This window comes from Platalea leucorodia (assembly GCF_965183815.1).
Source record: "Platalea leucorodia genome assembly, chromosome: 15".
Taxonomy (NCBI): Eukaryota; Metazoa; Chordata; class Aves; order Pelecaniformes; family Threskiornithidae; genus Platalea; species Platalea leucorodia.
In genome coordinates this window covers 2786944-2929304 of record NC_138837.1, presented here as the reverse complement: position 1 = coordinate 2929304, position 142361 = coordinate 2786944, and the positions used below count along the sequence as shown (strand labels likewise).

General features: G+C 42.7%; 5 protein-coding genes across 14 annotated transcripts in view; 1 reads left to right on the top strand and 4 right to left on the bottom strand.

Moving 5' to 3' along the window:
• PHF19 (PHD finger protein 19) overlaps positions 1-4606 on the bottom strand; it is a gene marked incomplete at its 5' end in the record, with an annotated part of 6979 nt that extends 2373 nt beyond the window's left edge. Inside the window, 10 exons of the mRNA XM_082327226.1 lie at positions 1-167; positions 270-337; positions 1397-1517; positions 2601-2669; positions 2965-3060; positions 3414-3562; positions 3678-3778; positions 3853-3948; positions 4062-4143; positions 4415-4606. The exon at positions 1-167 is cut by the window's left edge and continues 4 nt beyond it. Of these exons, the coding sequence (XP_082183352.1) occupies positions 1-167; positions 270-337; positions 1397-1517; positions 2601-2669; positions 2965-3060; positions 3414-3562; positions 3678-3778; positions 3853-3948; positions 4062-4143; positions 4415-4606 (1141 nt within the window). The remainder of the gene's footprint in view (positions 168-269; positions 338-1396; positions 1518-2600; positions 2670-2964; positions 3061-3413; positions 3563-3677; positions 3779-3852; positions 3949-4061; positions 4144-4414) is intronic.
• An 11118-nt stretch (positions 4607-15724) lies between these two features.
• On the bottom strand, positions 15725-34644 carry TRAF1 (TNF receptor associated factor 1). Its single transcript, XM_082327369.1, has 11 exons — positions 34588-34644; positions 32784-33005; positions 30987-31071; positions 27107-27205; positions 25364-25525; positions 21748-21819; positions 20883-20948; positions 19712-20149; positions 19016-19193; positions 18279-18427; positions 15725-17114 (listed from the first exon to the last, which is right to left on the bottom strand). The coding sequence occupies exons 2-11, from the start codon at positions 32990-32992 to the stop codon at positions 16899-16901; spliced, it is 1674 nt and encodes a 557-aa protein (XP_082183495.1). The 5' UTR covers positions 32993-33005; positions 34588-34644; the 3' UTR covers positions 15725-16898.
• An 18561-nt stretch (positions 34645-53205) lies between these two features.
• C5 (complement C5) lies at positions 53206-81526 on the bottom strand (the record flags this gene model as incomplete). The annotated part of the gene is made up of 41 exons (XM_082327202.1): positions 53206-53335; positions 53615-53753; positions 54583-54666; positions 55212-55301; positions 55678-55764; positions 55958-56063; positions 56160-56234; positions 56977-57079; positions 57778-57829; positions 58467-58548; positions 59369-59431; positions 59803-59955; positions 60765-60970; positions 61738-61909; positions 62207-62302; positions 62780-62939; positions 63818-63893; positions 64043-64255; positions 64475-64564; positions 65151-65211; positions 65800-66021; positions 66691-66830; positions 67483-67559; positions 68006-68096; positions 68768-68968; positions 69560-69625; positions 69940-70069; positions 70978-71127; positions 71310-71519; positions 71979-72182; positions 72787-72987; positions 73216-73331; positions 73681-73807; positions 74549-74654; positions 74978-75068; positions 75564-75646; positions 77768-77859; positions 78477-78547; positions 79133-79295; positions 80232-80424; positions 81462-81526. 41 exons carry the CDS (start codon positions 81524-81526, stop codon positions 53206-53208), a joined length of 5037 nt encoding a protein of 1678 aa, XP_082183328.1.
• A 1681-nt stretch (positions 81527-83207) lies between these two features.
• CNTRL (centriolin) lies at positions 83208-120484 on the top strand. Of its 7 annotated transcripts, none has more exons than XM_082327404.1 (44): positions 83208-83435; positions 84889-85144; positions 85587-85720; positions 86269-86399; positions 87859-88000; positions 88863-89049; positions 89149-89342; positions 91157-91276; positions 92153-92378; positions 92865-92974; positions 94153-94347; positions 96870-97023; positions 98119-98339; positions 98999-99175; positions 99835-99969; positions 101418-101563; positions 102028-102208; positions 103176-103355; positions 103661-103840; positions 104419-104535; positions 104971-105115; positions 105956-106095; positions 106587-106773; positions 107028-107341; positions 107676-107884; positions 108083-108275; positions 108658-108788; positions 108923-109063; positions 109179-109305; positions 109796-109960; positions 110751-110910; positions 111620-111735; positions 112801-113018; positions 113421-113578; positions 113847-113920; positions 114588-114776; positions 115707-115932; positions 116246-116451; positions 116749-116889; positions 118030-118287; positions 118384-118446; positions 119034-119237; positions 119597-119704; positions 120140-120484. In XM_082327404.1, the coding sequence occupies exons 2-43, from the start codon at positions 84922-84924 to the stop codon at positions 119693-119695; spliced, it is 7017 nt and encodes a 2338-aa protein (XP_082183530.1). In that variant the 5' UTR covers positions 83208-83435; positions 84889-84921; the 3' UTR covers positions 119696-119704; positions 120140-120484. The 7 variants fall into 7 exon arrangements, with proteins under 7 accessions (XP_082183530.1, XP_082183531.1, XP_082183532.1 ...); XM_082327405.1 differs by adding an exon at positions 84472-84679 and having other exon boundaries at positions 119597-120484; XM_082327406.1 differs by having other exon boundaries at positions 89152-89342; positions 119597-120484.
• Positions 120485-121305: 821 nt separating this feature from the next.
• On the bottom strand, positions 121306-138434 carry RAB14 (RAB14, member RAS oncogene family). Of its 4 annotated transcripts, XM_082327412.1 has the most exons (9): positions 138159-138433; positions 133163-133264; positions 129890-129948; positions 128568-128621; positions 126861-127038; positions 125651-125717; positions 124667-124754; positions 124314-124344; positions 121306-123406 (listed from the first exon to the last, which is right to left on the bottom strand). In XM_082327412.1, exons 3-9 carry the CDS (start codon positions 129939-129941, stop codon positions 123229-123231), a joined length of 648 nt encoding a protein of 215 aa, XP_082183538.1. In that variant the 5' UTR covers positions 129942-129948; positions 133163-133264; positions 138159-138433; the 3' UTR covers positions 121306-123228. The 4 variants fall into 4 exon arrangements, with proteins under 4 accessions (XP_082183538.1, XP_082183536.1, XP_082183537.1 ...); XM_082327410.1 differs by lacking the exon at positions 133163-133264 and having other exon boundaries at positions 138159-138432; XM_082327411.1 differs by lacking the exons at positions 133163-133264; positions 138159-138433 and adding an exon at positions 134814-137758.
• Between the last annotated feature and the right edge of the window lie 3927 nt (positions 138435-142361).

The following is a 142361-nucleotide window of genomic DNA, read 5'->3' as shown; positions in this document are numbered from 1 at the left end:
CTTTATGGACATATTTGCTTTTTCCCCTCTTCTTCAGCTCGCAGGAGCCGCTCTCACCCACGCTGGGGGCTTTCTCTGGCAGCACCTTGCTGGGGGGGTTCGGTGGGACGCGGATTCGCAGGCGAAAGATGCATTTCTTCTTTTTGATTTCCTTCCCGCACAGAAACCTGGGCGGCAGAGGGGAGGAAACAACCCTCAGCCGGGGGGGCCGCAGGAGCATCCTGCATCCCGTCCCGTTCCCATCCTCGCCCCCTGCGCCCGGGGCCCACCTGCTTTTGTAGCTGTTGAGGGCGTTGAGGAGGTGGGGGCCGCGCTCAGAGACCGGGGTGCCCGTCAGCTGCGGAGAGATGGCGGAGGTCAGGCAGGGCTCGGCACCCGCTGCGGTTATGCAAAAACCAAACAGACGGGGGAACCCGAACTCCAGGTTTCAGCTCCTGCCCAAGGTCAGGGAGTGATGGATGCCAAAGCCCAGAGCCGCCCGGGTTTGGCACCAGCCGCCCTCGGTGCAGGGGAGGGAGGCGTCTGCGGGGAACCCATTCGTCCCGATGCGGCGACAGGTTTCCAAGACGCCTTGGTTTTAGCACTTCTCCCGGCTCTAGCTCCAACTGGGAAACTTGTCAGGTTCAACACCCAAACAAAGGGAAATCCCAGCGCAGAGGAAGGTGTTTAAGCTAATTTTGAGCAGGAGCTGCCCGTGCCGAGCGCTGCACGAACCGGGGTTTTGCTGAGATGCCCAAGCTCATTGGAGAGGGGATGCCGGCACGGTGGCACTGCCAACACTTGGGCACGTCCCTTTCCACCCCTCACCCCCCGCCGCCCACCCCAGGAAAAAGGGCCCAGGAAAGGTCCCTTGCCCTATGCCCGGGGGCTGACACCATTCCTGGCTCAGGGAGCAGCACCCTCCACCGCTGACGCTGCCCGCGGGGGATGCCCTGCTCTGACGCCACCCGGGGTGGGTGAAGAGCGCGCAGGAGCTGCCACGTGTTCCCAGCCAACGCCCCGGGCCGGGTGCTCCTGCCCACCCAGAGAAACCAGGCAGGTGTTTGAAAGCTCCTTCCCCGCAGGTGACCGGCTGAGGACCAGCCAGCTCGGGTCACGGTCTCCCAAAGCTCCGACCCCTTCCCAACAAGCAACACGCAAACACACCTCGGGGCTGGCGGCTGCCAAGCGGGGAAGCCAGCCCAACCGAGGGGCAGAGCTCTCTGCCCCACCGTCTCACCGCGAGCACTGCCCTTCCCCAGCCAACCTGCCCCAGCCGCACGGCTGCCGCGGGGAAGGAGGACCCGGTCCCTCTGAGCTGAGGCTTCGGGAACAGCCGGCCATGACTTACGTCCCCGGCAGCACCTCTCCCTCCCCACGGCTGCCCTCCAGCCCGACCCGGGCTGCGCGTTGGTACCTTCCCGAGCTGCAGCGGATCCCAGTGGTGGTTCACAAAGGCCAAGATCTCCTCGAAGTCGAAGTACTTCTTCTTGCTCTGTACGCCCAGGTTGTAGAGCGCGAGATGGACGACATCCACCCTGCGGGAGCAAAGCGGGGGAGAGGGTCAGCAGCCCACCTTCTCCCCAGCACGATGGTACCCGCCACAATGTTCTGCTCCCCCAGCACCACTCCAGCGCAGCCCCCAGCACGACCCTCCCAAAACCTTCTCACTGGAAGCCAGGACCATTCCCACACCCCACAGGGGAAGCAACCCTGGCCTGGACACACATCCCAGGGGATGTCACCACAGCCAGGATGGCATTCCCTGGGCTTTGGGGAGGGGTGGGACACTGCCCACAGCCGGGGGGAACCCCAAACGCCGAGACCCTCGAGCCCAGGAGCTGGAGGACATGCCGCTCCCAGGACAAATGCCCAGTTTTCCAGCTTTTTAATAAGGCGCAGCTGTGTGCTCTTGCTGCAGTTAGGTACGGGAGCAAGACGGCTCTTATTCACATGAAAATACACTGCCTGTTTTAACAACTCAGTCTGTCCTGTGGGATTTTACACTTGCATCTCTAAAAATGAAAGCCAAGCAATATATCCTGCAGGATTTCCCTTCTTCTTCTTCCAGCCTGCTGCGCTGCTCGGTGCAATGTCCCCGAGGCAGCCGCATCCCAGCAGCCCGTTAGCACCAGTAACACGTCTGACACGGCCGAGCACAAGGGGAAGAGCAGGGAAAAGCTGGGCTGCTGGCAATTCATACACTTCATAAAGTGCTTTCAGACCATCGAGGTACACTAGAAGGTACCACTTGTAAACTTGTGTTTAATCACAGAATTTGATGAATGGTCACCCGATTGCTTTTTGCAGTTATCTTCTGGCAAACGTGCACCTTGGCTCCCAGACAAACAGCTGGTTTGGGGCATATTGGGAACAGCTTCCCTGGGAAACAGCCCCGCGGGGCCGGGCAGAGGGAGCTGCACGCCCGGGGCTGCGGCTGAGCAAAGGCCCCAGCTCAGGGCTGGGCTGGGATGAGCAGGAGATGCTCCGTGAATTCACGCTGCTGAAACCCACCGCTGGGGCCGGGCCCACGGCAAGGGCTCAGCAGCACCGGGCACCGGGCAGCCCGGTGCCCCGCGGCCACCCCGGCACATTCCGAAGGAGCCAGGGCTGTTTCTTACCATCTCAAGGGCAGGCGCTTGATGTATTCAGGTCCCTGGTTGCACACGGAGCAGAAAAAGACATAGAACCTGGAAAACAGCGGGGAGGGGAGCGCTGGGGGTGGGGGTCATCCCCGCAGCCGCGCAGGGCCTGGGGACGGGTCAGGGTGGGGACAGTGCTCCGGGCGCCGATGGTGACAGCATGGCTGGGAGGAGCGGGGCTCTGCCGGACAGGCCACCTGCCCGCCCCCAGGGCGGCTGATCCACATCGGTGCCACAGCCGGGTTGGGGAGATACAGACGGGGGACGCGTCCATGCACGAGCGCCCCTGGGAAGCCAGCTCCAATGTCCAGCACCAGCCCAGCAAAGTCCGGAAGGGACGTACCGGTCTCCGAACATCATGGGGTCGCTGAGGCACTGGGTGCAGGCTTCGTGGAACCACTGCCGGCAGCGGTAGCACTGCAGCATCTTCAGGTACCACCTGGGGAGGGAGAGGAGGCGGGTGACGGCGAGGGCAGCGTGCAGCGGCCACTGCCCTGGCCCTCTCCCAGGCACCGACCCCCAGCCAGGGAGAGGAAGTTGGGCCCTAACTTGTATTTTCCGCAGCCACGGAGGCGGGTGCAAACGGTGCCTCTGGGAGCAAGTGAAGACCCAGATGGCAGAGGCAGCGTGGGCAGCAAAGCCGCCAGCCCCAGGGCAGTGCCCTGCAAGCTGGGGACATCTCTCCTGGGGAAAAAAACTCCCCAACCTGATCCCACCCGCCTTTTGCGAATGCTTTTCATCACAAAACCAAATGCAAGAGCCCTCCCAGCGGGCGGGCGGGCAGGGCCTTACTCGCCAGGGCCCCCGCAGTAGCAGTAGCACTGCTGCTGGTTGGTCCGGTGCGGGGAGTCCCACTCGAGCAGGTCGGGGTTGTAGGACAGCACCATCTTGACGGCTTGCAGCGTCTTGGCGATGGCTCCCTTCTTCAGGGCACCCCCCTTCTGCGGGACCAAGCGGGACGGGGGTCAGCACAGCCAGCCAGGGGGCCGCATCCTGCACCGCCGCGCCAAGGGCAGGCGGCACGAGGAGCTGGTGACCCCGGGCAGCCCCACTCACCCGCACAGCCAGGGCAAATATGCAGCGGCGGCAGAACCACGGCGTCCCCAGCGGGCCCTCGCCGCTGCTCGCCACCGGGATGTGGCACTGCTGGTGATAACCTGCGGGAGGGCTCGACGTCAGCGCCACCGGGCTGGCCGGACCCTCGCCCCCAGGGCGACGCGCCCGCACTCACCCAGCCCGCACTTCCCGCAGATGAGGATTTCGTTCATGGGGCCCGACGTCTTTCCCAGGCAGATGTTGCACTTGGGCTCCTCCCCGGGGACGCCGGCTGCGGGACGGGGATGGCAGAGTCGGAGATGCGCGAGGCACGGCCACCTCTCCCCGGCGCCAGGAAGGACCCCCCGGCACGGCGGTGGGAAGGGAGGACAGGGCGGCACTCACCATGCTGGATGTCCTTCCACAGGACCCAGTACTTGGAGTTGTCCTCAAACGTGACGAGGCAGCTCTGCTTGGAGCCGCTCACCTGCGGGGAGAGAGCGGGAAGAATCGCCGGGTGTCAGCTCCCATTCCCAGTGCCTTCCCGTTTTCCCTGGTGACCGGCCCTGCCTCTTGGGGCTGCGGGAAGTCAGGTTTGGGGTGTGATACCCAGGGGCAGGACGTCAACCCAAAATGCCCCGATCACCAAAGACGTGTTGCAGCCCAGGCCAGCACCCCTCCGAGCCACGAGCCGACCCAGGGAATGGCGCTAGCTACACTTTGGGTGCCCACCTTACCCTTTTGGGTGCCCACTTTACCCTTTTGATCTTTCCGAGGTAATAGAGCCCATCGGTCCAGCGGCACAGCACGTACTGCCCCTCCGTCAGCTTGACCATGAGCTCTCGGCAGCTGCTGCCCCTCCGCGCCGAGGCGGTGGCCGGTGCTTGCTGGACACGGCCAGCGGCCGCGTAGACATCCCGGATGATGGGGTTGAGCTTGGCGGTCTCCATCAGCAGAGCCTGGAGGGGACACACGTGCTCGTCACCCTGCCTTCGCGTCACAACACAACGCACCCATCGGCCGAGCACGGCGTCCCGGAGGGTTTTGCCCGGGAGCACAGAGCCCGGGGCTGGTTCAGCCCCACCAGTGGGTGCTCAGGACCCGCAAAACAAGCATGGATGAGGCAGGTTCATCCACCGGTAATTTACGTGAAACCAAAGGGAGCAGCGGCAATCTTTGCTACTGTTGAGCAAGAGCGAATTAACCCCCCGAGTGCCTCGGCTCCCGCAGCACGGGGCCACCCCGCCATGTGGCACGGGGACACGCCACAGGCCTGCGCAGCCTCGGCCTCGGGAAGGGGCACCTGCGGGATAGCAGCTTTACATTTAGCCTGATTTGTTAATTCACGATTTCCTAGCAGTTTCAGCAGCTCCCAAACCAACGGGACGGCAGGGCGAGCGGGGAAACGGCGGCACTGCGCCCAGCGAGGGAAACCGCGCAGCCCAGTTTCGCCGCCGTGAGGTCTGAGGGGCGGCAGGCAGAGCCCGGCCCCGGCTGCGATCCTCCGTGGGCAGCAGTAAAACAGCTTAAAAGTTACTTTTCCCCCCCTTTGCGCTCCCGTCACGGCGACACGCGTGACCTCACGCCGCGGATCACAACAGCAAACCTCACCGTGCTGTACAACGCCAGCTCCCGCTGCCCGGACCGTCCTATTAATAACGCTCCCGTTTCCCGAGAAGGGCCCGGGGTTAAGTTACGGTAAACCGGGTGCGACCGAAAAAAAAAAAAAAAAGGGGGGGGGGCTGCTGCGGGGCCGGGGCTGGCAGGAGCCGGAGCAGCGAGCTGCGACACGGCCCCCGCGGCCCCGGCTTTCGCCTCGGCACCGATTATGAAAGCGGAGGCAGCTCCGCGCCCGCCCGGCCCCGCGGGGACGCGGACACACGGACGCGGACACACGGACACGCAGCCCCCGCCGCTCCCCGCCGTCCCGGGCGGGAGCTTCCCAGCGCCGCCGGGCAGCGGGACGCAGCGGCGGCGGGGGGCACCGCGCCGGCTCCCCCGCCTTCCCCGCCGCGGCGGGAGCGGCCCCGGCGGCACCTGCCGGGGGGGGGGGGGGGGCACCGCGGGCAGCCCCGGCCGCGGCGGCGGCGGCGGCTCCCGCCGCCATTGGCTCATTCAAAGGCGCTGCGGCGCCGTCCCGCCCGCCCGGCCCCGGCCCCGGCCCCGCCGCCCCGGGCGCTTCCCGCCGGGCTGCGCCCCCGCCGCCGCCCCCGGGCTCCCGCGGCGCCGCCCTTACCGCTGGGCCCCCGCCGCCCCTCTGCCGCCGCCGGGCCGGGTCAGCGCCCGCCCGCCCGGGGGCCGCGGCGGGGAGCGGCGGCGTGCGGCGGGGGCAGGGCGCGGGGCGCCATCTTCCCGCGCTTCCCCCGCGCCTCCCGCGGGCATTGACGTCCCGCTTATGCAATTAGCGCGGGGCCGCCCCCGCCGCCTCCCACGGCCCCGCTCGCATCGGCCCGGCGCGGCGCGGCCCCGCTGCGCGGGCGGGGGGTACCGGCTGCCCCCCCCCCCGGGGCCGCCCGCCGCCCCGCACAGGTACCGCGGCCCCCGCGGGCCGCCCCGCGGGTGCGGCATCACCGCCGCCGGCCCCGGCGGCACCCGCGCACCCACCGCGCCCTCACCCTGTGCCACGCGCAGGGACCCCCTGCCTGGGTGTCCCCGTGCCCCCCCGGCAGGCAGGGGCATCCCCCGGTCCCCCAGGACGGGGTGCGGGCAGGGGTGCCCCGCATGCGTGGCGTTGTCCCGCGCGAGGGAACGAGCTGTGCTCGTCGGGATTCCTAGAAACAGGGGTAGCCTTTCCCTGAATCCCAACAGAGAAAATCAATCACTGCCGAAACGCTGCCGTCAGCGCCAAGAAGAAATCTTAAGGATTTGCTGTTTGTTGGAAAGCACTGCCAAAAGAGAAATGTTTTCAGGCCTGCTCGGGCAGTAGAGAAGCCGATTCCTGGTGTAGGGTCTGGGCCAAGCGCAAGCAGAGGCGATAGGAATTTTATTGCCTGTAAGCGGTGAGCTCTGTGCAGCACCGCGGGGTGGCTTCCCCCGCGCTGGGGTTCGTAGCACACCTGCAAAGGGCTTGCCCTGCGAGCGAGCAACTCCCCTGGGCAGCAGGAATGAATGGCAGAGGGCTGCGACGCCTTTTAAACACCTGTGTGTAACTCTGTCATCTTAGAAAGAGTTTTTTAAAATCAAACTTTCCCATAACACGTTGGCATCTGAGCGTTCCCCGCGCTGCACCGGGCCCTTGGCGGCGTGCAGGCGATGCCACGCCGGTGAACCCGAGGGGAAATGCAGTTCCCTGAGCGATGGGTACCGCAGGGCCGTTCTCCCCTTTGCTTTGCAGTTCTTGGTGACAATATCCTTGGTGACAATATAAGTTCTTCCTGACAACACTTAAGAAGCAGTTGGACAACGCCCTCAGGCACCTGGGGTGAATTTTGGGGTTGTCCTGTGCCGGGACAGGAGCTGGACTCGATGATCCGTGCGGGTCCCTTCCGACTCAGGACCTTCTATGGTTCCGTGCCTCTGTGGTGCGTAAGGCAAAGCCCAGCACAGCGTGAAGACGGTGGCAGGCAGGGGCCCAACATGCTGTGCCGTGCTGTGCCGTGCCGTGCCGTGCCATGCCATACGCCGCTGTGCCATGCTGTGCCGTGCCGTGCCATGCCATGCCATGCTGTGCCATGCCGTGCCATGCCATGCAATGCCACGCCGTACCCCGCTGTGCCATGCCGTGCCATGCCGTGCCGTACCCTGCTGTGCCATGCTGTGCCATGCCATATCCCACTGTGCCATGCTGTGCCATGCCATACCCTGCTGTGCCATGCCGTACCATGCCATATCCCACTGTGCCATGCTGTGCCATGCCATATCCCACTGTGCCATGCTGTGCCATGCCATACCCTGCTGTGCCATGCCGTACCATGCCATATCCCACTGTGCCATGCTGTGCCATGCCGTACCCCGCTGTGCCATGCTGTGCCATGCCATGCCATGCCATACCCTGCTGTGCCATGCCGTGCCATGCCGTACCCCACTGTGCCATGCCGTACCATGCCATACCCCACTGTGCCATGCTGTGCCATGCCATACCCTGCTGTGCCATGCCGTACCATGCCATATCCCACTGTGCCATGCTGTGCCATGCCATACCCCGCTGTGCCATGCTGTGCCATGCCATGCCATGCCATACCCTGCTGTGCCATGCCGTGCCATGCCGTACCTCACTGTGGCATGCTGTGCCGTGCCGTGCCGTGCCATGCCATGCCATACCCTGCTGTGCCATGCCGTGCCAAGCCATGCCATGCGGTGCCTACGCCCAGCTGCTGGGCCTCTGTTTGCAGAGGTTTAGGCAGCTGAAAAAAATGTCAGCTCGTTCCCTGGCATGAAACACCATCCTTCGCCTTCACGGGGAACCTGACGCATCTTCAAAACAGTCAAACGACCAAACTCTGCGGTGAGTCACGATGTGGTAGCCGTGAGTCACCGCGGGATTAAAATAACTCTTGCACCATAACTCTCCCCCTGGACAAACACCGCTGCTCACTTCACTGCAGTTGGTGGCGCTGGGTTTGACCGAACGCGAGCCGTTTGCTGCGCTGGCGGAGCGGCCCTCCCGTCCCAGCCTGTCCCCGCGTGCTGCTGCTGGAGCAGCGAACGACGACGTTCTGATGCCCTCCTCCCCAGCCGCCGTGGTTCACGTTTGCGGCATCTTGGTCCTTTGCCATGGGAATGCGGATGATGTGACGCGTAAATCAAACACTGGATCAGGTTCACCGGGGTGTAAGCAGGGATAACCTTACTGAAACCCCCCCGGCACGGAGCGGGCACCCCAAACCCAGCACCTGCCAATGGAAAGAGCACAGTAACATTGCCCTGGAACAAAAGTCCCAAGCAAAAAGAAAAAAAAAAAGGAATTTGAGATGCATCTTCTATTTCCTAACACAAATGGAGCCATGCAGTTGCATTGAACTCTGGTGTCTTTGCGGGTGCTCCTGCCGCACCATTCCCCTCGAGCCTGGCCTCAGCTCCCGCTGCAGTGAGCTACTGGGTGCTGCCCCCCTCCTCCTCTTCCTCCTTCTCTTCCTCCTCCTCCTCTTTTTCCTCCTCCTCCTCCCCTGCACACCTGCCCGGCTTTTCCCGCACAGCCCTGGGGAGGTTGGGGAGCCGCGGGAGGTCCCGTTTCTTTGGCACCGTGCGAAGGCTCGTGGCTCCTGGCAGACGCTGGTGCGGGGCTGCCAGCAGCCCCTGGAGCAGGCGCAGTGGTCGGACACAGCTGAGTGACTGGTTTTGCACTGGTGGGGCTCCAGGGACCTTGGCGGGATGGCGCCTGACACGCTCCGCTGGGGAAGGAGCACCCACCGGGCCCATGCCGACCTGAATATTTCTGTGCCGCTCTCACATCCCCAGCTGAAAAGACCTTGGTGGCCCGGGGTGCGGAGCCGGCAGAAGATGCTGACCTGCTCTCCCTGCCAGATAAGGAAGCCCCCATTTAAATCAAGTTGTTAGAAGCAGACTATTCTGTAAGCAAATGAACAGAAATGAATGAGACCCCAAGCGACGGTGCAAAGCCGAGCGCCGGCGATCCTCCGTCCTCCTCGGCCAGGGAGCGGGGCCCGCACGGGCTCCCGGGGCAGGTCGCCCCGGCTCCTTCCCCGCTATTGAATTTCCAAACAAAACCAGCATTTGCAAAATGATTTGAATGAAGCCCTGGGTAGTTAACTACTCCAACACCCCCATTTTGTCTTTAAAAACTTTTCATTGCTCCTCCGCACCCTGCACTTGCAAAGGTGGGGAAGGCGCTTTCCTGCTCGCAGAAGGACGCAGCACCCGGAGAATTGCGGCTCAGCCCGGCGGGAAGCCGGAGGGAGCCCTGGCCGGAGCAGGGCCTGCGGCGTGCGTGGGGCGAGGAGCTCCCGGCGCTGCCTTTCTTTCTGCTTTGAAAACTGCCCAGAAATCGAGTAGCTTCTTTTCACAGTGTTTTTCTTTCTTTGAAAACAGGAGTGGGAGGAGGGGTTGGATGTTGGCTTGTAGTCTTGGAAACCGAAGCCGAGGAATATTGAATGGAAACCCAAACATGAAGCTGCCTATGAACTACAGGCCCGATGTGGAGATAGGATCTGCAGAAACGACTCGCGCTGGCTGCAGCCGCTCCGGAGCCTCCTGCGGCCGAGCAGGGCCGGGCTGCGGCGCAGAGGCTGCGAGACTCGGCGCAGCTCTCTCGTACGCTGTTCAAAACCATGCGCAAGTGCCATTTCCATCTGGAGATTCAGCTGGCAAAATATGACACGTTCACGCCGATAAAAGCAGCTACAACTGTAACTTGGGGCTATTGGCAGGATCCTCTCTCTCTCGGCCAACGCTTCCCTCTGCTCCACGGGTGGCAACCACCTTTTCTCTGAAACCGCCTGATTGACCAGCACAACCAAGTTAAGTTCAAAGCAGCTGTGTGCGAGGTTATGAGTTCTTTTCCTGTCCTGGAGAAGGGCTTATAAACCTAAATGTTTGCCCGGCTTTTTTCAGCTTTGTTAGTCGATTCAAAAAAAATATTATCTTTCCCTACAAACCTTGTCCTTGATTATTTTAGACCATCATAGCTACAGAAGTGCTATGACTCTTTGCCAACCTGGCTATTAAACACAGAGCAACTGGTCCTGACTGAGTTCACTAAACCTCTCTCTGATTTTTCTGCATCATTTGATTTGGTCCAGACCAAAAAAAAAATCACTTCAGCTGCTCATTTCCACAACAGAAGTGATTTGCTGGATTAGAGAACCCTTGATATTGCTCTGATTTCAGCTTCTTTCCCAGTAAGTGTCAACTGTTTCCTTATCAAGATGGTTTTGTGGCTGAAGGTCTTGGAGATAAAAATCAGGAGCCTGTTCCAGGAACACCAGGGCCCAGAGCGGAGCCCCGTGTTTGGAAAGCACCGCGGCTCAATGCATTCCACATGGACGCAGTAATGCTCGGCAGCGCCTCGCGCGCCGCGGCACGGGGGGGTTAGCGCTTGGTCGAGCCCCTGCAGAGGAAAGCGATACACCAAAGGGCATCTTCAGACAACGGCGTGGTTGGAATTAGAGTCAGAGCGGTTAACTCCGACATTCCGCTGTTTTATGCCAGCTGTGCCTTTAAAAGGAAGAGCATTTAGGCATTGGGTCTCATGTCTTTTTATTGTTTATTTAGCATGAATTTAGTCCATATCCTTTTTTTTTAACTTAACTTTCTTTACGTGCTTCTATGCAATTGCACAAGAAATGAAGAGCTTGTAAGTGTTCTTACAGCTGTGCAAGTTTTATATTAATGAAGCCCTTACATAATTTTGACACAGATATGTTATGTACACGTCTGCAGTTCCTGAGCACGGCTCAGAAGAGACATCGCCCCCAAAAAGAAAGAAAGAAAAGCCCGTTTTGTTCCTGGGGAAAAGTGAAAAATGGAGAGTGAAGATCTGTATTTACCGGGGGACGTTTGCACTGCTCGCCCAGCTCCAAACCGCCGTGAGCAAACGCCTGTTAGTGCATCTCTGATTATCGGTGTTCACGAAGAATTTGGGCCGTGTCTCCGCGGTGCGACGCTGTGCAGACAGGGACCCCCCGTGCCACCAGCCCCCCCGAGCCCAGGGCAGGGCCCCAGGGGTGGCTCTGGTAGCCCCTCGCTTGCCTTGAGGGATTTTGCTCCCTCATCCAGCCCACGGTGCTCCTTCACGGGCTCCATCCCACGGCTTGAGCCGTGGCTCCAGGGTGCCCCGCTGCTCTTTTGGTCCTTGAGCAATCTCAAGAGCCTTCCATCAGTTGCTCGCACACAGAGCCCACGATACACGTGCCACTTTCACAAGCGTCACGGCAGTTCGGCTTGCCTCTGCTTCCTGCGAGGCTGGCTCTTACTGCTGTAAATGAGCAATGCTCCATCTACGTCCCGTCCCGGGGCCAGTTTTACACCAGCGAGCTGTCAGCCCCACGAGCACGGCTGGTAACGAATTTCCTCCCTGTGCAGACATTTGCCATCCAGGCCTGAGTCAGCCCAAAAGCTGGCTCCGTGCGATGCCCCTCCGGTGATTTCATACCGAAGCGGTGAGAGGCACCTCCGCCCCCGCCCTGCGCCGCGGGACGATGAGCACAGGGTCCTGCAGACTCTGCAGCCTTGCGGCTTTCCTCCCGTTTTACTTCAGGCATCTCCCCACTGGGAATCCGACGCTAGAAAGAAAACTGGAACTAAAGGGCTTCCCATAAACTTTTTCAATTGATTTTTACCAAGCAGGTCCCTTCTTCCCTCGTCACCCCTGTGCTCCAAGGAGGACGCCCCGGCGGGGGCTGCGCGGGCTCCCCCTGCTCCCCCCTGCAGAAGGGACGTGCCGAGCGGGGTCTCCAGCCCACCCCGTCCTGCCCCGCTCTCGCCTCCAGCCCAGGTCGGGCACAGACTGGTAGCGGTCGCACCAGGACGGACGGGGCCCCGGTGCATCGCATCCCCTCTCCGGGGTATTTATCCGGCCAGTTTGTGCTTCTGCTTCCCTGCAGCTTGTGCTGCTTCTGTGGGATTTGACCTCGCGCCTGGAGCGACACCGGGCTCCTGCCATCAGTCAAATCCCGGCTGTGCACAGGATTTGAAGAAAATCAGTGTAATCGCTCCTGGCAGAACCACGCTAGACAAACGCACGAAGGCATCAGGTCCTTCGCTCTCTGCTGGATACATCTCTCAACCTGCACTTGCACATATGCACACACATATATTTATATATTTCTGCCTCCCTCGATGCAGACACAGACACATAAATAGTCTCTCTCATGCATATTCACGTTTTCTCTCCCCCACACTTTCTCTCTTTCCCCAGCTCTCAGCCACACACGGTTTTACTCACTTCCCCCCACCTTCTCTCTCGCTGTCTTTCACACACAAGGAAAACCCTCCTAATTATTTTTAAGAAGTAACAGCTCTACGTGGTGAAGGATTTTGCACAAAAAAGTAACAGTGGAGCAAAGAGGCAGCCAAGCCGCCCTGGGAAGGCAATGCCCACTACGATAAAAGCAGCTCATTAAAAACCCCCAGTGGAAAAGCAGCTCCGCGGCCAGCGAGGGCCAAGGAAAGCTTACGCAGGTGTGGAGCAACTCCAGCTCCCCTGGCAACCAGGCAGAGCGGCCACGATCTTCATCTGCAGTAATTCTTGTACGACGCGCCGCCGCCGCCCTCCCGCTCCGCTCTGCCTGCGGCAGCCCGAAGGGGCTCTGGAAAGAAGCTCGCTGCGCCAGGCCGTGCCACCCTCACCCCCGCTCGCCTCCCTGCCCCCAGATCCCTCTTTGCACGGAGCCCGGTGGCGGCAGCGCCTGTACAGCCCCCTGTGTGATTTTCCAGGTCAAACCCCCAGATGTCGGGTGCTCCGTCTTCCGTACAACCATGCCAGCTTCCACAGGCAACGAAGAGGCGACCCTCCCGTTACGGCGCTGCCATGAGAGATGCTTTAGGGTTCATTCCCCAAATTTCCGCCGCTCTCCTGCAGGACCCCAGGCAAGGGACACACACCGAGCGCCTCGGCTGACTGTCGGCACCGGCGGCTCTTCGGGCAGGGACTGGTTGTTGCTGGGCCAGCGGGCAGCGCCCAGCGCAGCCGGCCCCGCGCTGGGTAATCCTGCTCGGTGCTGCAGCTGCAGAAATGAGTGAGTTTTGCAGCACTGCTCAGCTGCTTCCACAGCAAACCGCTATCCAAGTTGCTCCATGGCCTATTTTACAGAGAAAATAATAACACACAAACCTTTTTTAAGTTAGTGAGCTTTATTTAGGAAATAAATAAAATTGTAAGGAAATATGAATGATTGTAATAAATACAGCACTTGTCAAAATTACACAGCCATGAAAAGCATCATATTTTTAGGCATGTTACTCCAGTGTGGTTACAGGGGCTGGCACGTTACTGCAAAAATAACTCCGTCCCTGAAAGAACACTTTAAACATGGAAGAGAGAAAAAGACAGAGAGGGAGAGAGACCGCGTGCGTGTGATGGCAAAGACTAGCCAGTTCCTTCCCAAACAAGCTTTGACAGATATTTGTTTAGGGGGTGAGGTTTTTTGAAAGTGGATACTTCATCACGACTAATAATTTTAAAGGATGCTGTCAAGATAGAAATGAGCGATTTGAAAACTCTCTCCGTGTGCCGGCCGTCGGGCTGGAGGTTGGTCGCAGCCCGTGACATTTCCCCAGCTCTGCTTGACGGCCGCCGTTTCCATGGTTTGCAAAATATAAGTGGACAAACAGCTTCTCCTTTTCCTTCTCACGCAGCGGGCGCAATATTGTCCGTCGGCTTTGTGCTTTCAATTGAGACACGGGAAATATTGCAGGGGAGAAATGAATAAAGTAATTGCGTGAAGGGCTTTCACTTACACATACGCGCCTGCCTCTGCCTGCAAGATCAGGCCCCGGGTTTGTGCAGCCCCACCGGTCCCGGGGCACGGCTCGCGGTCCTGGGCAAGCAAGCCGTACTGCGGCAGGCGTCTGCTGGAAGTTCAGGACCTGCAGCACCAAACCCCAGCTCAACTCCACCGATTCTGTCAAACGGTTGTTGGCAGGGAAGGGAGGGGGTGAGGCTCGCTGCTTTTTGGGGATAAGGTGTAGCATTTGAACTTCTCACACATCCAAAAACATTTCTCGTAGTTACTTCTAGTAGTTACTTCTAACATTTCTAGTAGTTACTTGACAGGCACAAGCCTAAGGGGCCAGAGGGGATCCACCCAAGGGCACTGAGGGAGCTGGCGGAGGTGCTCACCAAGCCACTCTCCATCGTCTATCAGCATCCTGGCTGACTGGGGAGGTCCCGGTTGACTGGAGGTCGGCAAATGTGACACCCCTCTACAAGAAGGGCCGGAAGGAGGATCCGGGGAGCTACAGCCCTGTCAGCCTGACCTCGGTGCTGGGGAAGGTCATGGAGCAGGTCATCCTGAGTGCCATCACACGGCACGTGTGGGACAACTGGGGGATCGGGCCCAGTCAGCATGGGTTTATGAAAGGCAGGTCCTGCTTGACCAACCTGATCTCCTTCTATGACAAGGTGACCCGTAGTGGATGAGGGGAAGGCTGTGGATGTTGTCTACCTGGACTTTAGTAAGGCCTTTGACACCATTTCCCACAGCATTCTCCTGGAGAAACTGGCTGCTCACGGCTTGGATGGGTGCACTCTGCGCTGGGTGAAGAACTGGCTGGACGGCTGGGCCCAAAGAGTGGTGGTGAATGGAGTTAAATCCAGCTGGCGGCCGGTCACCAGCGCTGTTCCCCAGGTGTCGGTATTGGGGCCAGTTCTGTTTAATGTCTTCATCAATGATCTGGATGAGGGGATCGAGGGCACCCTCAGTCAGTTTGCAGACAACACCAAGTTGGCTGGGAGCGTTGATCTGCTGGAGGGCAGGAGGCTCTGCAGAGGGCCCTGGCCAGGCTGGAGCCATGGGCCCAGGCCAACTGTACGAGATTCAGCAAGGCTCAGGGCCGGGTCCTGCCCTGGGGGCACAACAACCCCAGGCACCGCTGCAGGCGTGGGGAGGAGCGGCTGGGAGCTGCCCAGTGAAAAAGAACCTGGGGGTGTTGGTCGACAGCCGGCTGAACACGAGCTGGCAGCGTGCCCAGGTGGCCAAGAGGGCCAACGGCATCCTGCCTTGTATCAGGAATAGTGTGGCCAGCAGGACCAGGGCAGGGATCGTCCCCCTGCGCTGGGCACTGGTGAGGCCGCCCCTCGAATGCTGTGCTCAGCGCTGGGCCCCGCACCCCAAGGCGGCCATGGAGGGGCTGGAGCGTGGCCAGAGCCGGGCAGCGAGGCTGGGGCAGGGGCTGGAGCACAAGGCTGGGGAGGAGCGGCTGGGGGAGCTGGGGGGGCTCAGCCTGGAGAAGAGGAGGCTGAGGGGAGCCCTCATCGCTCTCTGCAACGGCCTGAAAGGAGGCTGGAGCCGGGGGGGTCGGTCTCTGCTCCCCAGGAACAAGCGCTGGGACGAGAGGGAACATCCTCAAGCTGCGCCAGGGCAGGTTTGGGGTGGGTATTGGGAAAAACTTCTTCACCCAAAGGGCGGTCAGGCCCTGGCCCAGGCTGCCCGGGGCAGGGGCTGAGTCCCCATCCCTGGGGGGATTTAAAAGCCGGGAAGATGTGGTGCTGAGGGCCATGGGTTAGTGCTGGGCTTGGCAGTGCTGGGTTAATGGTTGGACTCGATGATCTTAAAGGTCTCTTCCAACCTAAACGATCCTATGATTCTACGATTCTATTTTAGCATGTGAAAAGACTTAAACATCAGAGCACATAAAAAGAACTAAGCAAGAAAAAAAGATCACTACTTTCTAGTAAGTCACTTGCCTTGAAGGTTCAGGAAGTGACTGAACATTTTAAAACAAAGCTACTGAGGGGTCCTTACCACTGCTTGGCCTGGCAGCTCTGGGCTTCCTGGGGGTTAACAACCCTCAGAGCTCCACGTCTGAAACGGGGAAGTCAAACGACTCCTTCGGCAACACAAGAGGTAATTTCCCCAAGGCACAGTGTACTCAATTGCTGATGCAATAGAACATCTCTTTACAGAGCACATAAATACAGGTCTGAAATAAATAGCAAGAAATAATCATCCAGTATAAGCAATTCAAGCTACAAATGCTATCCACAACCCACCGCTTTCAAGGTCATTGATAAGCACAAACAGAGACACCCGATCGGTGCCTCGGGGGAAGGAATCTGCCCTTGTCCCTGGTGGGGGAACAGCCAAAATCCCACGTCAGGGCCGCCAGCCAGCGCAGTCTGACCGGTGCTCGCTCCGTACCGCACACGCCGCGGCGCTGCCGGAGGATGGGGAAAGCTCAGCGTCGCCCCTCGCATCCCAGAAACCCACGGGTGCTAGAAGGGTGCTCGGGCCACACTCCCTGCCAGCCATCCAGGCAGAACGACGCCCGCAGCTGGGCTGGGCGTGAGAGAGAACAGCGCCTTTTTCCACAAGTGCATCTGCAGGGGGGTGACCGTAACCTACATCTAAACCGGGAGTGTTTTGATGAAATAATCACGGATCTCATTTGCAAGAGCGCGCTCCATGGGGCACGGGGCAAAGTACTCGGCATGCTCAGCAGCAGCTAACTCTAGCAGGCAGATCTTCAGCTGATGTGAAGTGATTCGGTGGAGCGTAGGCTCAGGCTCTCTGGATTTTGTGTGCACATGAAAGCTAATACAAGGTCTCAAGCTGATGGTTTTTTTTCCTGTAAACTAATGAAATTCAGTGGGTGATTTACCAGACACCCATATTTCAAGATTTACTAATTTGTGTCTATAATGCATTTAAGGAAAAGTGTGTCTTCTTTCACATAGGCGTATTTAGGTGACTGTAGTTTGGACAAAGGGAGGAACATGGGACAGCCACTTGCGACATTCATATCATTCACTGGTCTCTGAAATGAAGCAGAAGTCAAGTCTGGCCGAAACGCATCGATAATATGTTCCCTATTATTTTGGTCAAGCAACATAAATGTAACCTGAAAAAAAAAAGAATGGCAATGATGAGTTATTGAACTGAAAAATAAACCAGGCAATGTCAGAGACAGAAGTGCCAACATGCTGCAAAAGCAGCTGGATGCTCTATCGATAATTAAATACAAAATATAATTAATGTTTCGCAACCTGCAAGGTCAGTTAATGCGAACAAGGGAGATTGTAACGGTTCCCAGATGAAGTATTTAAAACCTTGCCACCCGTAAAGTAAAATTAAATAAAATAAAGTAAGGAATTATTTCTTGGTAGAGAACTGCACAGTCCAAAGACTTTTTTCCTCTCTCTCCTGACAACTTAAACAAACCCCGAGTTTGGTTACAGTCATTACATTCGTTCTGTTATTGTGGTTTGGAATCAAAAGAAACAGCTCAGTTGCCCGTACGCAAACATGTAAAAGACACAACCTAAATATCTGTATAAAATCTCCCCATCTCATTACCACTTTTATTAACTCACTGTTCTTTACCTTGAAATGTGAAATGTAGGTAATAATTTTTTAATACAGGGAGGACTGGGAACTTTGATTTCTATTTTTTTTTGGCCGCTAAATGGTAGTAAAGCTATTTATGTGAGAGGCTGACAGAATTATTACCACACAAAGGCAAGTGCTAGAACGGAGACCAGAACCTTGTGCACGCTTTCGCTGCTTTTCTAACCATTGTTGCCATTATCAGATCGCACTTATAAAATGAGAAAAAACAAGATCAGGATCACATAAGACATCTATGGCACGTTTGTAAGTAGAGCTCTAACCTCACATTTCTGACACCCGTGCTTCGGGCAGCAAATCATAATTCCCTCATAAATTGATATTATCTATGTATAGCAAGAGCCAGGAAAAAGTGTGTCTCTGGCTTTCGCCCAGGCGGACACAGGTTGGGGTATATCAAACACCAGTATTCTGGTGTCTGAGAATCCTACATGGCACAGTCTGGAATCTCGGTAAGAGCAGCTTGCCCTGTGTTTAAATCACTCCATTCAGAGACAAATTATTACCCAAGATGACAGTATGACTAATAGCCATCGGAGAGGAAAATGGGAAAACGCTCCAACTTCCCCTAAACTTAAGAGAAACAGTCTCCTTGTGTTCGCTGGGAGAAGCAGTGGGTTTATGCTAGGATCGGCTATGAAAAGGTTGCCCTTCTTACCTTGTGTCTGAAAGGCCACGGGAGCAGAGCATCATAGTCTCCTCTCATGACAACAAAGAACAAGGACATGTGGGTTCCTTTTCCTGTCCCATCCCCGTTCAGATAAACCCTCAGACAGACCTTGTAGCCATACTTTGCAGTGTAGAAAGCTGAAAATCAGAACTCTTCATTAGTAAAGCCTCCTTTGAAAAACAAGACGTAACGAGTGTTCTGACATATGGAAAAAGATAGCGTACGATGTGTTTTGCTATCACAGAGATGAGAACAGACAAATCAGTACACCCTGGAGATTATAAGCAACGAAAATCCACTGGTTGGAATCCTTTAGTGCCTCATGCCTCAGTGAAAATTACCTGTTATTAGCCACACAAGCATATTTTACCTAATCAAATTACTTCTCACATGGGAGATAACTGCCGCAGAAAGCCATTCGGTACCATCAGGCACCAAGCTGTGGGTTAAACGAGACAGATCCAGCAGATGTCACTGCAAGTAGCTGCAGCGGAGGGCAAATTGCAAAATGAAAGCCCAGAACAGAACACAACTCTGTGGAAGAGCACATCACAGCTGCCCTGTGCAGGAGAGCGCGAGGTCTTCACAAACAGCATCTTAGTTTAAGGGGCTATTTTAAAGGACCTCCTGTCCACATGAGCAGAAAGAAGCACCATTCTAGAGAAGTCGGTGCGTTTTCTAAAGGACTGGGTTTTGCTAACACACCTACAGGTCCTGTGTTTTACCTGGTGAATACAAACTGACTGTTCTTCCAGTCACAGAGTCTTGTAACTTCCTGCCAACATCTGTTATTTTCCACAGAAAGACCCCATCATAGGAAGCTTGCTCGGAGAACAGAAGACTCTTGTGAAGGCTGCTCAGGCCTGCATCCTTCTGCGTCAGGCACCGGTGCAACTCTGCAATCTAGAAAAAACAAATCCGTTCTCAGTCAACCCCCCTCTCCGGGCTGTTGTGCTGCAGAAGCAGCAGAATCACTCTCGAGTCCTCGTGTTTTCTGGAAGTTCTCCTTTGATTTCTTTTTAAGTGACAGTTATGTGTCAACACATAAGGCAAACAATTGGATAAACGGTTGTTCGGTCTCCCAGGCGTAATGCTGCTTTAAGAGGATCAATCAGTTAAACAACTGTCTTGCTTGCTCAGAGTTTGATCACGGCAAATTCTGAACATTCAAAACTCTCAGGAATATCTAGGTACCTAAACACGGATTTAGATAACAAATATTAGAGATCCCCATTTGAAAATTTATCCAGAACACCAAAAGGATCCTGTAGATGTGTCCAGATGTGTCTAATGTGTCCATTTCACAGCTCAAATTCCTGCGCCCACCCTGTCCTGATCTCTACACCAGCTCTCACTGATATCTGTAAATATTTGTTATCTATAGAACAAGCACACAGCCAATGCTTATCATAACTACTTACCTTCAGTTCGAGACCTCGTATTATATTCTGATCAAGTTCACTCTGTCTCCGAAAGGCTGTGATTTCCAAGTTAGAGGTCTCCACCTCTTTGTTGAGCACTGCCACAATATTCTCGAACACATGTAGTTTATTTTCTAGCTCAGAAATCACTTTCTCCCTCACAAGCTGTTGCAGAACAGATTCATCTTCAGAAACAGAAGATCCAGGAAAACAGTCTACTTCCAGATCCCCATTGATGTCCAGCCCCCCTGGGATCTGCAGATCAGAGATGCTTTTTCCTGCACCATTCACGTTCAGCTCTGACGGTGGGATGGAACCATTTGCAGCTTTGGCAGCAGTGCACAAGCTTGCCTTCAGTTGCTTTATGTGCTGCAGCAGAAGCAGCATGTGGGCCCCAACTGCAGTTTTTTCATGCTCCTTTATCTTTTCTTTGCTTCCCTGTAAGAAGATGACACCATCAATACACTCTCCGTACAACTACCACAACTGGCCTGGGGCCAAATCAAGCAATGTTCCCTTCAAATTCTTGGGAGAGACAGAGAGCGAAAAACTGCAAGATACAGGTCCAGCTACACAGCAGCCGCCTCTCAGAGGAGACATGGGGAGAGGAAAACCAACAAGCCCTCTAATCATCAGTTTAGGCTATCTGTTCACATGTGTACACATGCTACATAAAAAGAAAACAATTGGCTACAATTTCTGTATTAAACAGGATGCCAGGCAGAGTCCCAGCAAGATTCTCAAATAAGCCAATATTTAATACATATACTGAGCACAAAAGATGAGAGAAGGCAACAGATGCCGACTAAAATGCAAAGAAGACCCGTTACTGTTTTAAGAGGTGTTACCCTGAAGGGAATATCCAAAACAGAGTAGAACAGCATATCTGATAAATCAGCAGAATTAATAAACATCTGTTTTTATCTGAAGTGAATGCACAGTGCAGGATACAGAGTATCACAGGCTGAACTGCACCATACACACACTGTAACCATGGCCGTTCCAACACCACCTCTGCTGGTCTACTCAAAGTGGGCAGGCTTCCTCTCTTTTCTTAAAGATATACTTAAATCAAGGCCTACTGCCTTGAACACAAAGGCTGGCTAGACCAAAGGCACAGCGCTGAGTTGTGCACCATCTGAGACCTTCCCGAGGCAGCCCTTTCACTCACCTTGAATGAACAGCCGACTTCAGAAAAACGACATCCATCCTTGTTGGTTAAGGGTGTAGAGCGGTTCTGTTGGAAAAAAAAGGAGAGAAAATAATCAAATACCAATTGAAAGGGATTCTTTTATTTACCTACAAACAACTAGGCCACGATCCCAGCAGCTATAAATCAGGTTAATTCAAGACAAGGCATTACCATAGCTTACAGTGTCCAACCAGCTTTGAAAATTCATTGGTAAATCAACCAAGAGTGCGGTTGATTGCAAGTTTCTTGCATGGAGCCTGGCCGTTAAGTGTCCATCTACCAGACCCCATAATGATACCATATAATTTAACAAAGCATAGTGACCCCCTAGTAACATCTTCTCATGAATAAGATGCCAATAAGCAAAGCGGCCCACCACAGTGGGTAACGCCACGCACCCAGCCGCTCCAACCCCCTTCCTGCTCTTCGAGAACGCACAGAGGAGCTGCGTCGTGCAGTGCGTCCTGGGAATGGACGGATCTACCAGACCAAAAGCGCTGACTGACGTTCAGACTTAGTCCCCTTCACAACCAAAGCATGTCTCTTCAAATATACTGTTATACAGCATATTCTTCTGCTGCTCATGTGAGTCTCCCCGAACATTTGAAAGGAAAAAAAACATTTCCCCATTTTTGTAAGATTAATTGAGAAGATAATTTAATAAAGTTCATTGTGGGAGTAGGGAAGAGAAGGTAGTCAGCAGAGCTATGCTGGGATGTAAAAAGCACCCAGATACACTGCCGTATCTGAAGATGTTCTCAGATGTTCATTTAATCTAAATAAACAAGCGATACTTTTATGAATTGAAATAAAGCTGTGTGGCATTCATTCATCTTTTACCTACCTTTTCCTTTGATGGTGCTTCTGTTTGCATACGTTTTTCTTCCTTACATAAATTGCTTTCACATGAATGTTCCTGTCATTAAAACAAGAAGAAAAGAATTCAGTACATTATTAAAATCATAGAGCATCTTTATTTAGCAGCCTTTGAAACAAAGCTTGTGTTTGGGAATGATATTCCCATTTTACCAAAACTTGGGGATTTGGGAGGCTTTTCTACAAGAAATTCTGTGTTTTGGAAGAAAAAGTTTACAGTAAGTTTCTTGCTTTCTTCCTGGAAGGTGTGGATTTAAGGAAGAGTAAAGGAAGGAAGGGTAGCTTCCCCAGGAGCACCACGAGCTCCACAACACATGGTGCAAAATCCTGTACCCCTGTCCAGCGAGCGCCCGCGCTGGGCCTCACTACACAACAGGCTGCAGAGTTCTCTGGCTTCTTTTAGGAGGAAATAACATCCAGAAATCTGGGGCTAAAGCACATCTGCTGAAAGCGGGTGCTGCTGTCCCCTGTACAATGAATTGCAGACTCCGAGGTTTCTCAAAGTAAGCCTCTAAGCTGATTACTCTTATTCTCAGCCTAGCAGGCACGTTCAGTGACAGATCTCCAGATGCAATACCTGCTAAGTGGAAGTACAAAGTGTGATCTTTCGCTTATGGGGCCCAGAGCTTTCGGAAACTACTTGCAGATGCTTTGCAAGGTCACCCTGGGAAATCTGACACAAGATTGGCAATGTACAAGTCTTGCCCAGTTTAAACCATAGTCATGTGCATACACACACGCATATATACGTACACACACAGATATATGCAATGGCATGCAGGTGGATTGCAGAACAGAAAGCAAATATACAGGAAACCCAAATATAAATTCTTCTTTCATTGACTTCATATAATTTGCTTAATGTGCAGACCCTTCTTGCATCCTGCTCATTAATATTTTGAAGGCTGGAATCCAAATTTTCCATCATCATGTGCTAATGCAAAATGCATTACCGCTAACATGAGACTTCCTGCCATTTCTGGCCCCAAAAAGGGCAAAGTAATCCTCCTGCCATTGGTTCATACAACCGTAATATGTGTATTTAACAGAGCAACTGTCAGTTTTCAATTCATACTGTTCAAGGGGGCTGTCTTTAATCTTTATAAACGCCTTTGCATGCCAGTACATTTCCTATAGCAGTCTAGAAATTTTTTGATAAAGCCACTGCAGCAACCTTCAAGTCTCCCCTGCAGAGAGCCCTGAGGTTTCTCTTTCGATCCTCAGAAATACAGCCATAGGTTTTTCTCACTCTCTTAACTATTTTTTTAATATTCTGTATCTTAGCTGTTGCACAACATATGCCTTTCTTTTCTTCCTTTCTGCTATTTGACTCCTTCAGATCGCTGATTTCTTGAGGGGGAGAGGGGCTGGTGAGAAGCTTCTTTAAAATACAGAAATGCAAAAATCACAAGACCAATAACTGATTGGCTAAGATGGAGAGAGCGAGAGCAGTGCCCAAAACTTACTGTTTGCTCCCAGAGGATTGCGGATACATGGAATACACACAAATAATCAAAATTCTTATGCCAAGTAACTGCAAATTTAATAAAGCAGATCATGTCACCAGCAAAATTCCAATTTCACAAATACCAACTAAGGAAGGCAGAGAAAAATCAACATCTCAAGGCCAATCCCCTGCTTGGTTGCCAAGGTTTCCTAACCAAAAAATTAATTAGATGATAGCTAACCGGAATGAGTGGGAGGAAAACAGCTCTTCATTGCAGGAAAACGAAGCCCGCTGAGGTGGATCTGCGGTATCACAGACCTCTGGAGAGGGAAAGGTGCTCAGGGAACACTCAGGCGGCTCAGGTTTCCTCCTCCAGCCTGCCTACTGCACTTGCAGAAGGCTGAAAGGGATTAAGTGTTGCCACCTTCTGGTATTTACTGTCTCTCTGAAACATACACTGGATTTAGCCCTGGTAAAACGTGCCTGGGTCCAGATATTCTTCTCTCTCCGTAAGAGTTAGTAAGATATGAAGAGCACACCCAAAAGCCTCCCAAGAAGCATGTTTTAGCAAGAGCGTCTTATTATGGGGACTGTTACCCCCATGTTGAGTAAATCATACAGCTCAGTGTTTGGAAAGGCATAAATTTGTGACAGTTACGACACGCAAAGCTATCCACTACTATTTACTTCAGGCTAGATTTTTGAGATATTCACAACCCTCCTGCCACGTAGGTCTTATATCACTTTGCCCCCATTCCAGGACAAAACTCCAAGGCTGGCAATTATTCTCTTTAAATCAGCTGGAGGGAACAATATTCATTATGCTACACCCCAAAAGAGCGTTGTCCCAGCCACATTCTCTGTGATAACAGAGCCCACAGGGTCAGAAGTTAGGTGGGGCTGGGATGGGAACGTTTTCAGAGCTTTCAAACCAAAACACCCATAGCAGCGTTAGCAGGCGTGGGGCATCTCTCATTCATGCTGCTACTGCTTTGCTCCAGGAGTTTTTCATCACAAAACGCCCTAAACAACAGACGATGCACTTCCATCATGAGGCTGAGAAGTGTGCCACTGAAGCTGTATCTTCGGCAATCTCTTCATATAAGAACAGATAATTTTCTATCGCTTTTGATCTGCCCCACCACACCATTTCCTTCTTCAGCAACACAGAAGAGTTTCTATTAGCTCACTTTGTGCCCTCAGACCACTCCCAGAATTTGTACCGTGCTGCCTCTGCAAAAATGGGTAAAAATAAAGAGCACCTTTTATTTAAGTTAAAATGAATGTACAAAGGTACTTAAAATCTGCAAGTCAGTGACACATAACATTGCCCTGCTATCCATAATTTTGAGCATTGACTGCAACAGTCATTACTTTTAAGAACGGAATAGTAACATAGTTTATGTTTAGTAACATAAACTTAAAAGTTTGATGATCGACTACATTCTTGCGTAAAAAAAAAAAAAGTTATTTTAATGTTTTAAAGAGGATTTTGAGGAAATGCTGGGGACAGACTAGTTTTACCCTGTGTGTATATATACATACAGGGTATGTACACATACGTTTTGCAAGTGCCTGTCACAACAGTGGGAAACACAACTTAAACATAAAAAATATAAATTAAATATGTTTAAACAGTCACTGAGAAATTTCTGGCAGATTCAGAGTATGCTCTGCCTGGTCTATATGGAGACTGCTGCTATCTGGAGAGTTACACCTGATCATATCTAATAGATATACTACCTGACAAAAGCTTGCCTGACAAATTTGTGAGCAGTTTTAGTTTGAATAAAACTCCAGCCACTTTCAAGATCTCTTCCTTGCCACTGTCTGTGTTGTTCTGCTTCTTACCTACCTCATACTGGGACACACGCTTTGAGACAGGAGCTGAAACCCGGGCTGCCCAAGCCCTGGATGAGCACACAGATATTTCCCTCTCTGCTCTAACACCACAAGCAGACTATCAAATACAGCTCATTTTTCCTTCCAACACATGCATGGAAAAATTAGCAAACTCAGGAAAATTAAATATTCTCCAAGTGCACTCACATTCACGAAATCAGGATGAAAAATGTCACGATAGATTATTTAAACCATTAACATAGACCCCTCGTTTGAGACAGAGAAATGTTCTTACTTGGTATTCACTACTGGATAAGCTCCGCTTACACTTCTGACACATTGTCACGTTATTAACACATCCATTTTCCAAATGATCTGCAAGTTTCTTTCTCATCACCATGTGTCCGCAGCCGGTGTGACAAGGGATTAAAGCATATTCACATAAGCTCTGATGCTCCTGGAAGTAAAAAGTTATAAACCGAAATGTAAACTGCAGATACCCGTTCTGCCAGCCTACGTCTTTGCTTTGCATTTCTTCTAAGCTCGGGTAAAGTCCCACTCCACAATGTTACCGAGATTACTGGTGAAAAACTCACCAACTTTACTGGGGCTTTTTTTGTTAATTCTTAACTTAAAATAAAAAACAAAACCCAAACAACTTTTGATAAATTCAAACATGAGGTCTCCCTTGAACTGTCTCTCTCTAGTGCTTTCTCTGAACATAACATGATCCCGGTCCCAGTTTTTTTTCCTTGTCTTAGAGGATCCCTGACTTTTAGCCTGGGGGGTTTCAGGGTGGTTTTTTGGGTTTGGGGTTTTTTTTTGTGGGGTTTTGGGGTTTTTTTTGAGCACTGAGACCATCCTGCTCTGGCTGGTAGGATGAATGGGGTTAGTCTGCTGGCATCTCTGCATAGCATAAAAGAACGGACATCTGACACCTTCTATGCAACAATTAGGACAACCCTTACCTACATTCAAAATAACTTTTAAAATGTTTCCTTTTCACTGTTTGCACCCTCTCATCTCAACAAGGGAAAATATCAGCATTACTTCTTTCATAACTACATCCAACAGGTCTACTTTCAGATTCTTAAAACCACAGTATTTCAATAAAAACTATTTACTCTGACCTCGTTTACTGAAGCTTCTGTAGGCACTGCGTCACAACTGATTTTGCCTGTAAAGGAAGATGGCTGTCCCCTACAGAACAGGCTCAGAAATGCCAATTTCAATCACACGCCCAACTCTCATATCAGTTTTGCCATGTGTTCATGCTGAGAGGGGCTCCAATTCTCAAAACTATGAAGCTAAGCAAACTCGGTAGATTCTTCCTTAAAGAGGAATACACTCAAATAGAAAATCTGTGCAAAATTAGCAAAGAAAAGGCAGCAGGACCTCAGATGCTTATCAGATACACAGTCATACAAGGTACACAGCAGACTCCCAGTTACAGGTGCAGAAAGACCCTCTGTTCCTACAGCAGGGGACCAAAATAGAGCTGCTTTAGTATCAGAATTATCGGCATTTTTTTCATTATTCTAATTTGCATGGCAGATTCACAGATCTCGCCCATTTAAATATTTTACCTGGAGCATTTCACATCAGTCTGAAAAGAATGATGAACACATTCAATCACTAGGAGTAATTTACACAGGAGGAAATTATTGCTCTTATAAAAATATACTAAGGATATTGCCCATAACAATGTTCTGGAGACGGAAGTATTCTGGTCTGTCAAAAACTGCTTGTAGCATCTTTGCATTTAAATAATAACTAAACTCACTGGAGAAAAAAATCATAGTTGATGTAAAATTGTGCAACATTAATTTCACAATCATTCAGGATGTTCTGGATTTGATTAAAGCCCTACTAAAGTTAATAGCATGGTTTTAGATACTCTTGGTATAAATCCTGATACCTTCACTGATTCTAATGAAGCTGCATTAATTTGTGTTTGCTGAGAACCTGATTTCATTGTCTTTCTTCCCCATTCAAGTAAGAGTGCATGTTAATTTAAATAAACTGTCTTTAAACATACTTCAAAATTTTTCATGATACCAGACCAACTGCATCCAAGGGTCACACAGTGTACTTTGAGTTCAGAAATCTCTTTATTAATGGCAGCATCACCAAAAGCCTGGAAAGTAAACACAGTAAGGAAAAAAACACTGGTCAGAAAGTACTCTGGCATGTGCTTTTGACATAGGAATAAGGTGACAGGGTCAAAATTTCAGATCTTGACAAATCCCTTATTTTTTCTAAATTCACTGTACTGCCATAAGACTCTCTAACATAGCAAGCTAATCTTGGTGTAGTAGAAGCCCAAATAATTATTAAATCATTTCTTTCTTATGGTTCAAAAATAATCTATTTGACGTGATATAAATTTACTGAAAATACGCCTAGCCAACTACAGCTATTATTTTAAGTTTCTTTTCACAGAAGCCTGAAATACGTCACATGCAATGAATGTGCTGACAGGACCCTAACTAGAGGGTGCTGCCATGTGCCACTCTTAATGAATGCACTGCATTACTGGGGTCATTAACACCTCCTAAACGTGCTGCAAAGAGGACTTGAGACTGTTCTGCAGTGAGAGTACATTTCTCAGACCGTGGCTGTTTCCGTTTAGTATGGCACTGTGTACTAAAGAAATGTAAAACATATGTGAGTGGGGTTTTTTTTGCACTATGCAGATTTTTTTATTATGTTACCCACGAAGAATTGTACGATTATTATGTAAATTATGAAATGCTACACACTTTTACCATTACATTTTGCACAGTCAAAATAGGTACGCTGAGACAGGAACAAGCCCTACTAAAGTTAATGGCATGTTTTTAGGCACTCTGTTGGTAAGTACACAATACAGAGGACTGCAGATTTCCCACGTAACATAACACAGAGCAAGGCAAGAACTGGGGAGGGGAAGCTTTACAAATAGAGGGAGGAAAGTATTTACAAATGATGCCTGCATTTCAATAAAGTTACTGAAATTCTACACAATGAGCTAAAAAAAAATAAGCAAACAAAATCATCAGAATCAACATTCTCGATCTTTTTTACGTTACACAAGATGTTTGTATTTACCTACCTTGTCATATTAAATCACACAAAAGAAGCCCAGCCAATTCTACAAATGGTACCAATGAGATACATTTCTATATGCAAGGTCTCATAGAAACTCCTGTCCTAATCTCCACCTACAAGCAAAGTCCACCCCAGAAGAACCTTGCACACAAATTGCAAACAACTCCACAAACAAGGAATTAAAAAAAATCATGTAGGTTGTACACAAACACGTATTGCTCCATCTGCATATATGGAAGAGTTTCTGTAAGAAGCTAGCAATCAATGTACAATTAGTGAAAGCATACCAGCCCCAGCTTCTAAAACATTCTAGTCTAATTTATGAGCAAAATCAAAGAAAAGAAATTCAAGTTATCAGGCACATGGTGGCTTTTTCCCCCTGTGTCATAAAAGAAAAACTCAAGGCATTTCCTGACATTACAAAATAGATGATATAAAACATATTTAACTACAGGGACAGTCCCAGCAGTGCATGGGTTTTGTACTGCTGCGTGCATTCCCTGTGCTTTTTGTTTCACACTTGTAGTTGCTAAATCATTATGGACCCTACTCAGGTAAAAAACAAGGCAGGAAATCCTCATCTCTTCTTTTATCTGCACAGGTCACTGCTTCGAAATATTCACCCGCACCCCCGCCCTCTGATCTGGGAACCTGAGTTTGCACAGAGCTTCTTTAAGGACCCGAGTCAGACCCTCAGGCAGTAAATGAGATGAGCCTCACTGATGCAAAAGCGGTCTGGGTCAAACGGAAGGCAACAGAAAATATTTCTCTCTGATTTGATATACTGTAGTCACACATCTCCCCTCTTTCATTTTAGCTGTTTCAAAGGAAGATGTTGGTGCAGGGGCTGCTGATGTTGATCACAGGTGGCCGTCGTGGCACACAGCGCTGCCCAGTCCTGCCTGTCCCAGAGCTGACTGTGACACAAGCGGAGGTCCCCTGCCACGTCCCATCCAAGAACCACGGCCAGACGCACTCCTCCTCGGCGCTCTGACCCACGCGATGCGTATCTTATGGCCTCTAGCTAAGGGAGGACTCTGGTCTACAGCTCATGTGGTCAGATCAGCTAGAAACAAGTTTATCAACTGCATCAATCCGACCAAAAGCTTTCCAGGATAAATCTAGTGGATATTTTCCCTCCAGCTAAGGTTGGCCCTCTGCAGCTGAACCAGGATCTTCAGTTGCTCTAACACAGCCAGGGAGGGGAGAGCCCCAGGTGATGGGTGCTCAGTTCAGAGCAGAGAACTGTCCCCTCCGCCAGTCCCACGAGGGACAGCAGACAGGGTGGGCGCAGAGGCTTGGGAGGATGCCCCCACTCCTCTAACTGATGTCAGTGACAGATGCGGATGCTTGGTAACTGATACTGATGAACAGCACCATGATAAGGCTCGAAGTATATGTTGTATAGGAAGGGATCATCAATTCGAAGTGTAACAGGGAAGGGATGGGAGTTACCACAGAAATAGATCTTGGGATAAGCGAAGGCAAATACACATCCTGATAGGGTCTTTCTTTTCCTTGTGTAGGTATCTTACTTAAAATATAAACACATAAACAGCATAGGAAATAAACATTAAGCGAAACCACAGCAAAGGTAAAGCAGAGGTTATCAGGAATAGATACAAAGAATAAATCTGCTAAACAATCTTCATTATTCATGTTGTTTACAAACTCCGACCATTTGTTGTAAGTTGATCTATACCGGCCTTGGTGGTGATTGACTTCATCTGGGCTCTCAACAGGCACACGAGCCTGCCCAGGCAGATCAGCTTGCAGGAGCGGGGCCCTGTTTACAGCCACCCACCCACCCACAGATTTTGCAGAAAGTCCCGGCAGACTTAGTGAGAATCCCACAGCATAGAAATCCCAAAGTTATAAGAGAACTGACATTCAAGATAGAATAAGAAGTTCATAAGGCTTTAGCTGTACCTATTTGTGGTTACATGATGCACTGGGAAATTTACTGCAGAATTGAAGATTTTTTCTGAGCTATTACCAAGTTCAGCATTACCTGCAGATTCATTATTTTGCTGCAGCCACTTCCTAAACTTTGCGTTTTACCTCACTGCCAGCTGCCTATTGGGTTTCGGTTTTCCCTAACAAATTTAGACAGAACACATACCTCTTGGTATTCCTGCATGTAATCAGAAAGGAGGGAAAAAGACAAACTGGGACTGAGCCCTATGGCCCAGTTTGTATTCAGGATATAGAGTAGTGCAGCAGTCTGCCTGGAAAATCGCACAACAGCAAAAGAGATCTGTGCCGTTAAGTTACAGATGAAACATTTGCTGGTGTATAGATTTTATCAATTATTATGTTCAGCTCTAAGTTTTCCACTATTTTCTCCAGATACCCTGGCTGTTAAAATATCTTCTAAGCAATTCAGCTGGCTAGCCTACACTCTAGCCTTTTTTCTTACGGATGCTCCACCTGTAAGTTTGGTAACATGTTTGAAGAGTACAGAGCACCATGAGATTGGAAAATCCACTAGGATACTTACCGAGGATAGTAAGTAACAGCTAAGACATGTTAGTACAAGTAGGAAAGTACTGGTTACTTTGAGACAATAAAAAGTTAAGTATATGGAGGAGTGTGGGATGTTATGTTGCAGAACCTGACAGACTTGGAAAGTCCTAAGGCTGCCATTATATTTTTTTAAACCAAAAACTGTGGGAAACCCAAATGACTACAGCATAAGTTACACTGTGTAACTATCGGTTGCTATCACGTTTTCTATTATTGCCTCCTCAACTGTAGTCTGATGATGACTACAGAGCAGCCCAGAGAACGGCTAATGATAAATTAATGAACTGTGAACTACAACTTACCCTTTCTTCTGCCAATAGGCTTGCCTCACTTAAAGTGCTGGGCTCTTCTTCTTTACATTTCTGGCAAATTGCATTTTTATTGTTTCTGGCAAAAAGAAAGAAGAATGAAATAACAATCACTCGGTGTACTGTAGTTTAGGAGGTCTTTGTATAGACGCTGACACAAATAAAAACATGGAAATTATAATTTCCACTCAGAGTCCATAGTCCTTGTTCATTAAAGGGCCAATTCTTGAACACACTGATGTCAAAAAAACCCTGCTGTTCTATTCCTCAAGACTAGGACTAGGCCCATAAATCTTATCTGTATTGCAGCAAAATAAGAGCAGCCTGGATTATAAGAAAGAATAAAGCTAGGAACCTATTCATCTCATGAATTATCCAAAACCAACATGTAGGAAAGGTGAAAATCTTTTAAAACACAGAAAATGCCCATTTTCCCAAGATAGATATACAGACTTCAAATTACAAAGATCTAGTAGAACCAGTGCAGAATTGAGTTCTAGACACTTAACATCCTACTGCACCTAAAAAAGGTTTTGATCTACTCTCAAAATATTTAGCATAGAGTTTTATATAGGAGAAGCAAAAAAAAAAAACTTTACTAGAGGTGCATTTCATTGCCAGTGCTGTTTAGCATCCAGGCGAATAATGAACTAACACAGACCAAGCAGCTCATCAGAAAAGCAGCCATCTGACCAGAGCATAACTGATTTCAAACTGTATTAATTAGCTGGTTTGAGCCGCTTTCCCGTTTGTGCTGTAAGACTCTAGTGGGAAGATATAACAATTCTGGTTACGTTCTGCTGACATTTTTCTGAATTTACAGTTTATATTGCTTCATTAGGGGGCTTTGTTCTAGATTTACAGTAAAGGATTTATGTAAGTAGGTCAAATATATTCATTTCAATACATTTTAACATTATTATAAGTTGATCTTCAAATCACAAGTGGCCAGTGCATTGCCCCAGCTTTTCAGGTGCCCCACACTGTGATCAGAGCTGGGACTGCGTGAACCGGCACACACAAACGAGCTTAGTAATAACATCCATGAAGAAGCACAGTAACGGGCTTTCAACTTACTTAGCCAGTACTAAAGCCCAGTCACTGAATCTTGACAGCTGCTGTTTTCCAAAATATCAAAGCTAAAGTCAGCTCATATACATGGAATTGTACTGCAATTTCACCTCTCACCTGCAGGGCAGAGGTAACCTTTTCCAAGGGCTCTGGATCAAGGCGGAATTGTTGAATGAAAAGGCAGGCTAGAAGCAGCTAATCAATCAAAGCAAATCCCCACCCAGCTCCTGGTTTTCAGGTTCTCCAGGACAACGGCTGTTACTGTTTGTCACTAATGGCAGCAGCACCTTAACATGTAGTGACCCACGGAGTTATTAAAAATAAAACTCTTAAGATAATGTTTATTAAAATTCCATAACATCACTTATCAAAGGACTGTAAAGTCCCAGGCAAGTATTAAGTCAGCCTTGCACTAGCTCTTCAAGGTTAGATCAGTGTTGTTATCTCACACTTACACACAGAAAAACTGACGTCTGTCAAGCCCAGTAACCACCCAGCCTTCCCCACCCTGTAGACTTTCACACTGGAAACAAAAAGGAGGTAGAGAGGAGCCTGCAGTCCACCGCAGGCAAGTACTTCCAGATGTAAAGCGACTGTGGGCCAGCGGGCCAGGTAGCCACAGACTCATCTACTGAGCAGAGTGGCACGACGCAGCTCTCGGGAGCGCTTGTAGCCACAGAATCCGCCACGGCGGTGTGACCGTAGGTAGCGGGAACCTACCGTACAATCCAGGAGAGGCAGGCTGAGCAGTACCTATGCCCACAGAGTGTCTGCAGGGCTTTCTTCAGAATGTTATTGCAGTTGCTGCACAGGTACTTCTGATCAGGCACATCTTCACAAATGTTAGTGGGATATCCGAAAGGAAATTCATTTTCATCAGGAGAAGAGCCGGGGACATCCTGCAGGCCTCCGGTTGTTTTCTCAGCCATCTGAAGTAAACTACTGTCAGAGATAAGGAAACAAAAATAGGTGCTCAAACAAGCAGACACGCGCTCACTTTGGTGTGAGAGAATTTATCGGGCATCAAAGTCCACGAGCAGCTCCAAACCTGTGCGGTAATCTAGTGATCTGTTTAATTGAGCCTGTAGCTGACATGCGTGACTAAATGTCACAGTGGGGTTTGACTAGGTACCAGCAGGAAATTACTGTACAGATTTAAAATTTCCCTCAAACACAACATGAAAATGGACAATATATTAAAATGAAAGGTTGGGGGTTTCTTTTCAGAGTTTTTTAGCTTGTAGAAAGATGAAGTAAATATTGCCATCATGGTAGAGCTACAATCCCATCAGTCCCCATCACACTGAATTATTTCCTGTAGAGTAAATCCCCAACCACCTTCAATTCCCAGCAGCCAAAATTCATGATCACACTTAATAGATGCAGAAACTGAGCAACGAATGTGTTTACAGTGACTTTCCTAAGTCATAAAACTAGTGGTTGAGTGAAAAAGGACATCTCAAGTCCACAAAAGGCTTTGCGCTTGTGCTCTAACCCAGGACATCTTGAGCTGCACGTGCCACGGTGTCATGCACGTTCAGTATTGGTTTTGGTTAACAAGAGCTGTGTAGTTGAGTATTTCTGGAAATAATACCAAAACTGACTCTAGTGTCTCCACAGTCGCTTGGAAAATTCAGGAAAAGTTTTCACCCAGGGGCCTGGCGCAGTTTGATTATAACAATGTCTTTATAAATCTCTTTTTCCCCATAACAGTACTGACACACAATAATCTATCTCAGTATTATAAAAAGTAACAATGACTAACAAGTCTCTAAAAAAACGAAGGCAGATCGCCTGGGCCAGGCCAGACACAGAAACAGCGGTGTGCCCGCCGCGCGGTGGGTAGGGCATCCCCTGGATTTAAAACACTCCTCTTTGAAGAAACAGCGTTTTCTCAGACTTGGCCTCTCCAGGCATTTGACGGGGAGTTTAGCGGCAAAGGCAGGGGCCGCCCAACCTGACAAGAGCCGTGAATTAAAGCCGGCAGCACTGGCCGCGGGCGAGGGCAGCCGGGGCCGGTACCCGGGGCCGGTACCCGGGGCCGGTACCCGGGGCCGGGGAGCGCCGTCGGCGCTGGGGCTGGAAGCCGCCCGCGGGTTTCTGCGGAGCGCCGGCCGTGCTAACCCAGCCCGTCCCTCCCGCGGGGATGGAAGCCCCCCCCGCCGCCTTACAGCGACAGAACCGCCGCCCCGGGGCAGGGAGCGGGTCCGGCGGGCTCGGCCGGCACCCCCGTCCCCATCCCCGCCGCAGCAGGGCGGAGGGCCGGCAGCTTCGTAGGCAGCGGGAAGCAGCGAGGGCGGCCGGCATCCCCCCGGAGCCCCTCGGGGGCCGGGCAGGCTCCCCCCTGCCCTCCGGGTCCTCCCCGGGGCGCTCTGCGGGGCCCAGGCCCGTGCGCCCGGGGAGGCCGAGGGGCCGCGGCCGCTTTCCCCTCGGCGGGGCCGGGGCGCGGCGGCGGGCGGGAGGCGCCCAGGCCGCGGGCGGCTGAGGCGGGGCCCGCTCCCCCTCCCTCTCCCGCTCCCCTTACCTGAGCCTGCCGCCCCCGGGCCGCGCCGGGCCCCGCAGCGCGGAGCGGGAGGGCGGCGGGGGGAGTGGGCCGGCCGGCGGGGCGGTGCCGGCCCCGGGGCGCGGAGCGGGGCGGCCGTGCCGCTGCTTACCGCGGTCGGGCCGCCCGTGCCGCAGGGAGAGGAAAGGCAGCCGGGCGGCTCGCCTGAATGTCGGTGGCTGCTGCCTCGCTCAGGCCGGGAGGAGCGGGAAACCCGAAATGCGCCTCTGGCGCCGGGGAGAAGCGGGCCTTCCCCCGGCCGAGGGAGCGCGGCCCGGCTCCGGGCGGGAGCGAGCGGCTGCCCGGGCCGGCCCAGGGCCGCGGCGGGGCTCCCCCAGCCCCCGGGGAGGCTCAGCGGCACCGCCGGGGATGGGGAATTGACTAAGGAAAGGCCCGAGGGAGCAGATTTCCCCCCAGGACGGCTGAAAAGGAGAATCTGCGTAGCTAGTTCCCGAAAGCGGTGTGATCATGGCTGTCTGACACGGTGACAAACTCCTGCCAAGCCAGAGCACGATCCCAGTGAAAAATGCCCTCTCCACGCCTCTGTCTGCTCGGGGGAGACCCGCAGCCCCGAGTCGGGGAGCGGGAGGCTGGAAATTCCTCCTGAACCCCACTGGGAAACCTGGAGCGAGCCCCTGGGCCTCGCCCTCCAGCTGCTCTCAAACGTGGCTGATATTTACAGCACAAGGCTCACAGAAGGCAAGTTAAGTAATGTATGCAAATCCTTTTAAGATGCTCCCGCTGCAGTAAAGATTTCTACAAAGAAAAGTTTCACTATCAGAAGGAGGTCCTCTTTTCCCCTGACACTGTGAAATCACATGCTGCAACCCCATCTACTAGGATTCGGTCAGAAGAGAGAAAGTTGCAGATGCAAATGTGTTGGCTCTTCCTTGTGAAAGAAACTTGGGGAATACCACTGGGGGTGAGTCCTAGCTGAAAATGAAAAATAAAAAGCAGAGGTGGTTCCCTAGATGTTTCGCTTGGCTTGTTGCTCTGCTGCGTTCACGGCAGCGCTCACGGCCAGGTACCTTGTGGCCGCCTGGAAGCTGCCGAGGAGGTTGTTGTTCATCAGTGAATGCCTGAAGTCTGACGCCTTCCTGTGCTGTGTGCGCGCAGGTAATAGTTCCACATCTGGAACAGCTGCCCTGGGTGGCTGCCCCCCGACATGATTACGGATTAGCAAATACAATACTGAACAGATGATAGCTATATTGAATAATAGATGGGAAGGAGGGCCGCTTCTGGCACCCAGACATAGCCCTTCTTCAAGTGAGTGAGTACATGCTGTGGTGCTTTGTTGCACTGCTAAGAGAAATGCTGGAATTAATTCCAGAACTTTTTTCTCCTCTCATTGTTACGAGCAGCTATGTTCATGTTTTCATGAAGAAGCAAAGCAGCATAAACGCTGCTCACACAGCTGTTTGTGTGACTCAGCTCTTAGGCTTGCCTGTATGATATAACGTTATTCTTTTTCACGCGTCCCTCTGCTACACACGCACTGTGCTTATAGAAGATTTCCCAGAAAAAAAATTCCATTAAACTTCTACCTTTTTGTCTCAGGAGGAGACAAACATGTCAAGCAAAGCAAGAATAAACAAAACATTTTTCTAGACTTTGAAAGGGCAGTTTAGTTTAAAACCAAATACACCTAAGGAAAAAACCTCTAAAAAGATAGCCAGCTCCATGGGTAGGATATCTATTTCCTTTGTAGAGCTGATATACTGGAAGTCTATGTACCCAGACGAAAAATTAATCTTGCCAGTATACAGTAGTGGGAGGATACTGTAAGCACCAAGCCTGGCACTGTTTGCAGAACAGAGGCTAAGGAAACTCATAATATTACCAAAAACCAGGATGAAAAATCTTTATACAAAATAATTGAGATTGCAAATTTCGATCATCTTTGTGGTAAATTGAAAATAACAGGAAGTATTAAAATATCCTCAGGACGCAGTAAGAAGGTGCGTGGTCTCCTCAGGGCAGGCAGCGGCGCCGCTTGCTCTGCGGGCCCAAGCGCTGCTGCCTGCAGCAGAACATCCTGCCCTCCTCGCTGCACGGGCAACGCCTTCCCACCGCTGCCTGCTAGCCTGTTCCTGGGCCTGGGGACAAACAACGACCGTCTGCTGGTGGCTGGGGTTTTTAATAACAAAAGTCCCATTCTTGCAAGCAGTTTATCCAAAAAGTTTCCTACATTTCTGTCCACAACTTCGTTAAGTTTTATTAAAAAGTCACCTATGGGCCAAACGCTGTTTTCAGTTCCACCCTGTAGTCCCACAGGAATCAGGATGCAAGACTGTTTCCAAGAGAAGGATTTGATCCTTCTCTTTGCCAGAAAACCCTTTCTTTACTCTCCCTTGAATTAGACGGGCTTTTGACAAGTGACATGATTTTTTTCTGAAGGCTTTAACAGTTTAAAAATGATCATGCAAAGGAAACTGTCATTATAGAGGGAAGTAAACACAAGCCTGACGGAGCCAACTGCAGAGTCCGTTTTAGGGCATCCGTGTGGCTCACTGCCGCACATCGCCGGAGCGGTGCTGGATAAGCCACTGGCCTAGGAAGTGCCTCCACCCTCCTCTGTAAAGAGGGAATAGCATTTGCTTCCTTTTGTAAAACACCGAGATCTCGCCGGATGAAAAGCATCACGTGCAGTTCAGTAATGCTGTCACAGCACAAGAAAATGACTAATTTAGCGAGGTGGGTGTGCAATTCTCTGGTCGTATACAGCCGTGGTACCTGCCTGTGTGACCTTTTGTAAGAGCCAGGATATTAATAAGACTTGGTGATGAAATTGTGGAAGAGGAAAATGATGTTGGTTTTATTAAAGTTATTTTTAAGGCTTCCAGTTTAAATGTCAACATCCACCTATGTGAGGGGGAAGACTTTCCCTACTAATACTTGCAGAATCACACGTAATGCCTCTTCATTTCCACTTCCTTCTCTTTACTTCTCTGTGCTGTAAACGTATTTGTAGGTGCTCTAAGTGCAGAGTCATCAGGGCCAGGTATTAACTGAAGTTAAAAGTCTGTGGGGAAAGTGTGATACAGTCGTAGCAGCCCTTACAGCCCGGAACATTTGCTTTCATTGTTTTATGATTAGGGTTGTGAAAAGTCAGGGCAAGTTAACCTGGCACAGGCAGTTTCTGCCAGGATGCGAGTTAGTTTCTGAAAAAGTTTTTAAAATATTTCTGGATGTGGCTTTTTAAGCTTTCGGAATATAACGAGATGTAAGTTAATAATTTCAGAAAGATCAGTGTTACAGCAACGGGTCAGGTTCTGTTTGGGGATGAAGGGGCACCTATGTGCCTCCTTTCGCTGCTGTTAGCTTGCTCCTTTTCTTTCGCTTTGAGACTTCTCGAAAGTATTACACCTCTGTCTTAAAAGGTGCTGAATTACACAAAGAAACTAAAGATAAGTTTTTGGTACTTTCCAAACGAGAGATATTTCCTCTGCTAAGTTTCCCCCATATGAGATCAGTTAACCGAAAACAGGATGTGGCTCAGAGAGAGATTAAATGTGAAGCTGAAGTTTATTGTAGAGCCATTCCACCCATGCTTAGCAGTGCAGGGCACTGGGTTACTATTTAAGGTGAATGATCGTTCTTTACATCCAAGAAAAAAAGCTCAGAAGGGAATATATTTAATTCGAGTATTCTCTTTTTAATATAATCCAAGGGCTTGAGATTTTTAATGAAACAGGTTTCTTAGTACATTTTAAAAAGGAGTTTAGGCTTAGATGCTAAGTGTTTTAAAGACTGTAGTCAAACTGCAAATAGTATTTCCAGGGCTGAGAACCTCATTTCAGAGAGATGCTTGAGATAGGGATGCCTCATTCTATGAAAACGTAATTTTCAGTTAGTATAAATTATCTGGAAATGTGCACATGTTCTAGGAAACCCTGAAAAATTGGTAAAACACAGGAAAGAAAACTTGTTAGTAAAAGAAGATCCGGTCCCCATGAGATGCAGTACTTCTAGGAACTGGAGCTGAGTGCTCCAAGTCAAGATTCCTGCCTGTTCACAGCTCTGATATTAAGCAGTTCCTTAACTTCTGTGCTATTACTTCTTTTCTGACTTAAGCTGCCCATGAAATAGGAGTACAACAGAGTAGCTGTGAGATTTCACCAATTCATCTTCAAGATAAAAAAAACCCCAAACATGAAGAATCGTGAAATTTGATGTATTGTTGTCCTCAGCAAACTTGACAGCTTTGCCACTATTCAATCTCTTGTCTACAACAAAATCTTTTAAGATGTTTTTGTTATATCTGCCTGTGCCTGCTACCAGTTGTAGCTCTGCTTTGTTAGGGTGATACCCTGAGGACCCTGCCCAACTCATATTACAGGAGATGATAGAAAGCTTCCCACTAACTTCCGTAAGAGTTGGACTGTAATCCTCAAAGAGACATCAGGAATCAATTTTTTTTTCTTTATCCTTGCTCTGCCTCAAGATTTTTCCAGATCATATTCTCTGTTACATAGTCTTATCCTCAGCTTCCTAGTGGTTTTTTTTTTTTCCTTTTTTCAAATAACAGGCATTCTGGAGCACCTCTTCAGCATTTGTCAGAAAAAAGCACCCATAAAACAGACACTATATACCATTTATCTTATTTCAGTCACTCACTAAAGCAGTTTCCACAACACAAGCCAAGGAATCACCCTGAAGAGAAGAGGCTAGAGAAAACCAAAGTGTTTCTCTCTGTCACGGTGGCCTCAAAAGTTTCCTACAAGCAATACTACTTCAGAGTAAAGCATCATTAAGAGATTACTGAGCCTGCCTCTGATTTTAGGCAACCTAACCGGGCCGACCTTCTTTACATTAAGAAGCTTCTCGGTGGTATACCTGTCTCGGTCACTGGGTCTCCCTGTCAGGACAAACACGGCGTGCAGATGTGCGAGGCTGGCATGGACCAGTTTATCACCGTTTCACCAGCTTAAGCTCCGCTTTCTGTTGCAGCCTGTCTACATTAAGGGCTTATGCTGGTACTTGTGGTTATGCTTCTGTTTCTCTTAACGTACACAGAGCCTGATCTAAACTGGAAAATTCTTAGCTGCTTATTTCCATTCTTAATGCTTTGGAGAGAACTCTGGGAACGGGAGCTGTGCCCACCGGGAAGCCTGCCAAAACACTCTTCCAAAGCTCTGGATGTAACATGAAAAAACAAGTTAAGATTCAACATCTTTTGACTATAAAACAGCTGGAAAAATATGGATATTCTATCGATAGCTCAGGCCACTTGTACAGTGTGCTATAGAAACCTATACTATTATCAGCAAACTCTGTATTTGAGTAGGACTAATTGGTGGAAACAGAAAAAGGAAACAACAGGTTTCTTCAACAATGTCTTCATTCATTCTCATTAATGACAAGAATTGAGGGGAGAGGGAAGGCTATGGTAAATCTCCCCTAACCCTTTCAGAAGTTACTCGTTTTGCTAATAAGAGCAAAAAAAGGAGACGTTTAGAAGATGACCTTTTTACATATACCAGAAGCAGCGGGAGACTGATTACGCACTAACTTGCATCTCTCTTCCACTGAGACCATAACTCGCTTTGCTGTTGTAGGGTGACTAACAGCACTGGGCCTATCTTTCCAGTAGTATTTTTCAGCGTGGTTCATGAACCTGAGTAATTTCCACAATGCCACTGACAATGTCTATTTGTGCCTGTATTTTACGGGCAAGAAACCCAGAGAACACAGAAATTCCAAGCATTATCCGAGGTTTCACAGGAGGAAAATGATATTGTAAAGAGAACCAAAGCCCTCATCAGAACATTGCTACAGAAAGAAAACTCTTGTGTTCACAAACCAAGATGCTTTGAAGGAGAAAGGGAAATATATTTTAAACATAGGAGAAGCCTGAATGAAAAAGTAAAGTCGGAAGCGGGATAAAGCAGGCATAGAGAAAGACAGGTCTGTGTTCTGAACAGAGGCAAGCAGACTTAAGTGTTTAAATTCCTGAATAGAAAGGGTCCTCTCATGAGACCAAGTATCTTGGCAGCTTTGCCAGCGATGGGACTCCAAAAGCACATCATCACATACAAGCTTCCAGCAGCATCCTTGGAATTCAGTCAAGAAAACAAACCTTGTAACTCCATGTCGAACATCTGCATCACAAATCGGATGCCGAAAGCCCAAAGCAAGCGAATGGGGCACCGAGTGCTTAGGAGATGAATGCTCCCATCTGTTCAGGTTCAGTAACACTGGGTCATCCTGGAAGAAATCAAAATACAGATTGGCTTCACAGTGCAACAGTTCAGAATTGTGACATGTTTTCACAAGCTAAGGTTGTATCTTCTTTGTGGCAAGATACGCGCAGGAAGGAAATTCAGCATTTTTTAATCTGGTTATCTAAAATCACATCTAATGTTTTCCCTTATCGTGAATATTTTGCTTCAAAGCCCAGGACTGGCGGGCAGGGCCTGGGGAGCGTTGCTGGGCTGGGCTGCCCTCTGCCGGGACTCACACCGGAGCTGTTCAGAACTGGGCATGGAGACGGGCAGGACCACCGCGGCCACGGGGCCAGCGGACACAGGCAGGGCGTACGCAGGAGCGTGGCTTTCTAAGAATTTGCTTTGAACTCATGTGGGTTTAGATACCTTCCCCCAATTTCTGGTATGAATCCATGGAATCCTGTTAAATTACATCCCAGATTAATTTGACCCCTCGTGTTTCCATGGGAAGTTTTGGATCCTAGCTTGTTTTTGAGATTCCTGACCAAAACAGAAGCTTAGCTGATCCTGCCAGGCTTCTTCAGTGTCATATGGAAACTGTGAAATGGTGAAGTTATTTAGCTTTGATAGGAAGCCACAAATGACACCAGGGACATAAAGAAGATTCCCCCGTCAGCCTGGGTTGAGTAATTGTGCATAACCACAAGCTGGGCAAGTTTCATGGAGTTTGAAGTTTTAGCGTGAAAATACATCTCTGACTAGATGTAGGTCCTTGGTGCAGAAAATAAACATGTGCTGCCTTTTCAGTCACTGTGTACAAAGAGATTCATCCCAGGAATTGAAATCTCTGCCACAAATACATCTCCAGCCTTCTCTCGTCAATGGGAGTACACGCCTTCACAAGAGTCCTTGCGCCCTGTCCTAAATTTCACCGAGCTATGGCTTTTTCTGGGCTGCTTTGAAAGCTCTTATCTGCCAGCAAGCACTGAACTCTGGGGATTAATGCTGTGGTTATCACCCGAGGCGGGTTCCCCAAAACCATCGTTGAACATGGCATGAAGGATGTGTGGTGAAAGCTTAGTGAAAATCGGGACCAAAACAGACCTGACTTCCAGTTCCGTTTTATAACTGTATCTTTGGATCCCCCTCCTTGCAGCAAAAGCAACTGGAAACGTTACTTCAAACAATTACTCAATACATACTATACTAACATGCCCCAGCTAACTGGGGCTAGAAACAAAACACCTTTTAATCTTGCATAGGCTGGTGACTCCAAACTTTTGGAATTACACTAATGGTGGAAACTCATACCTATTGCTACCTAGCTGTCAGAGCCGGGGGCTGAATATTCTCTAGGACCTTACAGCGGCAGGCTTTTATGGAAAATTTTATGATTTGGGCAGTGAAAATGACATTTTTATGGCATATTGCTTTTTATAAATAATGAAGGAGAACTGGCTAATCAGACGCTGGCAGAGACAGGCAATGCAGGCACGTAGCAAGCGCGAGTCTTCAGTTACAGCTGCAGTTTATGCCCAGTCTGTCACGAACACCGGTGTTTATGTCTGTATATTGTAAATCACATTTCGGCAGGTATAAACTGGCGTAGCGAAACGTCAATCTTCTTGTGTGTGGATGTGCGAGATGTTTATGAAACATTTTTCTCTTTGGAAAGAAATGTTCACATTTACTTTTTGTGATTCAGTTAAAGAAATCCTGCATCTACAGATTTAGATATAAAGTATAAAAAGCGTAGCTCCTCCAAAATAATTGCAACAACACTGATTGGCGTGAGCTGAGGACGTGCTCCATGGCCTCACAGTATAAACTGCAGAGAACATATAATAGCCAGTGGAAAGAACGCACTGTTGAGGTTGCTCTTGTGAAGCCAAGTTAGACAACGCAAGTCCATGACGGGGCTCCTTGAAACCAGCTCGCAGCGTGCTAAACCCAGACTCTGAACCTCCCTCTGTTTCTTTTGGAGTACTTTTAACTGCTGTCATTAAAGGAAAATTGATTTTCCATTGTAAACCCCAATCTTTGTGGTTTAATATCTCAGCTGATTCAAAGTGCATCAAATATAACTTTTTGTTTGCTTTACTTGCAAAAGAAATTGCCATTTTAGTTGTCTAGTAGCAAATAAATAAAGGAAATATAGTCTGAACCGCGGCACCTTAGGAATAACCTGCATTTTATGACTTCCAGCTATGAACGTGGCTAAATGTAATTGTTTTATAAATAGCCACCTGTGTGTAACAAATATTTCTTGGGTTAGAAAACAAAGGGTTGAATATAGCAATCTTTACTCAAGATTTCTCTACTATTGTTTTCTAAACTTGAATGTTCTTTTTATGACAGCTGTGGCGCTTAATTCAGTTTAGTATTTTCCAGGAAATCAGTTACTGCTTAAACATGTAGCCAAATTCCAACTTCATTCAGAACTTGAAAAGCAAAATTTAACACAAGGAATGGAATTTTGTAATGACCCAGCAATTGGCAAAACCAAACTCTTAGTTCCCAGGAGAACGAAAGAGCCAAACCCAGATATTTCTCCTAATTAGAGGTGAAAACATTATTAAATATCTCAAAAATTGAAAGCATATGTAACTCCTATAAGGTGGTTTTTTACTGGAAAATAACTGATGGCCATGCCAAATTTCAGTGTGTTTTGATGTAAGAATTCAGCAGGAGATTAAGAACACATTTTGCTAGGAGACATGCATAAACATGAACATTTACACAGACTGAAAATGAGCCCCTGTAGGTAGGGTCAAGTGAGACAGCTCCTGATGGATGAACACGAAATGGGCAGCTCTCAGAGAGCACAATTTTTTTTAAATTACAAAATAATATTCACTCGAAAGAAAAAAATGGATTTCCTTAGTATGCCTTCACTCATCTCTTCCACACCCCTGCTACAAACGAATCTACTGACCCCTGTCAGTAGATTCCACAACTCCTTGTTTGTGGAAATGGGAGTTTGCGATTATTTATGAAAAAAGATTTTTTTGAACTTGAAAGAAATGTTACTAAGGATTCAGTTCTAGGATTTCGCATTCCTCCACCGAACGCAGGATCCCACCTGCTGACTCAGAAGAGTGGCTGTGCCTGTATTGGACATTTTAATCACTATACAAAGACAGAAAATGATTTTGGTGTGATATTCTGGCTTTACATTGCCCAAATACACTGAACAAACAACTCAGTCCGATGAAGTGAATATTTCTCTGCTTCCAGATGATTTCAGATTCTGCGTGTACCATCATAACAAAATAAAAATTATGTGGTAATTTGGACTTGCATTTGCATCCTACTAGCTCACGTAAGCAATTTTCTCTTTCACCTGGTATTTAATATGATATGTTTTCAGGTTGGCCGAGAAAGAATTATGACAGTCGCTTAAATGCATGGAGGTATTAAAAAGCAAGAATTTTAACCTGCTACAGGGATTTAGCATTCTTCTTCTAAAATCGTAGGGTATTCCTAATTAAAAAAAAAAAAATTGACAGAGCACTCCTCTGGCTAAGGCTACTTAGAGCTTGTGGCATATCCTGAAAGATTATATGCACAAAATCGTTTCTGCACTGCGGTAAAGCCAGAGAATGGCACCGTTTGGCTCTTTTCCTAAATTAGTCACAGCAGTTAGGCCCAGCACAGCAGCTTTCATGGCCAGACCAAAAGAGTGCGAGTTTCATGTGTCACTATGCATAATAGGGTGGAATTTGGTCTATTCAAGTCACTTACTAGCTTGGATCAATAGATTCATTTCTGCTTGCAATGAAGTGAAGAGAGAAATCAGTTCATTTTGTGACACTTAGCTAGCTAATAAATCAGTAAACTACAAATGGAGACTTACAGAAATATACATTTTTTTAAAAGAACTAAAAGGTTTACATAGTATTAACCCTTAGAATTGTTGTTATCTCAGGAATTCAAGGAATTCAGGTCTTACATATCTGCCAAGAGTATTCGGGGAGAATCACATTAGAACGGCATCTGGTGAGTTTTCTTATTCAAAGGCTGATCTGGGAAATATATTAAAAAGGAATAAAAAGTATAATGACCAAACTCATTTAATTGCCTTTAGTGGGTCCTGCTTTCAGAGGTTATCTGTGCACATCACTAGGAGCAACTCTGAAGTTCACTTTGGAGGCTAGGTTGACTATGATGTGCTATTACATCAATAAAGCACAATAAAAATCCCATTTATACATGGCCCTTGGCATCTTGCCGGAACTGACAGACGAGGCCAGTCATCTCTCTTCTAGGAGATGTGAGAATAAATTTGAACTAAAGTACACAGCTTTTTTCTGGGCAAGCGCGTTGGTACCTAGGCAGACCAGTAATTCCGCAGAGAGAGGCTGGCTGGCCTCTGGGTAGACTACCAAAGCGTAGCAGTCAAATGCATGTTTTTCTGGAACCGCTAAAGCTATTAGCCAGTGATTCAAAGCCTGGAACATTTGGAGACTTGCACATTATGTATATAAACAACCAAGGAATAGAAAAACACGGTGTACAATTCAGATATAAAAAGACCTTTCTGATGTCCAGAATCCCCAGTAAGCACGGAAGTACAGAATGTGTTTTGAAATAATTTCCATCTCATAATACAGATGAGTCATCTAAGCAGTGATTATTCCAAGAATTTCCATTTTTGCTGGGATTAATCCTGCGACTTGCTTGGTACCTCAGAACTCTCCAACTACAAGTCACTAAGGTTAGCATGGCAGTAGATTCTAAAATCCATCCCACGTCATTTCCATCTTCTCTTGTCTTACTAACTAGGTCCGATGGAAATCTGCCAACATAATTTCCACGTGTGAAACAGATGAAGACATAGATATACCTTTTCCCCACGTGGTTTTCATATGAAAGTCATGCCATGCCACATGAGGAAGGTAAATCTTCCTACCTTGGTATATATACACACCTCCATACCACACATGGCTAAATAGCTATAAAAATATACACATCTAAAATACATATATTTAAAATATTTTAATGATCTCAATGATATATTGAATAGATAATTCTGGATAGAAACAGAGACACAACAAATACGATTAAAGACATTTTTTGAACTAATTACTGCCAATTTGATACTTAAGTGCAGCATTTTTATACATAATTATTAAATCAGGTTCCTAGGTCTTCAGGAGCAATACAGCCTTTTTGCAGTCTGTCTCACTAAAAATCAAGAGAACTGAAATTTCACAAGTCACCTGTGAAAATAAGACATGCTCCTTGTCATTTAAAGTTTTTAAAGTGTAATTTACATTTCAAAAACTACACTTCTGAATAAGCTAACAGGACCCAAGGTTCGTTTGACACAACCCATGAAGACCACATCTGTCTTTGTGATTTCATCTATTTTAAGACTGCTTGATAAAGTCAACATTCTTTCAGATGTCTGTTTTGCCATTAGCAGTTACTAGGAAAATGTATTTTGGTGCCTGATCTTAAAATATTACTCAACACTCATTTGAGCCTTTTTGACACAGGGAGGGAAGAGCAGAACGTGTTTGTTGTGCTTGTGTAGCCATCTCCTTTGTCGTTTTCTCTTTCTTTTCTCTCTGGAGTCACTGCAGTCTGATAAACTCACATTGAACGCCAGGGTGCTTCAGTCAACGTTCCCGTCCTGCAACTGGCCTTGTCTGTAGCCTTGAGGAAGTCATTTGACTGCTCTTGGTAATACAGTTTCTTCATCTATAATTCACTGCTTTGAGTCCATAAAATGAATCCACTGCAAGTTCTTTTTAGTTGTTTTTTTTTTTGTTCCAGCTTTGTATTTCTAAGTATTATATGCATCACAGTACTGACAATTCTTTTTTTAGTCTCTGTAAAGCCCTTAGAGATTTACAGATGTTGACAAAACCAGACGTTCCAACATTGGAATATTTTAAGGTTTTTTTCAGGTCAAATGTTGTTTATGCAAAAAAAAAAAAATCCAACCCTTCTGTGTTGAAGACAGAGAGATAAAACACTGTCCTTTTCTGCAGTGTTATACTGCCTACTAGTTTGATATTCAGCATATATGATATTCAAGGTACTCTAGAGTGTCAGCTGGAGAAGGCAAAGAAAATCTTTGAACCCTTAAAGTTGCAACAGAAACCATCCACAGCCTTGTGGGACGATTTAGTCCCACTGGTCTTAGGAAATTCTTCCATGCAATGCAGAATTGGCCCTCCTATGCATACATTAAGGTTAAGGAACACAGCTATAACAGAGTTATTTCCCCGGAAATTAATTACTTATAACTCATACATATTAAATATTATTTCTTACACTGTCCTTCCAGATGTTAACTGTGACTTACCTTATATGGATCCGATTGACCCGAATGAAGAAAATTCTTGCTCATACCCTTGGCTATAATTCTTTCAATCTCCTTGCTCTTGGTTTCATCTGGTTTTATCTAGCACGCAGCGTGAATACAAAATTGGTAAGCAGATTGATACAAATCTCGTAAACACTAGTAACCAGAGCAAAGGTATATTAATGATATAGGCAGAGTTTAAATTAAAGCTCTTAAAGGCCATCTTAGCCACTCCGTGCAATAAGAATGGGAATTATTTTAACTAACTGATAGCTTAGCAGTGTGACCCATGGCTATGACATCTGAATATCATTTGATCTTTTTCATACAATGACATCATTGTGCTTTAAAGAAATCTTCAGGTTCCACCCTAGCAGGGATAGCTGAGTCAATATCTCTGCATTTATAATCAGATGCGAGAAACAGGAGCTTATGAGAAGATGTATCACTCTTGAGAGATAATTAGGTCTTATAATACACAGTTACCCTCACAACAATATTGTACAGTTCAGAAGTAGAAATGTTTACGGGTGGACTGCCTAGGCAACCTCACTAAGCATTTAAGCGTACTTCTCTCTGCAATTTCAGTTTATATCCAGTTATTATTGGATACAGTGTTATTTTCTTATGCTTCTTAGAAAAGTTTGGAGGCTTAAAAAAAAAATAAAATACTTACAGAGCCAAAATTAAAAATTGCATCATCTGTGACTATCTTCTTTCCACATATTAAACACTCTGGATCAAGGATATTCCTAAGAGAGAGGGAAAACAGTAATTTTAAAGTTCTTGGATATGCTGCTTTTAGGTAACTATTCAATAAAAATAAAAATGTGTGCCACTGTACTTTGTATCAAACTCCCTTCTCAGCTTTACTGGGAACCAAGCTGATTTCTGCCAGGAGCTGTGAGAAGGAAATTTGGCCCTTCACCTGCCACTGTCCTGGAGGCAAGGCAAGCTTTTTAACTGTCAAATTCAGTCATCAAATGCCAAAGTAACATTCGTTGTAAATCCACCTAAGTTACAGACATTGATTCAGTCTGCTAGGTCTTAAAATACAAATAATGGAAGGCACACGTATTATTTAGGGACTTTTTTTGTTTTTTTTTTTAAACAAGAAAGCAGAGCATAAAAGTAGCATCAGTTAGCATCAGGAATGGAAATGCAGAATTCAAAAAAAAAAAGTACAAAAGGAAAACCTAGGGAATAAAATAGTTTCTTTCACAGAGAGCACATGAAGTGGCTGCATATATTTACAAAGCTGTACAAACAGAATTTTATACCAGCAGGCAAAGATCAGCTGTACCAGCAGAAGAGCAAGACTCTCTTCACACCTGTTTAGCCGCCAGCTCCTCCACCGGGACCGAGCATAAGGTGGCCACTGCAACGCAGAACAGCCACTAGTCGTGAGGCTAGAGCCCCTTCAACAACGCGAGTTTATAAATATTGCAGAAACATCCCATCTAGGCACAGTACAGTTCTGTTTGCAGTGACTGGTGAATACTGAAAATATTCAATAGCATTGTTTTGTATGATAGAATTACCTTAATAACCAGGTGACACAGGACATGCAGTAAGCGTGCCCACATGGTATCTGAGCTGGATGCTGCAGAAACATTTTGCACAGAGGACAAACGCACGTGGAAGAAGCATTATTCGTGTTTTGCAGAGGTTCTTCAGAAGCATGTGAGCTACTCATGGCTTACGCAGCAATGCTTGACACCAGACTTCCAAACGCAGAGGTGCTGTAGGATGTTTTCTTATGAAGGGAAACTGAAAAGTTTAGTCTGAAGTCATCACTGTTTTTGATGTTATACTTGTAGTTAAACTGCAGACATTAAGATAATTCTGAAGGCAAAAAAAAAAGAAAAAAAGATTTAGCATTGGGAATATACTAAAATGAACTACCAGTCAATCGACATGCAGTAATAGCATACTTAAATGCAGATCAAAAATTGAAGGACTGCAGTAAGAATTTACCTAACCAATCAGTGAGAAGGCTGGAGAAATAACGACTTGTTCATTCCCAAACCATACAAATTTGAATTGTGAAGACACGAACCAAATTAAGAGGGAAGATGAAAAAAGCAAGAACTGGTATTCTCTAATAGGCATCATTCCATATGTTGCCCCACAAATAGAGCCTCAGGGGAGCTGCCTCAGAAATCTTGTTCTGGTAAATCCTCCTCCAGTGCTACAGATTTACAGAAGTAGAGATTTCAAGACAGAAGGGAGAGGCCGAAGGAGCGTAAGAGTGAAAAGGCAGCGTTGCAAACCAAAGACTATTATGGTTAGCTCTTACGAATTTAGAAACAGGTTGCCCTTCTATGGGTCTAGATTTTGTTTTATTGTTTTTCGTTTCCCTAATTTCTGTTCCTCATATCTATTGCATACAGGTTTTATTGGTTTACATGTTGCTTCTCTGGGCTGCTGCTGCACACATTTTGCTACCAATACTTTTCAGCACTGCAAGATCTCTTCATGCAAACGCATTACCTGAGGCATCCCTACTTGTGCTTCTAGATCAGTGTCCTTCACTGCAAGACTAACAACTTCGAGAAACTCGCAACGTCCTTATCAGCACCACGTACACGGTGGTAAGAAGCTTTTGAAGTGAGCTGACCATACAAAATTAAACCACCGAGTAAGCTAGTCTGCTGAAACATCAAGCGTCTATGCTAAAATCACAAACTCCAGGAAATTCTAAAAGGAAAATGTCTTCTGTTTCGTATAACCTGTTTTAACTTCGAGCTTAAGTGTCGCTCACTACATGCTACCAGGTATGTGATGCACTTGCCAGAAAACACCCAGGTTAATTCAAGAAAAGGAGGACTTTCTAGGCTGAATTTCCTTATTTCTGTGGTTTTAAGCTGCATTTAGACTACATTATCTAGTGAAAGGCAGGAAGCAGCACCGAAGTACATTTCCCATTCTGAGTTCTCAAATATCACACTTCTCCAGGGGCAGAAATGGGGCAATTACGCAGCTCTCGGCATGAGTCCCGCACCCTGACCTCGTGCTTGTCTCGCTGCTCACGGCCTCTCGGCTGCTCAGATCTCCAGCCTGGTCAGGAAAGGCTTTGCATCCCCTGACCATACTTTATTACACAGGCCTGACTACGATACCATCTCTGGTAAAGCTAAAATTTGTCCAAGAATCTCAGAGTTTGTGGGGCGGTTACTGTCTTGCAGTTGAATTTTTTTGACAAGTAATTTGGGTGATATGAAGAAAAAAATTTTGCCAGCAGACATGAAATTAATATTATGGCACTATGCATGAAAATACATATTTTTTTCCATCCTCTAGGAAATGAGTGCAGCATTTTCCATAGCTGAACTTTTGAAAAATGTCTTTTAAAAGTTTTTTTGAGGGGCAGGGGGAAGTACTAATATTTACAGGACTTATATGAAAATGATGTTCTTGTGCTCCCTCTGCTGTTTCTGTCACAGTGGAGAACCGGGAGTGTTTCAAGAGCTGTGTATATTCCTTCATATACAGTAAGAAATGCTCACGCCTAAATAAAAAGGGGAGTCATTTCTCCTGGCAAAAGAATTTTCAAAAATAAAGCAGCATGGTGTAAAAATTAAGGATAAAAAGCATCATCTATCTGGAAAGCAAGCTTTTACGCACGATACAATGCCGTGGACGTACCTGGGCTTTCTTTAAATTAACATTAAAGTCTGTTCCATTAAGAATACTAACAAAATATAATTCCACGTGAGTTCTGAATATTATTGTAATTTCAGTTATGCTATTGTTATTTACCATCACGATTGTTCAGACAATTTTTACCAAGACTGCAGGGTTAATATCCAAAATATGGTCCTTCTAAAATACAAGCAGAGAGAAACATACTGCTAGTTTTAAAATAGTCTATTTTCTCTACACGGATGGATGACACACCAACACTATCTAGCAGAAGAAACAGCAAATGCAAGAACATCAAAACTATTTAAAATTGGTTGAAATATCTCATATAGCAAATAATAATGAACAATGTCGGGAAAGAGGACTTACCAAACTGGTTAACGACTGAAATTCTTAGCACATCATCAGCGAGGGGAAACACTAGATTTAATCTCTCTCGAAGCGGGATTCCCCTGTATCACATGCTTGTTTTTTCATTGTAGTAGCATGACTATTTTCTTTTTAATACTCGGTTTAACACTGCCTTCTTTTAACCTTAGACTAACAACATTTACATTCGTGTAAGGGTTTTTTTCTCATATTATTAAGAGACTGAACCAGCTGCAAGAGGGTGTAATTTCTACTTTTGAAATCTAAAAATCAAGAAAAGATGAAATTTTCTGGATAATGGTTTTGCCGAGAAAAACATCACAGGCAGTTCCACCTTTGTGAACACGCAAATTACAAAATAGTGATTGTATACTGAATATGGGTATTAATTAAAAAATACCTCTTATAAAGCAGGAGCACATTAATTTTTTCCATCATATCAGGCCTGATTTGAAGACAACATATAAGCAAACCAGTTAGCACTCTTCTATCTAACATAAACAAGGAAGACAAGGTAGCAGACTGCCCAACTTGGCTTAATATACGTAACAGACTGCAAAAAAATTCTTAAGTAGAGTAACACACCCCTTAAGATCCTCCTAAGTTTGAGGTGAGTGAAAAGTTATTGTGTGACTTCATTATTTGTAAAATATCAAGGCTTTTTACGAAAAACAGCTTTGCTTTTGCAGCATACCTATGCAGCACTTCAGAAAAATGCTTTTTGTCCCATCAGACAAACTGTCATGGCATGTACAAAACATTCCGTTGGCTCTTCTCAAAAAAATTCCCTAGAAAACACTATTAATCCTCTGCAGATACTACTGCCACTTCACAAATAATAACTGCCTCTGCAGATTCGACAAACTTGTAATGAAAGTTCTCTCTTTCATACACAAATAAGACTTTAAAAAGCTTCTTATTGAATGTTTTACTTATCTGGAGAACTTTCCATGCCAAAATGCTCTACAAATGAGAGTATCTTCAACACATATAAGCATCACTTCACAACTGAAATGTCACCAGGTACAGTTAAGGTTTTCCCGACCGGTTTTTAACATCATAAATTCAGTTTACTTCTTTATAAAACGTAACGAGTTAAGTTGCCTGTAACAGTTTCAACCTACACAGTACGAACCCTAAGTTTCCAGTGTGTTTCATTTCCATTGCAGGGGCTGGGGGTTGGCTGGTTGAGACACATTGCATTGTTTCAGTACGCCGCTAAGGTAAATCTTTGCATTTCAGACACGGACTGGAAGAAACTGATTTATTAAAGCTTAGTAAATATTCAGGACTGTGTAATTAAAAAAAAAAAAATCTATTGTTCCAACCACGCGTTGAATGAAAAATGTCTCTCAACATGTTAAGATAAATGCCTGGATACTCACTTGGGTAAAAAGAGCAAGATTTTGTCATCTGCAGGCCTAAGGGAACTAAAAAAGCACAATAGGGTCAGGAGTGCCTGGCTTCAGTACGGCTCTGGGCATAATCTGAAATAGCTTTAGGAGCTGTCTTCCATCATTCTCACACTACAGTACTTCAATGAAGTTGGAAACTGAGCATCAAAATAGTCACTGTAAAGGAACTAGGGCTGCAGTAAGGTTTTTGTCCTAAATACTTGGATGCTATTGTGCTACATTAGATAGATTTTTTTTTTTTTTTAATTTGCTTGGAAATTAAAGTTGTAACAAAATTATTTGATAAACAATTTTATTTTTCCTTTTATTTTTTTTATGAAGGAAGGGTTACGTTTTGGTAAGGCATCAGATTTTAAATGCTTCTAAGTGTTATTCTGGCACAAGACAGTGCTTCCCGTGTTTGTTTTTACAGTCAATCCACTTCACTTCATCTGACTTCAAATGTCTTTGCAGTATTCTGCATTATTCTCCCATCCAAGCTTAAAAAAAAAAAAAAAAAAAAATCATACTTTGAACATTACTATGTTATAAGAACATAGCTATGAAATACAAGCAAAGACCTTTTTTCAAGATGAACTATTAATGAATGTTAAGTTCAGAAAATAATTACTAAACAGCTGAGGATTTTTTTTTTTTTTAAATGAGATTTGATCTATATTTTTAATTTAAAAATTCTCCAAGTAGATCAACAGCCACTGATGATGAGATCTTCAGCAAAATCTTCCATTGTATTTAAAAACTCCTGACAAAATGTGCACGCTGTATTTGAAGGCCACCACTCAATCCAAGTGCTGGAGTCCAAAGGGTACTGGAATCTAAGACAACAAAAGAAAATGATCATTTGCTGCTAAGATTTGGGGAGGAAAATGTCAAACAGAAAAAAAAAAATTACAATATGAAATTGCTTGCTTTGTGTTCGTCATCCTGTTTAAATGCACACATCTGAAAACACACTGTGTAACTATTGGTTGAACTAATACTTACTTAAAAAATTAAGTCAATTACATATCACGTAAGAATTATTAGATACAAACGCCACTTCACAGCACACTTTAAGATGACATCTCTGCACATTCTGATGGTAAGTTACTTACCTGAAACTGTAACCAATGCTTATCTTTAAGGCTTCTTTTCCCATGATCAAATACTGCTCTCCTGGGCTCAATTCAACATCTGTACAGGTCTTCTTTTTAACAAAGGTTATTTCATTATTTTTTTGAGCAAAAGCCTGCCCTGAAGTAGAATGTCAAGAATTGGAAAATTTCACAAAGAGAACTTCCAGTCACTCATATATTAGACAGAAAACACCAGAACGTTCTACAGTACAGCACAGCCAAGGGATCCATATGCCTCTAGTTACAGAATAGGAAAATTTGATGATATAAAACATGTTTCATGTAGAAGATTTTTTTTGAAGTAAATCTGAATGGTAAATAAGCCTCTTGTACATTAAATAATTCTATATTATAGTAATTATAAGGACATACTGGGTGCTTAAACTCAGAGGAAATATGAGTATCAGCTCCAGTTCCGCAGGACCTACGAGCAGCTACCTCTCCCAAAGGGAAGACAGCGAGTGCCCAAGAACATTCTAAAGCCCTTTCTCCCAGAAGCAGAAACGTGCCCAACCTACACAAATGTGCGAAAAGTTAAGGCATGGCATAGCCTTGCACACCACCCCACTTCAATTGCTGTACATACAGTAAGGGAGGGCAGTCTGTGGAATGAATGAGACATTTGAACAACAGCTCATGACTGTATTGATTAATTCATTATGGAATATGTTCACCTTGTTTTGTCACATAAAAGACATTTAACTGATTGCAGTTCAGATTTGTCAACAACAGCTATAATACAGAAAAGATGTTTAAAAACATCAAACAAAGACTGCCCTTCTCAGGGCACAAAAGAATTCTCAAAGGCTGTATTTGAGGCTGTGGTTTTCTGCTCTCGTGAAATGACGAGGTTTGACTGCTGTTTTTTGTCAGCTGCTTCAGTGGTCGCAACCAGACAGCTTTTACTCTAAATAAATTGTTAAATGGGTTAAGAACAGGACACTCACCTCTTTTATAGAGATCCAGAAGAGCTGCAGAATACTTTACAAAATAACCTTCTTCACTGCGAGATAAGATGTTCACTTTATAAACTGCAGAATAACACAAACCAACCGTTTCGTTATTCCTTGTTCCTGCAATACATACTAAATACCTTACAGATGCTCAGGTGGAGAATATAATGTCCCTTTACAATACTAATTTCTGGGAAAACGATGGCTATAGCTATAGACTGTATGGCTAAGAAATATTAACAAGTTCTAGCCATGCTCTCATCTGATGGAAGCTCTACCCATGCTCTCATCTGATGCCCACAACTTCCTCTGACCCCGAAGCCACATGGTCATGTTAGAACGGTACCAAGCAAGAGAAACACAGGGCTGATTAGCAAAATGCATCAGATCAGGCTCGCTGGTGCACTAACCCTCGCTACGTGACTTTTATTCAGCAGAGCGTACGGGCAGCACTTGCTCTTCTCTGCTCAGTGTGTCACCTTCATATACGGTATGCCACTGTCAAGCCTACTGGATTTTCATCACTAAAGATCTAATTGGAACAAAATGTTGTGCAGCAGTAGTAAACAAGTAAATGTTTCAGTCAGAGCACGTGAAATAGGTAATGACAATTGAAATATTACCGTATGCAATATCATTCTGGCACGCAGCTTTTCTCCTGGTGTCAGCAGTTATCGACCGATCTAGTCTCTCTTGTACTTTACTACACTCGGCTACATTGCGAGAGAAAAAAGCCGGCGTTAAGGCAATGTCATCACATGTCCTCATAGAAAACATCACGAACCTCTGGCTGTTTGGGATAATCTACTGTAACTGAGAAACACCATAATTATGGGATTGCATGCTGGAACAATGAATATTTAAAATACAAAATAACACCCTCAATCACCTGAACTTAATCCAGTCAGACATCCATGATCATACTGCACACTGGTTTTTAATTTTTTTTTTAAATGTAAAATTTGGAGAGGGCAACAGCTGTGTTCTTATGAGGATTTTTTCCTTGTGTTTAGTGTGGTTTTGTCCAAAGCACTACACTGCATTTTTCCCCCCAAGTGAAATGGGAAAATATCTTAAAAAAACATTTACCTTCCATGCATTTGCATTCATCTCCTTCACACAATCTCACAAGTTTTTCATTTCCATAGGGGTTATAAAACATAGCGCACCTTTTATCTAGAAGATCCCAAAAAAAATTACATATAGAAAAATCAAAGTCCAAAAAGTCAGCACTGAAACTTTGTGAGTCAAAAGTCACTAGAGCTTAAAATAACACGGATTAAAAAGCTGTTGATGAAGGAAAAATGTAGTCTTTAAGGAGGAATAGAGTTAAAAGACAAACAGGAATTTGAAGACATGGAACACATACCTGGTGCATGATATTCGTATACAGTGAATGTGGCAGGATTTAGCATTCCAACCTGGAAAAGCTCACTTACTCGGAACTCAACACAGAGAAAATTATTAGCTGGCACCTATTTGAAACACACATGAATTAAGGAGCTCTAAAGGAAACAAAAATATTCCCAAGAGTTACAGTAGTGCTTACAGTTACGAAAAGGATAACATACAGAGTCTATCTGCAGAATAACATGTCCATCTTTTATCTCATAATCTGCTATCAACTGATCAACTCCACTTGCAAGCTGTAGGGGAGAAAAACAGAGAAAAATCTTTTATACAAGTTAAACATTTTTGGGTGATCTTGAAGGTTTTGTAACGGGTAGCTTTAACACAATTCTGAGATGTAAAAAACTTATTTTAGGCTTGCCTCTTTATAATGCTCATACTCTCACTTGGTTTTTTTGGTTTTCTTTTAAGGAAATTATCCTTTTACTCATTACATGAAGATAATAAAGAATTAAAGAGATAATTATCCTTAAAAGAATACTTGAGTCCACGTATAGCATCCTATTTAAATCTTATAACTCTGATTGCCTTTAACTACAACTTGCGTGCTTGTCCATAGGAGCTGGATGAACACAAGCACCACAGTTGAGGTTCAGTTCACAAACTTTAGCCAACTGTTAGGTGTGTACAGGAACAGTGCTCCCTTCACAGGCAGCAGATACAGCATCTCCAGAGGTTGATTCACACCCCCCTAACGCAGATGACAACCACTCCCTTTCCGCTCTTGTCTTTCCACTAACAACAGAGAGAGCCTAGATGTCAAACTTTAACTAGATGTCTAGCTTCCGAGTCTATCAAAAATCCATAATCTAGACTTAGGTAAAGTATTCTCATTAGTATTAGAAGTGTTTAGAAGCAATGAGGATATAATGATATAAATCTGCACTACTATGCTAACAGAAAAAGATGAAGAACAGTAAATATTATAGTTCTGTCAAAAAAACTTCAGTAAAAGAAAAAAAGTTCTTTAATACTTACAGTAGATAAATCTTCTGTATTTGCTTCCAGTCCACTAACCAAACCTATGTCCATCACAGCATGAGCAGACCCTGACTGCGGCTCTCTCATGCTGGGCCTGTACCTAAAACAGATTAAAAATAATATTAGTTAAACATAACTGAAATTATAAAGAAATCTTCAAATGTGATTCCAGAAGAACCTAAGGAAAAGTCTACCAATATTCAGACCACAGTAAACCGATAATGAAGCAAAATCGTCCAGATTAATCAGTTCAGATTTATGCCAATATCATGCATAAAGAAGCTTTTCTTAATGCTTATGTTCCAGGAGAACCTATATATAAATTAAAGAAAAACTCCCTCCCAAAGAGATCATGACCTTTGGCTCTAATTCTGTTTACACACATACATAAAAGTGAAGAAACAGGAAGAGAAGATCAGAAAACCAGCTGCAATTATTAACAAACAAAAACATCTCTTCAAAAAATAAAAGAAATTTAATATAAATATGTCAGTTAATGTAATATTAAAACAATAACTAAGAAAAACCAAAAGACCAGAAAACCTCTGTAACATTCTTAGGCTAATTTCATAATGCATACATAGACCCACAGTGCATTTACTTTGCACTGCTCCAATTCCTTAACATGTCAGCTGGGAATTCCACCTTTGCAAGGAGGAGCGTTGAATGTTAGGAAATCCAGGTCATTTAGAACCAGCATTTACTTAAATTAAACCTTTAAATGCAAAACATTGGCTCAGTCACTGAGGAAAGAAAAAAACCAACCGACCAACCAAAAACCCCATCAGCTGTACTTACTTTGCACAAGCCTCTAAGCGCCCAAGTGGCTCACCATCTTCTTTTCTGTAACCTTTTCATATCAAGTAGAGTCAAATAAGTAATTTTATAACTCTTCAGAAGCAGCAATCCAAAATTCTCATCAAGCGTTTTCATAATTGAAAGGTAATTCTTTGAATTGCTTTGGTGGCTATTTTTTTAGGAACTCATTGTCTAGCCACAAACAAGTAACATTATACTCCTTTTATAATTCAGGCGAAATGACAGCTTTAATGCTTAATGTACTTTACTGTGTACTTATGTTATTAAAACTACTTCATGGCAAAAGCTCAGAATGTGGTTATATACCCTGTTGTAACTGGACTAGAACTCTCTATACCTTCTAGAACTCTCCCTAACTATCCCCAGTCCCCCACCATTTTTCTTTCTTCCGCTGGAAGTTTGTATTCCTCACTCCCCCAACTGCAAAAACTCTTCCACAGATGAGTAAAAATGCACCTAACAGAAACACAGTAAAAATTAATTCTATTCACAAAAAGGCAATAGTTTCAAGAAGGGCTAAAAAGGCTTCTAGCAATTTAGAAAGTGGCAGAATTTATTACAGTTTCATTCTTAATAAGAAACACTTTGTTAAACAAAGTAAAGGGTTTTTTTCTCCCTCCCCTGCACTGACCGGACTAATAATATTTAAAAGCATATTAAGCCTTTACCATCATCTCTCTTTGGAACAATCTTCAATTCAAAGTCACATGACTCTTCAGAAGTACCGATGGTATTATATACTGTCCTCACCTACACATGTACAAATAAATTAGACAAAACAGAAGCAGTAAACAATCCTCAAAACCAGCATAGAACTGTGAAAACTCATAATATGGAGAATATAATACCAGTAAAACCAAGTCTGTACAGCATGATTAGTTTTGATGGACACAAAGCAGAGTAAATAAATGATCAGCGCAGAAAGAAATGGGGAATTTCAGCAAAACCACACCATTCTTGCTGGTCGTATTTACAAGACTAAAAATATTATCCAAACAACTCCTGATATTTTATGAGTATAAATACCAGTACACAAGAACATGGACATTTCAGATGTTCTTAAGTTTGATGCTAGAAGAGGCTATGAAAGATGAGAAGGAAATCTATCACGGCAACAGCTTCATATTTAGGCATACGAAAATTATTCCTTTAAATATTGCAAGAAAACAGTTTCTCAATGACATTGCTTAATAAACTAAGAGTAAACACCAGAATGACAGAGAATTGAGCAATTTCTCAAAATTGATCACTAAGCTGGGTCTTCCCTGCTTGGCTGTCTCAGCAGAGACAATAACAATTGATGAGCACTAAAACCGAGTTGATCATCTATTTAGATTGATGGAACAGAAAACGTCCGATGAAAAGGAAGAAACTTCACAACTTCTCTCATTAGCTGTAAGTCATGCAATGGCTTGTACTTAATCTAAAATACAGCCATAACGACACCCATCACTTCAGTCTAAAGGTAAGGGCAACAAATGGAATAGTTTATGAGAAATTTAAGTTTCTTTTTCAACGTTGATATTAACAAACCAGAGATTCCATTTTAAAAAATTGGTTGCATGCTTACATTTACTGTAGCTATGCCAGTGCTGCTTCCAGTGCTTACATATATGTCATCATCCAAAGGTACCTAAAGGATTGATGTTAAACAAAAAGTTACACGTTAACAATACAGATAGCGCTATTAGCAACAATTCAGGTCAGACGATCTGCTTGTCTTTTCTGCATTTTAAATACATATTAAGGCCTGATGCTACAAACAGATTCTACAAAAAAAAAAAAACCTTAATAGGAACAAGCAGAGATACTAATTTTAAATGAATATTCAAATGCATTAAATTTAGCAGATAAACAAAGTCCTTAAACATTTGCTATTCCAAACTACTACCAGTTTATTAAAAGAAAAAGCTACTTTAGTAGCAATTTCAAAGTTCCAGTAATTATTTAACAAGTTGCTAAGAATTCTGCTTTCACTTTTCAAAAGCGATACTATTCACTCACTGTCATAGTTCTTCCCACGAAGTTATCTTCTGTCAGTTTAAACAGATTAAGGTTTCCCTGGTTTTTGTATGCTACCTTAACATCCATGTCCAAATTAAGCCGTTTGACAAGAAGGGAATATTCAGTCAAGGCCTCAAGGGCATTAACTGTGTCCTGCCAGAAATCAGTTATAAAGAATTAATTCCAGAAATTAAAAAAAAAAGTAAAGTAAAAAGAAGTAAAAATGTATTACAAAGCAATTTATTTTCTGCCACTTAAACGTGATTACAAATAATGGTAACCACTACTAGCTAAACAGCTTAGCAGTGTCTCAGCAGTACGCTTAACGTGGTGGTAACATTTAACACTATACTCATAGGCGTATTTGTGCAATTTAAAGAAATGCATGCAAGTACTAAAAAAGAAGCAAGTAAACAGCAATAAACAAACACAGCACTCATCAGTTTCTTCATAGATTTTTTAATAATTAAAAAAAAGGGTGGTTGCATGAACTGGAATATTCTGTATAGTATGACTACTTGATAGTGTATTAGAAATCTGGCAACTTTCACATGACTTTTAGCCTATTCGTGCACACTAACACAGTTTTTACAATGAAAAAATGCATACCTTCTTACACTGCGCTCCATTTTTGTGGAAAACAAGAACAAACATCATGTCATGAAATGAAATATTCTGTTTTATAAAAAACTTGGGAGAACAGTTTTCATCCTATGATTCTTTTCATTCAGCAGATCTGAAGTTAGTGGAATCAGCTGGCAAATTTCTATTTATAAATAGACTTCATAAAAAGAAGTCGTATTTCCCAGAGACAAAGAATATCATGGCAACAGAGTCACTTGATACTAATCCCATACATAGGACACGGAACTTGTCAATGTGATCATCTAGTGGTGTTACCCTCTTAAGATGGCTCAGAGTTTGGTACTTGAAGAATGAGAACAAAATATTTAAAAGCTCACCTGAGTTGAATAAAATCCTCCACCGTATCTTTGTTCTTCAGACAACCATTTGATGATGGGATTAGCATAGTTTTTGTCCCCTCTTAGCAAAGTAGTAAGCAAGGCATATGCTGTAGTTTCAACCATCTGGGCAGTAACAGAGCTGGGAGTGTGTTGGTCTAGTTTTTTCAGAGTGTCTTTCCAAAAACGATAAATAGGAGGGTCACCTACAAAAGTATAAAAGGAAGGGTTCAGACTGAAACATAGCAGCAGCTCTCTCCAGACTGCACAAGGTGAACTATTGCCTACTCAGGTCAAGGAGAAAAGGAGGAACTCAAACTGCGTTTAACAGGGGATGAAGATACACTTCTCTTACACTACTAAGTCTGACATTTATACTAGAAACTACTTGCAACAGACAGGACACAGCTTTTCTATTCCAGTAGAAATAGTTACTTGACAGGGAACAGTCTGAGTCCCTTGCCCTGTGACAGAATACACTAAAAAGGAACAGCCTTCACAAGCAACTACAAAGTCCCTCATCAACCAGTGAGAAATTAAGAAGAAAACTCAACACAACCAAAGTGAGAGCAGTGGCAGAGAGCAGATGTGGTTTTTGTGAAAAATTCCGCTCTGAGCCAAGGAAGAGAGTGGACACATCATAAGGATGAGGAGGCAGACAAACGTAATCTGCTATAGACACCTGCGTAAAAGGAAAGCCTATAGACAGAACAAACGTGACGCAGCGGGGAATGACAGATGCCTAGCTGACTTGCATACAGCTAATGAAATTGCACTGTTGAAAAGCTGAAAGCGGGATTCAACCTAGCAAAAATACTAGGCCACGCAAGACTAAAAATTCACTTTTGCCAAAGCAAGCATCACTGAAATTCACTCTCCAAGTAGTGCCATCACATTAGAGAATTTAAAAATACTATAAGAACAGCCTACCTGAGAGCCAACTACAGTACAGACTCAGAGAATTTAATGATACCTATGACAGATGCTTCCTTCTTCAGTGCAGAGAACGCCAGCTGTGCAGAGTGATGGTTCAAATCCACAAGAGCTAAAGCATACGAAGTTATTGCCATAGTAAAGGGGCTTTGAGCAGACTGCACATTTTTCATCAAATAATCTCCTGCTTTATTTTTGGCATCGTGGATTTTCTGAAAGAAAAAACACGCTACAGCTTACATCTGTTAGACTTATTTTTAAAGAAGCACATCTATCAAGAAAATATAGGTATATATAGTATCTTCTACACTATACATTATAATAAAGTGATCCAGAATTTCATTATTGTTCTTTTGCCGATTTTGAAAGACAAAGACTAACAAAGCAAATAAATCTTAATCTTTGAAATTGAAAAAAGCCTCTTGATTTCTTTGAACAAGTGTTACAGAAAATGGAAGAAATTAGAATCCCAGAACACAGCTGCTGGCAGAAATAAAAATATTACTTACCTGAGTAGGACATATTTTAATTGACTTTTCAATTCCAATAACAGAAAATGCTGTGAGATACAAAGATTTTTCTTTAGCTTCTTTAGGTAATGTACCCTACAAAATAAAATATGTAAATATAAATACATAGAAACAGCAGTTAATTTAAATAAATAGAACTTTTTACAGTTCAGGTGAGGAAGCAAACAGAAATTCCTGTAAGAAATATCAGGTTGTTTTAAGCTGAAAATATGTTGACTCTTTTGAAGGTAAGAGCTTACTTGTAAAAAAGAGACAAAATTATATAAAGTTATTGACATGCCAGGACTATTATACTGTAAAATCAACCTACATATTTTTTTTTCTAAATATTAAGAAGTGGCAAGCAACTATGTTTAGTGGGAAAACAGAAAGGTTTGCAAGACTGTGCGGTTCTTTAAATGAACGTAGAAAAATGCAAAAACTTAGCAAAATTGTCTTAAATAGGTGTCCTGGTGAAATGCAACCTAAAATATCTTGCGTTCCTAAAACACATTACCTCCTGGTGACTCCAGCTTTTACTGTATAAGCACAGAAAACGTTTGGTTTTCATACCTGTAGTTTCACTGGCTGGTAATTTGAAAATTCACTGAATGACCCATCTGGCATTTGACAGTTATCAATCAACCAGAGAAGTGAATTACAAACAGAAATTTCATCAAGATTTATATATTTATTAACTTGTCCGAGGATCCTTAAAGCAAAAGCTGTCAACCTGCCAAGGAAAGCAAGCAGATCATGTTTGCTTTGATTAGCAGGTACTACCACATTGCTAGAAGCTAGACACAAATTTGCACTATTTGCGATTTAAGTATACTACACGCTCCCACAGTTCAAAGAAATACTGCAGATGAATTTTGAATTTCACAAATGGGCAATGATTACTCGATTTTAAACAAGGATCAAATTCCATGTTTCATGACATGAACTCGTTACACCCCCAAAAGATTACTTTTTTTATGCACAGAATTTAAGGAAGATGCTTTTGATGCATCTTATTCCTTCCTTCTATAAGCCAACTGCCTTTGCCATTGTGAAAGGCAAGACAGCGACTATGAATTTTGCCTAATTTTCAACAGCAGATTCTGTTTTCCACACACAGTACTACCCCTCCTGGCTTATAGTCTTTAAATATCGTATTTGTGTGAGCAAAAGGTATGACTATTTTGCCCTTGCTCATGTCCCTGTACTTAGGTTTCCTTCTTCAAAGCTGGGATGCAAACTTTGCCTGAGCTTATGATTCTGCAGGGAGCCAAGGTCTACACAGTCCTTTTGTAAAATTGCAGGCCCAAAGAAGAGGTTTCAGAACTGAGCAAAATCCTACAAATTATCTCAGGTATGTCTGCTCCTAACCATTGGCCCAACTTGGTTGTAATGGTGTGAACTATGGACACGAATAAAAGATTTAGCAAGTGAAAACAAGGAATCAAAAGGTATTATTCAAAGATGTAAGCACCATTTAAATCTACCATCAAGCTCACCTCTCATGCTTACTAGAAAGTGTCACCCTTTAAAAATGAGTTATAATATGAAAGCAAAGGAGTGAAACAAGCCTTTTCCATCCATTTTAATCAAGAGAGCTTTTTAACTCACCACGTGCTAGCTTGCCCATCCTTCCACATGCTATATGAGAAGTCAGAATTTCTGAATGACGAGATGCTTACAATTCCTAAGGAATATATTAGGTAGAAAGTAAGTTATGAAAAGAGATTTATATTAAAATTGTATTTGCTCACTCAGATATATTATCTTTCTCATTCAGCAAAGTTCATGCACCTCTACAACTCTGAAGCAAGAGAAGAAGCTATATTTTTGTACCTTCTTTCATCTTCCTCCTCATTTGAGTTCTTGAAGTTAAGGTTTCCGGACCCAGTAACCGCCAGTTATTTGACTCTTCCAAGTAGCGAAACACATAAAATACTGGGGCAATACTCATAAGCTCTGCCTCTGCACTGCCCTTCGGCAGGTTAGTAAGAATACTAAGACCACTAGGACTGAGGATTGTGGCAATCACTTCACCCATAAGATGCCCTGTGGAAAGAAAAAAACAAAATTGCTTATAAGCAATCATTCTATAGGCAGTCTTTAAAATTCTACACAAAAAGGTGATCTGCAAAGCCTTTTCTCAAAAGCAGGAGAGCCTAGGAATAAGTTCAGACAGATTTAAGTAAAGGAATAAAAAATAGGAGAAAAATAACATCTATACAGAAAGTACATATGCAGTAGACTAAAAGTTTCAATTCGACTTACCTTTTACACTGACACTTCTATCAATTTTTGTTTTAGGGACCAGATTTAGTGGGATTTTATATCGAAATTCTTGTCGTCTCTTGATTGAACCTATGATTGAAAATGTATATATATCATACTGCACAATCTAAATCAATAGTTGATTCAGATGCAATAGCCAGATTTAAAGGTCACAACTATCTGTGATAACATGAAAACTAGGAACATGCTCAAACGCACATGCAAACAATATCAACCTTTGAAAAAGAACAGATGCAGACACTTCAAGCTTTCTTTTGCCTTTTTTGTTAAGAAAAAAATCTGATCTGGACCTAAACTGGTGGTTTCAGATTCATCTCTGGTTAAGTGAGAACATATTCTATTTTCATTAAGAAAGCGCCTGCTAACTGGTTTTCAAGCACACTGAGAAAAGCTTAATATTATATCATAGTAAAAGATGCATATAAATGTTCCTTTAAGAAATGAATCCAAGTTGGTTTTTTTTTTTGAAAGACTAGCTATTTTAAGATGGATTGGTTAGTCAATGAATGGACAGGAAATCCTTGGAAGGAACATATGAAGAATATTTCAGGAAGGAGAAATGGCAATTTTTTCACATTACAGAAAACGTGATCATCATGAATCAAGAAAATGAAAAAATAAACAAAGTAAATACATATATGATCAATTCTCTTACCATAAACACCCTGTGGATCCAAAGTGAAACCTGCATGAAGTTCTTTCTTAATGCCTTCTGGCTGAAATCATTAAGAGAAAAGAAGTAGAAAATGAAAACACTTTTCCTTAATCAAATATATTAGCTGAAACAACAGTTTAAAACCATAGTATTTTTGCCTTCTACATCCTTCTCCATCGCTGAGTTTTACTTAACTCTTCCACATCTATTCTATGTACATTTAAGCTAGTGTTCTATCTCCCAAAATTCTTGAGAAAATCTAACAAAAGATTTAAATAAAAGCTTAGGAAAGCATAAAATTACAAAAAAGTGTCTTTCAGTGAAGCACACTTAAGCAGGTGAAAATCCAAACCAAATAACTTAGAATACACTATTCTCCTTGCTTACTAAGTTATAATCTATTTATATATATATAGTCTTTCTGACAATTCTTATAATGAAGGTTTAAAAACGTGCGTACTCAAATACTCAGTCATGAATTTTTCCGCTGCATACACCTCAGTAAATTCAATGATATCATGTGATATTTTGGATTCTGATAATATTAAAATAAAGCAATATTTATATATTGATTTAATATATTTTTATTTCTTGTGACTGAATCAATATGAAATTCAAAAACACTACAAACATTTTGATTTTTTCTTACCATTACACGTAAAGTTTTAACTACAGTTTCACTGTTCCTGGCTGTCAGCAACGTAAAGTTGATAGTGTGGAGACCTAATTCCAAAGGAAGTATTCTGAATGTAACTGGTGACGAAGAACCGCCATCCAGAGTCTTCAAATTACAATTGCGTATCCTCGATCCAGTAGTTGCAGAATCTCCAAAAGAACAGATTCCATTTCCAGCTGCTATTTTAACACAGAACTGAAACGTTGAAAGATATTAAGTGTTTCGCTCCCATGACAGGCACACCACCAGAGAAATATTAAAGTCAATGAAATATTATAACGAGCACTCTGTTAGTGTAATGCTACTTTTCTGTTTACAATGAGCAATGTTACTAAATCTGGAATTACTATTACTTGCACTAGAGACACACTAACAAATGTTCATTGGCAACACCAGGGAACCACTAGACTAGGCTTCATACACATCCCTTTGCATACTATACTCAAATTTTTTCAATGATAATTTTGCACTTCTGTTTGAATGTATTGCCTTAAAAATAGTCCTTTTATATTAAATCCCTAGACAATGTAATCTGTGAGCTCTGGAGCAGCTAATTCAAAAAGTCTCGTCGCTTTTTGACACTGTGTCCAAACAATTGGAACAGAAAAATTGTATTTTAACTTTCATGAGGGAAAGTTGCTAGGCAAGAGCATGACAATATTGTAACCAGTGGAGTGGCTGGAAAGCAAACAATTAATGATTGGATTTAATTGTTACATAGTTATGTAGAGCATACATAACACTAGCTGAAGGACTGGAGAAGTCTGATCCAAGGATCTGTTTATGCTGGATACTCGCAGGGGAAATACTTTTTTAGTTTATTATGTTAATCGTTCCGTAGAACTCACTAAGACCACAAATTACCTTAATTGCAGAAGCTTTATGGTTATAAACTGATCCTTTTAACTCAATTTGTTCTCCTCGCACCACAGAATAAGGAACATAAACGCTCAGGAAGATATCTTTTACAACTTGCACTTCCAACGGTGCAGCAACACATATACCTAAGAAAATTAAAAACATAAAAGCAGCCTATCTTATCCAACCTTCTGATAAACAAGTTTGAAAGAGTCTTCCCATACTTGCCACCTTTACTGATGACTTATTATTTTTCAATATGTACTTTGAAATTGTCCAAGCTTTTTTAAAAGTGCCCAGGCTCCTGCTTCCTGTTCCAAGTTGCCATCTCCCCCTCTTCACACATACTTGCTGACGTATCAGTCCTTTGGGCTTCTTCTCCTTCTTCCCAAAGTGAGAAACAAATTTTCTGTTTGGACTACCATATCTATCGGAAAATTTGTTTCTTCCTCTCCTCAAGTCCCTGAGCTACTGATAGCAGGACACTAAAGTTGTGCCAGGGAAGAGTCACTCACTATTTGTTCTTATATTCTTCTTAGTCATTTATTATAGGCCACTGTCAAACACAAGATAGGCTAGACAGACCTTTGTTCTCCCATTCAAGAAATGAACGTAATAAGAAATGAAGTCATTTCCTTTCCCTAAAATATATATTTTGATGTTTTCTTTTCCTGTTTATCAACCAGAAAATTAACATTTTAGAACATATGTGTCAATTGCAATGATAGGTTCTGCAAAATCCAAACAGAAAAGCTCCCTAATTCTTTAGCCGCAATCGAATTAGGTTGCAGTACCTACCTTTATCAGAAATGCCAACACCTTGTACTTCCCAGGTAGTCAGCGAATCAGGCAAGGTGATAGACAGAGTCTTTGACCTGTGTTTAGAAGTGTTAGTACATTTATACATTATCAAAAGCCACCTGTTAACACCAACAGCTAATCAACACAACGACAGTACATGCCTAGAGCAACTCCTCTATCTAAGAGAGACTTAGGTAAGACAAGATATGAGAGCATATTTAAAAAACAGGAGTTCTGGATTTTTGTTTGAATAAACTTCGTTTTAGCTGACTTCACTGAAGCTGGTGTTTAGCAAGGTCGAAAGCAAAAGGAAAAGTGACTCAACAACCTGGGCACCAGACAGGTGCATGGAGGTATCCTGCATGGAGGAAAACACGGCAGGAACAGTTTGTGTAAGACTGCATTTTAGCACACGTCAGGTACAACTAAGGCTACCCAGCTTACCTCAATTTTAGCATTTACTATCTATAAAACTGATGACTAAGTCGAAAATTGGTAACTGATTTGAGAAAAATAGTACCTTGGAGAAACTTGGTGAACTTCCCATAACCAGCTTTCAGGGAAATAGCTACGAACTTGTGTCTCATCCAGTTCCAAGACAGCCTCAAAATCTGAAGAACAAAAATAAAGCAAGTTAAAAAAAAAAAAACCAACAAAACCAAACCAAACCACCTGCCAACGGCCTTCCACCAAAGGCTTCAAAATCATTACCTTTTTCTTTTGTGACACTGTATTCTGCTTACTTGCCTCAGGTTCGTCCTGATGCAAGCAAAAAGGTATCTGAATAACCTCAATCAAAAGTCCGTGTTAATCCAACCTCATCTATTTACACATGCGAATACCTGTCCAATATCCAGACAGATTAACTTGTTAACAAGCAATTATAGGGAGAGAATGAGAGACAAGAAATTTTACACTCCCACTGATCTTTCCTGAGATGTTACCCATTGGCTGTTTTGGGCCTGGGTAAAGGATTCAAATTTAGCATTCAAGTTTGGCATTGCCTTCACAGGCAATGATGCTCTCTTATTGCAGCTGTGCTTGTTCTAAGTATGGGTGAATAGGATATAGCTCTTAACAGAGCACAGAACTGCTCTCCTACCCCTCTTTAGGGGTATACAACCAAGGTCTTTGGAGACCGGTAAAATTCTCTCTGGAATAACCCTGGCAGGTAATAGGGAGGGGTTAATAGATTAGATAGCTATCACCTCTATATTTACCCATATTCTGCTGGAAGTGTTTCACCACATGTCCACAGGAGACTTAATGCTCTCGTACTTACGCATTCTCGCCAATATTAGAAGCTTATTAGGCTCTTGCTCCCGCAGTCTGTTTGCAAATTCACAGCAATCTCTGAATGCAGAAATGCACTTTTCATTACTCCGAATTCGCTGAGCTCTATCACTGCAAGTCTCACTGACTGGATATGCTTTTACTCCAGCCATGCAGCATTTTCGAATTTCTGGATGTACGTATTTGGATGCTGAAATAATAATAAAATAATTCCCTTCCTTGAGATGAAGTTTTTATTTTCAAATGCATCTTAACTCATTATACTAAGCGTATTTTTAAAACTTGCAGAATTTCAGTGGAGGTACAGATTTGAGGATGAACATAAACTTGTCATTTTTTCAAAAGCTAGTGACACACACTTAATCACTACTATTCTGCATTAAAAATATAAATTAGATAAGAGGAGTTTTATTACTAACAGTTAAAGGTTCTTCTGACAGACTTGGTCCCTGGCAGGTGGTCACTGGGAAGGACTGCCATATGGTAGCACTGTGAGTTTTCAGGCTATGTCTCTTCAGAAAAAGAAAAGACCTTAAACATATGCTATTTTCAATGTGTACTTAAATCTTGCGGACTTCAAATCTGGCATATGGCTAAGAGGCTTTATAAGTGGGGTCCTCTCTAAAGTCATCTTCCATATTTGTCAGTCTCTCTCCATTAAGTTAGTAACAATCATTAAAAGTAGTAAGCAAACACTCAGAGTCTTGATTTCTAATGGATGTGATTTTTTTTTCCATAATTATTTTTCAAAATGATATACTTTAAAATATTTTTTTAACACCTTCTTTGAGTATCTGCTCCTTGAAGTCAGACCGTTTGGTTCTTAAAACTTCATTGCAAGTTTCATCTGTTCAAAAAAAATAAAAAATAAATAAGTACAAAAGATGTGACCTTTTTTGTAATAGCCCACTTAAAAATAATTCCATAAAATAACATTCAAAATTTGGGAGACTTTTTCTGTTTATATTTTAATTACATAAAAGTACTTTCATTTCAATTACGATAACCGATCCACAAGTCATAATGTTTTGCTCCCTCAAAAATCATTAGTATATGCATCCCCTATTAATTTAATGAAGTTCCAACATAATAACTGAGAGTTACAATAGAATGTTTCAGAAAAGAAAATCCATAATTCATGCTTAAAATAAAGGAATATACCTGCTTCATTTGAATCATCAGCATTTGCATTAGTTAAAAATGTAAGCCCAGCTGTTCGGAATACATCAATGTTGTTCCGTCCTCCTCCAGCACCACACCCAAGGTCACTCTTTTCCAAATGTAGCATCATCTGAGGAAAAAACGCATCAGCAGCTAACCAAAACGTGCACTATATCACATGATGAATGAGAGAGGCTTGCAGAAAGGCCACTTTAGACTGGAAGATGTTCTCACAACACGCTGAAGAATACCATTTAGTGATATTTGAGCTAATTCAAGCACCAGCACCAACACAGCCACTTTCTTGTAGCCCACATCAGAGTTAGAGAGTCATGCAGATGAATCAAGGTGGAATGCTTCACTAACGCGTTTATAACAATTCTGATACTCAGCCTGGCTTGTTTAAAACTAATTCAATAGTGCTATAAAACAGATTCAAACAATTCAAGGCTGGTGCAAAAGTATTCTCCTATTCTTCTCCTATGTATTTTGTATCTGCCTGTTCTGAATTACTAAAAAACCACCATGTTTTATCACAGGAATGGAATTCTTTCCGTGACAGATGATATGTAGGTTTTACTTCCATACACACGTATCTAAAATTCTACAAGGACTGAAAACCTCTATAACCCACTGAACATAACAGCATTTGCCATATCATTCTCTACCAGTATGCCTTAAAAATGTAACCTGAAAAGATTATAGAAGAACTAAGTAGGAGAGTGCAGTCTCCATGACTCTTTGATCAAGGAGCTCTTGAACACCACAACCTATTTTCAGCCAAGTCTGAAAGGTTCTGATGAGACAGTTCAGATCTGCCTTTAAAACCACAATTTACTTGTACTGGAAATCAAAATATTGTAAACTAATTCTTTTTATAATTTTGAACTGTCAGATTTAAACCAGCAACTTTTATCCTGGATTTAATTCCCCTTCTGCATATTTTCAGGCTTACTGAACGCATGACACATAATAACTATCTGAATATGAACATGAAACAAATAGCAACTTGTTTTTCTTTTGTGGCTACTACTTAACTTTTTCCATTGCTCTCTTTCCTCTTCCTGTGACTCCATATACTGCCTTGTCAATAGATGACAAAGCAACAAAGGAATTGAATTTTGTTTTCATGTTAAGCGATACGACTTCTGCTGGATTGAGTATCTCTTTGCTTGATTGCAGCTTAATCTATAAATTGGAAACAAATATTGGTAATTTTAAAAGCACATTGTTCCAAAATAAATGCATCTGAAGGCAGACACTTCAATTAAAGTTGAGGAAGTGTTAAAGAATTTGTGTAAGTCCAAGTTAAAATCTGACCATAAAATGAATGCACACCCACAAATTTTAGTGCCTGTTTTGCTACTCACATCGAGACTATTCCCACACTTCTGTTCCACATTCAGCCAAACTGAATCAGCTACTAGCTCGGCAGTTTCTTCTCCCATGACTATGTAGTAAACAAGAAGACGTGCTGAAGGAACCATTTCTTGGGTTATCTGAAAAGTTAGATGCTCATATTCCAAATCCTTAATTCTATTCTGAGTTCCAAAGCTTACTATCTTCCCTTTTGACATGATCTGTAACAGAAAAATGATGGAGAATAAAAAAGTCGGATTTTATATTTGTTTCTTACATGTAGTAATTACTTGCATTTAGATATAATCCAACACACAAAAATGCATTTGGGACCAGTGGGTCTAGTTCAAGGGAAGGTAGCTCTCTCCCTCATCCCCTAAAAAGAAGGGCTGTCTCTGCACATCTTTCTCTTCCTCTCTGCTTCGAGCCCCGAAATAGCTCTTGAGTAGCACTACTTGTTCTTAACCCCAGTCCATGTCAGATGAGAATTCAAAACAATGGAGACAACACATAATTTAAACATGAGACTGTTAACAATTGTTTTACTATAAGACTGACAGATTGTATACGGAAGAAGCAGTTGTCTGAGCCACATGTGTTCTATGCTGAGGATAGTTTCTGACTGTTGAGGTTTTTCACCTACGACCATATATTAAATCACAATTCAATGTTTTACTTACCAAATAGCTGTAGTGATGTATTTTATGAATATACTGACTATGTGGATATACATTAATATTTATGAAATCCCCTACTTTCAGTATTTTGTGGTTTGAAGCCCAGTCAATATATAGATAACTCTGACTTAATGATGAATAAGCTTTTGCTTCATAGGTTTTACTTGCTTGGTTTTCATCTGAAAGATGCGGATCTGCAGTTTTTACCTGAAAAGATAATAAAATGTCTGAAAAATTTTTTAGTAAAGAAGGAAACAAGAAGTGTGTGTCCTGACTTCTGAATAGTTTAAGTACAGGATTATATTTAAGAAAACAAATAATAACAATACAAAAAGCATTCTGCAACATATTATTCAGAGGTATTAATAAAATAAAAGTCAACTCAACACTTCCATGTTTTCTTTAATAAAAAGATCTATAAATATCAAGTCAAATATAAAATGGTAGTGTAGAAGCACATACATAAATAAGTAGAGCAGAAAAAGTTAATGATATGCCTCCCTACATAGTGAGGGAAGCACTCTGAGATTTGTTTTCACACAATTCATTTAAATTTTTTGTTTAATAATTATTATGAAATAAATATGTGACAAATTATGACATTTTGTTTCAGAACAATTTAATAAAGAATTTAATAGAGAAGCAACATTTCATTACAGCACTTGCATTTCATAACTGATTATTTGTAACAGTCTCTAAGTTTATAAACTCTTAACTTGTGAGTGTAAAATCTTCCCATTAGTGTTGTGCATTTGCAAAGGTACAGAATTAAACCCTCGAAGAAATAAATTAATGTAACAATTTAACTCACTTGAAACTCCAATATTTTGCTATCAGATGGGATATTAACAACAAACAAAGCAGTGCCATCATTCATGCTTGTTGTTCTTCTCCCAGATTCTGAACCCTCTGATATCAACTTCGTCTCATCCATTTGCTCATTAAGTGATTTTGCAGTGACAGTTATAGGGACATTTCCAACAAAGTGATCTATTGTATCTTTCACCTGCACCTGTTCATCAGAATAAATAACAGTTCTTATATGAATCGTGACATTTTTCAAGGAAAAAACTTTCAAGCTGCTAAGCTTCTTCTACAATAGCAAGTTAAAAAAATGTAAAAGGTCAAAGGAAATTAAAAGTTTGTTAAGACCTACAGTAATATATACAAAAAAGAATAAGGCTTCTGCATTATGGGGCTTATGTTGTAATGTGCAACAATACTGCTTATGTTAACTAACCTTAATGAAGAACGGAAGACCAGGTTTCACGAAGAGAGGAGTAGCAATCAAAGTCAATTTGTAAGGAGATACAGCAAATCTGACTCCAGCAAATTCTGCTTCACCACTGAGGCCACCTAACAAAATATTACGCCCCTTTTATGAATCACATCCTAGACTCTGTATTTTCTCCACTTGCCGTCAAAGGGCAGCACAACCTGTCTGTTACAGTGAAGTCCTTGCATCTAAAGAGTCAACTCCTAGCGCTGTTGTGAAAACAAACAGCAAAAAAAAAAAAAAAGTTTAATCCCTAAACATTTTTACAGTGAAGGATGGGCTGTTCTTCCTTGTAGGTTTTTGGAAGAAGGATTTCTGAATATTAAAGAAAGTCTGACACTAGGAAAGTTATCCATATAGTTTTGTTTTCTAGTTCTGTTTACATTTGCAGATGTTAAAAAAAAAAAAATCAATTAAAAAGCAACTTACCCGTAGACTCCAACACTGATGCCACAATATATAAATATGACCCATCCAATTCTTCTAGACTTTGAAACCCTATAAAACTCACTGCTTTCTTACTGTTAAAATTGATCTCAGCAACTCCATTTTCAATCTGGAAATGAAATGTCAATCATTACTTTATAGTCAATAATTTAAAAATAAGATATAGGTACACTATATGCAAATTCTAACTTCAACACATTTCTGTTCCTTGTCTATTTTCAGAGGAAATCAAAGGTGGAGATGTTTAAATGAAGAACTCTTTAGTCCCTAAAATTATTGATAATTAATCAACCAATGGCACATATTACAAAGTCTGCATGCAGGCCCAAGAGGTAGGAATAACACAGAGGAATCTTCACTAAATGTGGAAAGATAATGCCTTTTATCATTCTTCAGTGATTAAATCAAAAAGGCCAGCCTAAATGAGGAAGGGCTAACTGGTGCAGAACAGACTCCCCATAATACATCAGTATAATTTTTAGCTGTTTGTCTCCTATGCTGATTTGGTATTACTACATTGATCCTATATTTGATTTCTTTTGTTTATTCTGTAATAGATAGCATAAAAGTTATTTCACAGAAATTTCAAATACAGTTTGCTCAAGTGAGTAACTGAACCAGATTGAAGTTACATTCTGTCTCAGATGCTGCCTCTGAGTTTCATTTTAAAGTGCATTTCTATGTCCCCGATGATAGGATTACAGAGGAAAAGTTGACACTGAATAGCTGTCGATGCAAACTAGGAGTTGGAACCCAGTCTCATAAAATTTAATGGGAAAACTTCAGTGGAATTGGATTAGTCCTGAACTAAGCATATGAAATTACACAAACTAGGCTTGCTTCATCTTACCCTAGCTACATGCATTGCACGAGGCATCATTCTTTTTTCAGTTTCTTCAATTATTCCAAAACGAAGAAAAACATCAGCTCTTGCAAGTTTTTTATTATAAAAATAGCTGAGAACAAAACAACAATATAAATGCTTTTAAGATTACTTTAATGGCTGCAACAAAGCATTCGTTTTTGAAGAAGAGTCATTTCCTAGGCAAAAGACAGAAACCAAATATCTGTGTAGCTTTAAACACTTCTGTTGAAAAATAATCACTTTGTAAGAATTTTAAAAAGGGTCACTTAGTTCTCTTACAGAGCAGAAACGATTGTGATGATAAGGCTTCTTGAGGAAGTAAAAGAGGAAACTTTTGGACACAGGAGATTCATTCTTCAGGTAAAAGAAGAACAGATATACACATATGTGGAAATCAAAGCCAAATGTCCTTACCTAGCTTTCACAACAATCCTGAAGCTCTCAAATTTATCATAACTAATAAAGTTACTTTCTGGTTCTATGACGATGGAAAAGCTTGGCATTGCTGAAAATTGAGTAGAAAAAAAAGCCACTTAGGTGTGGTTTTATACAGTAAGCCCCAGGTACTCAGAAAGACGCCTCTGTATAGCCACCAAAGACCATGTTGGTGTCAAGTGATCTGAATTACAATATTATAGCCCCAAAATACAGTTGTCAGCTTGTCCACAGTGAAGCACAAGCTATAAAGGCCTAAGTTATCTGCAGGTGCCCTGGCTCCACATTTTGCATCAGTGCAACTATGTCAAGACGACCCAGCATACTAAAGAATAACTCTATTTAGAGGCAAGTTGTATTAATACAGTCCTACACCGATGTGACTGATTAGCTTGAACTGACATTGCCGCTTGGCATTACGCTGCATCCCATTGCTGTGTATAAGCAGGTCAACGTTACCTCAGACATTCCTGTATTTTCTTCCTCTGTGTTGTATAGCTGTCCTCTATAAATTTCACTGAAAAAACATATAAAAATGAAGGTTCACAGTATGGGCACATCTTACCATATTCCTTAACTTCAAATTTGGCAACAGCTGAGGTTACAAAATTCTTCTTATACTTGGCTTCAATCTTCCAAATTCCATACCTACGAAATGGCAACAATCAAACATTTTTTAAGACGAAAATTAATGTTGAAGACAAAAATATTACTACTTAACAATATTTCATGTTGTTAATTATTTAGAGAGAACAATTCTGCACCAAGTTTTTGCACACATTCAATGCCTACTTTGAGAAGATTCTGCTTTGATATTTTAATAATTATTTTAAACTTAGCCTAAAGCATTGAAATAAACTGGAAAAGAATATGCCATTATTTATACTGTGACTACCATCAGAATTTTTTGTTTTATAGTTACAAGCAGAGGCACATTTTGAAGACTCCAAATGCAACCAGGGTCATCAAGATGTTATTTGCTACCTTCCTTCACTTGCCAGTTACCACCCCTGAGGTTAGACAAATGCCTGTTTCTGGCTACAAGTCTGTTTCAATGCAGTCAGCAGAATTAGCGTGTGTCACCTACCTGATTTACCATAATTCAGATGATTTTTCTTTGCCACTAGACACACTCAAAAGGCATTTGCTTCATTTCAAATTGCTTTACTTAAACCCACAGAACTTCTATGTGCAGAGTATATATCTTCCTATCTTACAATTCAAAGAAATTTGATGCAGTTTGCTTTAATTTACATACTACATCCATTTCGTCTTTGCCAGTTTTGTAACATAGCTAAATCTGCTCAATGTCAGTGAAAAATGCAGTCTTTTTCCCTAATAAGAGAAACATGGCTGGAGGGTATGACCACTTATCAGTTCTTTCATTAAATACAGGCAAATCAATACACTTAGCCCATTTATGAGGTTATAAAGCACAGTAATAAAGAATTCAGCAATTCCACAAAAAAGCAAATAAGTTTGTTATAAGGAAACATTTAAATTTCAAGTTGGATCAAGGAATGAATAATAATTTGACATACACATACTATAAAAAAGGATTAAGCATCTTAATTAACTTCTTGCATAGACAATCCAAGTTGTAGTTCTAACATGCAGTACCTTGTACTTAGGGAAAGGAAGGAGAGAGAGAAAGAAAAAAAAAAAAAAAAAAAAGAGTCCTACAGTGCATCACCATCTTAAATGATGTCAAACAAACCAACAAAGCTCTACTAACAAAACTTTGTACTATGGCCAAAAGCAAGTGGTTCACAGTGACTGGATCTATCAGAAAGGTCATTCTGAATGAAGACCATGTTAATCCACATGCAGTCAGATCTTGGCTGAGAATGGGTACATGTATCTACACTGGAAAGTGCATTTGTAAGATATATTAGCCACGAAAATGCTTCAAAGGACTCATGCAGACTTCTATTGGGGTCCTTCTCTCTCTGACCAGAGCCCTGAGGCACAACTGCAACTTACATAATCATTTATAGAAAATCAGGTCCTACGATCTTTCGGCTGTACAGCACCACAATAAAAATGATGCACGTCTACTGTTAACAGACACTCCGTTTCAAGAAAGATACAAAATTAATTTTTACTCAGACTGAAATTATTGCTAATTTCCCAATGAGAAGTAAATCAGGCAAAAAATCAATTTCTCAAGCACCTGCTAGCATCCTTCTGCCAACTCAGTGAATCTTCAGCACCCTCTCAAGACTAAATGGAGAACTGAAGAGATATTCATTTTGTATGCTGCTGTTACTGGAAAAATGCTGGTGATTTGTATGAATATATGTATGAAATATGAACGTTTCCCCTCCTTGAAATCAGTACATCTTTGACACTCTTTCTATCTCTACAGTAGAAAGCTTTAGTTTTTATTGCTCTTCCTTTTTAATTGAGCATGACAAACCTACCACTAACTGTTCTTTAATTTCAGTTTTATCACCAGTGTTTTCACTCACTGCATCTCCTCACTTTCTCTCATTACAGTGAGCATACGCCATCTATTTGAAAACGCAGAGAGTGAGCTTCCCACTTGGCTTCAGGAGACAAATGTTAGCCTGGAAGTCAACTGAATAGGAGAATACCTGGTCGTAGGTTCCTTATTTATACCATGGTTACACACTATGTGAAACGTTAGAAAACTCCAAGTTTCAAGTCATGCACACTCTGTGTATCAAGCAAAAGACCCTCTGACAGTCTTTAAGAAAAGGCAGTATTATGTTAATAATTCTAAAAAAAACCATTAAATAAATCTACTTAGGATTAGGAGGAATCTTGAAGTCGGGAAAAGAAACTATTCCAGTAAAATCTTCTTCTTCTATGATATCCACTTTTACTCCTTCAGGATCCTTTAAATTATAACAGGAAAGAATCAGCAGTTACAGATCATTCTTATCAAAAGGAAAATCTTCATTCAGTGATTTCAGCAGGATCCTGGCCGTAACACATTTTTCTAAGAGTTTTGCCCATTTCACAGCATGAAAATACAGATGTTTTTAGAAACAACTCAGACTGAAATTCTGATAAAACATTTTACTGCGGTTCCAACAATTAAAAGCTGTCACTACACAATGCTTAAAATTGCTAAAAACTTACTATAATAACAACTCCATTGTTAAAGGCTAAAAAAATACAGTATAGTAGATACTTATTATTTTTATATCTTAAATGAAATAAACAACAGTATGAAAACCATATATTTTTAAAATTCCCTCAAAAATCCTTTCCCCAGATATTCAAGGTAATTAATATTTTTTTCTTTTTATCCATTCTGTCACGACTTCAGATCTAGGACATGAACACCTCTATCCAGCTGTGCAAAGTCATTCTTAAATGATGTCTGGCTATCTGCAAACACATCTAACAGTTTTATTAAATATTGATTGCAATACTGATTTACCACCTAACTACATTTATTGGTTTTGTGAGCTACAGAATATTAATATTAAATTCAATTACAACTTACCACAAAAGTTAGGACAGTTTCTCGCTGAGCTGGCTGCAGTTCTTCATTCAGAGAGTAAACCCTGACTTTCACTGTAAGAGTTATTACGGTAAATCTCAAAGTCATACCAATATAGAGATTTAAAAACCCCAAACCCCAACTTTTTATCCCTGGTAATTTTTAAAGTTTTTAGTATTTATAGAATGTTCTTGATCTTTTCTCAGTATGGTGTCCAAACAGTATTTATTCACGCTAGCAACAAGAGACCCTGCGCCACCACTCTTTCACATGGAATCACCACAGTGCCATATAATTTTTACCATCACAATCCTAGCGTATCACTTTGGTAGGAAAAGAGTTCAATCTACATGAAACCAATGATTCAGTCATCAGTTCTTCACAAATATTTTTAACATATTCCCAGGAAAATCTTTCACTCTTTGTGCCACATTTAGGGTGTCAAGGGCAGGGACTGAGAAGATATTGGGAGAAGCGATTCATTTCTACAATATGATCAAATAGTTCAAAATATTATTCTGCTGCTTAAAAAATTAAATAGCAGCTGACGGCCATACAACATAACCAAGAGCTTAAAGGACATTTAAATTCTAATTCCTTTGCAAAGTCAACAGACCTTAAAAATTAAATAACGGGCAAGAGAAATAAGCATTATTTACCTGACTGATCAGGAGTATAAATTGGTTTGTCTGTATGAATAAAAAGAAACCCATTCTCATAGGAAACAGGAATTTTTTTTAATCTTGTAAAGTGTGGAGAAACAGCTTCCAAATACACATATTTGACTGAATTCTCTGTTCTTGGTAAATCTGCTGGTTGAACCTGGGGCAGACGAGATAAAGATTTTTAAAGAATATTTAAAATATTTTCAAGTATTTTTCTTCTACAGTATTTTTTGCCGAGAAGACTATCTGAATAGCAATTACTATCTTGTTGTTAATTAGTATTAAATAAAAACATCAACACCTACAAGGGCTTATTCTTGCTTACATCATAGATGACTGTCTGGAGTATTAAGCTACAAACAGACATTCTGAAATTTTGCATTTTATTTATGTCCAGAACTAAAATAGCAAAGTGCAAAGCCCAGTTATGAGGTTACGAGACTATAAATTATCAGACTTCCATTTATACACATGATGAATCTTGGCCACACCAAAGCTGTGCTGCAGTTGGGAGTTTCATGAAATAGCTATTTTGGCTGAAAAGGAAAACTGGGCGATAAGCATCTCCTGGGAGGCATCACCCCAAGTATAACCTTCTTGGTCATCAGCTTTCAGTAAAAATCTACTTAGCTTCCTGCACTCTTCGCTTCAAGCAAATTAGTTAAAGCTTTATAGTGAAATCTGGGCCCCTTTGGAGCTTGTCAGTGACAAACACGACCAAGTCTTGAACCTCAGTTTAGTTACCATTTTGGCTTACTCTGCACAGCCAGCTGACATATCTTGTCCACATTCAGCACTGCTCCGTTCTCTCCCTTTTTATTTTTTAAGAAGTTATGCGACTATGATAATGTTTCTAAAATAGCTTGATTGTATGTGTAACTTTGGCATTACTTCCTTACACTAATTTTATCAAATGTAATTTCAATTTCAGACAAACTAAAATGAAATAAACTACATGTGGCAAACTGAGAAATTGGGGGGCTAGGCTTCCCTTCCCAGTTTAAACAACAGAAAACTTACCATAATCTTTTTTTTATCACTTATAACTAAATGTGACAATAAAAACACTGCAAGAAAAATCTGAATTCCTTACTCTTAAAATTACAGCATCTTGGAATTTGTTGGCTGGAGTTAAAGAAATACGGTCAGACGAATAAACAGCAAGCTTATCTGGAAAGCTTCTTATGGCAATATTGACTGGAAATTCCTTCTCATAACCAAAAGCTTGAACTACGACTTTCTCAGATGCCCCAACTTGGAAGATCTTTGGTGCTGTAAGGACATATCTGTATATGGAATATAAAACAATAAAAGGGCAATGGAACTATATTTCTTTTGGATTTCTTACTTCCGTTTGTAATTCACTTACGTACACACCGCTAAAGCAAACAAGACAATCAGGCTAAGTTATTCTAAGGCATTAGTTAAAAACAGCAGAGCCCCAGTCAGAATGGTTTTTATGAAAACTGTAATGTAACATTACCAAATAACAGCTTAGGTAGAGTAATATTTATGGATTTGATTTTGCAGACACACAAAAGCATGTCTACTACAACAGGCTATCTACATGGAAATAATTATTCCTTTTGCCAAATTAAACCCCGAAACACTAATCTTCCAAATAGTACACTCGCATAGTTTTCCCACCAGTGAAGTTCTTACTGAAATAAATGAGGCAACTTGCAGTACAGGCCAATGTGAAAAAAACTTTTGCAGCATTACTCTAATTTCTTTAGTGCTTTATAAACTGAAGTATGCATCATTCCACAAAAGCACAAGCCAAGCTCTACTACCTGACCACATAATGTACCTAAAATACATATGAAGTGCCGTTGAAAAAAACATATGATACATGTGCATCTTCTTTTTCTGAAATGCCAAAAGCACTTAGGTTGGCTGCTTTCATATGCCTTTGTTAACAGATATAACAATCAAAAAAGCATCGCTAAGTAGAATTGTAAAATACACATTTTAAGTAAAAGAGCTTTCATCAAACCTGTAGCAAAGTATCTGTCTTCAGGCACTATAGGAAAGCTAATGAGCACCAGCTCTATTTCTTAACTTTTTTTGCATGTTTATCTTGTGGCACGTAAGGAGATGACTCTACCTCTTTCTTTGGCAGCAAATACAGTAATTCCAGAACCATCAGTCCTTTTTCTAGCATTACTCCCACATACACTAGTGAGAATTTTGCTTGTGAAAACACATGAATTTGGATAGTGCCTTTTGTATTGGATCTACTTAAATTCTGTATCTGTTTACCTAAAATAGCAGACAACAATCAAGTAACATTTCCAGTAAATTCTGTATTTGCTTTACTTACGTTTTCTCTTGGCTGAAAGTTGTTCCAGAAAATAGCAAAACAAAAAAATGTATTAAAATAATCATAGTGTCTATGACAACGAACAGCAAACCATAGATGCTAATGATTCTGGATTAAACTGAGTTCGGCTTCTGCTGTAGATGAACAGAAATACCACCAACAGTTATTCACAGTTAATAATTAACCGCAGATCATGTTTTGCTAAAATGTTATTTCCCCCTCCCAAGGAAGCCAGAACAGCGAAACTTAGGTATTTTTTAATTTAGGCTTTCAATTTTTGAATATGTCCAGAGCAATCTTATGTCAGTCCTAACTTTCCCTCTGTTTGATAGCTACATAAAAATAATTTTCAGAGGTAGCAAGAAAACCCCCAACAAACAAAGAATTAGATTCAGTTTGTCCTTCGAAAAAATAATTTTTATTTATATCAAGGTGATTTTAAGTTTGCATCTGAAGAAAAAAAAGCATTTGAATTCTATCAAACATAATGCACTGATATGCTTAGACTGGAAGTTTCCTTTTTTTTTTTTGTTTTGAAATAACTCTTCACTTGCAAATTTCTTTTACTTATTTGTATTCCTGATTATGCCAACTTTCTGAGTACTTCCATTCCAAATAAAACAGCAATATGAAAATATTAGGGCACAATACATCTACAACATGTACTATTTTAAACAGCATTTGCAAAAAAAACATTGACAACAAAACCTTTGCATGCCTGATATCTAAGCTCAGGACCTCAACAAATAAGTTTATGAAAAGTTAAACTAAAGTTGTGCAAGACTTCTCAAGTTTAAACAAATACCACAGTCAACCTTTACGGGAAAGACTTTACAAAACTATTTCTGATGAACATAAAATGAAACAAGGTGGCCAACTTGGGCTTCTCAACAGATGTAATAAACTACAAGGGAAGCAACAATTTATAGAATAAAGTCTTACAAAATGTAAGGTGCTTAATATTATTAAAAATAGTGGCCCAAATACCTCTTACTAAATACCAATGAGAATTCATACAGTAAGTTTACATGAGTGGTATGTAAACAATAAGGAGCAAAGAGTAAAGAAGATTGGAAAACACTTTAGAAGACTAACAACATTCTGAAATAATGTTTTTTAAATGATTATGTCCCTTCCCTACGTCCTTTTTCAGACATAGCCTACTGATTTTTCAACCCTAGATTTCACACCTAGTTGTATAGATTTCAAACTAACACAGCCCAAAACCGTTACAAGAGATTTATTTAAATACCTCTGTGAAAATGGTGGCAATTTAGGCCTACTATATTGAGTTTACCGTGATCAAATGTAGTATCTCTAATGCTACATACAATGTTCTTGAGTAAAACCCATCTACGTACCATTTTACACTGATAGGCTAATATGTGATACATACATACCAATATATACAGCACAAACGGAAAAAAAAAAACCAAAAAAACCCAAAAAACCGAAACACAACTACCACCAGAACAGGCTTTGTTATTTATACAGTAACTTGGGCTTTAATTAAAAGAAAACCTCTCAGAATCTACCCTTTCGAGCTGAGGACCGGGCAGCGGATCAAACGCCCCCGCTCAGCGCTGAGGTAAAGCGGCCGTCGGCGGCGGGAATGGGAGGAACGGCCGCGCACGCGCCGGAGGGGCCATCAGCGGCGGGAAAACTGCCTGCGGAGGGGGCGTGGCCTCGCCAGGGCCTGCCCCGCCCCCTCCCCCGGCCTCTTCCCCCGCCGCCGGCCAACAACCGGACAAAATGGCGTCGGCTCGGCTCCTTGTGCTGGGCTCTTAAAGGAGCCGCAGCACCTCGGGCCTGGCGGCCGGTGGAGACGACAAACAGTCGGCGGAGGAAGGGAGGCGGGAGAGAGGTGCGCTGAGAGCCGTTGCCTTCACTCGGGGTCGCCCAGAGGCCGCCCTGCCTGCCACTGCCCCGGCGGCGAGCGGGAAGCGGTGAAACGGCGTTACCATGTCAACGCAGGTAATCAAAGCGGAGGCCTGAGGGGAACCGCCCTCGGCGGGAACCGGGATCCCCCTGCAGCCAGCATCGCCGCTCCCCGGCCGCCTCTCCGCGGGCTGGAGGCGCGGCGCTGCCCCGCAGCCCGGCCCCGCGGGGGGGAGCTCTGCCCGGGGCTCAGCCGGCAGCACCGTGCCGCGCTGGGTGGTCGCCATCCCGTCAGGTGCGCGCCGGCCGCGGCGGGAGGGCGGGGAGAGGCCGGCGGCTCGGCGGGGGCGGCCGCGCAGGCGTTAACCGGGGAGGGCGGCGGGGAGCTGGCGGCGGCGGGGCGCGGGGTACCCCCGGGGCACGCCTCCGCGGCCGGGTCTGCTCGGCGCCCCCCGCTTCCCCGCCTGTTCTAACGTGAGAGCTTTGTCGTGGTTTCCATTGCAAAGGCACAATCTGCTCTCAGGAAACAGCATTAAACCGTCTAACTGCTCTCCTCAAAACATGAAGAAACTTCCCAAAGTAGCTTTTCACTAGCTCACCACCATCATTCCCCCTCTCCTGCCCCTTCCACTCTCAGTTTCCTGGCCCCGAATGAGTTGTGCCTCCAAGTATTGAAGAGAGCGGCTCCTTCTTTCTTTCTTTCTTTCTTTTTGAAGATTCAGGGGAAAAAAATCCATTTTAAAGAAGAAAATCTTCTCAACCTAAGACACAATGTAATCACTCATATCGCTGAAAAGTTCCCTTAGAAGCATATGTTTCTATCTTAAAGAATACCTTAAAATGTGGTTTTTGTTTCCCGGGTCTAGGTTTTAGTACAAACCTGTCCATCGAAGATGGTTACCACAAGGGCTTTCATGCACAGAACTCGTACATGACTGATTCTGCACTTAACCCCTAGGGAAATATAGTTGTCACCGAGGGAAGTTTCTGTTAACATTCTCTGGAATTTCCCAGGCAATCACGGAATAACTTGTTTGCAGAAGGGGGAACACTGAAGGAATGCCAGTGCTAGACTGATTTTAATTTTTTTTTTCCCTCTGTTGCCTTTTTTTGCTTGTATTTGCTCTTCTAGCTGCAAAGTGGGTGATTTCTAGCTTTGGTAAAAACAATTGGGATCCTAGTCCTCTCTTTCTGTCCTCTGCCAACTGTGTTAGTCTGAGTTGAGAGCATCTCCAGACCTGACAGACTTGGTGTAAGCCATGAATTGCAGGACAGTTACCAAGATGAGTTGCAAAACGAAAGGCGGTCAGCCAGTTCCTGGTGTTGTGCTGTAGGACGGTGTAAGTAAACCGGTATACCATTCCTCTGAATAGGTGTTAGCCCGTGAAAACTGGAAGGTGTCACCCATTGGAGAATTGGATTAGATGTGTTTTTTTGGCACCATATCATTGCTGGAAATATTTTCTTATGCTAAAAACAATTTTGTTGGCATGCAAACCGCTAAGATTTAGACTTGTGTACAGACTGATGTTTATTTCTGTTCTTCCAGATATTGGCCATATGATATTTTGTATTTTTGGCAATGAAGAAAGGCTCAGTAAGAAAAGCATTATGTAGAAAACCACAGATGTCAGCTTCTCGGACACCTAGTCCAATGTCTCCTGTCAGTTCAAGTACCAGATCGCCATCTCCTCTTAGCCAACAGACATCTCCATCTGCTTGCAAAAGCACGGAGTGGAGGCACCAACAGCTTAATATTACAGCAGAAAGTGTAGAAGCTGCTTTGGAGTATAAGTTTCATAAAGGTATTGTATAAATAACTGCTGGTATGAAAGTACATACTAAAAGCATAAACAAACAGCCGATGTTCTGTGACCTGTATGATTAAAGACGTATGATCTGTTGGAAAGAACCCTGAAAAATTTGCTTTCATCTTTTGGTACTCAAATGTGGAAATGGTAGTAATGAAAGCTGTGTGGAATAATGAGACTTTTACTCCTTACATTCTGTGCCGGGGGGAAGACTGGCAAAGGGAGATGCATGCTGTGCCTTTTTCGACAGGCTGTACCCACTCACTCCAACATGTCATTTCCTGTAAGTGCTTCTGGGGCGTGCTGTTTCTTCTCTTCCCTTGCGGGGGGGGGAATAATTTTCAATGTTTTCCCAGTATTCAGTGTGAAGTAAAAGACTAATATAAAAATCACCATTTCTTTCACTACTGAAGGTAGTTTCTCTGTTTAATTTCAGATGAAAATGGTGTTAGTCCAGGAGTTAGGTACATTACGGAATCCCTTATAAAAGGCCTGTCAAAACAGGAAAATTTGGCATATATAAGCTCACTGAATCTTTCTTGCCCAAAGGATGGGGACAAGAAATTTAAGGTAAGTAAGTTATTGAAAATAACTGGTAATTAAACAAAGTTAAAAATTCATTTTGATTTATTTTTTTTAGTGAAGGCCTAATTTTAAGTGGATGTAAACAGCTATATTCTAATTATGTTAGCCTAGTTCTACAAGCAGCTTCTGTTTAAAAAGAAAGATATGTCAGTGGAGACTTGGGCAAAAGAAAAAATTTTGGATCAGTTAGAACAAAGTTTAGAACACCATCCATTTGTGTAATTTTTTAGCTTTTGGATTGTGTTGGTTTCTGTGTGTGTTTGGGTTTTTTTATGGCAGTTTCCCTTTTATGTAGATGAGACTGGTCCACTGTAAACCTAAAATCTAGTTTTCTTCTTCCAATACTATAGAAGACTGTACCTAAAGCAGAGTTTAAAAATGCAACAGTGAAACTGTGATGAATAAAATGTTAGAATACTTTGTATTTTTTCAATGAATAGGTGGTTGTTAAAAATATAAATCTGCCTTTCTCTTTTCAAAAAGTAAAAATTAATAAAGCTGCAGTGGTAATGCATTTATTTTCTGTTCTATAGTACATAGAAAACTTGGAAAAGTGTTATAAACTAGAGACACTAAATCTTAGTAACAACCAAATAGAGAAGATTGAGAAGTTGGATAAACTGATGAAGTTGCGTGAACTCAATTTGTCTTGCAACAAAATCAGGTAAGCAGAAACACAAATGGTTTTGGTAAGCCCGGACACAATACAGCTGACATTCTCTTGTTGTTTAAGTGCGTTCTCTCACAGGTGTGAACAGTTAAGGTGAATTTCACATCGGTTGTATATCGAGACTAAGAAGCTTTGGTGAGATCTTAAAAAGCACAAGCTCTTAGGTATTAGAAGGATAAATAGTTCTGGGAGGGTGCTGTTAGTGTACCATGGCTGCAGTTAAACTTGTTTTCCTAGGAAACCAAGCCAGAGATGCAAGTTTCCAGATGCCATAATGAGGACTGTACAATAACCCAATTAAATGCATTAAAAAATTAATTAAACTTTTACTGCATATTATTACAGGTAAATACAAGAAGTTTTCTTTTAGGAGAGAAAGCTGAATGGGCTTGATCAGGCAGGCTGTAAACTCCCTAAATTGCTTTTTCACTTTCACTGTTTTGAGAGTCTGGTATCGTTTCTGAGTGGTATAAAAATGTTGAAGGGTAATGGTGCAGGCAATAACAAAATTCTTTGTTTCCTTTAATTTTTCTGTTAGTGAATTATGATCTTTACATGGGACTGACTTTGCAGTAGAGAAGCTGCAGTTTCAGTGGAGAATTTAACAGTAGGAAGTAAGCAAGACACTAGCATTTCTACACATTGCATTCGCACAACTTCCTCTCTCGACAGGAATTGAAAAGGTCACAGTAGCTTTTAGCTACTGCTGTATCTTTTCAGACTTTAGTTATATACAGTTGGTTCCTACTCAAAAAAAGCATGGTCACAAGAGCGTATTCTACTGTACTGAGTTATAATACTCATATCTTTAGATAAATGCCCAAGTAAACTAAAACCTAGTATGTTTTCCTCATTAGCCATATCGTGTTTTAATGAAAACACTAAAAAATGCAGTTCTGCACACTGTCACTTTACAGTTGATCCTTCCTTTGTATGGAAACATGTATGTAGATGTGGTGCTTAGAGACATGGGTTAGTGGTGGGCTTGGTAGTGTTAGGTTAACGGTTGGACTCGATGATCTTAAAGGTCTTTTCCAACCTAAACGATTCTATGATTCTATGAAAAAAAAAACCACCTTTATTTTGGTTCATCTGTGTCCCGTAACATTCTTAGGAGAAAAGGAACAAAACTTCCATATTAAAATAGAATTACCACACATTAACATAATTTTAATATTGCAGTTAAGAGATGTAAAAGTAAAGGTTTTGCCACAGCGAGCAACAAAGTCTTGCTGTGAATTTTTTTTTCTTTTTGTCTTCATGTAGTACTTGGAAGTAAGCTGGTGTAGTTTAATTTGGATTGCGAGTCCATGGCAGTAAACAACTGTTTTTGCTAATTCCTTGGCTGATAATTATTTGAGACAGATTTTGCTGTAGTTTATCGATAATGCCTCAGTTACACTGTAAATTTGCTATGCTTCATGATAAGTTATGTTTTTCTTCTTATTTTCAGTAAAATTGAAGGTATAGAACATATGCAGAATCTACAAAAGCTGAACCTTGCAGGGAATGACATTGAGCATATTCCTGTGTGGGTAGGGAAGAAACTGAGATCCCTGCGCATACTTAATTTGAAAGAGAATAAAGTATCATCGGTAAGTGATTATAGTTACGAACAATAATTGTTCAGAGTCTTTTAATGAAATGAACTGGTACATTTACAGTGATTCACTTACCCTCAATAATTGCTGAGTGTCTTTCCACAAAGTCTGTTGTGAAATACAGCCATTGTGAGCCGAAGAAAGTTGTTTATCAGAAAAACTCTCCTTCTGTGCCAGATATTCAAAGCATAAACCTATATTATGTTGTGCAGGAAATTGTAAATTTTTGGAAACTTAGGAAAAACTTGGTGAAAATGTGAAGACTTTTGCATGTAATTGGTGGTATCCCTTATGAGAAGTTAATTACATGGTTTTGGAGACCTGTAAGTAATCTATTCACTTACAGTTTGTATTTAGGACATGACTAGATTTATTTCCGTGGTCCACGTTAATTTCCATGTTTTGCAGCTACCAAAGGTTGTCTATGAAATAAAGTCACTTAATACAATTCCTGAAGGAGTCATGCTACTTAGGAGGAGAGATGAACCAGCTTTGTTTGAGTACTCCTCATGATAAAAGCTCCCTTTTCTTATGAATAAGTCTCAGGGAACGGACAGTTATATATATCCACAGGCCTTGTTATCTGGAAATTTCCAAGGTCAAGCTTGATGAAATTTGCCCTCTTTGCAGTGGTATTTTTTCATAGAAGAAACAATTTGATTTTAGTAAGTTACTTTAGTCATAGTACTGTGTATTCTGGTAGGTTTTTAGAGATTCCACTTTAGCATAAACATTAAAATAGATCCTTTGAGATGAACCTAACATAAAACATACTATACAATCAGAAATTCAGTAATGGGGGTTTAATTGATCTTGAAAGGATGCCTAATCATTGTTCCATTTGTCTTTGATTTAGCTCCATGATATAGCTAAACTAAAGCCTCTACAAGACCTGACTTCCCTATTCCTTGCTGATAATCCAGTTGTAAGGCTGCCTCACTACCGCTTGTACACCATATTCCACTTGCGAGCACTGGAAAACTTGGATGGACAACCAGTGACAAACCATGACAGGCAGGAAGCTCTAGAGAGGTTTAATTTAGGTAATAGTAATATGTTAGAACTAAAGTGAATGACACAAAACTTTAAGTTTAGGAGGAGAGGATTTTCTATTTTAATTTTTCTATTATTTTGTTTTTCAGAAGAGATAGAAAAATTAGAGAGAGAGTTGGAAAACACAGTAAAGGAGATGAAGAACCTTAAACTTAACCAGTCCAAAGTGCTTGAGCAACTTCACCATCAAGATGAGGTCAACAAATCATTAAAAGAAAAGACTTTGCAACAGAAACAAAGCTATGAAGAGCTACAGAGGGATCTGGACACCAAAAATGAATTGGTAAGATAATCACTTGCACCAAGTAAATATTTAGAATAGTTTTGTTGCCAGAAACAGAGTTGTCAATGTGAGAGTTCAAATGGCTGGAGATTTATGTTTAAAATGAAGAAAGGCAAAACTTAGGCACTTCAACTTTTCAGAAAGTGATTATTCCTTGACCAGTAGTTCTTCAATATTCTTTCTGTGGGAAAAAAAGTAAGTATATTGAACCAGCAATCAGTATCACTCTCGTAATTGATGGTTTATTGTAACTTATTTGTTTGTGTCTAGTCATTTCTTTGTTTGTTTAAGATTTCGTCAGTTGACGAAAGGTTAAGTGTCCCCTAGCTGCTAAATTGCTGATGTCCTGATCTCCTGGGTTGTCTGGACTTTAAAGCGCTGCTGCAATAAGGGAAAAGATTAAATACTTTTACAAAAACGAGGTGTGCATACAAGTTGTATGTCAGTAACACCCCTTGATTATTATTTAGGGTAATGTCCATTAGTTTACTTGTACTTTATTCACATCATCCTAAAATCTTAATGCTTGACAAGTATCTTTCATTGGTAGCTATAAAATGCAAGATTTGTACGGGGGTCCTGGAAAAAGTCCTGTTAACTTGAGAGCACTCAGTTGTGAATGACCTGATGGGAACTTCATATATGGGCTCTACCTTACTTGTTAGACTTGTCCTCTCAAATTTTATCCTTCAGAATCTCTATAGCTAATATTTCCATAGCTGTTTCTTCTGTGAACACACACACACTAACCAGCAGCCGATGTCTGAAATGTAGTTTTCAGTATAGTGAGATTTAGCAGCGTATATTTTGCAACTTAACCCACTCTTATCCTCTGGATGACAAACTTCGCTTGCTTCTTTCTTCCTTTAGCTGGTGTATTGGTTTGTCACAGTTCCCTTTCCGCAGAGCCTTTATTCCTCACTAAAGGTAGCCCCACTGTGCTCCTGGGTTGCACGGTTATTTTTATTTCTAGGATCTATTTGCATGTTTACTAAAGTAGGAACATTTGTATAAAGTGTTCCAGTGAGACTTTATATTCACTGTGGGTTTTGGATACAATTGTCTGGATTTTTCTTTTTTTTTTTTTTTTTTTTCCCCCTTCCTTCTTCTCTGATACACAGCTAATTTTTGCATGACATATATCAGTTTTTAAAATCTTTCTTTAAGCCTTTCCTTTATTCCAGTCTGTTCTGTTTCTTTTCCTCTATCAGTCCTGCTTTCCACTGTCTATTGGAGTTTTGCTGCATGTTCTCCCTCAGGTATTCAGTGTGAAAAGTTGATTTAAAAAGAAATCACATGATGGACCTTTATTTAAAAAAAAAAATTCAAAACCTAACTAGCACAAGGTTAAGCTAAAGTGAAATGCATAGGCTCTATACACTTGACAATTGAGATAGCTTGTTTCTTTTACAGACAATGAGTGTTAATAGTTCTCACTGCTCATTAGTAGCAGTAAATACATCAGTTATTTGGCGCAGATTTTGCTAAAGGATTATACCCAAATTATTTTTTTATCCTAAGTTAGTGACAAATTTATTTTCAAACCTTTGATGCATGTAAACCTAAAAGGCCTTTCATGTGATTGTTTGTGCTATATTAATTGTGGGATTCTTGTCTGCTCTTAGTTGTCATATTGTATCTTGTAATAAAGTTGCACTTTGTGATATTTTTGATCCAAAATACATCTTAACTTTTTCTGATGTGAGCTTTGTTTCAAAGTTAATGTCTTTGCCCTGCTCTCTACTGACTTGAAATGTGTGTGATAATGATGACACTTGAATGAATGGAACTTACTTTGTTTACTGGTTTATTAGTTAAAGCAGAAGACAATGGAGCTAACCCGCGCTTGCCAGAAGCAGTATGAATTGGAGCAGGAACTGGCGTTTTATAAGATTGATGCAAAATTTGAGCCGTTAAATTATTTTCCGTCAGAGGTAATAATTTTAAAATAATCGATCTTTTCATTGCTGTTTCTCTTGCTTTTCAACTTGGAAAGTAGAAAACTTAATTTTTTTTTTTTAATCATTCTAATAGATACTGCTTTATTCAGCATTATTAGTTATGAAATATAAAAAATTCATTTTAAAATCATGTTACAAGATTTGAACTAAACTGAATCTGAGTGGCATTTAATGTGTTGACTATTAGTATACATACCGATATGCCTGTATTTTAGCTAAGTAGAGTTAGTGAACAAACATTTCATTCTGATTATTAACCAAACAAATGATAGTCCTTTCTTGTGGCTTAATTTTGGAGGCCATTTCACTTGGAGAATTCCACAAGTCAGAATGTTCTTGAGTTAGAGGGTGTTAGAATTTCTGTCCCTTTTCTGTGTTTTTTTTCTCCTAGCAGAGCTTACCTCTGTCATACTTGCAAAAAAATTGTACAGATGCCTGAATGAAAGGAGTCTGCACAAGAAATGTAAAGATCAGTAATCATTAACTACGAATGGTTTTTTTAAGTTATGTTTGAGTAAAGTTTAAGTGCAACAATGTAATGGGCTAAGTATAATTTATATTACTATTAAATCTAAAATACTGAGAAAAATTCCCCCAGCTAAATATCCACTTGCATTATCCATTTGCAACAAGCTGTTCATACTCCAATTGCGTTTGTTTGGTTTTAATTCCATTATAAAATAACAAGAATGTTCAAGGCCAAACAAGTCAAGTGTAGTCTGTTTTCTTCTAATTTATTCTAATTTCAAATTGTTTTTCCTTGATACGCTTTTTAAGAGTGAAATGTATATTACAAGTTGACTGCAACCATACTTCTGAGATAAAGATATCTTGCTTCATACATTTCAGGATATTGAACTTGATAATGTACCTGGTGAAAGCCCATACATTGGTAAGGCCAGGTATAAAAGAAATATGTTTATAAGAGAAGGCTACATTGCTAACAAAGCTCAGCAGATGGAGACTGGAAAAATGCAGCTAGATGAAGATGACTTCTGTAGGAAACCCCAGCTCAAACTGCAGCTTCAAAATCTAGATGAACTACTAGAGAGTAAAGAAAAAAAGATCCATTCAGGTAAAATCTTAATTTTTATCACATAAAAATTAAAATATGTATACCAATGTATTTTATTCCACTGATTAAATGCTTGACACATATTTGACATAAGAATAGCAGTAGTGTGTCAAAGGCTGTAAGTGCTGTAATTTCTACACACTGTACTTGATGCATTTTGGGCCAAAACTGTTACAATTTCTTTTTGATAATATTTTAAGATAACTCAGGATGGAAGGATTAAATACTGTTGAAAAGAGAATGCTAGGGAGGTTTCATATTTGATGCATTAATTTAATTGTGTAAGACTCATTAGAAAAAAACCTTAGAAGTACTTTTTGAGAAACCAGAATGTATTAGCTTTGATTATCACTGTTTTAAGAAAATGCATTCTGATTAACGTGTTAACAGAACACATGCGTATCAATGTTATACAGAATGTTATAATGTATTTTGTGGGGTTTTGGTTTGTTTTGTTTGTTTGTTTGGGGTTTTTTTTGTCTGCAGCACAAAGAAGATTAGAAGAACTGCAGAGTGCAATAGGAAATGCAGAGCAACAAGTTTTGAAAGTAACAGGGGAATTGCAACAACTGGAGGATGCTCTGGCTCAGAAAAAAGTATGTAAAGAAGTTGCTACGTGAATAGCAAGGGAAAGTGTTCGAAGCAGTGCGGATGTAGAAAATCTAACTGGTTTTCTCTCCATTCTTTTTTAAAGTGGCCATTGTACGTACATAAATCCATTTGTCACGCATCAGAAAAATCTTACAGGCTTTTGGCAGCTTGTTTATAAATAAGCTGTCAGAGTTGTAGTGCAATTAATTGCATCTAAACATGTTGTACATGATGCTGCTGATGGTTGTTAACTTTCCCCAGACCGCTTTGGAAGAACACGAATACAGACTTGAGTACTGCCGTAAGTGGACAGTTAGGGGTCACTGCATTGCGCAGCAGGAGACTTGGGGTTGAATTTGAATGTATCATCTTCTCGGTTCCAATAACCAGAAGCTTACAGCTCCTTAAAGGCTTAGTAGACAGAGCAGAAAGTAACAGAGTAATGGCACAACACCATAAGCGGTGCTGGTGACATGGCATACATGTTCATGAGGAAGGAGGTTTTACCTAACCTCTCGATATAATTGCATGGATTCAATATATTCTCATTTATCAGAAAAGGCCTTTCAGGAAGGACTGTAACTCTGTAGGTTTAGTTGTGCAGCTAATAATAAGCAATGTAGCTACATAATTGGCAGCAAGAATGAATTTAAAAACATTTGTCAGCATTAAACTAAAAGTTTATCTTCCATTCCTCCAACAACTGTCATAAATTATTGCTATTTTTAGTCTTTAAACTTGCCTTAAAATCAATGACCAGGATCTTCCATATTTTAACTTAAGAAGTCATAACTGTGGGAGGAAAAAAAAGACATTCCAGAGAGTCTTCTCAAGACTGCAAGAAGGAATTATACAAGAGACTTTTGAAGTCTTGTTTGAAAACAAAACGCTTTAGGATGGTGGTCAAAATGTGGGTTCTGGCGTTTCCTAGTACAGTAGACGGACGTTATGAAATTTCTAGTTACCATAAGCAAACTGTCTTTCTATTTGCTGACTCTTTTTGAGAAAATCCTATGAGTTTGTTATCTTAAAAAAATAAAGAAGATTGAAAACAATGAATAGATCATTTTTAGGCAACGTGTTAGGCTAAACTAGCAGTCTGATTTAACTTTTAAAAATGTTCTCGATCAGCTGTGTATTTCCAATTAAACTGCTTTACTCAACCTCCTGATGCTATCTCCAGATGTCACAGGCCGACAAGGAAGGTCTTGAACAGCAATTGAGTGAAAAGATACAAACCCTGCATCAGCTACACAAGGAAGCTTTAGAACTGGAAAAACAAATGGAGAAACAGAAAAGAGAAATGGGGAAAAAACAGAAACAGCTTGAAGACTTGCAGAATTCTCTTGCTTCTGTAAATCCTGAAGATCCAAGACATGTAAGTAGAACTGAAATCTTAAGTTGTTATGTACTGCACATATTCATCTACTGAGAAATGTAGTAAAGGCTGCTTTAACAGAGTACCATTCAGTCGTGCCTATTTTATGAATTATATATTCTTTTGCTATTTGTCGATTTCTTTAGCTGTTATCATTTGAAAATCACACAAGTCCTCACAATTAAAAAAAAACAAAAACAAACAAACAAAAAAACAAAACAAAAAACCCACACAAACCAAACCAAAACAAAAGCCAAAAAAATGGCTTTGGTAAAACCCTTGGGCAAGTAATTTTCAATGCTGTTGCTGTACAGGACATTAAGAACTAGATCTTTATGCTTTGCAAAAACATGCTGTGCAGTGCCTTGGAGACAAGTTCTGTGTAAGAAATCCTTAATGCATCTTTTTATAGAAGCTGGCCTTACAGATTTTTAAAGGTCTGTGTAACTGCTACAGGCCTGTAGCTGACGTCCTGCTTTGTCAGGACGCTCTTGCCTTGGCACAAAAGGCTGTTTGCAAGAGGTCAGCCTAGAAATGCTGTCTGGAGGAGCAGATGTAGCTGACCTGGCCGGAGCGGTGACAGCTGATGGGAGTGTTCCGACCTGCGAACTGCAGACAGCTGAAGGCAGCAGCAGCTCTGGCTTTGCGCTGTAGTCCGGCATCCTAAAACTAGAATCGATTTTCAAGGAATAGTTCTAATTTTGAACTTCTTCTGAGTTTCTAATTTGCCTTTTTGGTGGGGACTCATGCCCTTTCTCTGCTGTCCCGTGCAGTCCTGTCGTTACTGACAGATTCAGGGGGTCTCAGAGGGATGTGTTACAGGGTTGGGGCAAAGCTGGCTGCGCCAAGAAGAGCTCTGGCTTGATAGTCTCGGGTTTTTTGTTCTCCAGGGAAGTGAGACTTTTCATTTCTGAGTTATTAATTGTGTTCAGGTACAGCAAACGTTTATAGGAATTTTAAATTAAAATGAAATGGAATTTTTTAATAGTATTTTAAAAAAGCTTGTGTCTTTTCAAAGGAGAGCTTTTTCAGCTTGATGCTTTCAAGTATGCAAAGCGAGACGATGCTTGGCTCCCGTTCTCAGCTGAGGCCTGCAAGCACTTTTGAAAAATGCGTTTTATTAATTATTTTTTTTCCCCTGAGCAGTTCAGTAGCAGCAGGGCCGTGCGCCTTTCGGGCGGGATCCCGAAGTCACGGCCAGGCCCCCGCAGCAGCGCGCCCGCCCCCAGGCCGCCCCTCGCCTCGCCTCCAGCCCGGGGAGCGGCGGGGGGCAGCGGCGGCAGCGCCCGGGGAAGGCGGGGGACCCTGCTCAGCCGCGTTGTGTGCTGAAGATCCCGGTTCTGTAGTCAAATGAACCCTAGATCAGGGGTAGGGCGTTTTGCGAGTGATACCGGAGGAAGGAAAGACAAAGGCGAAGCTGTAAGTGTTCGGTTTTTTTAAACAGCGCTCTTGTGACATTCAGCAGCTGCAGCGAAATGACTCAGCAGCAGCGCCGCTGCTTGGGTTTTACTTGTTGAAATTTCACTTTTGAAAGCCGACTGGTAGTTTGTCTTTAACAGGGTGACAACTTGAATTGTACTAATGTGAATGTTAAAAATAACTGCCGGTTTAATACATTAAAAATACAGAAAGACCTGCTTTTACCCATTACTCTTGTTAGAGAAGCAACTTCAGAAGTGATTTTTCTGAGAACTTGTATTTAAAATTTCTACTGCTAGCTCGATTTTTTTGTTGTTGTTGTTTTTGAGTAGTAGGAAAAGGTGCTGTTTATCATGACAGTTTGATGCTATATTTTTCTAAGTTTTCTGGCATTTGAGTCATTTGTGAGTGATTTCATACCAGTGAGAAACAGATAGCGCTATAGTGTGTTGATAACCAAGTTTTGTATGCAGCTGAAACAATCAGCTAAATTCATACAAAATGCCTGAAGTCCTGACCAACGTCTGTGTGAGCTGCGGGTACAGTGTATTTCCCAGAAATATTCTTTAAAAAAAAAAAAATCTGCTTTAAGTAAATCTTAGCTATAAAGTTGGCCTGACTGTCTGATTGTTTGGAGTGTTTTCCTTTGGGTGGTGGCCTGACATGTTCTAAAGCATCATCGGCTGTGAAGGCAATGCAGGATGACAGGATTAAAGCTTCTGGAGAAAATCATGTTTGTTCTTGACTGAAAGAGGAAATGGTATAACAAAAAGTAAAGGCAGGAAGAAAGGTAGTAGCCATGAGTAATAATGTATAAATGCAGGCCTTATTCGTCATGCCCGGGCAAGGGGGAGACTACTAATGATGCTGTTAGGCAGGCAATCTGTGTGACTATCTGGGATTCTTTGCGGGGCAGTAGTGAAGAAAAATATTAAAAACAAAAAAAACACCTAAAAAACCACCCAAGCATCACAATATGTGCTGCACTTGTGACTTTTACTGCTGGTAGTGAGGCACTGCAGAACTGAGCTAAAATATTGATTTGACTTTTTAAATCTGTACTGATGTTCTTCCACTTTACCTTTCCAACTGTTAATTTACAGGCTCACATGAAAGCTCAAAAAGTGAGTAAAGAACAGCAGTTTGATGTAATGAACAAACATTACAAACAGCTTGAGAGTCGCCTGGATGAGATGCTCTCTAGGATTGCTAAGGAAACTGAGGAAATCAAGGACTTGGAGCAACAGCTCACTGATGGTAAGTTTTTCTTTTTGTCTTACAAGAAATACTGTATCTAGGATAATATGACAATTGAATTGAGGATTCAGTTTTGTTTATCTTTGCTTAAATTAAATACAGAATGTATAGGAAGAGGTTGAAAATTATTCTTAACTGATCTAAAAGGAGACTTCGTGTACATTTTTTTTATATATATATATATATATTTTTTTTTTTTTTTTAGCCACCTCATTTGTACGTGACTGGGGGTGGAGTAGTTTGCAGGATTTTTCTTTTTTCTTCCCCCCCCCCCCCCCCCCTTTTTCTTTTCCCCCCTTTCTTTTAAGGCAGGGGGAAGCAAGCAACTGCTTGGACTAAGTGACTGATTTGTTGCTCTGGGGTTCAGGATCAAAATGTCAAGGCAGGAAGGCCCTTGATCAAGTCTGAGCTGAGTGGTTTGTTGGTTACTTAACCTGCAATTTTGTTGTCACAGCAGAAGAAAGGATTACTCTGCTTTTAATTGTATGAGTGAAATGTTGATTGTTCAATAGCCTTATGATGTTGTCTTTTCATTTCTAATTCAGATAATGATTTAAAATATTAACGAGGTGTTACATAGCTAGTACTCGAGCTGACTGAGATTCACTCATACGATTGTAGCCTCTATAGAAGTGTCTTTTCCATTCTGTGCATCAGTCTGATCCTCTGAGTTTTGGAAACTGACTTAATATAAACTTATGTATACATTTACTGCATACCTAGTCTATGTGAAAGTAAGTATCCCAGAAAAGAATATGAATATAAAAATTGAAACAAAATGTATTTAGGTGTAAAGGTAGTAAATGTCATCTTAGGTGGCGGGTGGGAATGCATTTTATTTTTAACTCTTCCAGTGCTCAGGTTAATACGGTCATATGGGAACTTGCAGCACAGGCATTTTGCGAGTGATACCGGAGGAAGGAAAGACAAAGGCAAACCAGAAAATGCCATTTTCTGGTTGAGTTCTAGTTACTTATTGTTACTATGTATTTCAATAGGTGAACATCTTAAGATTAAGAAAGGCAGTTTAGTTTGTTTCATAAATAAGCATGGTTTCTTAACTAACTATCTCAAATTTGTTTTGCATTTCTGCAGGTCAAATAGCAACAAATGAAGCACTGAAAAGGGATTTAGAAAGTATTATCATTGGATTACAGGAATACCTGGAAAGTGTTAAGTGTCAGGCAAAACAGGCCAATGATGAATGTAAGGAGTTGCAGAAGGATAAAGAATCTTTGCTACAAAGATTGGCAGATCTAGAGGAGGAAAGAAACAACCTGGAAATAGTTGCTATGGATGCAGAAAATATGAGAAAAGTAAGGCTTAATACTATGTTTCTTCCCAAATTCAGATACCTAAGAATGACCAAATTGGGAATAGCAAAGCACAGTTCCGTAGAAAAAATAAATTTTTTTTATATGCTAACTTCAATTAGATGTGCCCACGCACATTAAGAACAGAATTTGGCCTTTAAAACCAGTTACAAGAGACATACGGTAAATCTGTACTTTATGGAAGATGTCTCAGAAATGCAGGCTTTACCTTTCAGATATGACTAAAAACGGATTTGCCGTTGATATAGTGAATTGCATTAGTGAAAACTGTCTGGACACTAGCTGAGGATGTGCGTGTTGTTAGCTTGTGTCTGTCCCATCAGCTGTCTTAGTATCCTGATGAGTTTTATGTAAACCTTAATACCAGGGACAAATGTCTGTATCACTTTAAACTACACCTTTCTAACTTGAGTGTAGACTTTTGTACAGTCTGTCCCAGTAGCACCCTTGACCTGACCTTTGTATGTAGTAGTGCCACCTAGCTTTAAGTTTTAATGTTCAGTGATTTAGTGTCTCTATGTTGATCTATCTGCTGTCACATTGATGTCGAGTTCCTGAGTAATAGAGGAAGAGAGGCAATGTACTTTAAGAAATCCTGGCTCTCCTGTGTACATGTTTCTAAAATGAATGTACAATTCCAGGAAATTACAATGCTAGAGAGCGCACTCCAAGAGCAGCGAGAAATAAATGAATCGCTTAGAGATGCACAAAGGGACATCAGCGCCTATGAGGCTGAACTGGAAGCCCAGCTAAGAGACAGAGACACTGAAGCCAATCAGCAAAAAGAAGAGTTGGAAAGACTGAAACAACTTAGCCAGGTAAGAACAGAGCTTTTATGCTGCCAAAGGGATAACGTACCCCGGGACGAGGGACGACCAAACTTTCCTCCATACCACATCTCCAGTGTTGACTTGCAAATAATTGTTGGTTTAGGTGTGCCCCGAAATCCTCATTTGGATTCGTGTATGATGATGTACAGTAACTACTGTCTTGGTTCAGTTTCCATTCATCAGAAATCAACATGGTAGGGTTTTTTTGCAAGACCTATTCCAACTGCACATTCCAGATTGCAGGCAGAAATGAAATTGCAAACCAGGAAAGTGTGGTGTTCTGTCCCCAACCCCTCCAAGTCTTTTAGTTTTGATTTTTCAGGAAAAACTTGAAAGCTCTCTGCAGAACGCTGATAAAATGTAAGTCTGTCAGTTACCTGGTGGGTGGGACATGCTCATGCTAGGTCTAGGTTAGAATTTACACTACAAGTCATGATGATGATAATGATGATGTTTTTAGGAAATACACCTGTTACATATATAGGGTGATGGATTGATTTGGGATGGTTGGGGTGGTTTGGTTGGGGTTTTTTTTAGGAGGTGTTGTCATATTGTTATTGTTTTAAGAAATATAGCTGTTGTGTATTTGGGTGACAGGTTGGGGTTGGGAGTGGGGATATTAACCTGAAGGTTTTCTGTGTTTGTAGATGGAACTGTCAGCCCTGCAAGCTGAACTTGAAAAAGAAAGGCAAGCATTAGAGAATGCTCTGACCAAAGCACAACTAGCAGAAGAGAAGGAACAACAAAATTACAAGCTCCTTTCTCAGTTCAAACAATTGCAGGTGAAGTATTTGTTGCCTTTAAAAAGTTACCTGATAAGCAGTATGTTTCCCCACGCCCCCAAGGGGAAAGTGATAAGAATTTTAAAGGATTCTGTATGAGTCTTGTTTTGAAGTTCAGTAGTATTTATGACTTTTCCTGACTTTAATTTTCTTGTCCAGAGATCCTACATCATAGTCTTTTATGTGTCCATTTTAGATATTTAGATTGACCTTTGAAATAATTTCAGAGCTGCTCAGTCATATTGCAGAGCAATTGATAAATTGTTATATGTATCTTAATTTCCCACAAGCTTCATCTAGTACATGTCAGTAAGAAAACTATTTGGATGCAGAATTAGAAACTGATCCAATACCTAAAGCAGAATTTATTGCCTCTTTTTAAAGCTGTGATCCTGAGGAATCTTACTTAATTGCCACAAAACAGTAATGGCATCCAAGTACAATAGGCAACAGAGCTTGTGATCCCTGAACTCAAGGCATTTCATGAATGGCATAGGTGTGCAGGAACACCTCTACTGTAATATACTGTCCCTGATCAGTGCCTCACCCGAGATTAGAAACTGATCTGTGACAGTGAGTGTTCCTCTTCCTAAAGCTGCTGAAAGGCTCAGTCAACAGGATTTCTCTAGGCAAGAGTAATATACTGGGTTCAAGATCTTCAAAATATGGCTGGCACTCTCCCCCCCCTTTTTTCTTTCTTTCCTCTTTTTTTCTTTTAAGTGCTGCGTGATTAAAGCAGTTTCCCTCATTATGGGAAGGCTGGGTTCAGTCCTCCTTTGTATCCTTCAGATCGCTTTTTTGCTATCTTGCGTACTCCTCGGGGGATACAGTGACCACCAGAACAGAATAGAATAGTTCATTTGGCTTGGACCTACAAGGAACATCTAGTCCAACTGCCTCACCACTTCAGGAAGAGTTTATAAAGGATCCTCACCAGACATTAGCACTGTCGTTTCTGCTGAAGCTTGCCAATGTGCAGAGAAGAGTTCAAGAGCAATGGGGCCAGGACAAGTGTGACTCCTTGGTCTAGTGGCTGGGACAGTGTCTGCCATCGTTCCATCCTCTGTTATGGACAGATAGTGTGACGGGCTTCTGTATGCCAGTGGGCTTTGCTTGTGTAAAGACAGTACTTAGTTTAAGAAAAGGATAAGATCATTTTTGAACTGGCATTTAAATACTTTTCAACATAAAGGAAACTGAAAGGCAAATATTTTTGGGGTGTTCTTGTTGTTGGTATTGTTTCAGGCCGCACTGAAAAAAATATTTGGACCCTTTATTTAAAAAACAGAAAAAACAAACAAAAAAACCCCCTGCCAACCCCCCAAAAACCCAACAACAACAAAAACCCCAAAACAGATGTAGGTATTAAAAATTCTAGCTTTTATCATTTGTGCATTTGTTTGCTTATGGTTGTACGGGTGGGGTTTTTTTGTCTTTGTTTTTTTTAGGGAGACAATAATCTCCTGAAACAACAGCTTAAAGATCTTCAGAATCAGCTAAACCATGTGGTTGGTAACTTAATTCATCCTGAGGAAGTCTTAGCTCGTATAAATGAACTCAAGCAAAAGCTTCAGACAGGAGCTGGAGAGATTAAGTGAGTAAAATAAAAGTACAGTGTTAGATTTGTGCGTGTGGAAGTGGTAAGTACATGAGAGCAACGAGGTACGTGTGCTGCATCCTACTGAGTGCAACTTGGGGCAGTTCAAACGTGAACTTCAGCACCCTGTGGCTGTTACGAGAACATCACCTGAGCTCAGTAATTATATTACTGAGGGAAATATGCAGTCCTCTTGGGTTTCACTGCAAGGGGCAGGGGAAACTTCCCCCCTCCCCTTTGCCCCCAGCAACAAAGAATGGTAACAAACAAAGAATGGTATAAAGAGAGCCAGGGTGGAGCTCTGGCTGTGCGGTGTAACGTGTTCAGTGCTGCACCTGAATTCACTTACGTTGGATGTCTTAAACTTGCACTATTGTATTAGGCTTCATTATTTCGTTATCTGGTACCGCAATTTAAAATCTCTATTTTCTGTCTTGGAATCTGGATTGTTTCTCTTTCAGATGTCAGAATTCAGCTGATGTTCTAGGGAAAAGCCTTGCAAATCTGCAGAAAGAATTTAATGACATCCTTGCTGATGCTCAGAGGGAAAAAGAGAAAGCATGGGCTAGACAGAGACAATTGCAGGAAGAAATGGTATCCCAGCAGGAAAAACTGGAAGAAGTACAGGAGAAATATAGACAGGCACGTATCAAAACAACAAAAGCAAGAGTAAGACAATTTCGGCTTAGTTGAAAAACTGTGACTTGCAGCTGAAGGATCAAGTTTCACTACGGATGTAGCTTTGCCACCCTCCATCTTTCAGAGAAGTATAATTTTACTGAAGGTAGACAAATTGAATACGTTTGCTTGTCAGAAACATTGACAACTCACATCAGAGCAGGATGCTGTTACTTGTGATTAGAACAGGAATACTAACCATTATTAGAGTTTTGATTTTCCTATTGTGCACAAAGGTGTGTCACGTAGTGATTTTTATTATAAAGAAACGGTATAAGCAGGCAAAAGCTTCTGGAGAGGGAAACAAATAATTGACCGCTTCCGTGCTGTGTATACTGTGAAATTCTGGTTAGTTAAATACATCAGCCATTCTTGCTTGCTTTCAGTAAGTGTTAAATCGGATATTTGACAGGACACGGGCTCCTTTGCAACCTTTTGTCGGCTTTTATTATATAAAGCTTGCAAAAATGTAGCTTGGAGGAGAAGAGTTTAATGTGCATTAAAACTTCCACAAGCGATCTCTAATTTTAGCTGTATGATAACAAGGAGAGACCCACTTTTTGGTGTTCATGTAACAGTGGAGTCTGATTATTTTTTTTTTTTTAATAGTCTTTATGATTTTTGCCTAATTGGTGAATTAGAATTTAGACTCAATGATATGTCTCAGAGATAACAAACAGTTTAATTATAGGTAGAAAAATACAGCCAGTAACCTCCCTGGAAGATCACTATACATACTACTACCAAAATAACTTGGGCATGTTTTAAATGTGATAGTTAAGTGGCAAAGCAGTTCTTTTTCCTTTCTCTTCTGGTACAAAGTATGCTGGTAACTGCACTTCCCAAAAAGTTATTTCTATAAGTCATTAAAGTAGGGTGGCTTTTGGTTGAAAGATTTCTGGCTACTCATTCTAACTTATTTCACTTGTAGGTTAAAGCTGAAAACAGGCAGAATAAGAACAAGGTCCATCAGTTAGAGAATGAAATTCAACGTTTACATGAAAAAATAAAGAGCATGGAAGAAATTCAGGGCCTTGCTGATGAACAGCTCCAAGAGGCAGATGAAGAGAAAGAGACTATTCTTGCTCAACTGGAAGATTTAGAGAAAAGGGTAGGAATGAGTAAGGACAAGTCCATGCACTGTGTTGGCTCACGAAAAGAAGATTCAGAAACTTCTGAATTATTTTGCTTTCTAAGATAAATCAAATACAGGAAGGAACACAGCGGTTAAATATAACGTCTTTCTTTTCCTTAAATTTTATTGGTTGTCCTTGCTTTAGGTTTTTTTTCCTGATATTTCTCTGCATACCATACGAAATGGGATATGTGTGGGGAAAAAAGTCATGCCAACAGAAAGCCTTTCTTCCGTGCTCTTTTTACTTAAAACTTATAAAATCTATTGTTTTCCTGTTTCAGAAAAAAATAGAAGATGCCAGGGCACAAATTCAATTTGTCAGTCTAGATAAAGAACTGAAAGAATTAAAGAGAGCCATCATCACTTCGGATAAACTGGCAGCCACAGAGCTCTCCATTGCTAAAAATCAGCTAAAGGCTCTTCATGGGACTGTTCTCAGAATTAATCAGGAGCGAGCTGAGGTAAATCAACATTGATAATTAATTGCTTGGATATAAGTAGTGCTTTCTAATGCCATCATAATGGGAGCAGTCCTGATGTTGTCTTTTAAATTCAGCTTCAAAGCATTATTCTGAATTGTCCTGCTGTACAGGAGCTCTTGCTTCGGACAGAGTCTCATCTTGAAATACAGTAGATGGAATGCCTGAGTAAATTTGGGCACGGACAGGCTTTCTTGCTGCGTATTACAAGGTGTGGGAGAGGCAAGCTTAATCTCTTATTAATTGAAAGTCAAACAACGGATAATACATTGTTACATAAGATAGAAAAGCAAAAGAAGGGACTATGGAAGTTTGTTCTTAGAGCTCAAGTTTTCAAAACAGAGCCATTTTTGGCTACATACTAGCATCTCCTCTGTAGAAATACTGTAAAGTTAAAGGAGAAACATTGTTTTACATAAACTTGGCCAGTTTCTGAAATTTCAGAACAGACAAGTGCTGATCCTTCTTATTAGTCAGCTTTTCACAAAGCTGCAGGAGACATCTGCAAGCTTGTGAAGCATTCTTGCAAACTAAAGCTCAAACGAAAATTTCAATTTTAGGAGATTGAGGAAGCCGAAGAGTTCTGTGCTGAGGCAGCTCGTGCAGCTCGGGATCTTGCCAGAGCAGAAGCAGAAATAGAATTGTTACAACAACTCCTCAAAGAGAAGGAAGAACAAGTAGGTTGCGGTGGTGGTTGCTCTGTATTATATGAGGAGGATAAAATACTTAGATACATTGGTTCAGTGAGTTTCTGCAAATGCCATCTTTAGAGGTGTCTGCCCTGCCCTTTTTCCTCAAGTTTTCCCAAGTCACAATGTTCTTCCCTCCCCTGACGTCTGCCAAAGAACAAAATGAAAACCTCGCTGACTAGAATAGCTGACTTTTAAGGAAAACTATCACCTGTTCACTTAGGTGCCTTTCTGTGGCTATGTGTGTAAGCCTTGGTCACGTGAGGGGGGGGGGGGGGGAGAACAACAATTTTGTTGCATCCAAGTGGTACGTGTGTTTTGCTGAGTGAGTATTTTTGTAGGGATGGATGGGCATGTCTGAAAAGTTTTAGCACAGTCTAAACTGAAGTGCTTTTCTTTGATTTAAACTTATGTTTTAAATAGTTTCAGCATGAAATGGAGAAAGCTGGTGAGAAGACTGTTGCATCAAGCTCTCAGAAGTTTGAAATTGATAAATTAAATGAAGCTATGGAGCAACAAAAAGCAGAAATTGACCGTTTAAGATGGCTGTTGGATAACATCGGGACAGGTGATCTCTCTTCTCTCCTTTTCTTGCGGATAAGCATGGATGCAGAAGACTTCACTTTCTTCTCTGTATTTCTCACTGTTTGATCTGAGAAGCTGTTCAGAGCTCTGGCAGTTTATTCTAGGAGAATATTCTAGAAGTTTATTCTAGGAGAATAAACTGTTCAGGATACCTTCCTGCACAGTTCCTATACAGGATACATTCAGTCCTTAAATCGCTGTGCTCCAGTGGATTCTCTGTATCTACGTAGATGAAGCAAACAGCAAGATGTAACTTTTCACAGTCGGTGTGAAACGCACAGAGTGCAGTTACGTGAGGTGTGTGGGCCTTTGCTGCTTCAAATGTGAAGGACGGAGGAAATGGATGGTTAAGGACCAGCGGTGGCACTAGCGCTTCTGGGTTTCTAGCTTTGCCAGTTGATGTGCTACGTGACCTTTGGAAATGTAGTTAAGTTCTGCCTCAGTCTGCAAATGAGAATGACAGTGTGTTAGTTTTCACGAGTTTGTATTAACAATACTTTTTTACAACTATTTAGAAAACACTAATTGTGTTATGCATTCAGTTTATACTGCTCTAGAACATTGTCAGAGATCTATGTGTCAGGAAGAATGAGCATCAGTTACCTATATGTGAACTTGTATTTCTACAATCTTAAAATGAAAAACTTGCAAGGGCTCGCATATATCTACATCACAATATAATAACGTTTAGTTTGTTTCCCCCAATTCATTTTTTTTAATATTGTTTCAGATTAACAGGATAACAATGAGGGAAAAGCTGAATGCAGTGTTTATGACTTAATTATTTGCCTTATATGCCTATAAAACTGCGATTAATTTACAGGTAACAAAGATGAAATTGACAACTTACAAGATGAAATTGCAGCACTCAAAAATGTGCTTTCATACCAGAATGATTACATTACCAGTATAGCGGATCCATTGAAAAGAAGGGGATACTGGTATTACATGCCATCATCACAGGTCAGAAATAAAAATCCTATTATGTGGAAAGCCATTTGATATGGGAAAGTCCATTATAAACTTGCTAGGTCTGGGAGAAACTTAAGAAAAAATATTGGCTGGCATATAAGAGAAATACTGAAGCAACACATACAGAAATGTTCCCTGATAATGCCTATTACTGCGCAGTAATAGGAATCTAGTATACATAAAATTTGGATGCAGCTATTCAAAATGCAGTACTATAAATTCATTTAGGTAAAGGTTAAAAGGGGAAATTACGGACAAACATTTCTTGCAAAACAGCATCTGTCTGAGTTTAAGAGAAATATTGTTAAAATATATTTAGTGCTTGCTTTTAAAGCAGCATCATGCTTGCAAGTGAGAGAAAGCAGAGTATGCATAGCCTGTTCTTGAAAAATCAGTGCTTTAGAATGTTTTAGAATGAAACAAATCATTTATTTTACATGATTTGTTATTTCTAGATTAACACATATTCTTTTTTTCTTTAGGCTTCAACTCCCGCTTCCCGCAGCACAAAAGATTCTGGAGTTTGTTTACTGTGTTCTGGCACATCCCCACCCAGAAGAGGGTGCGGTCAGGAGAGGCAGTGCAGGAAGGCAGACTTCCCCAATCAGGGAGGATGTTGGGTTTATTCACCAGTCAGAAATAGGTTGTACAAAACAAATTCTGGTAAAGGTAAGTCAGTCTTGTGGTCTCAGAATGTTTAGGATCATACTAAAGATGGACTTGCTTAGAGTTCAGAGTGAATTTTTTTGATGTGCATGAGTGAATTACAAATATTTTACTGTTGAACTCATTATTCAGTTTAAGCAGTGTTTATTAATTTTTGTACATTACATAGAATGTGTGTTATTATAAAATGTGCATTTGAAGAATATATTTTACCGAAAAAGTGATTAAAAATAACTTCTTTCTTTCTTTTGGTAAAGATAGAAGAGCGAAAGAAGATAGTGAAGGAAATGAAGAACCTCATGTTCCCAAAGAGCCTCCTTTTGTACCACCACCTGGTACAGTTATTTACACAGTCCTTCCAGATGGTGCCCCTGTACCTCCGGGAACTGTGGTTTATGGCCCTCCTCCCGCAGCAGCAGCAGGTGGAGGTTCAGTTGCTCCTGGATCTGTTATCTATGGCCCGCCTCCTGTGGGAGCCCAGGTTGTTTATGGCCCTCTTCCTCCAAACTTCACTGTCCCGCTCATTCCTGTTGGAGTGCTTCACTGCAATGTGCCTGAACATCATGACTTGGTAAGATACAGAGCTGTAAGCTGCAGGTTTAACTATAGGCAACTGACTTATGAATGGATTAGGAGCATCTTTTAATGTATGCTTTCTCAAAAAAAAAAAAAAGGCAAACCCCAAGCCCTCATTTTCACTGATTAGATTAGTCCAGTTTTTCAAAAAAATAAAAAAAAAAAAAATCTCTGCTAGGAAGGTTCTGGATCTGAGACAGCTTGCTGATAAGAATGCTCTATCTTCAGGGCTGGTAGTCTGGTCTTGCTGTCTGTAGCTGCTCCCGTGTCTCGGGAGGACTGAAACAGAAAATAGGTCTTGATTTTATTGTTCTATTTCCTGCATGTAGGAGAGCGAAGTCTCAAGGCTAGAAGACGCTGTGTATTATTTAAAGTCTCGGAAATACAAAGATAAATGGTCTGAGGCAGCTGAGCATAAATGCAAAAAAGAGGCGGAAAAATTGCATCAAAACATTGAAGACCTTCTGCATGAAAGAGAAGAGTTGGAACGTGAAGTAGCAGAGCTACAAAGAGCAGCTCAAAAACATAACAAACGCAAGTAAGAATATTGCACTAGAACGCACTTAAAGCAAGCCTGTGGAAATAGCCAAGCTCTTTTCCAACAGAAGTTTATTTTGACTCGTTTACAATTAATGTTCTCGTCTGTATAGTATGTGTGATGGACTAGAACTTCAAGAGGCTCCGGGCCTCTGGCATTTTGTATTTTAATTCCGTGTCTTTCTTCCTGACTTTTTAGGGACTTTATTGAAGGGTATTCTGACCACCTCATTGCAGAATTGCAGTTAGAAAAGTCTCTTAAACATCATGAAGATATTGCAGATGAAATTGAATGTATAGAGAAGACTCTTCTGAAACGACGAGCAGAGCTTAGAGAGGCAGACAGGCTACTTTCAGAAGCTGAAGTGGAACTTGAGAGCACACGGGGGAAGGTAAGTAAAGCCATAACTCTAAGTGCAGAAGAATTGCATGTTGCATTAAGATTATTTTAAGCAGAGGATTTTTGTTTGTCTAAGCAGTTTTTTTTCACTTCGATAACCTGAAGCCTCTTAAAATGCTTCTATGTGAAAATAAGTCATGGGGTAACCTGTGCTAAAAGAAAATGTATCAGTCCTTCCCAAAGAGGAGGAAGCTTTTCTGCTCTGGACAAGAGAGGAGAAAAGGTTCTACTCCATGGTATACAAAGGGAGAAAGCTCAGGTGGAATATTCAAGCCAGGAGGAGGTCATCTTTAGACAGCTAGCCTGCAGGTTATGGATGTGGAAAACATAAGATGGGAATGTATTGTCTCAATAATCTTCAATTTTTGCTCTAGACTAAAGACACTATTCAAAAGTACAATCATGCCAAACAGCATTTGTCCTGTACTGAAACTGAGGCAAAGGAGCTAGAGCGAAGGGCTCAGGAAATGGCCATTAAACTTGTGAAAGCAGATCAGCAATTAAGGTACACTGTTCTTGTGAATTTGTATCAAATGGGGATGAGGAGACGAACAAGATTCTTTCAAATATCAAGATAGTGCTTTTGGAGAGGGAGAGCTGTTAAAATGTTAATATGAAAAGGCATAAATGCTTCTTTAGGTTATTACAGGCAGATACAAGGGATTTAGAACAGCATAAGAGGGAGCAAGAAGATACTTTGAAGGAAATCAACAAAATGGTGGCTGCAAGAGACTCTGAGTTCCAGTCATTAAACCAGAAGATAGAAATGCTAACTGAAAGGTTAGTATTTTTAATTTACCATAAACTGTATTAGATAAAATAAAGATGTCCTCCTCCAACAAGTTACTGCCTAAGGTGTTCTTGTTTCTTCTGAGTCATGTTTTTATCCTGTCAGTCTTCAGAAGCTTCAAGGAGATATTAAAGTTGCAGAAGGTAATGAAGAACATCACCTCCAAATCCTTAGAGAAGCAGAAAACCTTCTTCAAGGCAAGAAAACCGAACTGGAAAGATTAAAAGATCAGGTAAGGCTTATCTTATTAACTCTGGACTATCAATTTTACTGGTTTTGAGGTAATGGAAAGCTGAGAAGAGTCTAAAGTTCTGAACTGCCTTGTCTGAAGAATTTAATTCTTAAGTTTATTTTAATGTTGGTAATTTGAATTCTCCTTGTTTTGTCTCATAATAAGTATGATCGCAATCTCACTGGCGTTTCTGCATAATAAAGGTTACTGCAGAGTTCTCTATGACAATTCTTACTGCATTTCAGAATAAGAAACTTAACTCTCTGAGGTACAGGACTGCAGTGTCCAGATCAGAACTTAGTCTTCAGTATTGGCTATATTATCCAGGTTTAGCAACGGAAGCTCATTGCTCCGATGGGATCCTTACGTGTTACGCGATTCAAATAAGTCTCTGTCAGGGAACAGTGTACTGCGCTTGTTCTTGTGCGTGTGTGTAGCTACAAAAATAAAAGCCGTCAGATGCTTCTTCTGTTAAACTTCTGCATTGTAGATTACTGCTCAGCAACAAGAGCTCTTGCTTCTGGAGCAACAGTTACATCAACGAAAAGAAGAGCTCCGTGTCCTTCAAGACTGTATTTCTCAAAAGAAAGGTGACCTCAAAGAAGCTCTTCGAGATGGAGAGACTGAAGCAAATGAAAAACTACGCCAAATAAGAGTAACTTTTCTAAATGAGTTTTCAATTTGTTATCTCTCTGAAGAACAGCAAACGGATAGAAGTATCAAAAACATCCCATAAAGTTTCCACAAAATCAGTTTTGCTTTCTACAACCTCCCCAAACCCACTGAAAAATAGAACAAGCGAGTTTACAGTTTTGTGTGACTAAGAGCTTGGTCCAGATGCACAAATAAGAAGTGGAACACCCTAGTTCCAGTAGCAATTACAGAATTGGTCCCTTGAGGACTAAATTATATTAAATAGAAGTCTCCGAATGACTTACTGTTGCCGAGACAAGCAGCTTCCAAGGCAAATCAGTCTGATCAGTCTGTGTAAAACACAACAAAGCTGGCATAAGTCAGCTCTCTGTCTCCATCCCCGTTTGCTTAGAAAGGATTCTGTACTTCCTTTCTGTCTGAAATAAAAACAAAGCATCAAGCTTAAATTACATTTTGTGGGGTTTTTTTTGTGGAGGCTTTTTGTCTGACTTCCTGTTTTAAGGCCTACCTATTGTTCACTTGAATAACGGTGTTCTGGTCAGACTTGTAGATCAAAATCTTTGCAAGATTACCACTTTAAATTGTCAACAAGCAAGACTTTAACCTAAATATTAGGTATTTTTTGTTTGTTTACACCATTAACTGTAACTATAAACTCTGGGATTAAATTGACCAGAACATTGTGACGGACTTCTTAAATTTTATAAATATTTAGAACTTCTATTTAAAGGAAAACTTTATTTAAAATGGCAAATAATGGCATTCCTTGTAACACTGATATATTTCCACAGGAAATAAAACGACTTCTGGAAGAGCTTAATACTGAGAGGAAAGAGCTGGATGTCCAGATCAATGAGAAAAGAGCACAGCTTTCCTTCATAAAGAAGGATATTGGAAAAGAGGAAGAAAATCTTCAAGGAATACTCGGACAAATTAGCAGGCATAAGATAGGTATGTCCCTGGCTTTACTCAATAGTGGTTTGTGCAGATTGGGAAGAAATGCACTCTGAGCTCTTACTTGTGCATCGCTGCCGTCTTCTGTTCCTCACTCCTCTTTAAATATTGTGAACAACTGCAGAGAAAGAGTTGTTGTTGTTTCCCTGCAGTTGTTGTAGTTTATGCAGAGCTGACTGATACCCTTTGCTGCTTTGTATTTGGGAGTTTTTCATGTCAGAGAGGAAAGTAAACAAATCTGCTGTCAGGGCTGACCAGTTCAGGTCACACTCGAGCGCTGCGTGGTTAGGGACATGAGCTAGTTGTGCCACGTTCACAGAAGAATTAAACATTGGGATGTGCGGGAAAATGGAGGAGTCTCCTTCCAAGCAGTTACGTCCCGTCGGATTGTGGAAAGTATAAGCAGCAACAGCTTGCAACTTTTGTACTTTTTTTTAAATACTTTCTTTCATTGTTTCAGTCAGATACTCAGTCCCAGAGTAACTCCCTAGGGAGCAGGAAGGGCAGGAGGCCTAGGGACCTGCAGCTTGCTGGTAGAACAGCATCAGATATAATACCTGGCGTGTCTGACATGGCAGTTGAACACGTGAAGAGTTTTTACAGGGATGATAGCAGTATAGTCTTAATTTTTCCTTGGTGCCTTTTTTTGCAAATAGAATGCATTGAATGTGCTTGTCATAACCTTCGATTTCTTTCATCTTACTAGAACTGAAACATGTTCTGGAAATGCTGGAGCTTGAAAATACTGAACTTGAAGGTTTGAAACTACAACATGACCAAAAGGTCAATGAGCTAGAAAAGACTCAAGTTGCAATTCTGGAAGTAAGTATTTTTTTTTCTATAGCTAATACAGTAACTGGAAGAAGAGATCTGCATATTCTGTGGTTCTGCTAAGATCTGGGTAACAGGGTCCCTACTTTTAAATCAATCTGTTTCTATTCTGATTTCAGCTTATCACAGAAAAGTCTTAAGTCTGCTTAGGCCCTTAAAATAATGGGGTTCTTTTGGTGCATATGAGGAAGAGCAGGGGGAAAAAGACAGAAGGGGCTTCTGCGGCTCTAGAATGATGGATACTGTTTCCTTAGCGTTAGCTTCCACAGTCTTTTTATCTGGATTCTATCCGTGTCCTCACTTGCAAAGAGTGAGTATGGAAGACAGTTTACTAAATCAGCTGGATGATCTTCTCTGCCATTAAAAAGGTATTTTAGCTCAGCGACGAATGACGAACAAAGACAGACATTCAACTTTGCTACCAGCGGGCAGAGAGATCAGAGCCCCTTTGGCAGTCTCAGAGTAGCTACAGGATTGTCAGGTCAGAGTCCAGGATAGCCCTCCTTTACTCAGTTGTGTAATTCCAGAAAATCTAATATGCTAAGAGAGTGTTTATAAGCATATGTAAGCAGATATTCCCTGCTGCTTACTTTTAAAAGACTTTACCTCTTCTCTCTGTACTCTTTCTGTGGACAGGGAAAAGAAGGGACTCGTCCATACGCTTGGTACCTTTCAATTACCACCCGTAAAGTGGTCACCTTACTGCGTTACCTGAGCATCTCACAGCCCTTACGGTGGTCATTCTCTCAAAATCCCCGTGATGAAGGGATGCTACTCTTACGGATGGGGGGAAAATGGTGGTTAAACTATGGTGGCACAAAGAATTGCACTCCCATCTTCCAGTCTTCGTGCTCATGTTCATCATAACCATCATAAACACCCTCAGATTAGGCTGGCACTACAAGCGGTTATAATGCAGTAGTTACACAGGGTACTCTAGCCTGCACATGAGCTCTGTGAATGAAAGCTTTTTAAACTGCCGCAGCGAAAGATGTTAATAACTTGTTCTACTCCTTGACCGTATGAATGTGTTGTTCACAATGCCTTCTTTTGTAGGAGAAGTTAAAATTGGAGAACATTCAGAGATTATTTCAGTGTCAGCAAGGGGAAGTAGATTGGCAGGAACAACTACTTGAGAAAGACCGTCAGGAAAATGAACATCTGGTTTCTCAGATGCGCACTCTGCAAAATAATATTGAGTCTTTGAATAAAGAAAAGGAAAAGCTTGAAGAAGACTGTCAGAGTTTGGAAAAGAAGTTGTCACAAACCAGAAGGTGGGAGGGAATATTTTTTTCTGCAAAGATCAGAAGTGATGGGAAGTGCCTTGAATGTCTGTTTATCATCATTAAAAATACAGCTTTAACTTCGAGGTGCCCAGTGATATAGAATATATATGCTGTGGAGGTTTTATTTTAAGCGTGTCTACAGCAGACTTACAGAAAATACTCAGCAATGAAGCTGATGAATGCAACAGCATTTGTTATATCATGGCAGTGCAGTGAGAAACGTTATGAAAAGCAAAATGTGAAGTCCTGGAACAGGACAGCTGTCTTGCGCTCATGACTACTAGGTAGCAGCCTCTTGAGCTGAGAAAACTTGTACTGAACTGCAGCTGTTTGGTAGAGTCCTCACCAAGCACCTCCACCAAACCCAGAATATGTATTCACGTTTCACAGAGACTTAACTGCTACTGAAGACAGCAGCAGAACTGCATTGTCCAACGTAGAGAAAATGGAACGGGATGTTAAAAACCTGCAGCAGGAGGTAGATCTACTGACCAAACAAAAGAAATCACTGAATGGAGACATTGTTGTTGTACAGAAGGATCTTAAAGGTAAAGATCAATTTTGGGATTTAAGCTGTAATATATCTTAAGAGAAACTGTGTTAAGAGACACACTGTAACTGTACTGTATGATATTAAATATACAACATGCTCAAATATCTACAGGCAGAAAATATTTAACATGTTGAAAAGATGGGAATTGTAGAAACTGTTTTTCTATTCCTTATTCTTCATTTATGAAAAGAGATGATTTATTTGTACAAGTAAGTATTTCAAATTGCTGATTGAAAAATCTCTGTTGCCAAATACTTTTCTAGAAAAAAAGGAAGAACTAGAAACGCTGAAAGGAGAATTACATGATTCCAGGCAACAGCTTCAACTGGTCGAACAGGTTAGTTTTGGTGAAAATACGTACTTGTTCTCACGTAGTGAGCAGATTGTGGCACAGAAACGAGGGTGTCATCGCCACAATTGACCGTCCATCATCTGTTTTCCATCCAGGCACGCTAGCTCAAAATCAGACGCTTGCAGGGCTAATAAATAACGGCTAGTTTATTGCCGTCTTCTTGCTGAGTTTGGAGTGCTTCGGACTACACCACATGAGATTTCTGGTTTGGGTTTTCTGTTCAAGTGCCAACTGGGATGGCGCTCCTAGTCAGACTGGTATTACCACGCTGGGTGTGTGGCTCTGTTTGGTTTTATTTTGGGGTTGTTCGGTTTGGTGGGGGTTTGGGGTTGGGTTTTTTGTGGATTTGTTTGGTTTTGAATTTATCTTCTTTCTAGAAAACAATCCAGATGCAGAGGCAAAATCACCCTAACTTATTGGTTTTTAGGAAGAAGATGCTTTTTTTTTTTTTTTTTTTTTTTTTTTTTTAAAATAGCTTTTTATCTGGTGGTTCCTATTGTGTCAGTTCACTCAGTGCCTGGTTTAAATGGAAGGTAATCTTCAGTGTGATTGGGGTGATGGGTTATGCTCTTTCAGATGCAAGCCTTTCAGCCAGAGAGCTGTTACTCTTACCAGGTAGTTATGTCACTTGATTTTACGTTTTATATTGCAGGATTTGAAAAATAATACAAGGCATCAGGATGAGCTGCTTAGAGAGCAGGCGACCCTGAAAGAAGATATCCTGGAGTGTTTAAGGAAACGCAAGGATTGCCAAGAGAGACAGAAAAAGAGGGAGAACCAATTGCAGCAGCTCCAGAAAGAGATCAAAGAGAAAGAGACAGAACTGGCCAACCAAGAAGCGGTAACGAGCCTGCCGACTTGCCTCGCTTTCCCCTGACCTCTAAAAACAACGCAGGCAGTTTTGGGTGCGAGTGTACAAATAATATACCAGTGCTTTAAGCAACATGAAGCCTCATTTTTAGAGGAACAGCAGTAACCAAAAAGCTTCAACATTGAGTTATGTTTTAGTGACAACCACTGTGTCACAGCAAAGGACTGTGTCTTCCTTCTTGGCAGGGTCATTTTACACTGCGCTGATAACAAAACCGCTGTAAAATCAGCGCGGGCCACTGAGTGCAAGAAGGGCTTGTGTCGTGGGAGGCCCCGTGCAGCGCGGTGTCTTGGCTGCTGGTGCAGCGACGGACCAGTGCAGGTTATCCTCTAATTCCGTTTTGTCAGCTGCCAAGACAGAGCAGCTGGGTACGGTTCAGAGAACTTCTTCCCATGCTCTTGATTTCTCTTGGGAGATGAGCAAACTATGTAGAGTACCTGAAATGACAGAATGGATTTCAAGTGCAACTAATCAAAACTTAACTCCAGCTGCATTCTGTAATTAAAAAAAAAAAAAAATCCAGGGCTGCTTTATCCTGAAGTTTCCTTTTGATTTTGAGTGGATCGCTATTGGCAGCTAGCTTTTGGTCTCCTACAGTATTTCTGTGCAAAGCCCATCAGCTGTTCATGAAAATTAGGGCTTAATCATATATTCCTGTAGTAAAATTAACTTACGTTGGCTGAGCAGTTTCAACAAAGTGTTAACCACAAGAAAAACTGAGGGAGCTGTACTGAAAATAAGAGAGGCAAGAAAAATTGATAAACTTTTTTTGTCAGTAGGGAGTAGACTAAGTTCTTCTCAATTTATACTGCTTTAACTTCTGTAGTGTCTTCTGGTGGTGGTATTTGTTCTCATTGAGTTGGTGCTAGTTAAAGCCTGAAGTGGTGGTGGTTTTGGCAGATTCTTCATCGCCTCAAGCAAAATTCAGAGCGTGAAGGAAAAAAACTGGAAGAATGTACTGCTAAAGTGAAAGATCAGAAAATGCTATTGGAAAAGGAACTAACGGATCAACAAAAGAAACTGGAGCAGGCACTGGCGAAAGGAAGGCTGGCGGAAGAAAACCTCAGGAAGCTGGAAAAGGAGGAGTCCCGATGTGCAGCGCTTGAAGAAACTGTCAGAAAAAGCAGTAAGATTCATTGCACAAATAAATTGTTACCGTCTGTGGGTTCCGAGTCTAAGGAAACCAACAAATATTTCTGATAATCTCGCTTGGTTTCCAGTGCAGCGCCTGCATTAGCTCTCGATCCTTACATTGATTTGCTCAAAGAACGGAGGTTCTAAAGCCAACTGGTGTCCGTCCCCTCTCGCCTCGTGTCGGTGTTTTTACAAGCCATTGCTCAGCACATTGCTGTGTCTGAAAAGTATCTAATGTGTATGAAATATGGCAAGATATTTAAATTGCTACTAATCAGGATTGTTTTAAAAAAATTTAATTACAGAACATCAGCTCTCGGAAAAAGAATTACAATTACAACAAAAAAATAAAGAAATACAGTCTCTTCAAAAAGAACTGGAAGTCTCCAAGTCTGAGCTAAACCATCTCCAAGATCAGATAGCATCAGAGAGGCAAAAAGCAGAAAAACAAATCTTGAGTCTGAAAGAAGCAATGAAAATGCAAAGGATGCAGCTTGAAAGAAAACTGCACGTAAGTCCCGGCTGAGGGGAGAACGCCTGGGGATTTGGGTTATTTGAAACAGCGAAATGGCAGAACACCCGTTTTTATTGTAGGAGGAACAAAGTAACGCGTAACTTCATGACCAGACAGAACTTGAGGCAACCAAGCTCTGGCATTTCTAGCTTGTGCTGCAGATCGCACCTCTCGCTACCCCTATTTAGTGCTGTTTCTGCCTTTTAGCTTGAAATTGCGTTATGTGGGTTCTCTCGATTCGTTTTTCCACGGTGGATGCTCACAGTAAAAGGCAATTTTCCTGCATTTTCCTAGGAACAAAAGCATGAAAATAACTGTTTGCAGAGCGATATAGCAACTGCTGAACAAGTAGCACACAGTAACCATGAACGAGCCAAGCGCCTCATCAAGGACCTCGGCCAGATCCAACAGGACTACGTGGATCTCCAGTCCCAGGTACGAGCGAGAGGCCGGGTTTGAGGGGAAGCTCCGTCTTCCAGACAAGTTTATATTGCATTGGTTTTGAATCTCCTCCTGTCCACTGTATCGCAGTTAGAAATCAGCCTACTTAAAATCGCCGTGCGGTTTTCCCAGACCTGGGAGAAGTTAAGCTTTGTTAACAGCCAGCAGGATCTGGCAGCTCAGTAATCCCGGTTTAAAAATGACCAAACCAGCTCCAGCCAGTCACGTGCGGAGTTCTCAGCCTAGGGCTGCCAAGCTCTGAAGCGCTATTTCATTCTTCAGAGATCGAAGGCCACGGCAGAGTGGCACAACTGCGTGGTTGCCTTCCCATGGCAGGGTGAATTACAGGCGCTGTGCAGGCCCGTTCAGATGGATCAGCCCCTCTCGCCCAGTAAAACGATGCCTGGAAAGGAGGCCGTGCTCTCTGGAGGTGGGCTGAGGGCGGAGGGGGCTCGTCCTAGCTCTTCGTTAGCAGTAATTGGATCTGGGTGCTCCCAAGATACATAACCGTAACATCTGCTGTCGGCTCACTTTGGCAATGCTTCAGCCAAGATCTAGGGCTCCGGCTCCTGTTTACGTTAAGGTTTGGTAACAGGAACTTGGCGTAGCTGGAGTCGTCACTTAGGCAAATCACTAAATGTTATCAAAGTTCAAAGCTACTCCGTAGGCGCTTCACAACTCGTCAGCGCTAACCTGGGCCAGCATTTTCTTCTTTTGATATTCACTTTAAATGAAAAGGTGATTCCACGTTGTCTGGCTCCTTCTGGTCCTCTAATGAATCCTTTATAAGTTGTTCCTAAGTCCTTTAAAAATAGGGTCCTTCACAGAAGAATGCTGTTAGCAGCTAGAAGGCGTTCAAGGCAGAGTGTGCAAGACCAGAGCAGGAACAGGTTTAAGTTACCAAGTTCTGTCTCGGCAGCTTCAGCAGCCTCTGTTACCGTCCGAGGGGCCCCGTAGGCAAAGTTAATGTCAGAATTAGGGCTGCATCTGTTCGGAGGTTTTGTGACTTCTGATTGCAGTCGTCAAAATGTAAACATCTCGGAAACGAGCCTCGTTCAGCTGGGCAGGCAGACCCCTCTGGATTAATGCATTTGTGAGGCGGCAGCACAAGGGTGAGACTGTTCTATGATGCAGGTGAAAACTCAGGAAGACCTGGAAAAGAGACAAAGGGAAATACAGACCGCAGCAAGGTTGCTTAAACTGGAGGTTGAAGATGAAATTAGGATGGGGTTTAAATCTTCAAGCCCACCTTCTCTGGAACCGTGGGAAGATCTGGAAGCATCTTCAGAAGCGAAGGGAAGTCTGCAGTGTGAGACCGACCCGTTTGCTGCTGCTGACAAGAGGCTCCTCTCGTTGGAAGAAAAGTTGAATTTTTCTAAAGTCTTCTTAATGGTAAAATGCTCTCAAAAAGTCGCTGCTGCTCGTGCTACAGCACAGCCAGCACTGGCACCTCAGGCTGTAACGCTCTGCTGCTTTTGTTTCCGAAAGGATGAACAGTGGCGCGGAGAGGCTCTCCGAGAAAAACTGCAGCACCAGGAAGATCGGCTGAAGGTGGCGGATCTCTTCCCAGTCACCCCCGCGTGCCCGCTGGGTCCCTGCCAGAAATCCCCGAGCAGCCCGGCAGCGCGGGGATCCCTCTCCAGCTCTGGCGTAGCCGCTCTGTAGAGCACAGACCAGCTGCGGGCTGGCTCGGGGCGGGGGGAACCGGGCAAGGAAGCCCAGCAACTGCATGCTGTATCAAGATGAATAATTTAAATTAACAGTTAATTGCATTTTTGAGTATTCCAACCAGATTCCCTCATTTATATCGTCCTGTGGTATGTTAGCAACGTGACAAATGACAGTTCAGGAGCACCCATGATCACTTGAAGTACAGGTGATGGCCAGGTTCCGTTAGAACATGTCTGTTGCTCTCTCCTCAAGCAGTTCATGATAAAGGCCGTAAAAATAGAGCTTATTTCTGACTTGGGAGGAGGCGAACTATTTAAAAATAATTTGCAAACCCATTGCCATCTGCTTGTGGTTTGAGACTGTAGCGTTCCAGCCCTTACGGCTTGACTTTAAGGTCATCAGATGTTTTAAATACAGTCTTGAAAATGAGAGGAGCTGGATAGAAATCGCACTAACGATGTCTTTAGGCTCAGCTCCGGCAGTGCCTGTCCAAGCAAGTGGAAGTGTTGATCAGAGGAAAACGGCAAACGGAAGGCACCCTGCACAGCTTGCAGCGGCAGGTTGACGCGCTGGATGACCTGGTCAGCAGCGCTTCCTCAGACTCGCAGTTCCTAGCGCAAAGCGCAAGCCTGGTGTCTCTTCACGATGCTCTGACTTTCACGAAAACGCAGGTAATGCCCTACTGTGTACAGGAATTCTGGGTTTGGGGTTTTTTTAATAATTTTTAGCTCGCTGGTAGCCTGCTACAGCCACGTGCTCGCCGTCCTGGAGGCATGGCGGGGGTTTTCGGAAGGTGGGCTGATGGCACTGACCACTGACTCTGACAGTCGCTAACTTGTTTGAAAAGGGTAAGTTCCTCAAAGGTGTTAGGTTTGGGGTTTGGGTTTGGTTTTTTTTATTGTGTCTTACCTTTTATTCTTTAAAAAAAAAAAAAACACCAAAGAAAAATCTGGATTTTAAAGATGAACATGACTCTGCTAACTGAAGACATTCATTTGTTACTCAGGCTTGCTTTTACCGCTTTTTCTAGGCCGCTCTGACAAGACTGGCACGCTCCCCCAGCAGGCCGGCGGGCGCTGCCGTCCCGTCCCAGCCGTTGCACTCCTGCTCGGGAGGAAGCCCTCCGTAAAGCCCAGAGGTGAGATGCTGGCGGGCAGCGGGCGCAGGGCAGGCGCGTCCCTTTGCGGTGCCAGCGTTCCTGCGGTCGGCATCCCACGCGCGACGCGGGTTTGGCTCTCAGGTGCGCATTTTCAAACAAATCGTGGGTGAGAGGTGCTTGTAAACTCTCCTGTGACAGGGAGAAATTCCTACTCTGTCGACCAACTTCCATGTTAAGCTGCTGCCGTCCTTGATCTCCCAGTAACGCTTTTCTGGTTTAACGAAGGGCTGGCCTAGCAGCGAGAGTTCAGCAGCAGCTAGTTACACTGCCGGCCTGGTCCGTAGGCCACCTTTTGCATTGATTTAAGTTAAAATCATACTACTTTGAGCTGCCATACGCTAGGAGAAAAGCTTCAAGCCCACCTCCCACCCGTAGGAGCCAGGCTGACCGTCCCTCACCTCGGCTCTCTCCTAGGCAGGGGCAGGGACGGCTCCTCAGGCGCCTGCCGTCAGCCGCCGCAGACCTCTACCTCGCTGTTCGCAAGCCTTCTCCAGAAAGGCGTTTGCCACCACTAGCAGCCCGCTGCTGCAGGGCCTGCTCTCTACTGTGAAGTTCGGGTACGAGTAACTAACTCAGCTTTATGTATATAAGTGGTTTTTAAAAACTGTTTTAAATGTATCCAAAACACCTCCTTCTATTTAAGTGTCCGGCGTTGGCAGTTGCCACTTCAGACAACCTGTCCTGGAGAGAGTTGTCCATTTACCTGTTGCCAAATGCACGGATGTTTTAAATACAATTATTTTTGAGTACTTCCTTAAAATAAACTTCACTGACTGATGCTTACTTTTATCGATGGTGGTTAGCTGCTTTTTTTTTTTCGCGGACACGCTGCCTGACCCTGTGAGAGCTGCCCCCTGCGGGTGTTCCCCCCCTCGCTGAAGGCCGAGCCCTACGGCTTTTCTGAAGCTGTGGCTGAGCTTAATGGCTCTGTAACAGAGTTCCAAGCAGCTTGCTCTTAATCAGTAGTGGGAAAACCACGCTGTAGAGCCTTCAGGCAGCAGGAAACGCAGGAGGGATCACCACCCGCACCCCCCGGCCCGAGGAACATCTCCAGCAGGACATGCGCACGGGGTGACTCTCTCCCAAGCCTTTCCAGGGAGACGGGCCTCCAAGTCATTCGCAATCCCTTCCTCAGCCACGTTATGAGCACAACCCTTTTCTATGCAGCGAGCGTCACCTGGCAGCTCTGTCACATCTTGCTGGGGAGCACCGCCGCGGCCCAGCCCTGGCCCTGCCTCCGGGCTCAGCACGGCCCTGTTACATCTTAGAGGAGTTGTGGGGCCCAGAAGAGCCTGGCAGCCTCCTCGCGTGAAAAGCCCGGGAAGGTTTTACCACTTCAGGCTGAACACAAGCAGTTAAAACCCAACTGCCGTCACCCCCAGGAGCTCACGCTCCTCCGCCACCCCTTCAGGGAGACGCTTTTCTCAGGAAGCGCAGGCCAGCGCCGCTGCGGTGGCGGAGGGAAAACAGCCCCAGGAGCGGCAGCCCCTGCTGAGGGGCACCAAGGACCCGGCGCCCCCGCACTCACGGCGTAGGCAGAGAGGGCCGGAGCAAAGACCACAAGCCAAGCCGCTGTCGTTTATCTAGATACAGGTACTTTATTTACAAATATTTAGATTAATAGCATTGTTACATCAAATGAGGAGTACAGCAGTCCGAACAAATCCTTTCTGTGACAGAAACAATAAGACCTACTGTAACTTACTCTGGGAGTACAGGTATTGCACCTCAACAAGCTGTAGTCATGAGAACATTGACTTCACCTCAGCAGCAGGTCGTGGTCCCTGGGCAAACCCTTTGTGGTGCAGCCGCGGTTGAAGCAGGATGCATTAGCTGTAGATCTTGAACATACCCATCTACTTAAGAATATTAGTTAAAAAAAGGACTAACCAGACAAAACAAAGGGACAGTGCACAAGTTACCCAAATCCTATTGTCTGCACATTCCAGTTTTGGCTTTTGTTTAACATTGACTGTACAATACTCTGGTACCACTGTTTACTTACAAGTCTGAACGGTGTAGAGTTTTAGTGTCTAGAGAGGGATTTTAAGACTACTTTGTATTTTAAACACCGCAGTGAGCCTAAAGTTGGACATTTGATCACAGTTAGGCACTTACCCCCTTCCATTTTTAAACCATACGTGGTATTTCCCAAGCAAAGCTTCCCGTGAAATCCAGCAGCGCTGCACAGAGCCGCACCTTCCCGCCTGACCCGCAGCAAACCCCGCACGGCCGCCGCCTGACACCTCCCCCCGTACAGGCATTACGGGCTGTGTCACCCCGCGAAGGATGTACCCAAAGGCTCCGTGACAAAGCCCGAGTCTTAAAAGAAACCCTCACCCAGGACTGTTACAAAATACAGCGGTAGCTCAAAATCCCTAGAGAGCACGCGCGTTGTTCCGACTGTCCAGTTCAGCCTCCGACCATTCAAAAAAGTTAAAGGTATAAAAGCGCGAGATGTGCAAGAGAACCAGCCTTCGTATATGATGCAAGGCGGGTGATGAAGCCCAATAATGCAAAACGCTTACAGAAGAGAAAAGCAGGTTAGCACGCTGCCGATTGCACGGAACGGGATTAATAAAATGGCGTCGGTATACCACAGTGCAAAGATGAGAGACAGATTCCACTAGTGTTAGTTTCTGCGGCGGGATTAGAGCTCCCCCAGCACGATGTCCGCTGGCGGCACAAGGAGTTAAGCCTACGTTAGTGAGCCGCAGTCACATCTATTTCTGTACTAACGGGGCGACGTGGTCACATACAGGCCATACTGTACAAACTGGTATTTCCTTATATACTGTCCTAATGCCAGTAATCATTTTCTTCATTAAAATCATATACACAGGATGTATTTAACCGTTAGCTCAGTTCCTTCAAATTTTATACATATTTACGTTCTGTTAACAAATGTAAAGGATAAAAGTGGCAAAAAAAAAATGACGTAAAGCTACGAGCACGAGAATGAACGGATCGTTTCCCTGTGCAAGTTGTACGCTCCTGCGCCAGCCCGCCCCCGCCCACCACACCACAGGGAATTCTTTCAACAACAGCACATTGTTACAGAGCCCCTTGCTACCGTCGGATGTCATTTCACAGCAAAAACTTATCCTTTACTATGACAGCTCTAAACAGTTATTAGAGGTGGGGAAGAAAGGCCAAAGAACCGTAAAATTAAACCGTACAAGACAAAGCCCTGCGAAAGTGTAAAATCATGAGTCCAGCATCAGTGCTCAGTTTAAATTATGTATCGGTGACACTATCACAAGGACAATCAAGGAAAAAAAAAAACTTCTAGATTTACCATGCAGGAGAGGTTTTATTACTCTACTTGCCTTTGATAACCTGATTACATCTAAAGTTGTTTAGCAGTTTAGTACTGTGTTAAACTTGTCTCAGAGTTTTAATTAAACCCAATAAGATGTACAGAAGACAGGGAAGCGGTCAAAAGCACCGCTTCCAGCAGACAGAGGTGAAAGGTCAGAAATGGAGCCACGGAACAGAGGTCACTAGCAGCCACAGCCTTCTCTCTGGGGCTGGGGTTCGCTGGTTAGTCGCCCCCCCTGCGGAGCTGACGGTTTGTGCTGTACGCCCGATTCTGCCGCATTCAGATCCAGGCTTCCGTCTTGGATGTTCTGGTAGATTTTCTTGGCGGCCTCCAGGAACGCATCCTCAACGTTCTCCCCACTACGAAGAGAGCGGCGGGAGTTATTTAGGCTACGCTTCAGCAAAGCAACGCGGGTTACGGGGGCGGCTGGCCAGGCGCCCTTGCCGGGATTTGACAGGTCACCAAGTAGAAGCAGGCGCCACCCTGCCCTCTCACCTGCAGGAGCAGCTCGGAGTACCGAAAGCAGACATACCACGACGTCAGACAACCTATCCCTGGGACTGCCTTTGATAAGGCGATTCACCCCCTAGCCATTCAATCCATGGGACTAGCCAGGAATAAAAAAATACATGCCAAAATGCTGAGGAGCAAAAATAAGCTAAGGCACTGAGCCACGTGCACAGAGCAGTTTTGAAAGAGGGTTAAAGACAGGGGAGCTACTATTGATCAATCAAAACCTTTTTGTTAAAAGGTTCCACGAAGACAGGCGCCAGTTGGAACCGCATTCACTGGTGTCACTGGGGGCCCGATCCCTCGCGTCCCGCAAGGCTCCCCAGCCAGCCACAGCACGGCACGGCGAGTCCTCTCGGTGACCGCCGGGAACGGCTGTTCACTACAGAACTCGCACGCGGCGCGAAACATCCGAGGGAAGGAACGCCTAGGTGGGAAGCACGCTTACCCACACCTACACATTCTATGCTCAAATGAGGTCTTAAAACCAAATGAGTTCATTTGAATTCAACAAGTCTTTGCCCGAAACACAGCGAGAGGTCTAATTTCCCAGTTACCTCTAAGTGAAAGCCAACACGATTGAAACCGCTATACGTACCTTGCCCTCTAAGAGAAGTCAAAAATGGCTTGGTTTTTTTTCTTTGCACTTGTAAAACCCCGCTATACCCGAACCCTATGGCTGCACTTAGTCATAACCAATATATTCCTCTTAAACAGATCACATCTGAATCATTACTCTAGACAAAAGTAACTTACGTTTTTGCACTTGCTTCAAGGAACAATAAACCTGTTCAGAAACAGAGGTTTAACAGTCAATGCATAATGTACTTCAAACAGCCCCAAGTCAGCCACATTATGACCTTCAGATTACATGCAAGACACTATTTTAGTACTGAACGGTACTCTGTGACTAAGTTAAGGCATCCGTACACAAGCTGATTTCTAGGACTAAGCACAGTTAGTTAAGCCAGACTATCTGAGGCACAGTAGAAGTTTGTACATATAATTACATTACTTTAGAAGCATAAGCTTGCGGCTATCAATGCTGAGGATTCACTTTAACATCGCTATCTTGTAGAAAATGTAACAGCTCAAGAGAAAAAACACACCATTTTCTTCAGCAAATTGTTTGGCTTCTTCATATGTAACATCCCTCTGTGCTTCCAGATCTGCTTTGTTTCCTATGAGGATTATCACCTAGTTCAGAAGAGAAAAAAATTAGTCTGGGAAAAAGGTTATTAGCTTTTTCGCTACCACCCTCATTATTAAGAGGACAAAAAACCCAAAAGGAAACATGCAGAACAGTTTAACTGCAAAAGCCATGCATCTTCAGGAAAGCACTGCTCTGGCAGCGCCCCCTCTGCAAAGGCATCTCCAGCGGTCGCTTTCAAATGCTTTAGGCTGTTCTCGTGAGATGAGGTCCTAAAAAGCAGCAGTCCTGCTCTTTATTCACCAGCGGTACTCTGAACCACTTCTTGATTTGTTTCGTCATCTGCTAATCCAGCCAGCATCTTTAAAAGTTTTCTTTCATCACAGCAGAGTCTTCCCATGAGCTTGGTGCTAAAGTATTTGAGGGGCATTGAGAAAAAGCCTGAAGGACAACAGCTTTGTGGTATGGCCAAAGAGACACAGAAGAACCTTCCTCCCCTGTCCCTCCAGGGGACTTGGTCAGCTTTTGCTGAAGATCCAATTTATACTCCAATCCAAGATGAGATAGCATTCACCTCATTACTACCACAAAGCAAGAAGTAGTAGTAACAAAAGTTAAAGTTTGTCCATAGTTAATCACAATTTTGTCCCCAACTGCTGAAAACAGGCCCCGAAAGGCGAGTAGCACAACAGGACTTTTAGAAGAAACCACTGCTTTCCTGCACAGGAGCCTACGCTCTTGCTCCAGTTGCAGTACGGGAAGAGAGTCCCCGGTATGCTGCAAAATGGGGACATCGGGACGACTCGGAGCTAAGTCACTGAGAAAACACAGGCAGCTTATTTCAGAGAACACTGCTCCCGCTGCAGATGCTTTGGCCTAAGCCTTCCACCTCTTCCTTAGAGATAAGCAATCTTGCTTTCAAGCTAAATAAAGTCCAACTTACAGTATTTGGATTGGTGAGGTTCCTTGCATCTGTCAGCCAGCTGCTTAAGTGATTATACGTACTTCTTCTGCAAAGAATCAAGTGGGTACAGTTTTAGCTATGGTATTTTTTAAAATATGCAAGTGCCAACAGCATCGTCAGCGTCCATTAAACACACTAACTTCTGTCACCCCTATTCTTCTCCCCAACCTCAAGACAGACAAAGCAGCAGCATCTTCTTTGGGCTCAGACCAAGGTTTCAACAAGTCAGCTTTAAACCCACAGAGCAACTCTTAGCACACAGGTGGAAGGACAGACCAGCTCACACTTCTGGGCTGCGGTGGTTTTACTGTCCTCACAAGGACAACATTTATATTGTTTTGTACAGAACACATTAAAGGATTTCCTGTCAAATACTCTTACAAACACACTGTACAGTAGAATAGCACTTTGGTAACAAACAGCGCATAAGATTATTTATGTTCTACTCAAGATTTCAGCAAACAGGAGATGTACCTGTATACACAGAAAGAGAGAGGTGCTTAAAGAACATCAAGAAAGCCCCAGAGGAAGATGGGAGAAACATGAAAGAAAAAGTATTTCACATTGCACATCTGGTTAATTATTCTTTTAGCAGCATCTTTAATCTTCGTCTATAAAAGGAAGACAGGAAAGCTCCTCTGCAGTCTCGCTTTGCTGGAGGACTAGCCCGTGAAGAGGCCCAGAAGTCAGACTTCTCCAATGCTCTCCATCTGTACAGAGTCTGTTAGGCACGTTTACAGAGCCCACTGCAACAGAGGTAATGTCCTGTCCTGTGCCTACTCTCAGAATATTCCTGCCAGCGAAGCAGCAGGATCCATTGCCTCCCAGGAAGAGAGAAATCCATGCACCGAAGAGTAGATTTTAAGGGCAAAGCCTGTTCCTTAAACAACTTCAACACGGGCAGGCAAGGCCTGAAACGGCAAGATCCTCCGGTCTGTCAGCAGGGAAGTTCTCCAAGAAAAGCAGCTCTCATAATTCCCCATGTTTCATTTTCAGCTCTTTAAATACTTAGACTATTTAGATAAAGAAGCGTGGTAAGCTTCACACAACAGGATACAAATCTGTCTGGACAGAGACGGAGGCCTTTGAATCTAAGTCAAGGGGACAGACAAGACAGCACAGAGGTATCCAAACGCTTGTCAAGCACGCGGAGCTGCCATACAAGATGCACCAGCCAACGGCACCTTACCTGGTAATGTCGTAGACCATGAGAGCTCCCGCTGCTCCTCTGTAGTAGCTTCGTGTGACAGCCCTGAATCTCTCTTGTCCTGCTGTATCCCAAATCTGTAGTTTAATTTTTTGGCCACTAACTTCAATTATTCTTGTGCCAAATTCAACACCAATTGTGTGGGGACAGTCCGCCATAACTGTCATGGAAAATAAGAGCAAAGATCAGATCTTTGTTGTACAAGGTCTCCTTGCTACAAGGATATTACTATCACCAGTTTTCAGTTATCTTTACTAGACTTTCAGTCTCTAAGAAAGCATTTTTATAGCTACAGTACCCAAACTGTAAGACTTAACCAGAAATAAAGTTAAGTATTTCCTGAACTGCTGTTAGTTTTAAAAATAGTTATAAAATTCCTTGCCTTCTCTGATGCATGTATACTGATGCTGTTTGGCCATATATACCAGAAGGTATCAAGTCAGTTGATTCTCAGTCTATCCTTGCAGAAACGGTTAACTATTTTAATGCAGTAGGAAAAGATAACTTTTAGGGAATTACCAAGATACAGTTAAAAGTCTGTAAAACAGCTTCAAAAACAAATATCCAAGTTGTTTCAGACAGGGTAATAGCACGGCTGTCCACAGGACAAAGCCAGTTTCATAATAGCTATCAACACAGCAAATCAAAACCACATCTTCCTAGTTATAATAAACTCATCTTAATAAGCTCATCTTTAAGAACGATCAAGAAAATACAGAAAGGACGAGTACCTATTCAAGCTATCTACAGTTAGTGACAGTCTTGTATTAAGTGTCTGGTATGTTAGTTTGTTCAGCTGTCCTGCTTCGGCTTAACGCTGACAAACTAAGAACAAGACACAGCCCTGTCAAGAATTTGACCGTATGCACAGCAGCATTTAAACAATTGGCTGATACTGGATTTTAATTAAAAGCAACAGTTTTAAAAAAATCCTATTTCTACTAGAACACAGGAATATTCTAAACTGTAGCTCCTACCCACTTATTGCCACATCTCAAGCAGCGCGTGGTAAAGACTAACTTTGTACTAATAAATACCTATGGACTTATCCATCGAGCGTGAGCTTCATGGAAAGTCCCAAGAGCTAACAGCCGCTGCAAACTCCAATGTGACACACATTATTAAGAAGAACTGAAGCTAATTCTTAATTAGTCATGATAGCATACGTGACAAAACGTTACAGCTGAGACAGACTGCAGTAAGCCTTAAACACCATCACACAGGGCAGTCCAAGTGTCATGAGTCACAGCAGCTACAGAGAATGACAGTGCTACTTAAGTCTGCAAACAGAGTCAAAGAAAAATAAATCCTTTTTTCTTTTTTGAAGTGCTTAAAAGCACTAAAAAACTCTACTGTTTGTGTTCGAGCTCCACTGAAAACATGCACAGTTCAGACAAGAAATTTCACTTTGTTCCGTATCAAAATTCCCCAGAAAAGCTGTAAAAATAGCCATGGTCTTCCCACTCATCACAGGCAGGACTAACTGAAGCAGCAGTTTTGCCATTACTACATCAACATTTTGTTTCTACATCTGCAGGAGTCAAAACAAAAATCTGACCAAGTACAGTACAAACCCATACTGATTAAGACAGACACCACATCAAGCTCATGCATGATGGAAGCAGAGAGGCAGGAAGAGAGGAATGAAGCATACCAATTAGAATAAATATTGTGAATTGAAATACTCACACTTCTTTTCTGTAAATTGATGAAGCAAACAGGACTTTCCTACACCCATGTCCCCTGTTACAGAAAGAATAGTTAAGGCTGACGCCACATCATTGTCGCAACAAGCACATTTTCTTCATCCCACACAACAAATGGTACAGAGACAGGCAGCCATTTCTTTCTCAGGTCTAGTGGGCAACCTTCTATACCTGGCTACAGTCCTTAAATTTATCAACTTTTACACTACAGTTTTGGTAACAGGCACAGGGTGGAGCAGAAGACTCAGAAGGTAATCTGTATTACTGATTTTACAACTGTATTTCACAAGGTTATGAGAAGCAAAGCTGTAAGAAACCGAAATGTAAAGTACGCCTTTTGAGTGTTTGTCCTGCTCCTGTCTTACTTGCAATTACTTGTAAGGACATCGAAAAATACTGAAAACCAATCAGAACACACAAAGAAATTGCTTCACTTCCACCGATCCACTTACACAATGCCAATAGCGAGAAATAGCAAGATCTTTTAAGAACCAGCTTTTCCACAGGCTGAGGCTGTCACAGCAGCCTGACTTACAAACCATTACAGTGAGATTGCAGATCACTGACACCTACACAAGATCATTAAGAATTAAACAATTAACAGCAAGACCAGTTCTTCCAGGATAGTAATAAAGGCAATCAAGTCCCAAGGAAGCTGCAGCTAAAACATTTAAACATAAAAATATAGCCTGACAGAAGTTTATAAGCCCGTCTAAAGCAACAGATTCCAATTAGTACTTGTGTCTTCAACATAGATTCTAAAACCCTGGAGACTAATGATGCAGCGGCAGGCAAAGTGCGAGAGTAAACCCAAATCAATGCAACATCCCAGTTGCGGGGATTCTCATTACAGTTTTTCCCCATTTCCAATGGATTTAGCCATTTTTCTAAATATAAACTTGATTTAGGGAGAAAGGGACCACATGCGCATGTTTTTAGAATGCCTTTTTTTCTAGTGCTGTGCAGAGGCCTAAGCATTATGGCCCTAACAGCGAAGATATTCAAGAATACTGAAGTATGTCAAGAACAGTTACTTTTAGCAGTAACTCAGCAATAAAGTGAACTCAATACAGGCACTGGTACTTGCCCTTGTAGCACAAAAAAGACATTTGCCTTTATATTGTCAGCTGCTAAAGCTTTAGAGTAAGCGTGGTGATCTGTGAGGGACTGAGGCTGGATAAGTAACTACTGAAAGAATCACTACTATATAGCAAGTAGCAGCAATAGTACAGCCACGGGGTTTGTAGGCAGGCTGTCATGCATATACACATTGACATCAACAGGTACGTGCCCAGTGATACTTACCAATAATGATGTACTTAAAGATGTAGGAATAGTTGTAAGGTGCAGTTGCCATTGTGGCACTAAAACAAAAAATAGAACACATCAGAACTGCTACTTGTTCACCCAACTCAACCCAATTCATCCAATTTAGTTCATATAAGCAAAACCCCCTTCCTCTCCCCCCGACTCTCCTTTCACTCACAGTTCAAGTTTCTGTGTACTTCCCCACAGTCACTGAATTAGTGCCAGAGACACCCAGCAAAACTCCCATATTATTTGCTCTGAACCCGTCAGTAAGGCCTCTAAGTAGAAACATGCTCTGCGTAGTATTGATACGCAGTCAATTTTATGCAGAAAGACTTAAGGCTGTTGCAAAGCTCCAGTAGCTTCTTGCTTCGTACAGAGTCACCGAGTGGACCAGCACTCGCTAGCCAAATAGCTGATACATGAACTGAAAATAAAGTCTGACTCCAAAAGAAAAATCTGAAGAGGTTTAACAAAACCAGCAATGGGAACTATTACCTCACACTTAAGACTTGCAACAGGAACAAAGGAAACAGTGCAGCTTGCATCAAACAGCTAAGAATTACTTAAAAAGCCCAAGATGCTGCAGTAGCCGTAACTGGGGTCTGGACTGCTACATGCCCATGTCAGAAAAGCAGTACAAGCCACAAATCAGATGTCCAGGAAGTTAGTTAACATCTCTGTGGCTTTGTCAGCACAGTAGCAGTTTCTCTTTTTTTTTTTTTTTGTTGTTTTTGTTTTTCTTAAATACACCTCACTGATCTGGTAAGATTTACACCCTAATCTATGGTCTATAGTGGATTTAAGTGATAGTCAAAATTAGATAGGGGTAAGTACTTCCAGTATTCCAGAGTTTTCCTATGCTTTCCTAGATGTAGGAGGAATTAGAACTGGCTTCAGCTGTGTAAACCTGCAAGAGGTAACAGCTGACTTACAACCAATACATCAGTTAACCAGGATTACAAGTCTGTGCAGCCCAGATATTGCCAGTTAACATGCAGGATGCAAAATGCCTGCTTTTGTCCCAGGTTTTAAGCTAAACCAGACACAGTGTGATCAGTTAAGCAAGTGGAAGATTTCTACTAGGAGTTCACCATTTCCTTTCCTGCTCCTGCATGGCAGATAGCCAGCCATCAGAAAAACATGGTACTTTTTTTATAAAGAACATTGCTTTAGCCTAGAAAGATTTTCATGCAGTCATGTGCCATCCATGTGACAAATGAAACCAGTACTGTAAAGAAATAAAAATGCAGGAAAGCTTACAAGCCTGTAACTTTTTTTAAAGCAAATTGTTTCCTCAACCACAATTAATCCATAACAGTGAACTGTAGTCATAAGAAGGAAGGTGCCTAACAAATCTCATTCACATTACAGAGCCAACAGTCACTGCTTCACACAGCAGAGGTTTAAAGCAAACGCTCTTATCTAGACCTTGGAGGGGGAACAACTCCAACAGGCAGTTAAGAAGGGTTTACTGTGTGCCAGTCGCTGATCTGCACCTTGCCTTTCCTTCATGCTTGGCTCGTGATATGGAAACTCTCAAGTCCTTATACCCCGAGCAGTATGCAAAGCATCTACGCTAAGTCCTATATATATACACACACATACACTGTTACGTTAAACCAAGTTTAATCCAAGATAGTAAACAAAAGACAATTTTGGACAGTAACTCTTGTACGTGTTGGCAAGACAGAATCCCACAGCAAGTGCTGCACAGGTTCCAAGAACGGTGATTTCAATCAAGAAAATTTTAGAAGAAACTCTTCTGCTATAGCAGAGGGGAATCTCCTGCAGCCATCCCACACCACCTTTGTCCTCCTCAGTCTCTGGCAAATAACCGCCCAGCGGACAGACCACTTGTCCTTGCCGCACTGGGTAAGAATTCACAGCCATGACTGAAATATGCACTGCCCTTTACCAAACATGCCGGAAACTTTACTGCCTCATTTCCTGGAAGTGGAAGATTCCAGAGTTTAGTATCAGCTTCAATATGTGCACTGATTATTTTCACCATCAGCAAATAGAGACAAGTAACTGCTCCATACAGAGTTCAAAATTAACGTGTCGTTGTGGAAACATTCAATACTTCACATTTTCTGAACACATCTTCACACACAATGTTCCTCCTCTTCTCCAGCAGGTCCCAATAGCAGTAATATTCAAACCAAGCATCTTCTGATCCAACCCCCTCGTTCTTACAGGATACTTAAACTCGCCATTTGCTTTCCAAGTAAAGCTAGGAGGACTACTCATGGCTCAATTCAGTTTGATAGCAGAACAGGTTAAACTGGAGGATTACGAGGTATGCAAGTTAAAAAAAAAAAAAAACCTGGAAGAGGCCCATTTGTATGTGCAAGTACTTCAGGAGGATAGCACGAACTGCACTATTTTCCACAGAAAACAGGTGGGTGCTACAGCCACAACAGAGAAAGGCGAAGACAGCGAGAGCACTGATATGCATCTAGTTTGAGAGATCTTTGGCGCGTTCTGCGGATGGCAGTATCCAGTAACTTGCGCTGTTTTTAAAAAATCAGCATCGTAAACTCCCAGGTAGGGAACCACTCACGTGGCTATGAAGTCCGTCCTGCAGAAACGTAGGTGACCCTCTCTTCCTTCAGAATTCCAGCTGGCTAAGGAATGCCAAGTACCCAGAAATACTCAAAGAAGTTTCATGTTTCTGAGCACACGACTTTACAATATTCCTGCATATAACGACCGAGGGGAAACATGTCTGACTAACCAAGCTTGTAAGCAGCATCGCTGGAAGGTGAGGAAAGCTTTTTTTTTTTTTTAAGAATAGACAAGCTGGGAACTCTGTGCAGGCTATATCACAAACTGAATTTGAAATGAGTCTCTTAACTAGAATCTTTACTGCTAAATATACATCTCTCTTTGACAGACTCATTTTGCTTTCTAAGATATGTCAATTTTCATTATACTCTTTAAGTAAAGAAGTCTACCTATGCTATTTCAATACAGAAGAAACTCACTGCTTTGCAACATACGCGTCAAAATCAGTCCCTACTTCAAAGTAAGAATGAGAAAACCAAATTCTGTGCTTGGCAACAAAGTCTGCTAAGAAATGGGTGGGAAGGGAGGACTAACTTCAAGCTACATCTCATTGTTAAAACTTCACCCTCATTCTTACAGTGACATTAGGCCCCTAAACGGGGTGAGAGATCCCACACCCCACTGCGTACAGCCAGGCTTAGCACGCTCTCTCCACAGCTTAAAGAAACAGATTATTAATAGCAATACCGATAAACTCACTCATAAGATGAGTCTAGACCTTCTCTCAAGTCCAAGAGAGTTGCTGGAGAAGTTATGGTGTCTGATGTACATAGGTACTGAAAGCTTGCAGAAACACAGACACTAAATTTAAACACAATTTTTGGAGTTAAACTGAAAAACCAAAAAAAAAAAAAAAAAGGCAACACTTTGGTATTACATTTATTCCAAGTGTCATGTTACAGAAAAGATTCTGAAATACTCAAAATTATTCCTAAAGGTCAGGAATCTTTTCTGGAAAACAGATGACTTCTTTAAAAGAAAAAAAAAAAAAACCAACCAAACCACAACCACATAACAAACTTTTAAACACTCAAATTCCAATAAGGATAAGCAGGAATCCAGAATGTACTTAGATCTTGGAATAAAACTGATATTCCAGAAGGACTCTGTGCTGAAGGGGAAAAAATAAATGCAACAAACTCAACAAAGAAGCCACAGCAAGAATTCAGCCTTAGAAAACTTACAATCTCAGCATTTACTACAGATGAAAGAAGGAAGTCTAGACAAGAGCAGTGCACAACAGGATTCAGTAAACACAAAAAATAGTAGCTACATGTTAATGCAAGGGGTTAATACATGTTGATAGCATCAGCCATCTGCAGAAACTGAGTTCTACCTCCACTTCACAGCCCTCTGTTCCAGACATGTGAATCTTAATAAACCCAGTACAGGGGCTTGGGGTTTTCCCCTTGGGAGAGCAGAGGGCAAGAACTGCAGGGCTGAGAAAGTTACACGTAAGTATACGCAACTTACCTTCAGCCACTGTTGACATTATACAATATGACATCAAAGTTAACCAACTGTGAATTTACAGTTAACAGAAAATAAAAGAAGAAGTTTAGCCTGGAATCTTGGTCTACCTGCCATCTTTCTTCCAGGAAAGTCTGCCAACTTAGAAGAAGTTTTAGCTCCCTGTTCAGAGGTAACACTTCCCCGGAGTTTAGAGCATTGTTTCCGGATGGCAACTAGCCAGAAGGTCATGCTTCACTATACACAGATTGCTGCTAGTTTCAAGGCCTGTACAATTAATTACCGTATTACAGTTAGGACTAGAAATTTTACAGTGAACAGTGTCACCATAATCCATTTTCCATATATCAGCTTCCCCCTTAGAGGCTTCTTTTTATTTATAAAAAGTTAAAGATGACCTTAATGAGATACTAGTGACACCTACATTCCCTCCTCTAACCAAGAAGCACTACACGGGTATTCTGACATCTCACTGAAGCCTTATTTCAAGTATCAGCATACATCTGTACAAACTGAGATAAGGTTGTTCTAGGCATATTGCCGTAACATTCTTTATCAGAGTAACATAACCATAAACATCATATCCATACCAGCTTTTGAGAGACCCATGCAGTTCCTTCTAGCTCAACTCAAGGACATCGTCAATTTTAACTCTTCACTGGATACCATTTGCATAGAGAAATTCCATAGCTTTAAGCTCAGCGAGAAGCAGCTACGTTATCGGAGGAGACTAGCACCTGTATGCACAGGTTTTATTAGACACCACGTGTGGTTAACACCATCAGCTAGCCAATCCACACAGAGATGATACCTCTGAAAACAGCTATCCACCTCAAACTCAGGACCGTCTAATTATTCCAGGTTCCCCTTAAAAACATACCACTCTGCAGCCAGAGGACCACTGTTTAGTTAGTCTGAAGCAAGAGGCATTTTGTATGTCATCTGGCCATCCAGGTGTTCTTTCGGTCATTCCTCAAGGATACGCAACAGGAAAGGATCTCACAGTTGAAGTCCAGTTCCCTTCTATAAAAAGTAATGCCATCATATCATTCCTTTCATAAACTGAAACAACTTTTAAAGAGCTGTTAGTTTTTTTCCTTTGGAAGAAAATATTCGTTGCGTACAAGGGGAACTGTATGCAACCAGTAATAACTATTATTTAGAACAGCTTCTAAATCTCTACACAAAATGAATAGGTAGTTACCCTCTTTCCCAAGGCACAATCTTCCTTCTCTTCCCTGCATATTTACTTAGATGTTAATTAACAGTGAACACTGAGAAGAGATCAATAAGGGGGGGGAGAAATGGGGAGAGGTAGAATTGTTTCAATTCATAATTGCACTCCTCCCCGATGAAGACGTTTGTCAAGCACACAAAACAATGCAGTCTAACTGGTACCTTACTTTAAAAGGCTGCTAGAAACACAGTCTGTAATTGCTTCAATTGTGGTCTTCTGTAAAATCACACCATACTGGAAGGTAGTAACAGTTTTGTTATCAATTAATACACCCAAGCAGTGAAATCCCATAAGTCTGTTGTCCATAGCGAGCTATGAGGTCTATTAAATTTCATTGTGGTTCTATGACTTCCACACACCAAGGACTTAGGTGTTTTTATGTTTACGAAGCCCTCTGCCCTCTTTAAGATGATGGCCCCACAGCCTCCCTGGGCTGTTTATTTTTGTATGCTTGTCTTTAAAAAGCCCTCTTCTGACACTGATCCCTGAGGAGTCTCATTAGCAGCCTGCTAGCAGCCCACTACTTTTTCACATGTATCTCACAACATCACTTGTTGCTGGCCAGTTCCTCGCTCATTCTTCAGCTCTTCCAGAGCCATCCTCTCTAGCTTTCCCCATTTGGATTTCATGAAAGCATCTGATTAGCCCAAGACAGTAAATTTGGCTGACCTGATCTTTGATCAGACAGCAACCCAGCAAGTTTCTTATGATCTGCTGTTTAAGATCACTTCACATTTCCCTATTATTTTCATGTCCAGTTATTCTTTCTCTGAAAGCACACAAGGCCTGCGTGCTACTGGGCTCAGACTAACAAGCTTGCAGCTGTGCCAAGCCCCGTTTCAAGCTGTTCTTGAAGAAATGCATTTGCTGTATTCTTTAATCATGTAAAACGCCTTAACTCAACCTGAGGCCTAGTAAGTATTTCTAAAGACTTCCCAGGCCTTCACTTCTCTTCCTATATGAGAACTTGGACTACTTATTTTTAAATCAAGGCTGTGTATCATACTATCTTCACTTTTTGATCTTCCTCAACCGCTATCCAGTCATACACACACTGTGTTGGTTATCCTTTTAATGGTTTCACATCCTGCTCCATCAAGTTCCTCCATTTTGTTTCCTAAACTTCCTGCATTTATATGCACACACCTAATTTCTTACTAACCACACCCTAGCACCATAGCTAAATTAAACATTGCATACCTGTCCTCATCAGTAAGAGCACTTTCTCCGATGTCCATTCTCTCAGCCATAGTTCTTTATCCATTTGAATATCCTCATTTATCCTATTTTCCTCTTCCTGTAAGAGAGTCTAACCTGTAGCACATGTCTGTGTTGGCAGCAGGAGAATCACGTTCCAGAGATATCAGGTAAGCTTAGAAACAGTATATACAGAAACCAGAAGAGCTGCGTTGTCAGTCTAACAAATCAGAACAATATGCAACTCTGGAGTCATCGCCTTGGAAAACACAAGAAGTCACAAAGCCATTTTAGAACAAAATTAAGTAAGGTCTACGTCCTTTGTTGCAGAAAGATACAGCGAAGTGAGAAACAATCACAACCAGGTTCCATGAGATGCACGGGAGTAAGCAAGTAGTTTTGAAAGATCCATTTACATTTTAAATCCTAGTACCTCCAGTACAACAGGTTTGTTTCAAACTTCTATCCTTCACAGCAGCTTTTTTTTTTTTGTTATTCATGAAAAGGAAAATAGGAGCCTCTTCCTTCAACTCAGATTTATGTCATTTCAAATCTCTACAGGAAGCTAGCAAATTCCTTTTTAATCCATATTAAACTATGTAATATTTAGTTATTAAGTCCCCCAGGGTTGAAGTTTTCTTCCCATTCCTGAGCAACGCCCAAGCACAAGAGACCCTCAATCCATGCTAACATCTAGCTACTGGAAGAGTTAAGACTTCTGACTTGGGGCTTGAAATGATTTAGGATACAGACAGCCTGAGTAAGTCTTGTTCGCAAAGGAATACTTTTACCTCTGAGAAAAGATGTCATACAATATCGAACCACTCTGGTTCACAGACCTAGAAAGCAAAGTCCACATCAAGTAACCTCCAGAGCAATAGAGCCGTTGCCAGAGAGACCCCAGTGCAGACAGACACCTTTTCCCGGCTTTACTGCAAGGATAATTCAGTACAATTTTAATTCAAGACAAAGCTATCCACAGATGATACAGAAACCTTAAGCGTGTACTGCGAACAGGCAACAGACAACTAGGTGAAAGAACAGAACTCCATTCTTCTGTTTAGCCCAAATAAGCATTGACAAAAGAAAACAGAGAAGTCTAGAATACTTTTGTCGCTTTCTCGAATAGGAAGTGGCATTCCTCTCAGCACCCATGAGAGTTATTTTTCTGTCAAAGTTCACGACAGCACGGGCCAACGTAAGAATCAAGAGTACAGATAACACCGCACACCGGCCACATACCCAGTATAATATATACATGCAGTAAAAACCCTACGTGCAACTGCAACAATTAGCAAGGGGCACGTATAGATATACATACACCGCATGTGCACGAGTGCTTGATGGTGGCGTGTTGCACAGGGAGTGTGCAGTGCAGAGGAGGAACGGGAGGCGGTGGCGACAAACAGTGCAGCAGCGGCCTAGCTGCTGCCCAGCCGGCCTCACCCTCCTCGGCCCCAGACGGGCCGGCGGCCGCCTCCCCTTTCTGCCCGCCGCCGCCGGGAGCGAGGGCGGCCAGCCCCGCCGAGGCCGGGGCCCAGCCCGCACCGCCCCGGGAGGCGGGCAGCGGCGCCCCGAGGGGAGCGCGGCCCCGAGCAGGCCCCGGCTCCGGGCATCAGCGGGAAGCGTCGCCGCCCGGGCCGGGTGGCGGCCGGGAGCCTGCCCCGGCCTGCCGGCGAGAGGGCGGTGCGCCCGCCCGAGCGGAGCCCGCCGGCGGCCGGGCACCGGCGCGGGGCCTAGGGCCGTAGGCCCGGCCGGGCGGAGGGGCGCCCCTCCCCGCCTACTCCGTACCTGGGCTCGGGGAGCGGGTGGCTGTGCAGCGTGGCTCTGTCGGCGGCAGCCCGGTCCCCCCTGCGGGCACTGCAGCGTTCTGCCTCGGGCTGGGCAAGGGCCGGGCCGGGTCTCCGCCTCTCTCCGGGGCTCCCTCAGGCTCGGCTCCGCTGGCTCCACTGCGCCCCCATCACCCCCCTTATCCAAGATGGCGGCGCCCCTCGCACGGGGTTTCCCCTCCCACTCTCGACGGGCGCCGGGGCTGCACAAAGGTGGGCGCGAGAGGCCGCGCCGGAACCAATCGCGGAGGCCGCGCGCCGCAGCCGCCCCGCCTCCCCGCCGGCGTGAGGGGCGGGGCGGGGCGGGGCGGGGCGCGAGGCGAGGCGAGGCGGCCGCGCGCCCGCGCTCCCCGTGCCCGGGCGCGCGCCGAGGGGCGGGCGGGAAAGCGGCGGGCGGGGCGGGCGCGCGCCCCCTCAGGCGGTTCCTCCTCCTCCCCGGGCGCTGCTGAGGGCGGCCCCGGGCGGCGGCTGAGGCGGCTCGGCCCGCAGCGAGGGGCGGTCCCCGGCTGAGGCCGCGGCCGCGGGGCGGGTAGGCGGGTGAAGGCGTTAGCACTGAAGGAAACCCCGGCTTTCCCAGCTTTTCATGGTGGAAAAGTGAGGTGATCCGCCCGGCAGCCCCAGCCCGCCAGAAAACCGTTCTGCCCCTTGGCCCACCATGTTCCCGCTTCGGAAGTCACTGCTGCAGCTGCCTCCGAACTGTTAGAATTATCTTCCAATTTCTGTGTTCAGATAATCTCTAGAACTACGAACATTAATAAAGTAGACTCCAAAGATACCTCACACAAAGACTCCAAGATATTTCACACGCTATCTAGAAGGACTGTGTCCATGTTTCCTGTCCCGCCTCAGAATCCCGACAAAGCCAGTGCCCTTTGAACAAGGAGATCTCTCGCCACTACTGAGGCACCGTTATTTGTTCTGGGGAAGGCAGACAGAGGAAGAGCCTGGCAAGGTACAGGTACCTCGCACATTCATGCTCCACCGTAGTCCAATATCCAAAATCTCGAAGGAACTGCAGAGAGCTCTGTTTCTGTTTCCAGTTTCCAGTAAAATTAATATTATATCTCGTTTCTTTTACAACGTCCTGTGAAACACTCTAACCAGTTTGTTAATTTTGGCTTTGATATTTTTTTTTAAATAGGCTTTTTAAACACTTGAGGCAGGCAATACTAAAGACCTAAAAATACAGGATGCTGCACGAATCTCACAGCTCATGCGCTTAAAAAATATTCAGTGGTTCAGGAGATGAAAAAAATGTAATAAAAGTAACATTATGAAGGATTCTGTGTATCTCCAGTTCAATAAATTTACCCAAATTCCCAGCTCAACATACAAACTTTCATTACATGAAGACAGAAATTATAGAAACATTTAATGAGTTCAGACATTTCAAATTAAGACTCCTGGTACTGCAGATTAATATCCAGATTTTCACTCTTACATTGTGTTCAATGGAAGCTCCTTTGAGATTGGTTTTTTGGAAAGCTTTAGGGCCTACAAACCTGTTAAAGGTACTTACGTCTCTATTTAAGGAGAAATTACTACAAGAGCTGCTAGAGGGCAGCCACACGGCGCATTTTCAGTGAATGATTTATGCTTTTGAGAAAGAACGGGGTGCTTCGTCAGCTTTAGCGCCACAAAAGCCAAGAGCTTCAATTAAAGCAAGTGGAGGGATTCTACTTATTTTAGAATTGAGAGCTGATTAGGGCTTAAGTGTGATTGAAAAGAGGTAATGGTTCTTCCTGCCCAAATACCTATTAGATGTTGAATCTAAATAGTGTGATTTCCTCTCCTAACAGACTGCTAGAGGACAACGAGGATTTTACTTCAGTCTCACACGTTATGGAAAGCATCAAATTCTGTTGTGTATCAGTGCCCAAGATTCAAATTGTCCCTTTCCATAAGGCAGCATGCCGCTGATACTAACATTCCTATGGAAATATCTTTCCAGAATGGGCATTTTCCATCTCCATTACTATGACTTTACTAATTCCATTTTCTGAGCGTAGCAATGCACAGGGAATCCTCTGCTGCCTGCAGTGACTGCTTGCCATGAATCACCCACCCCCTATTACTCACCCCCTACCCGGGAGGCACTGGATGCTGCACTCCACGTCGTCTGGGCAGAAGCCTCTTACAGAGGGTGAAAAGCACAGATGAAAAATAGATTTTTCTCTTCATCTACATAATAAATAAATAAATCTCTGAGTAATAAAAAGCAAGGACTCAGCAGAAAGCAATAAAATCTGCTAGCGATCTACTACAGTTGTACAACTACTGTCAGTTATTGTCAGGGTCCTAACTCTTAAACATAACACCGTGCAACTGAACCATTTTCAAGTTTTGCAGTACCTTATATGGAGTGACTTTTACTAGAAAAATAGGTCAAAACAAGTCAGTAAGAATGATTTCCACAAGAGGGAGTCTTTAAACGGAAAATGATCTGACTATTTTGACCCAATTACAGTCTGGTTTTCTGTCTTTAAAAAAAACCAGTTCCCTTAAGCACTTGGTATCTCCCCAAATATTGTTCTATTAACACAGACGCTGTAACATTTGCTTAACAGGTTTTAAAATTCAAAATTGTTAAAATATCACACAAAAATCCATGGACTACTTTTCTATTTGTGGTTCAGTCTTGGTAGAGTTAGTCAGACGGGGTTAGCTTTCCTGGGTTTACAAGACGGAACTCACGACAGGCGACCATCGCCGCTACCTGCGATGCCCTGGAAGGGACGACAGACTGCACAGCTGGCAAAGGGCGCAAGGAGCTGACTGGAGTGGGATCTCCTTTTCCCTCCGCAGGCGTACACGCTGCGGCTGGCTTTCCTACGGGGGTTTAGCAACCCCATCGCCCGCTCAGAACCGCTTCCCTAATGGAGAAGCAGAACATCGCACGTCTTCAGTGACGCTGACAGGACAAGCGCGTCTCCCCTCCAGTGGCCACATCTTCAGGATTACTCAACAATTCTCCAAATCACTTTAATGCTTGTGGAGAACGTATTTTAATCCTGAGCAGAAATGAAAAGCCGTTTTGGAATATAATTACTCTTATTTCTTATCTGCAACAAAGAAAATCAGAAGCCATTACCCAACTATGAGTTAATCTGAAACTCGTATTTCTGTGATCTACTCCTAAACATATTTTATATAAAACTGTCTTCATTTATCAGATGAGGTAAAAGGCAACACAGATTTGCTTTAAAGGTTCTGGTTTTGAATCGTTTTGTATGCTTTTATCAAATATTGCCAGAAAGTTTGAAGTACACAAAAGACGTGAGCAAGACAGAAGATTGAGTAACGGCATCTGTATTTCTTCTTTGATTCTTTTATTCTTGTGAGTGCTTGCAAGCCTGCAGCAGTTTTTCAACAACAGTTATTGAGAAAAGGCTGACTTCAGCCTATTCATTCTGAACATCTGGACAGAACCTAAGAACAGTAATTAAAACCCACTAAATTGGTAACAATACCAAATTGCTAGAGACGGAATACTGCCTATCGTCCCACCCTTCTTTGTGGATTTCTGCTAGGCCAATACAGCCTCCTCTTGAAAAGCCTTCTCTACGTGTCTCTTTCTGAAGTCTCTGTCAAGAAAGAGCGGCATCCAAATTTTCTGGTCACATGAGCATTGCTCTTGGATTTATTTTTTTACCACAAACCCCAGGAAAAGTAAAGACTCAGAGTTAATACAGTTGATAGAAGGTTTGAGGATTCTGTTCTTTTCAAATAAATTACATACAATGATCTATAATATCTGCTTCCTTGTTTTAGAATGCATCCTGGTAAAATACTTTTTAAATAATGATTAAATTACATGTCAGCGTTCGTGAAGAACGTGGAATAGAACGGCACAGAAAGTTACAGTCATTTGTCATCCAAAGCACTTTCTTTTCACTGAGGACAGCGGTAAGAAGGCTTGCTTTAACACTCCACTTGGACAGAGACACCTCCAGGCCGGGAAGTTTTGAACCTCACCCAATCTATTCAACCCTTGCCAAAGGCTGCTGTCAGCGACCTCAGCATGATCCTGCTACCCCCAAAGTCACCGGGCGCAAAATACAGCGCGCTCGATTCCCGGCCCCGGGAAACGCAGACCGCAGGCGAATCGCGCAGCTTGCTTAGCACACGGAGACCGGAGGAGAAGAGGCACCATACCTTTCCTCAG

Bases quoted from the DNA above. Each gene is read 5' to 3' on its own strand.
- CNTRL (XM_082327404.1), top strand. From the start codon at position 84,922: ATGAAGAAAGGCTCAGTAAGAAAAGCATTATGTAGAAAACCACAGATG. The intron at 113,019-113,420 runs GTGGGAGGGAAT...CACGTTTCACAG, and splicing joins AAGTTGTCACAAACCAGAAG to AGACTTAACTGCTACTGAAG. The intron at 116,452-116,748 runs GTAAGTCCCGGC...GCATTTTCCTAG, and splicing joins AGCTTGAAAGAAAACTGCAC to GAACAAAAGCATGAAAATAA.
- RAB14 (XM_082327412.1), bottom strand. From the start codon at position 129,941: ATGGCAACTGCACCTTACAACTATTCCTACATCTTTAAGTACATCATT. The intron at 128,622-129,889 runs GTAAGTATCACT...TTTCTGTAACAG, and splicing joins CTTTAAGTACATCATTATTG to GGGACATGGGTGTAGGAAAG. The intron at 127,039-128,567 runs GTGAGTATTTCA...TTTCCATGACAG, and splicing joins TCAATTTACAGAAAAGAAGT to TTATGGCGGACTGTCCCCAC.
- TRAF1 (XM_082327369.1), bottom strand. From the start codon at position 32,992: ATGGCTGAGAAAACAACCGGAGGCCTGCAGGATGTCCCCGGCTCTTCT. The intron at 20,949-21,747 runs GTAGGTAAAAGA...TTTTTCCAACAG, and splicing joins AAGCACCATCAAAGGAAAAG to AACCGCTCTACACCCTTAAC. The intron at 17,115-18,278 runs GTAAGAAGGGCA...TTTTTTTTTCAG, and splicing joins CGTGGCCTTTCAGACACAAG to GTTACATTTATGTTGCTTGA.